The 130562-nt window shown below is 40.0% G+C and overlaps 1 protein-coding gene across 2 annotated transcripts; it reads right to left on the reverse strand.

The window, feature by feature from the left end:
• Positions 1 to 2363: 2363 nt before the first annotated feature.
• Positions 2364 to 68638, reverse strand: LOC120528042 (gastrula zinc finger protein XlCGF26.1-like). 2 transcript variants are annotated; one of them, XM_039752009.1, is made up of 3 exons: positions 68221 to 68638; positions 13191 to 13697; positions 2364 to 4811 (listed from the first exon to the last, which is right to left on the reverse strand). In XM_039752009.1, exons 1-3 carry the CDS (start codon positions 68459 to 68461, stop codon positions 3772 to 3774), a joined length of 1788 nt encoding a protein of 595 aa, XP_039607943.1. In that variant the 5' UTR covers positions 68462 to 68638; the 3' UTR covers positions 2364 to 3771. The 2 variants fall into 2 exon arrangements, with proteins under 2 accessions (XP_039607943.1, XP_039607944.1); XM_039752010.1 differs by lacking the exon at positions 68221 to 68638 and adding an exon at positions 22537 to 22653 and having other exon boundaries at positions 2365 to 4811.
• Between the last annotated feature and the right edge of the window lie 61924 nt (positions 68639 to 130562).

Here is a 130562-nt window from a genome sequence, read left to right on the forward strand (position 1 = left end):
GCCCTCCTCTCAAACATTTTCAAACAAGACCACCATTCACTAGCACCGAGAAATGAGAAAGTCAAACGAATTCTCCAAAAATGACGATCGGTTACACAGCAAATTGGTCAAATGCGCCCAAAAGTGACGATCGGTTACACGGCAAATTGGTTAAAATCGTATTAACAGACTATGCTGAAACAGTTGTTGTTTTCATCTTCCGCACTATCACCACCAACTTACAATAAATATCCTAAAGAATATCTACAACCATTAACAATGTCTGGTCTTCCACCAGCCAAATTACTGGAGGAAGAAGGATGGATCCAAGAAAGGTAATGTAGTACATCTTCTGCAGATAAAATTAGACAAAAAAGGAGATCTTGATATGCCATTTGTATTAAAACATTTACAGTTTCCCATTAGAATAGCTTTAGCAAAGACAATTAACAAATCTCAGAGCCAAACATTCGAAAAAGTCATTTTATTTAATAGAGAGAAAGAAACTAAATTAATTCACGGGCAATTATATGTTGCATTGAAGCATACATAACAATTCCCATGAAAATAAAAATCTGTTTAAATTGTAAATCTGCATCCCCGTACGCGAGCAGCAGAACTGCAAAGATGCTAGCGCGTAGCGCAGGCCCGGGGGTTGACGAGCGAAGCGATGGGGGGAAGCCCCCAGGTACTATTAACTTACTGTCTTCAATTGCTAAAAGTCTGTGTATGTCAAAATGATTTACGATAAAGACACTAATGGGGATAGGTGGTGTTGAGCGTTTAATTTATTTTCCTCTTCTGGGTTGTTACACTAGCATGTCGCCTATCCTCTACCATAACAGAGAGGTATATGGATGTCATATTTTTCTTAAAATTAAAACATTAAAAGCATATCAATTTACACAGAAACACTTAAACTTCTTTAGAATATGGGTGACATTTATTGACACTTCACCAAAAAATGTTATTTTTTTTTTTATCTGTTACTTGTCCGAATTTTTCACAAAAAACATCTTAGGATGTGAAGGTCAGTAAGCTTTATGCCCTAGGAATCAGGTTACCCAAACTGTGCTATAACATTTCAGTAATTATTTACTGCTCTGATGTTGATCTTTCTGATCTTAAAATAAGTGATTACGATAGCAATTGACGAGAAGAATTCATAATTGCACTAATTACACTATTTGAGGGTTCCTCTAGAGTAACTCTCTCTCTTTCACAATATGGCTCAAAAACTAATCAGCACATTGTCATCTCATAACAAGCTTAAGTTTCAAGTTTGGTATTTTTAGCTCTAGACCTTCCTCAAGAAACTGTGACACCCATTATGGAGAAATCAACATTTTCTGTCTCAAGGTACCCTAAAATGTCAAGATCTGTCGAAAACCAGAGATTGAAATGTTTGACAAATCTAAAGTTTTCACTCTTCTTTTTGCTCAAAGCAAAAAATAAATATTTTTAAACTACTGTTTACATGCAGAATAGAGAGAAAGTTGTAATAAAATACAAAACAACATTGATCAAGAGATGCATACAATATGAAACCTCCATGAAAAAAAATTTCACATTACTCACGTTGCGTGATTCACATCGGGTCATCCAGTTGTATGCTCTCAATGTCTCAAATGCGTATATTTTTACCAAAACATTGTTAAGTCAGTTACTGCTGGAAAATGATCTTGTGAACTAAAACATAACAGACTTGAGTGTGGACGAGCATTTGAATTGAAGACCCACCTGCCACTTTCCACCATATTCATTGGTCATGAGTCCATCCTAGTAACAGCTTATTCATTGGTTAATGCATTTCCCAAGACAGTAACAGGGTAAGGTTCACTGAGAGACGTGCAAAACTAAGAACTAAAAGTTAAAGAAACCAGATTGAAAACATTATTATGCAGAGAATCCATCTCGGACGTGTACAAATCAGGGAAGCTTCAACAAGTAGGTGGTCAATTCACCAGTACAGTTTCACAACCTGCTGCTAAATAATCACATTGCACTCCAACTGTGGACAGGAATATGTAAATGTAACAGGAGGTGTGCATTCTAATTTAGTTAATGAGAGCATTTTTCAGAAGTGACTCATTTAACTCATTTGGAACTTGAGAGCACACAACTGGATGACTTGATGTGGATTACACAACACAAGGGATATTTTTGATATTTTTTGCTGTTGTCTTAAATTTGTTTCCATTTTCCCAGCGACGTACCAAATTTTTAGTGCTCAATACTACTCCTCGCGCCTGCACCGTTTCCAATGAAAATATAAAAGGGCAGAAACTTTTGAACGTCCCTCGTATTGTGTCATTTTTTTTTTCTCTGTTACATATACAAACATGAGAAAATGTTTTTTCTCAGTCATCACTACAAACAACATGGGGTAAGTGACAAAAAAAAAAAAATACTTCAAAATTGTTGAGGCTCTGAATACCCAAACAATGCCTTATAAAATTAAATGGCTGGTTAATTCAAATCAAATTATCAGATTTTTTTTTTTTACTTCCTTTTTCTTTATGTGGGGGCCACTCACAGTTAAATGTATTGTATGTCTGATCAATAAGTAAAAACTATGACACTGTAGGAAACATCATAACTATTCAAATTTGGTTAAACAAGAACTCTGTTTATTAATAACTATGGTTTTTTTTTGTTTTTTTTTTTAATATCGTTGCAAATCATATCTGGGTGTGTTATCCATAAAATCTGCGTTAAATGACACCATTACGCTACCATACATGATGGGTTCCAATTTTTGAACAACCTGACACAGTTAACATTATTGCAAAATGACAGGAAAAAAAAATCAAATCACAAATCTCGGAGGGGTGGACAGAAGGCATCTTTTCTAAACATCTATGCATGGCAAATCTTTAAGTGATGAGATCATTCTTCTCTTCAGGTGTACTTAAAAGGGTTATTTATCATATTTTTGAAAACAAAACAGCAATAAACCACAAATAGACAGATAAATGTAAAAAAATAATGCATACTTACAAGTGTTTAAAAAAAAAAAACCAGAAAGACATTTACTCTCTATTGTGTGGAAATCATCTGTTCTGCCAAGAATTCATTTTGCTCTTGTAAATAGTCATGGCTTAAAAACTCAATAATAAAAAAAAAAATAATAATAATAATAACTGTCTTCAGTTCAGTTACTCTATAAAACAATGTATCATAAAAGCCAATAAAAATTCATACATTGATAAAAGCAAACTACATAGTAAACAAATCTCTGATTATCTGATACAGGCAAAGCAAACGCACTTCTTTTTTGGATCTGAAATGCATTTGGACTAAAATTACTATTTGCTACATGTGTACATTGTAAAGATTCCTTGTGCGGTGGTGCAGAGTGACGGCTGTCAATGGCGTGCAGTGATCGCCCATCCTTTCGGCAGCTTTCATCTGGTCTTGCCATGCTCCGAATATGTGCCACTTTTAAAAACATCGAGCTTGGTTTTCTATTCCCATATTACATACTGTATGGTATGGAACTTGGACCTTGTCAATACAGGCTCTCAATTGTGTTTGATTAGTTAGTGGTTTGTTTCTAGAAAGTAACCCATTTAAAGCGTTTGCTTATTGTATAGGTCTTGGGATTGTCACACATTAGGATGTTTCACTTTGCCAGTGGGTCAGTAGTGTTTGCTACTTCAGTTTTTTCTTTTACCATATAGCACCTCACAATAAGGCATCAAGACGTGGGCAACATTTGCATGGCCTTGGCACAAGACAACTTGAACCAAATGTGCCAAGTTTACCTGCCACATGCCACCCCTGGGGTTTTCATTTAACTTGTACATTTTCCTCTGTACTGCCATTCATTTCCTGAGGCGGGTTAGGTGGTTGAGACTCTTTCTGCTGTGCCTGACCTTCCTCTTCCACAAGGTGAACTTTCCGATGCTGTTGAATATGAATTCTCCATTTAAACCTTTCCCCGCATACAGTGCAGCAGTAGGGCTTTTCTCCAGTGTGAATCCTAAGGTGCTGTTGAAGATTACTTCTCCATGTGAATCTCTTTCCACATTCCGTGCAGCTAAATGGTTTTTCTCCAGAGTGAAATCGTTGATGTTTTTGATAATCACCTTTGCGGGTGAATCTTTTCCCACATTCCTCGCAGGAGAAAGGCTTTTCTCCAGTGTGAATTCTCTGGTGTTGATGAAGATTGTTTTTCTCAGAGAACCTCTTTCCGCACTCCTCACAACAGTACGGCTTCTCGCCCGTGTGGATCCTTTTATGCTGCTGAAGGTGCCCCCTTTGTGTGAACCTCTTTCCACATTCAGTGCAGGAATACGGCTTCTCCCCGGTATGAATCCTCTGGTGGCTCTGAAGAGTTTTCTTTACCGTGAAGCTTTTGCCGCATTCATCACAGCTATACGGTTTCTCACCAGTATGGATCCGTAGGTGGCTCTCAAGAGTCTTCTTCACTGTGAAGCACTTCCCACAAATGGTGCAAGAAAAAGGTTTCTCTCCAGTGTGAGTCCTCAGGTGGTGCTGGAGATGATTCTTTTCAGTGAACCTCTTTCCACATTCGGGGCAGCTGTGGGGCTTCTCTCCAGTGTGAATTCTCTGGTGGTGCTGAAGATGGTCTTTCCGTACAAACCTCTTCCCGCACTCACTACAGTCGTAAGGTCGGTTTTCAGCATACATTCGGAGATGGATGGGGAGCAAAGTTGATTCACCAGGCCTTCTGTCACTAGTTACCCTTCCCTGTGAAAGATTCCCAGACGTAATCAAGTGTGCACCTTGCGTAGAGCCATCACGAAGACCATCTGTACGTTGACTCTTCCGTATGCGTTTACCTCCATTTTTACAGGCTGCCTTCACTGCACAAGAAAGGAGATCAAAATCAGTAGAGTATCACTTTATAGTCTTTAAACCAGTGCAATCTAGCCTTTACAACATCTGTTAGTATCATTTCTTTCATTTTGAGATCAGAAACTCATTCAAATAAAAAAAAAAAAAATCAGCTGTTTTATAAAATTAAAAAATAGAAAATAAACTCATTGTCAAATGTGACAAATAACTAATAATTAAATGTGTCAGGAAATATTTTTCCTTGCCTTTTTTTGTACATATTTAATTATTTCTTCATTTATTTATTTCGTGACGCCGTATGCAAAATGAAATATTCCTTGAAATGAACACGGTCATTTTCTACGGTCAAACTTGAGAAAGTGGGCTCGATCAAGTAAATTTTTGTGATTGACGAACAGACAGTGTAGCACATGCACAATCCTGCGAGGAATGTGGGAAAAGATTCACCCGCAAAGGTGATTATCAAAAACATCAACGATTTCACTCTGGAGAAAAACCATTTACTTGTGTCACTGTGTGTCTTTTGTGGATATGAGTTACTCACTATTAATTTTACTGAATCAGACCACAATCTAAGAGTTATCTTTGACTCTAAGCATGTCATTTAAAGTGCACATTTTAAAGATGCTTAAAAGGGTACCCTTGAAGGCGTTCTCTAAATAAGCAGGATTCTGAGAAATTAATTCATGCATTTATTTCTAGTAGGATTGACTACTGCAATACGGTGTTCACTGGATGTTCAAACTGTTCTTTATACAGCCTCCAGTTAATCCAAAATACTGCTACAAAAAATATCACAAGAACAAGAAAATACAAACACATAACTCCAGCTCTGAAACCCTTACACTGGTTTATAGCAGATTTCAAAATCCTCCTTTTAACATATAAAGCCTGAAATGGCCGAGTTCCGGCCTACTTGTCTGAATTTATCATGACTTACAAACCAGAACATAAATTACGATCTCAGGATGCTGGTGTGCTTAGGATTCCAAGGATTAATAAAATAACAGTGGGAGGTCGAGCTTTTACTTACAGGACCTCCTAAACTGTGGGGTGGTCTGCCTGCTACTATAAGAGATGCCCCTTCAGTCTCCGCTTTCAAATCCCAGCTGAAGACTCACTACTTCAGTTTAGCACACCCTGACTAGAGCTGCTGATTAAATGTACAGACTGCATCTCTGTTGTCAGTCATTAGCTCTAAAATATAAGTAATATGATAGTTATAATTGGATACTAACCCTCACCTATTCTATTTCTCTTCTCGGTACTCAAATGTGGCACTTGGTGCCACTGCCCACCTGTCAAGTTGTTCTTCCTGCCTAAGGTAAAGTCATCTCTGATGGAGGATCGCAGGAATTGTCGGATTGGCTGGCCCAGTGCTGACTCAGCTGTGGAATTGCCAATTGGGGGAGGCAGCTTGATGGCCGAGGTCTCCAGATCTCCAAAGTCCAAAAAGTATTATGTGATATCACCTACTGTTGAATTCTGCTCTGTACTTGTAATGTTTCTATTCCACTTTTATATTGTATTTTGAATTAGTTGTGTTCTGTTCTGTGTATTGTGTAGACCCCCTTTTTTGACACCCACTACATGCCCAGCCTACCTGGAAAGGGGTCTCTCTTTGAACTGCCTTTCCCAAGGTTTCTTCCATTCTCTCCCTATAATGTTTTTTGGGAGATTTTTCTTAGTGAGTCAAGGCTGGGGGGCTGTCAAAAGGCAGGACCTGTTAAAGCTTATTACAGCATTCCTTATTTGATTTTGGGGTATACAAAAATAAATTGTATTGTACTTTATTGTATATGAGTGCAAGAAGAAGTTAACAGTGGGTAGTGTCTACTTTAATTCAAGGAGCTATGAAAGAATCATCAGGAGTTTGCGACTGAAATACCTGCTGAAAATGTGTCCTTCGAGAGACAAAGATTTATATCCACTTCAAGGACTGATATTAATGGCGTAAATATTCATCCCCTTAAATATGACACACCTAAATCATCATTGGTGCAACTAATTCATTTTAAATGTCAAAGAATTAATTCAATGGAGATCACCCATCTGGAGTTTCAACTGACTGTGGTCTAAATGCACCTGGTTGGTGCCAACTTGTGGTGAGCCAGTATGGTGGTCTAACATACATAATGAAGACAAAAGACGACAGCAAGCCAAATTAGTGACAAGGGGATTGAAAAAGCAAAAGTCATTGGATGGACACAGGAAAATATCTAAGTCATTGAATGACCAGTTACATCAACCATTAAGACATGGAAAGACTGTGGCACAGCTGTCAATCTCCCTAGAGCAAGCACAAAAATACACAATAACTGAGTGATTGTGCAAGAAAACTAGTAATGGAGTCCACCAAAAGTCTTTTGAGAATTTTGAAAGAGTTAAAAGCTACAGTGGATGAGATTGTTAAGACTGTGCAGGCAACAACTGTTCTTCACCAGTCACTGCTCTTAACCAGTTGGGCAAAGAGAAAGCCACTGCTAGAGTTTGCCAGAAGGCACATGACAGACCCAGAAGTCAGCGTGAAGAAAGGTTCTATGGTCTGGTGAAACTGACATCAAGCCTTTTGTCCATCAGGCTAAACACAATGATACAATACACATTATCAAAAACATGACATCCCGACCATGAAGCACAGTGGTTGCTGCATCAATCTACTGGGATGCTTCACTGTGGAACCCCCTGGAAGGTTTGTGAGGAGAAAAATGAATGCAGCAAAATAAACATTTGTAACTAATTTGCAGAGAACTTACAAGGGGGTGAATTTTATTTATTTATTTTATAGGCACATATTTCATATTGTTTTGAAGAGCTACTGCGAGGCGAATCTAATCTCATTTCAATTTCAATTCAAAAAAGCTGGTGCAATAAATGCATGGATGGGCAAATATTTTTATTGAGCATTCTTAGCCCTTTCATTATTTAAAAAAAAAATATTTGAGTATTAAATCTTTTGCTAACTGTCCTGTTCTGAGTTAAAGATTTAAGCTAAGATTTGCATTGGGTGTGACGAGGATGAACAGGATTAGAAATTAAGACATTAGAGGGTCAGCTCAATTTGGACAGTTGGGAGACAAAGTCAGAGAGGCAAAATTGTGTTGGCTTGGACATGTGCAGAGGAGAGATGCTGGGTATATTGGGAGAAGGATGCTAAGGATAGAGCTGCCAGGCAAGGCCTACGAGAAGGTTTATGGATGTGGTGAGAGAAGACGTGCTGGTGATGAGTGTAACAGAACAAGATGCAGAGGACAGAAAGATATGGAAGAAGATGATCCGCTGTGGTGACCCCTAACGGGAGCAGCCAAAAGAAGAAGAATCTTTTGCTAACTGTTCCCATATGAAAATATGTCCATGCATCCAAAATTCTAAGCAACCCATCCAGTTCAATGTTGCAGTGAGCTGTCATCGAAGCAGATATGGCCACAAACCAGGATTTTATTACAATTATTACTAACTATATATTTGGCTGGTACATTTAGTCAAAGCAACTTAAGAAAAAGAGCTTACATTTATATAGCACTTTTCAAGATGCTCAAAGAACTATACACAAAGAGGAGGCAGCCACTTCAACTACCACAAAAGGGCAGCACATTAGTATCCACTGCAGTGGCTTACATTTACTTATCTGTTTATTTTCTACAACTGGAACAAAGGATACATTGCGATCTCTAGCAAGGTGTCGGAGGCCAATGGTCCAGTACCTTTCAACTATGGATAGGTATGGATAGGTGCCATCCTTAAAAAACACGATATACAGACAAAATCTTGTGAACATTGGGAGCGGGACCCTGCAAGACCGATAAAACGCAAAATAAATGTTACTGGTGCTGAATCTTCTCACTCTCATGTAGGTGGAAAACTGGAGATTAGAGCTGAGACAACAGGACAAATAAGCAATGAGAAATTGCCTTTAATGTCCCCAAAACTATAGTAAAAACTCCTGCTGCTTTAAAAATGAACAAAAGCCAATTAGATTGTAAAAATTCTATATTATTTCCACATTAACAATCCAATTGTAATCCAATTACTTTAATTATATCATTTCCGAGCACTAGAGGCACAAAGCTTACTGATAAAATGGAACAGGCAGATATGCAAAAGACAATCAAAACCGGCCAGTATAATACCGTAAAACAGATACAAAGTCAAAAATGTGGCTTAAGATTCAAGTGGAAAGGACATGAAAGGAAAGGAACTGTGACAAATAAGAAAAGTTCTCAAATCAGGTACTTCCAATATTTCTATAACTTGTTTGTGTAAAACTCCCCAGCAAAACCAAACTATGTTTCAGAGAAAAGCAAGAATTGCTCCCTCTTGACATTAAGCAAGAACTAACAATAAAAGGTGGGGACTTTTGACTCCGTACTTTTTGTAGCTTCTAAAGATGTTGTGTGCTCAACACTTAGTTGACACAGCTGTGAAAATGGCATTTATATTAGCATTCAGAGGTATCTACAGGAATGTGTGGGCTGGCACAGTTTCTGTGTGAGCAAGTTGGTAGGGAATCAAAAAAAAAATTTGGATGCGAGCTCCAGTAGGCTGTTAATTGTCCGAATTTTTCACGAAAAACATCTAGGGATGTGAAGGTCAGTAAGCTTTATGCCCTAGGAACCAAGCTACCTGAACTATTCTATAACGTTTCAGTAATTACTAACCACTCCGATGTTGATCAAATCATAAAATAAGTCATTACGATAGCAATTAATTGTAGAATTACACTATTTGAGGGTTCCTCTAGAGTGCCTCTTTCTCTTGCATCACCTCATAATAGGCTAAAGTTTAGAATTTGGTATTTTTGCCCATACACACACCCATCATCAATATATCAATGTTTTCGGTATCAGGGGACCCTAAAACGTCAATGCACGTAGAAAACTGGAGATCAAAATTTTTTGATGAATTTAAAGCTTTCACTCTTCCCCCATAGACGACAGGTTACAGTCGAGGAGGGCGCAAAGCAAAAAAATAAAATAAAATAAAACCTCACGTACACAGCTTTACACTGTTAACATAACTGAGGAAGAGCCAAAAAAAAAAAAAAACTAAATTCTACCACACTTTCCCAATAGTTCAATAGCTGAACTAAGGGAATGTGTCAACAAGTAAAAACTCATGCAAGTGTTTAGGGAAACACAACTGGGTAATCTCCATGCCAAAACCAGTAAAACAGTATGCAAGTAGGTCTGCTTATGTGGGACTAAACCTGTGAATTGGCAGAACACATTTAACATGTATCGTGGCTGTTAAACATAACACCTGACAATACTAATGCAAATAACCAATAAAAGACTTCGGGAGTTTGAAATTCTATAACTAACTGAATAGTTTTTGCTGGTGGTTGCAAACCTTTTGAGCAACTTTGTGGAAATTATCATGCATGAATGCTAGCAATGTGGGTTACTGTGACAACAATCGGGAGTGGTCTCCCCTAGACTTTCTCGTATACTCAGATATAGGGATGGATATTTGAGTAGTAAACCACAAAACAATGATTATATTTTTAAATTATGTACATTAAAGAACCATCAACAACAAATCAAATTAATAATATATTGAACACTTACTATAAATGTTGAATAAATCGGACTGTGCAGCTGCATGAATAAAAGGTAAAGTAATACCTTCCAGTTAACGGAAATAGCCCAAAAGTTGAGAGAAATCTACGATTTGTACCTAATACTTGTATGCAATATTTGGCTTACTTAAGTGAAACCGTACTCAAGTAATCATGTTTACATACACACACAATTCCAAAAATGATATATTTTCGGACTCAGGGAGGTCTAAAACGTCAAGATTCATCAAAATCTCGAAACGGAATTTTTGGACGATTACAATAATTTCCCTATACTTCGTATATGAGAAAGTCAGGAAGGTCTAAAACCTTTGAGATTTGTCAAATTCTTGACATCGAATCTTTGGATGATTACAAAACTTTCCCTATACTTTGTATACGAGAAAGTAAAAATTAATGAGTAAATAACAGAACATTCCTGGAATTTTTTAAAACTGTGTCGCATGAGGATGAGTACAGTCTCTCCAGCATGTTAACCTGCAATTGTGTCCTGCTGAGTGGGTCCAATACCCAGGGACATCACAATAAAAATGTTTGTATATAATACCTTTTTAATGTTCAAAGTAATTATTGTTCATTTCTATATAATCACATTTGCTAATATTTAAATTCTATTGTCCACAAGCAGTTGTGCCATACATTAGAGAGAAATCTAGCACAAAGTTGATTGATAACTTTTATTACATGGCCAAAAAAGGCATGCCATCAGTTCAGCCCATTGACTTAACTTGTGATGTACTGCGCAAGTTTCTCTTCATTTTAAAATTGTATTTATATTTTTTTTATATTGCTTTGGAATTTATATATTTTTTTTCTTTAATGTCTTATAAGACCGTGTGAGCTACTCATTTGTACGAATATATTCTATATAAATAAATGATGGTGGTGTCATTCAATAATATGACATTCTCAGACTAGTTTAATCCAGTTCTGGGTTGTGAGGGGTCAGAGCCTATGCCAGCAGCATCAACAGCAAGGCAGACACTGGCCTTTCATTGGCTTCCTCTATTCTGTTTTAACAATGTATGCAAAAACCTTTCCTGTATAAAAATGTATTTTTATGCTGGCATGGTAGGCAGGCAGTGTGGTTTATTGGCTGGATTTGAAACTACAAGATTACCAGTTCTGTGCCAGCTTCGGACACAGTAAATAACACACCGAAGGTCACAATTTGGCCTATGCTTCTTGAGTATACCCTTCCTGTTCTGCCAGGACTCATTCACATAGAAGGGAGTAGTTCTGAGTAACTAATTAACCAAAAACCCATGGGGATACTGGTGAATTAGTAAAAAAAGATCTGAAGTTATTTGAACAACCGAATACAGGCTCTTATGAAATAGGCAGCTTTCAATAATATAGTACAGCATTATTGAAGGCAGAAAATGCAAAACAACAATCCTACAAGATGTACCCAGTGAATGCCCACCTTATTAAACTGAAAGGAACACTTTAAGGATAAATGGGACATAGAGGCAGACCAGACAGAGAAAAGAAGCTGTTTAATCAAATTTCAATATGAACATACTATCAACCACAGTGTGGTTGTTGCCTCTCAACATTTTAAATTCACTTCTCCCTTTTTTAAGGGCTGGTACTAAAGATGCAATGCAATGTAGATGTCATCTAGCCAGTCAATTGGATAGTTTAAGAGCATATAAAGAATGTTGTCATTCTCACCTCAATGCCTCAGTGAGTGCTATAACACCAATTAACAAAGCAAAAAAAACAGAATTGCAGAAACATCACAAGCCTTGAACTAAACAAGGGCAAAAGTGGCCTCAGGGTTTCTAAAATGTTCATTTAGGTCAACATTATGCAACTTTTTGTCTCTTTGGGAAGAATGAAAATTGAAATGTTATGAGTTGAACTTTTGGAATGGGAGGTAAGCTGAAGCAGACTGTTACACTTGCACTGCACCTAGAGCCCCTACGGCCAGTCACTATTCAAGAAGTGGATAGGGAGACAGTGCACTGCTAGAAGTACTTGGGGGTCTACATCAATAACGAGTTGGATCGGTTTCATAACACAGAAGAACTATAGTAGAAACGGCAGAGAAGACTTTTTTTTTTCTTCAAAGACTGCATTTCTTTAATATGAGTAGTGATATCCTCTGTATGTTCTGTAACACTGTAATAAGAAAGTCTTTTGGTTTGCTAGTCTGGTAGCATCACTTCCTGAGACGCCCACCAAATCATCAAGCTAATTTAAGAAGGCACGCTTAGTTACTGGATGCCCTCTGGACTAGTGGAGGAGAGAATGAAAGCTAACTTAATCCCCCACTCTGAACAATGCTCCATATCCTCTCTCTGATACACTAGTATTGAGGACTTTTACTCATCAGATTATAAGCAGAAGTGTGTCTTGAAACGATAATGGATTTCCTTCATGCCTACCATAATACATCTTTATAATATGATTACTCCCTGGTCATTAGCCAAGTTTGAAGTTTTTCTTCTTTTTTTGTAACTCCTGAGTGTGCTGGGGGTGGGCTGTTGTTGCTGTGTATTGTAATATTTCTGTATTTCTTGAGCTTCTGTAAAAAAAACTAAATCTCTCCCTTACATAATAGTACTTTATTTGTCTCACCTACTGTATATAGATGTGGTGCAAATCTGTTACACAAAAAGACAGCAGCGTCAACTAAATGTTCAAATGTGATTTCAACATAATGAAATATTGAATTATAATATACACATAATGCAGAAAAGGTAAACAAAAAGTTCTTCAGGAGGAGATTTATTTTAAACCAGACCAGTTTCTCATTTTAAAAAAATGTTTTCCAACTATGCATATTTACTAATGTACTTACATGTTCCTGGTTGAATGGATGCATTTTCTTCCGTGGTCATTTCCCATGGCATAGATACAGGTTTCCGAGGGGGTCTGCCCCGTCTACGCTTGGTTCCCAAATCAGGACGGGACTCTAGTTTCAATGGTTCCTCTTGTATTATTCTCACGGTTTCATATTCAAGGGACTTGTTCACGTCAGGGTCACAATCATATTCTTCCTCTTTAATGATGACAGAAGTAATCTCACAAGCTTCCTCACTGCCAAGGTCATAGCCAGGGTCGCACACCTCCTCCTTGATGATGACATTGAGGTGGTCTTTGACATTTTCGATGCTGACAAACCTCTGGTCATCAGCCTCCTCTTGCTCAGGTGGAAGCAGTCCAAGTGTTATGGTGTCTTTGTTCTCAGCACAGGTAATGCTCTCCTCATCTTCACTACTGCTCATTTCAGAAGGCCTCTGGGCTGTCTTACTATTCTCTGCTTTCATGCACACCCTTTTCTTGTGAGGAGCACCTTCCTCTCTACCTGTGTGGATAAAAAAAGGAAAACATTGCAATAACTCTAGTGCCAAAACTAATTTTTTTTTACAGCTTTTTGTTTCCAATTTCTTGGTCAATATCTTATTTACATTTCCATTCAAAGTTGTGCAACATGATGCAAGTAAAAACCAAGAACATTTGTGTTTATTATTAAACTAAATAAAAAAAAATGTTATTCTAATGTGTGGTCCAGTATTGCTTTTTCCGTGCCCCTTTGTGACCTTCAAATTGCAATGCTGGAAGAAACTTATGCTACTCCTTATTTACATGACTATCTTAGAAGTATATAAAAGTATACTTCTCCATGATGGGTTTCATATTTTTAAAGTATATCTGACAGAGATTGGCCTCTTCTGACCACAAACATCTTATCACAACATGCTGTTTACTTTGATGCAACTTTATAGCACAGCCAACATGACGACTTGACTACAGAATACAGTGTAGTAGGTATAATAGAGAATTCGCCACATTTGAATGGGCTTTAACTTTATTTATAACCACGTTTTACACATAACAGACTGGCAATATAACCAAATGGACCCAGTTTTACAAACCATCCTTTATCCTACAAGTTCTATTTCTATAGTATACACCAAGTATACAGCATGCAAAATGTATTTATAATAAAGAATTATACCACATTTAATGTACTGACCCCCTTCTTTATGACACCCACTGCACGCCCAACCTACCTGGAAAGGGGTCTCTTTTTGAACTGCCTTTCCCAATATTTCTTCCATTCCATACCCCTGCAAGGGTTTTTTTTGGGAGTTTTTCCTTGTCTTCTTAAAGAGTCAAGGCTGGGGGGCTGTCAAGAGGCAGGGCCTGTTAAAGCCTATTGCGGCACTTCTTGTGTGCTTTTGGACTATACAAAAATAAATTGTATTGTATTGTATTGTATTTAGGTCTGACACAAAAAAATACACTATCCCTATAACTTGAGAACCATGAGAAAGAGGGAACAAAGAAAGAGATGGTTACAGAACATTTTTGAACTTGTCCCAGTGAGACAAGGCTCCATTTGATTGCTTCATTCAGTACGAGTGGACGCATGTTCAAATATAGATGTTTTCTTACCCAAGTTCGGAAAATGTGCAAGAGTGAACAGCGAGTTAACATCAAGTTTCTTGTGAAACTGAAGAAGTTCACAATGGAAACTTTTCAGTTGTTGACAGGTTCACAGTGAAGAAGGCATGTTTCGTGCATGCGTTTTTGAATGGTGATCAAAGGAACCCATTTTTTGTCGGTGGAAAATGTGAGAGCAAAAACTACTGAGACACTCAACAGCCTTTCAGAAAATGATGTGTTGAATTGCTTTGAACATTGGCAGCATCATATGCAGCTGTGTGCCAACTCAGAAGGGAACTGTTTTGAGGGTGATTGTAGCTAATTTTCTTAATTTGTTAAATAAAAAGAATTACAGGCACAGACAACTTCTTTTTGTGTCGGGCCTCGAATATATTCAGATATTTTATAGTTGGATCGCGGTTAGTGAATGATTCAGTAATATGTCAGATGCAGAATTCACATCGACACACCTTCTGGTATAAAGTCTAGCACCTTAATCACAAGACCACCCAACCCATTCATGTTAAACCCCTAGGCTGGGGTAACATTTTTTTTTTTCTTCAGGGTCAGGAAAAAAGTCAGAACCGAATTCCCAAAAGAAAATCCAGCATACGAATAAAGGATGCACACTATCTCAGTTTTCAGCCCATAGGACTGCCCTAGACACAAGAAACATTATAATAACTTAATGTTGGTAAATGTTTGTCTACACTGCTTTCCATTAACATACAAGCTATTAACATTCATTCACCAAGCCATGTCAGAGGAGAAATCAGCTGAAACAGGGACACCGAACCCCTGCAAATTTTATTTTTTTCCTCCAGCCGTCTGGAGTTTTTTTTTGTTTTTTCTGTCCTCCCTGGCCATCGGACCTTAAGACAACTAATGTTGTCTTATTTTGTCTTTTTATTTTTCTTCATTATGTAAAGCACTTTGAGCTACTTTTTTGTATGAAAATGTGCTATATAAATAAATGTTGTTGTTGTTGTAATTCTGTGATTCACTGAGGCAGAAGCAAGCAGCAACGACAATACAGGGTAAAAACTCACATTCTTAAACTGAGTAATGACAACTGCAGAAATAAACAAAAAAATGTAAGTATTCAAAATAACTCATATATACACCTCAGGTTACTAGTGAACTGTGACATTATGTTAATAGCTCTCTCTGGGTCATATGATATGGTGTGAATGCAGTTCTCCATGTGTTCCTCATTCATTTTATCTGCAACAATTTACTACCAAAAATTTGCAAAAATTGTTTAAAATTATTTTATTCGAATTACTTATTCCCCTAAAATATATAGGGTCACTCTCAATCTCAAAGGAAGAAAATTATCAGTATTTTTATGTGTACATTTTAAATACTGCATTTGTAAACATCACTTGAACAAATATTTTTTCCATGATTTCTTTCAATCTGTATATGTCCATTATAGCTGTGTTTCCACCTTGTTTCTTATTATTTATGTATTTACAAGTTTAGAGAGGTACGAGGTTAAAAAAAGAAATGCCACAGCGCTCATTAGCCCAACAAGCCCTTGAAAGAGTGCTACCTTTTGATAGCAGATGGCAAAATGGAGACAGGCAGGTAGTGGGGAGACTAACAATGAACAAAGGAGCGAGACTTCTGATGCCATCCAGTCCTGGATATTCTGGGCAGGAAACTGTAAAGGCTGCGGTGGGCTGGCGCCCTGTCCGGGGTTTGTTTCCTGCTCTGTGCCCTGTGTTGGCTGGGATTGGCTCCAGCAGACCCCCGTGACCCTGTAGTTAGGATGTAGCAGGTTGGATAATGGATGGGTGGATGGATGGAACTATAAAGGAGCACAGCTCAAATGAGGATAAACAGAAAGAAGGCGAAGGGATGCAAGGAGTGAAACAGCACAATCCACAGCACCTGAAAATGGCTCATATGGAAACAAATGATATGGAAAATGAAAAAATAAACATAGAAGGTGCCACAAATGTCCACTATCACCCGACTGCAAAACAGTGGACTGCTCCAGTGTGTGCCAAGAGCCATGTTGCAATGATCAAAAAAATATAACTGTGGTCTTTGATTATTGTGCTAAGTAGCACAAAATGACAAGGTAATTTGTTACTGGTTTTGTAGGAAATAGGAAATATTGTTGCTGAAAAAGGGCGCAGTGGTAGTGCTGCTGCCTCGCAGTTAGGAGACCCGGGTTCGCTTCCCGGGTCCTCCCTCGTGGAGTTTGCATGTTCTCCCCGTGTCTGCGTGGGTTTCCTCCCACAATCCAAAGACATGCAGGTTAGGTGGATTGGTGATTCTACATTGTCTCTAGTGTGTGCTGTGGGTGTGTTTGTGTGTGTCCTGCGGTGGGTTGGCACCCTGCCCAGGATTGGTTCCTGCCTTGTGCCCTGTGTTGGCTGGGATTGGCTCCAGCAGACCCCCCGTGACCCTGTATTTGGATTCAGCAGGTTAGAAAATGGATGGATGGATGGATGGATGTTGCTGAAAATATGAACAAGTGTAGCAAATAAGTGGCCCAGATGTAGAAAGTTCTTGATGAGCAAAAAGGCGCTCTTTTTTATTTTTTTAATTGCAATAGCCATGTCCATCTTATCTGTCTACATGATACAACTCGGCCCCCCAAGGACCAATTTTACTGAAATGTGACACATTTATTATTCAAGGAAATTTGTTGACATAATTCAATTTTCGCTGTGATATTTTGAACACTCTACACAGTTTTAAAATTTCAAAATCTCCCAATGAAAAGCATTGGCGAATTTGTGAACTTGTTGAATCCTAAAATGGAGCCACATTCTGTGCGACTTCAACTGCAAATGAGTTTACCGTTTCAGTTTTACCTTGAGAGTGGTTACACTAGCTTGCATATTTTCTTCTTTTTTCTTTTACCTCCAATTGACACGACTGACTGCAAACAGGTCTTCAACAGAAGTTAATGAAAAACCAGAAATTTTTGTGCACAGAGTAGGAAGTTGCTTTTCCTACCGGCTGCTCACGCTCTGGACTTCAAACCTCTTAAAAGCATGTCCAGTGAGGCGCACACAGAATCCACTGCAATGCACCTTTCTCCTCCCAATGCTTTAATTAGTAACAGCTAAGAAAATGATCTTTCTAACTATTGAACTATAAAATGCAAGAAAGGAAAGCTAAAAGTTATGTACATATGAATGAAGTACCCTCTGGCATGTAAGTGGTGTGTAAGCCGTTGTGCAGAGAACAAAAACATTTACTCACTACTATTTACCTTGTACTAAACCAAGATCACGGCTCCACTATCTGCACATTAATATTCAGTATTTTACTGTCACTAGAATTTACTACGGCGGCCAGACGTCCAGGTGACAGGGACAGTCAATGTATTGCAATAAGTAAATAAAGAGTGTCAAAATGTCCCAGTCTTAACAAGCTGACCATTTAATAAAACACTGCATTGCCAAACCAAACATCCTCACAATATATTTAAAATAGCAAGGAGAACTAATGCCAATTCAGTATAAGTCGCGTATAACATCCATCCATCCATCTTCCAACCCGCTGAATCCAAACACAGGGTCATGGGGGGGTCTGCTGGAGCCAATCCCAGCCAACACAGTACACAAGACAGGAATCTAATCCCGGGCAGGGTGCCAACCCACTGCACAGACACACCCACACACCAAGCACACACTAGGGCCAATGTAGAATCACCAGTCCACCAAACCTGCATGTCTTTGGACTGTGGGAGGAAACCGGAGCACCCAGAGGAAACCCACGCAGACACGGGGAGATCATGCAAACTCCACGCAGGGAGGACCCGGGAAGCGAACCCGGGTCTCCTAACTGCGAGGCAGCAGCGCTACCACTGCGCCACCGTGCTGCCCTCACGTATAACAGCGTGGTCAAAACTCTGACCAGGAAAGCTAAATGAAGAACTTGTGTTAAGTTTGAACAGTATTGTCAAGACAACTAAGAAACAGACGGTTCTGTCATTTATTTGTTTCCAACTCACGCACTATGTGAAATCATATATATGCATTTGTGAAAGTTTGATTTTTTTTTTTTTTCCTGCCCTGAACTCTTGGATTTAATGATGAGATAAAAAAGGCATTAAACAAACACAACTTTATGCAAAGGGCATACATGCTAAACAAGTGTCCCAGTTTGGGAATCTGAAAATCTGGCCACCCTATAATTTATCATCACCCGATATCCAAAAATGGTCAGTCGCTGTAAAAAAAAGTTTTCCTTTTACTTCAGTTATTCCCTAACATTTATCATAACTGAATAGCTTTGCATATCCCATTTCATTAAATTTACTAAGACCAGACATGCTGAAGCACAAAAGAAATATTACAATTATTACTTGTTTGTATAGGTTATGTTAATTGCTAACTGCAAATTGTTACTGTGTGTGTGTATGAAAGTGGTCCTGGAGTCTTGTTCAGGCCTGTTTTCAGGCTTTTGCCCACCTGGTGAGACACAGTGAGAAGGTTGTACTGTAAAACCTACCTACTGAACTCAGTCCATTGAAGGCTACTGTGTCTACCTGAACGTTATACCATTTGTAAATTTTCTAATATGTTATAATTTGCACAGTTTTTTTTTTTTTTAATTCTGCAAAGGATAGCAAGTCAACATTTCCAAAATTTGCATCCAGACTGAACCAGTGCTCAGTTTTTGCACACAACAACGGGGACGTCATGAAACTTTCAAGAAATATACATTTAAAATTAACGGACATTAAAATAAAAAAAATATTTACAAACATCACAAGGTGAACAGATAGGAATTTAGAACTTTCATGGGTAAAAAAACAAAAGGAGAAACAAAATACATTTAATGAGTGAAGGCTAAACAAACTGAACGGCACAGTCCCTTTCTGAAAAGCATGGCGAGTCATTAATTGCATTTTAAACTGCAAGGTTACATGCAAGAACTTCGATCTACACACTGTAACATGAAATATAATAAAGAGCCAGCGTGGCACTGCAAGCGTGGGAGTGCTGGTTTAGTCTTCACCACGGACTCCCTGTCACTTATATTGCCAGTACTGCAACTGAAGTATTAAGGAAACAGTTGCTCTATGAGTGTGAGCTTTCAAATCATTTTGAATAAAACGCATTGACTAAGTGAACACAGGGGCCTGATTTAGATATGTTGGTATCACTTGCCATTTCATGTTTTGTTCTGGTCATCACTTTCGTTGCAATATGCTTCTTCGAACAGCACTTAAAATATTGTTCAGTGTTTGCAATGGAGCTTAATGTCTGTATTCTTACCACTATGATTTGTAAAAGCATTAAATAAACAAAGAATTAAATATTCCAGTCACATCCATTTTTTCAATTAGTTGTCTTATCTGCCACTTCACTTGCAACTTCCCTCTGTAACTAGCACTTACTGAATTATGGTCTAGTGATTGGACTGCTGCCTACTGTTTGCATTCACTAACTAAGATCTGAAGGTCATTGCAGAAAAAAAAGTGCCTGCAAAATAAATGTGAAGGTTAATATAATGAATATGCAGTTAAATGGATAAAACAGTCATGACTGAGTGCAAGACCCAATGTGGACCTTTGATATTTTGCAAAACAAACCTCTCAAGTACAAAGGATTAGGCATCACTCAAAAGGGATGTACATTATTGCCAGATTGTGGATAAAAAGCTGCAGAAGCATTTTACACATATTCACACTTCAAGATTAAACAGTGATCTGGTCATACCCCATTGTATCACTCCAAAGAGGGAAGACAGAAACCAACATGGAGTTATTCAGAAAAAGAGGTGTAGAAATTTGAAACCAACTATGAAATCATTTAGTTGAATGGGAGGGCCCAGATGGATTTCGAAACAGAACACACCTCAGAATAAGATATTGAGACCATTTTGCTAAAAACTTTACAAATCAAATCCTGTCTTAGGTCTTCTTCTGGACCTGATATTATCCTGCCTCTAAACTGATCACTCCTGCAAAATCTCCTGCTGCTACTTTTTATAAACAAGCACTGTAACTATTCATCTTTTAAAGTAATTATGTATAATCCTGGTTAAGATATGCATATTTAGAAGTTGGATGACCACCTGTCCATCTAAGCAAAACATCAGACTCTCACTTTTATCATTAGAACTATAAGAGACTTAAAATCACATACAGTTAACCGGAATTACAGTAAATTACACTTAATTCCATTAGGGGCTCTCTGTTTGTTTATTCTCTCTTTAACAGTGATGCTTTTCTTTTACTTGTTATGTGTTCAGATGTTTTTCAAGTAAGGAAGACAGAGGTTTTAATGTAAGGTAGTCATTCAAGGAACGGAAAACAAAAGGTTTGAATATAACATTGTTATACATACTAATCATGGTGACACATGTTGTTCAGCACATGCAAGTAAGAATTGCACATTGCTCACATGATAAACAGGACCCTATAAACCTACAACTTAAATGGAAACAGAAATTGCTTTAAATGATCAATTAACTAAAACTGGCCCTTTATTAAACAAAGCCACACTAAAGCCTATACTTCCACAGGCATCTTGGAAGAACAAAAGGTCTCCATCCATGTTCTTTAACCTCTACAGGTTCCCTGTGAAGTCCATTCTCACTGGCTGCATTATATCCTGGCATGGCATTTGTTCAGGTGTGAACTATACAGCACTAGAGGGAATGGTGAAGTCAGCAGAGTATACTGGTGCAAGGCCACCTTCAATTAGATTGACAGAAACTTTATTTGTCCCCAAAGGGAAAACTGTTTTATTACAGAAGGAAGGATGGAGAGAGATAGATAGATAGATAGATAGATAGATAGATAGATAGATAGATAGATAGATAGATAGATAGATAGATAGATAGATAGATAGATAGATAGATAGATAGATAGATAGATAGATAGATAGATAGATAGATAGATAGATAATGAATGTAAAGTAAAACCAGAAGTTGTATATACAACACTGGGGTATATTATACAGTCTTTTATACTTACTTTTATATTGTAAGAGATGTATCCTGTAGCTTCCCCAAGTGTGAGAATAAGTGTGTGTGTGTTTGTGTGTGTGTATATATATATATATATATATATATATATATATATATATATATATATATATATATATATATATATTATTGGATACAAGATTTACTTATAAAACTGTTAAAGAGGAGCTGCTAGTTGGATTAGTAACTAATAATTGGCTCAGTATGATGAATGGACTTGCGTCCCTGTCTGGTTCTTCCTTCTTATACTGATATTACTTCTGACCCAGAAATCAGATACCCTGTGACTAAAACCGCCGGGATAAGGTCCTCCACACAACGCTGGACTAAATTACGTGGATCGGAGGATAGATGGACTGATGAATTAATTAAAAATAGCTTGGAAGTCGTGTACACTGCGCAGCACTATAGAAAGAGGGAGTTAAGCAGAGGACTGGATGCTGAATTTATATAGATTTACCAATTTCTGTAACAAAGAAAACTAGAGGCGAGCAAAACAAATTGGAGGAACCGAGGTGTTTCCACAGATTATCAAGTTTGAGAATTTCAAAAGATTCATTAATTCGTTTCAATAACATTATTTGACGGTAATCGTCTGCACAACATAACGTTTATTTACTATTCCTCCGACTTTACAAACTATATTACATGCACACAAATAAATTGAATCTAAACCACTTGCAATGAGAGTTTCAATCTCTTAAGAAATAAACCCGCCGCTTAGAACTGAAACTCTCAGAGAACGAACCCGCATGCAGCACCTTCCCAAATTCGATTAAAAGCTTTACCTCCGATAGATAACGAATAACAGGAAAACAAAGAGCAAGACGGTGTGCAGGACGAGCAAGCAAATTCAGGGATTGTTTACACCTTGTTTAAAGAAGCTAGGCGGCATGACGGCGAACGCATGCGCACAGGCAGTCCACTGGGGCAATACATTTTTCCTGACACGGTGGGGGATTCATATTAAGTGGAGTGAGGGGAAATTTACAGTAAAATTCAATCAGTAACGGGGTCGTTCATACATGATCTTCGATTGGTTTCCTACTGTGCCGTAATAGATTCATCTTTCAATAAAATAATTCCACGACTTGCACAATTAAAGTAGTGGCGCTATTGGTACATTCCAGTCATAGCGGTACGAGACAGTGACGTAAATGCAACGGGCTCCCGACTTCGCTGCTCCAGAAAAGGCAGCAGAAAAAAAAATCTGGCTTTGCAGGCGTCATACTACTCTTGAAGGGTTCGTCCTTTCATTTTTTTTAAAGATGCGGTTTATCAATGGAGTGATCTCAGGAAATGCTACAGGGCAGCAGAGTGCGTCGGTTTTCACAGTAGTGAATCTCCTAATTACACTCCTGTGTCTGGTTTTCACTGTAGGTCTGGCATGGGTAGACTTTTGTTTGTTTTCTATCAATTCATAGTGATCATAACGAGTTTTTCTAACCCATTTATTTAGTTAAGATGATTTTGTACAAGTCCATTAAAATACACATTGGCATTCACACGTACTAGCCAGGTTTTGAGACGAAAGTTACCCTGTTCAATACGTCTTTAGGATCTTGGTGATAAATCTAAATTAATCATGACCAGAATCTAGTATGAGCATCTTGTGGCATTTCAAATGTATTCTAAAACCATCTCATTTATTGCAAATACAATACACTTTAGTACCCTATATCTTAATAGATATTTGCAAATGTTTTTAATTTTGAGATCCTTGGAACTTGTTATAATTAAAATGCAGTTTATTCAGAGGGAGAACTAGTCACCAAAATTAATTTTAACCTCTAATGTAAGCCTGATTCTAATTATTTTTCAATTTGTCAAAAGGTTTGCTATCATATTACAGTACAAACTCACCAGTCTTGACTGGTGCCAGTGTGCTTAATTAGTGGGAATGATGTGTAGAGCAGTTAGCATTAATAAAATATTGGTGCCTACTGACACACTTTTCTGTCAAAACTATTTTGAAGGCATTCCTATAATCCATCCTGGAGGATCTCACAGCTGCGGCTTTGCATATCTGCCGTCTAACTGTGTAAAATCTAGATAGACCTCTTGGGGTTTCACCCACGGAAAAAAAGGAATATCAGAGAACACATGGTACATAAATAATAAAATATTAACAAAGAATTATAAGCATATGAAAAATAATATTTTAGAATAAACATAAATGACAATACAAGAAAAATAAGCCAGGGAACAAACCTTTACTGTAAAATAACACCGTGTCTGCAGGTTTTTATTCTAACCAGTTTAGGAAGGATAGATGGAAGGATAGATAGATAGATAGATAGATAGATAGATAGATAGATAGATAGATAAAGACACTATACAATTAGATAGATAGATAGATAGATAGATAGATAGATAGATAGATAGATAGATAGATTGATTTGGGGTCAACTGGCCAACCTGGATAAACCCACTATACTTACATTAAATCAATACTCAAAAATTAATTATTTTTTATGTTACTTACCCCATGTAGTTTGCACCGATAGCCAAGAAAAATATTTATTCTCACATCTTCATACCGAATGAATAAAGCAAAGTTTGTCACTTTTTGAATTAAAGATCTGCCTCTCCTGCTCATTTGTTGCTCAAGAGGCTTTAGGTTTCCTGTTTATGGTATGCACTGATCATTTTGGAAGTATATATTTAACAATAAATTAGCAAAAAAAACATGCATTTTGCATGTTTTGTACATATGACTGAATAATTGAAATGTGGATTATGTGATACAAGTAACATGAGATTTGACTTTTCCTTTCAAAGTTTTTCACATTTAAAGTACAGTACATACTGCCGTAATACATTTTACAGAACAGACATTTTAATTACGATGCCTTTGCCTATTTTAGTTTACACACTTTGTAAGGTCATATGTTCCTAATACTCTTTTTAATCGTGCAGTCATGTAACAGAAGGATACAGAGTGGAAGATAGACAACAGTGCAAAATATTCATTTTAAAGTAATTGAATAAATATATTTGAATAAAAATAAAAGGAGGTAGAAGGGTACATTTTTATTAGAAAAACATGCATGTTTCTAAAAAAATGTAAATTTATAGTGGTAGGAATTTCTGACATGGCTAAGGTAAGAAATAAGCACTCGAATAAGCAAATAACTTCAGTTTAAGAGAATCAACTTGTTAGCTTTGAATCTCCTTGAGATGTTTCTAGAACTTAACTGCAATCCCCCTGTGGCAAACTGAATTGAGTGGATATCATTTTGAAAGGCACACACACCTCTGCAACTAAGGCCTAACACTTCACCATGCATGTCAGGGCAAAAACCAAGGCAGGAACTCCAAGGAACTCTGTGTGGTGAGGGTTAGATCAGGACAAGGGGATAAAGCCATCTCTAAAGCCTGAACACAGTGGCCTTAACAACTGTCAAATGAAAGAAGTTTAGACCTACCAAGGGCCTATTTGATAAAACGCTGTATGGATTCGAGCATGAAAATATGCGCATGTCAAAAAAAAAAAAAAATCCGATTTATAAAACCTGGTGTACACACATTTCTACATAGTTTATGGTTTATAAATCACAATCATCTTACATACATGGGCACGCTTTGAATGCCAACCTGAAACATCCATATATGGAGCATGCTCATCAACCTCATACATATGCAATTATGATGCTTATTTACCTGTTAGAGCAGCTCCCACCTGACACACTGCATTCGACAGTATCAGGCTGTGCTCCATAACAGAGAGTGCAAGATCATGTGCAGCATTATAGCCCCTTTCCGCTACATTCTGGGAGTCCAGGAACCATGTAAGGCACCATCATGTCTGAATGGGCAGCCATTATCACTGTTGCGTGTGTAATAATGTGATTGCTGTTACAATGAATAGTACAAGTCATATGAAGCACTGAGGATTCAGCCAGTTACCTTATCAACAAGCCAGCCATCACATACTCTACCATCACCTCTGTCAAAACTACTTTACCTCAAAATAAATGAATTACGGGTTGACCCAGGCTACTGAGACACAACATTTGCTAGTCACATCTTGGACGATTGCTGCTTTAATGGAATGTCACTGCTTACGGTTAACAAAAACAGCTTCACTTTCACTAGGTACCCTTATTGCAACACAAGTACAGCAAAGTGCACCGATTACATTACTAGAAATGGACCCTGCTGCAAATTGCTTTTTTAAGTTGACAAAAATGTGTTTTATGTATGTATATCCACACCACACAAACACTGTAGTGCTTTACCGGCTGGTTAATGGTTTCCAGCACAGTGGTGCTGATGGAGTGAAGGTTAGCTGTGATATTTCTGACCTGTTGGCCAGTCGAGAAGTGACGATAAGTCACTGATATAAACTGATGAAAAAACAAAAAAAAAACATACTTCAGTGCAAATATGTAGCATTGGCCCTCCGAAAAGGGAACTAAAACACAGTCTGTTTATCGTCATTGAAGTGTAATATATTTGTGACATCAATGCACATTTTAACAACAGCTCAGTGATATAAATTATTATGCATGTAAGTCATCATTTAGCTGGCTTGGCCGCATTCCCCTGCTTGATCAAAGGTGTCCTCATATCTCAGTTTCTCCAAAATGTTGCATACACAACAGTCAAAGTCACCATAAATATATGCATGTTCCCCTGTCATTTGTTTCTTTTTTCAATATTTGCATGCCGACTCTTCCAAGATTATTCTGTCTAGCCAAACTGAGTGACCAAGCAAAAGGAGCCTGGGTTAGGGGGCCGACCAAGAACCCAGTGGTCACTCTAACAGAGCTTCACAAGTCCTCCGCTAAGATTAAATAACCTGTCAGAAGGCCAACCATCTCAGCAACACTCCATTAATCAGGCGGTTTATGCTACAGTGACAAGATGGAAGCCAGAGGAAAAGGCATATGGACAGCCTGCTTGGAGTTTGCCAAACAGCATTTAAAGGACTATGGTCTTAAGAGACAAAAAATGAACTCTTTGAACAGAACTCCAAGCACCTTTACTTGAGAAGACCAGGCACTGATCATCACCTGCTTAATACCACCACGGTGTTGGCAACATCATGCTAGGCAGGGCAAGGGAAACTCGTCAGAAGTGAAGGGAGGATCAATGGTACCAAAGACATCAAGGTCCTTGAAGGAAACCTGCTAAAGGATGCACATGACCTCAGACTGGGTGACACAGGCAGAGTGGTGGTTCTGAGGCTAGGGACCTGCACTGGCAATCGGAAGGTTGCCGGTTCAAATCCCGTAAATGCCAAAAGGGACTCTGCTCTGTTGGGCCCTTGACCTGCAATTGCTGAGCGCTTTGAGTAGTGAGAAAAGCGCTATATAAATGCAAAGAATTATTATTATTATAGGTGACAGTTCACCTTTCAGCACAAAGCAAAGCATGCTTCTGTCACTTTGGGATAAGTCTCTGACTCTCCTGAAGTGGCCCAGACTGAAACCCCATAGACAATGTGTAGAGAGACCCGGAAAAGGCAGTTCACAGCCACCTCTCATCTAATCTAATAGAGCTTGAGAGGATCTTCCAGGAAGAATGGGATAAACTGCCCAAATCCAGGTGTGCAAAGTTTGTAGAGACTTACCCAAGAACACTTAAAGCTGTAGTTTCCACCAAAGGGGCTTCTACAAAGTACTAAATTAAGGGCCTGAATAATTATACGAATGAGAGTTTTCAGTTCTTGACTTTTAATAATTTTGTAAACCTTCAATGCCTTGAGCATGGGAAAGGCGCTATATAAATAAAATGTATTATTATTATTAAGACATTTTTTCACTTTGGTGTTATAGGTTATTAAGTATTGATTGACACATGTATCTATTTAAAATTAAATCCACAACACAATAAAAGGGGCAAAAAGTGAAGAGTTCTGAATACATTTTGAATCCACTTTAGGTCTGAACCAGATGGTAACTGTTGAACCGTTGTTTGTGACACTGTACTGAATATATAGATAGATAGATAGATACTTTATTAATCCAACAGATGCTTGAAGGTATTAGCAGAGTAAAGTACTACAGAGAAGTAAAAGTTGTTCCAAAAACAGAGAGAAAAGGTGAGCCTTTAGTCTAGGTATGAATGTTAGGACTGTGGTGGATTTTAAGGAGTGAGCATGAGGAGCAGAGGTGCATGAGCCTTGAGGAGAACTTCACGGTGAGGCTGTGCGAGAGCGAGCGTTTCTTATCTATAGTGTATTCTTTGACATTGCACTTAAGGTACTGTTTTGTATTCATCATCTGTTTAGGGTATTACACTTGTTTCTTAAAGTATGGGCTACAGGTTGCCGCCTTTTTGTCATGTAGAGTTGAGAGTCACCGTTATACTTGATGGGAATGGGTTACGTATTGTTTGCAAAGTGGGTCGCTGTGGGTTGTTTAAACAATCGTCATTGCTCTCCTCTGTCGATTGGCAGCAGCCATTCTCGAAGGGGACCCCTTCTCTTTTGCCAGCAATTAGCCAAACGGAAACTCTGAACAATCATCATGGAATGAGTCTCAAGAATACTAAGAACAACAAGATTGGGTAACAAGAGGAAAAAAAAAAGTTTAAGAAATCCTGCACTACAGTTCTTAGTCTGTGGAACACATCCATCCATTTTCCTAACCCACTTATCCACAGTAGGGTGATAGGGGTTCTGAAAGATGCTGAGAAATTAGTTCACGCTTTTGTTTTCAGTCGACTAGATTACTGTAACGCACTCCTCTCAGGACTACCCAAAAAAGACATCAATCGACTGCAACGAGTGCAGAATGCGGCTGCTAGAATCCTAACTAGGAAAAGAAAATCTGAGCACATTTCCCCAGTTTTGATGTCACTACACTGGTTACCTGTGTCATTTAGGATTGACTTTAAAATTCTGCTTATGGTTTATAAAGCCTTAAATAATCTCACTCCATCTTATATATCGGAATGTAAACTGCTAAAAACACATTACTTTAACATGGCCTTCTCATATCTTCATTTTAATTTAATCCTGATACTCTGTATATTCAATTTATTATCATAACTATTCATGGTGGCTCTAAAATATGTACTGACCCCTACTCGCTCTTCTGTTTCTTTTCCCAGTTTTCTGTGGTGGCGACCTGCGCCACCACCACCTAATCAAAGCACTGTGATGTTCCTACATTGATGGATTAAAAGCCAGAAGTCTGCATGACCATCATCATCATCATCATCATCAAGTCCTTCCAAGAGAACCCTAAATACTAAGAGGACCGTTTCATTTATGTTAGGTAGAATGCCCAGAGGGGACTGAGCAGTCCCGTGGCCTCAAAAGCCCTGCAGATTTTATTTTCTCTCCAGCCGTCTGGAGTTTTGTTTTGTTTTTTCTGTCCTCCCTGGCCATCGGACCTTACTCTTATTCTATGTTAATTAGTGTTGTCTTATTTTAATTCTTACCTTGTGTTCTGCCCCACATCTTGTTAGTTGAGACTGTTATTTGTTGAACTTTGCTCCCCCTTCATCTTGCCATTTATTAACACACCTGTCAGTCTCGTCCCATACTCACAGTGGTACTATAAAAGTCTTTGAAACTCACGTAAAGCACATCGGTCCCATAATAAACATTTGAATACAATACACCCTATGTGTCTCACGTAGGCACCCCTTTATCTCTTGCTTCAGTCACGTCCAAAACGTATCCTTCGGGTATATAAACCCCTGTGTCTGGTTAGTTGTGGTACACAGCAATTTGAACCTCTGTCTACGCGCTTCTCTTCGTCTTGATCCAACCGTGGAAATCACTCGCCTTGTAAGTATCTTTTAAAGCTTTACTGTCTGCTATGTATTGCTTTGTAAATCATTCTTTATTGTCTTTGATTGTACACCTGTAAATGCCTGTATGTTTCTTTTGTATATATTTCAGTTTACAACGAAGTACGTCCAGTAAAAGCCTTCAAATAGCTCGCACACCCCTTGTCGTTTTTTATGTGGATGTACCGAGTTGTCTAAGCTCTCTGCGGCCGCATTGCAGAAGGACAGTGCGGAGTGAGGCAGAAAACCTTGTCTTTCTTTTTTCTTCATCATGTAAAGCACTTTGAGCTGCATTATTTGTATGAAAGTGTGCTATATAAATAAATGTTGTTATTGTTGGAGGACATGTAAGCTAGATATTCATTGTGTTAGGGATACATGACAATAAACCTGAACCTACACTACAGTTATTAGTCTGTGGGAGACCTCAATCCAGTCAAGCATTTAGGCTGTGAACATATACTGAGTTTCCCACCACCACCAAATTTACAGTCAAATTGAAAGTTTTTTCAATAACTGAAAGTTAAACAGGCCTGCTAAAGTGTAATGTGCCTGTTACTTTGATCCAAGTCTGCACTGTCTGCTCTCAGATGACTTGTACGGCAGGTTAGATTAACATGGCCAGCAAATGTGGAGGCTCCCTCTACAGCACGGGTGTTGAACGCAGTGGCTGCAGGTTTTCCTTTTAACCATCTTCTTAATTAGTGACCAGTTTTTGCTGCTAATTAACTTCTTTTGCCTTAATTTTAATTAACTTGACTCAGGCCCCTTTGTTGTTTCTTTTTCCCTAACTAGCAGCCAAACAATAATGAGACACAAAACGAGCCTCCACATGACCAGCTCACCTTGTGCCCATCACACAATATCTGAAAATAAAGAAAGGTGACGGTGGTCTCAGTAACGTTGATCTCTCAGCTCACCAAAACATTTTGATGATGTTCTTAGAAAGAACAGAAAATCAACAGTTTTGGAAATGTCTGCTGTGGCAGAATGAGGGCAGCAACAGGCCATGGAATTAAATAACGGGTTTAATTACCAGCAAGTATCAGCTTCTCATTAAGAAAATGATTGGAGTGAAACTGCTTGGAGTTTGAAGCCCTAATTTAGCTGGTTATCTGTTGGCTCGTTTCATCTGTTGGCTCGTTTCACGTCTCTTTACTGTTTGGCTGTCATCTCATGAAGAAAAGAATCGATTCAGAGCACTGAATCCTTAAAAACAGGGCTATTAAAATGAAAGGAAAAAGAAGTTAATTAGCAGTGAAAGCTGGTCAGTGATTAGGAAAAGGGTTAGAATAAAAACCTGCAGCCATGGTGGTCCTCCAGGCCCAGAGTTCAACACCACTGCTCTACAGGGTTAGTCCCCGTCTTCCAATCGGTGATGCCAGAGTTGGCTCTGACTGCCTGCAACCCTAAATTAGATTAGCTGTCACAGAAGATGGATGAATTGACGCTTCACTGTTTCCACATGCGAATGGGTGCAACAGTATCCATCATCTGAGGGCTCTATATACTTTCACAAAGAAGTGTCCTAGAATTGTCCAAATCAGGGGCACCATATTCTGATTTGCAACCGCAGATGGCTTCCTTAGGTAGGACACTCAGCTGCTAAATGTCAATGGTAATCAAGTAGTCATGTCATCTTCCCCTGTGCCTGCACACATTTGTACCACTTCATACCGTTGTTTGATAATCATTGCAACTGTTCCCTCTCTTCTGTGGTGTATGACATTGACCCTGCTTTTCCAAAGTCATCCCTTGTTGCACTGAAATGGGACCATCATGCAGCTGTCATTGTATTCTTTTAAAATCAGGATGGCCACTTGGTTGGACTTGCATCCAGGGTCAGTGGGCCTCAAAGGTTTATTTCCTTAAGTATCGGTGTACACTAGAATGTATTTTCTTGTCCTTAATTTCCATCCACCCTCACTTCAACCACTGACTTCTGCCATCAATTGCCATTTCATTAGCACACAACAGTTTTCTGAAATAGTAAACCAGCCTTTCCAGCCAGCACTTGAAATGAGAGCTGCCACACTGGTTTTATTTATTTCTTCCCTTTCTCCATGCAAGTGTCTGTCCGGTCTTTATTTCTATTTCAAAAATAGTGTTGTACCCCCCCACTTCTCCATCTGTGCACATCTGCCATGTTGATGAAAACCGCAGAGAAACCTTATTAATTCGCACATCAGGGATGGCAGCTTCCTGACTGCAAGTCTGATTAAAGTGAAAATTTACCAATTTGCACGCAAAGCTCTTCTGTTGCAGTCAAAGGATGGGCAGCTGCTGACTTTAATGACTTGCTGGGTAATTAAAATGAATGACAGATGCTGGAAGAAAAGGCATTTGTCTGCAGAATTGTTTCATCTTCTCCTTATTACTCCCCCACCTCATTTTCAGACATACAGCCAATCGGTTAATGACGCTGATGAGGACATTTTCCTCAAAGCAGAGAAAAAAGCATTTCAAATGGTATTTGGTTTGTCGTGCTGAGCTGATAATGCAAGAAGGGAGTTCTAATTACCCAAACGGTTCATTGTGTGCATTCAGGCAGAAGGGCTCGAGTGAGACACCCCAAGCTGCACCTGCAGATTATCTGGATAAGCTCAGCCATGGCAGCAATGCCAGTCTGGCCCTGGAGGGTCACATGGCTACTGGCTTTTTTGTAACCACATTCTTAATTAGTAGAGATTCTTGTTACTGAGGCTGCTTATATCTGCTGCATCAGAATACAATTTACTTATCAAAAATAAATATATATTATGGATCATACCACTCAGTCTTTAAATCTTTCCTGAAAATAAAAGGATGAAATATTGGGACAACTTAGCTATTAGCTAACCAAAGCAGCTCAATGGACTGAGTGGTCTTCTCTCAACTGTGGAATACCTTAGGTTCTTACAGTTTCTTAACTGTATGATGAACTCAGAAGTCAAAATGGCATCAATTTGCCAATCCCACTGTTGGATGCCTTGCTGTTTATGTTGAGAATTCTGATCAAGGATCAGTGTGCTGCTTTATTAGCTGTTGTGCTCTTAGCTATGAAAAGTCTAGGCCTGAAACAACTTTAAAAGGACACCATTTATTTTGTTGGAGAGGCCTCTTGCCCGCCTGTCCCTCTTACTTGCCTTGTTTTTGAGTTTTTGCGAGTCGAGCTGTGAGACGAGGTCATCATGCTCTCGGAGGAAGCAAGTAGGCAGACTGTTTTAAGAAATGCAGGAGCAGAGCTTTTTTAAGACCAAACAAACTGCACGTGCGGCTTTTTGCCTGTGTAAGTAAAGGGCAAGCTCTTAAGCTAGCATATAAAACATATAAGCAATTAAATGGCAGCATCAGAGCTCATCAATACCTTAGGCAATAAAATTAAACACAATGTATTAAGATATTAATTATTTTGAATACTACAGGGGCTTAACAGTTGATTATTGAAAATTGGGGAACTTGAACATGTGCCGTGATGTAAGCAGTTAAGCTTGGCATCTGTCAGACCACTGGACAGCTGTGTGCCATGACTTAAGTGTGCTGCTGTCTGCGTTCATGGGCTTTTATATTAGCACGCACGTATATGTTTTACAGTAGCATTTAAGTTTATATGGCAATGTGTCTTTATGCAGCTTAGTGATAATAATAATAAGATATACTGGCACATGTGAATGAGCTGAAAGAATCGATTGTTAAAGGCTTGTCTTTTTCCTTCTTTTCTCTCAAGCATGAAGCAGTGTGTCGTGTCACGTTTGTTCACAGCCTGGCCCTTATCAGTAAAGCTGTGTGCTGCCACTCACTGGCACAGTTGCCTATTATGTTAACCTTAGCCTTTCAGGATCCTAGTGCAACAAGTAATCATTTATTGAATTAAAATTAGGCAGTCTAGTTTTCATACATGGGCCCTTCTGATCTCAACTTAATTGTTAAAAATTGATTAACAACTGAAAGGCCATCGATCTTAACAGCTCAGGATTGGGCCGTAAGAATGAAGGGAGGGGTAATCAGGTGATGCTTATCGTCAATATGGCAAATATGTCCTGCCAGCAAAAATACTGTTATGAGAAGGTTTATCAGGAAGAAGACTGTTATGGGGATGTCTTCAGGGGCAAGAATATTGTTATGAGAAGGTCTGGAACACCAGAAGATTGTTATAGGTAAAAGGTGCTGAGTGGGGAAAACTTCATGGGAACCTCCATACAGTAGATGTTGGGAAACTAGTCTGGAAGGGGGGCACTGTGTGATAAGAAGTGTAATATATTCAGGGTTCTCTGGATACTCAGGGCTCACTTCATGAATTGAGACAGGCGTTATGTGCTCTGCAATAAAGTCTTAAAATTCTGACTGTCTTTCAGATAGATAGATAGAACTGTAAGGCATTACTGTATATTATAGATAGATAGACAGATAGAACTGTAAGGCACTATATGATAGATAGATACTTTGAAATTCGCATACTCCAGCAGCAGCATACTGATAAAACCAATATTAATTAAAGAACAATAGAAGCGCAGTGCAAGTTAAAAAATGGAAGGTGGAGAGTGAGAGGCAGGTATAACAATCTATAATCTTGTGTAGTGTTAATGTTTACCCCCCGGGTGGAATTGAAGAGTCGCATAGTGTGGGGTCTCCTCAGTCTGTCAGTGGAGCAGGACGGTGACAGCAGTCTGTCGCTGATTCTGCTCCTCTGTCTGGAGATGATCCTGTTCAGTAGATGCAGTGGATTCTCCATGATTGACAGGAGTTTGCTCAGCGCCCGTCGCTCTGCCACGGATGATAAACTGTCCAACTTTACTCATACAATAGAGCCTGCCTTCTTAACAAGTTTGTCCAGGTGTGAGGCGTCCTTCATCTTTATGCTGCCTCCCCAGCACACCACCACGTAGAAGAGGGCGCTCGCCACAACTGTATGATAGAACATCTGTAGCATCTTATTGCAGATGTTGAAGGACGCCAGCCTTCTAAGGAAGTATAGTCAGCTCCGTCCTCTCTTGCACAGAGCATCTGTATTGGCAGTCCAGTCCAATTTATCATCCAGCTGCACTCCCAGGTATTTATAGGTCTGCACCCTCTGCACACAGTCACCTCTAATGATCATGGGGTCCATGAGGGGCCTGGGTCTCCTAAACTCCACCATCAGCTCCTTGGTTTTGCTGGTGTTCAGTTGTAGGTGGTTTGAGTCACACCATTTAACAAAGTCCTTGATTAGGTTCCTATACTCCTCCCTCCTCCCCACTCCTGATGCAGCCCACGATAGCAGTGTCGTCAGCGAACTTTTGCATGTAGCAGGACTCCGAGTTGTATTGGAAGTCTGATGTATATAGGCTGAACAGGACTGGAGAAAGTACAGTCCCCTACGGCGCTCCTGTGTTGCTGACCACAATGTCAGACCTGCAGCTCCCGAGATGCACATACTGAGGTCTGTCTGTAAGATAATCCACGATCCATGCCACCAGGTATGAATCTACTCCCATCTCTGTCAGTTTACCCCTAAGGAGCAGAGGTTGGATGGTGCTGAAGGCGCTAGAGAAGTCCAGAAACATAATTCTTACAGCACCACTGACTCTGTCCAAATGGGAGAGGGATCGGTGTAGCATATAGATGATGGCATCCTCCGCTCCCACCTTCTCCTGGTATGCGAACTGCAAAGGGTCGAGGGTGTGGCGGACCCGTGACCTCAGGTTGTGAAGCAGCAGCCGCTCCATGGCCTTCATCACATGTGACGTCAGGGCGACAGGCCGGAAGTCGTTCAGCTCACTAGGACATGATACCTTTGGGACTGGGGTGATGCAAGATGTTTTCCAACGCCTCGGGACTCTCTCCTGTTCCAGGCTCAGGTTGAAGATGCGCTGTAGAGGACTCCCCAGCACCAACGCACAGGCCTTCAGCAGTCGTGGCGATACTCCATCTGGACCTGCTGCTTTGAAGTCTCCTCAGTTCTCTGCTTACCTGGGCTGCTGTAATTGTGGGTTGGGGGAAACTCTCTCCTATGCTGGTATCAGCAGAAGGGTGGGTGGAGGGTGCAGTACTCTGACTCTGCTTGTTGTTTCTGAGATTTCTCCACAACATTTACACCTGGTTCTTAATTTCTAGCTAGTTAACAAAAACAGAAATAATGTTAATCTAGTAAAGTGAACATGAGCTAAAAAAGACAAAACATTGACGTGCACGCCAGTTTTCTAATTAAATCACTTTTTTTTTTTTTACATTGTGTATCAGTGTCTAATTAGGAAATTGGTTGGGAAAGAAAACCAACAAACAACCAGGACATTAAATGGGAAGGGGCTTAGGTACGACACTAAACTGTAAAATACCCTTCATCACTGACTTCACTACCTGGGCCAAAATCATTGTCATTTAATCAGAATCATGGTATGGACTTGCTCAATGTTGTTGTTGGTCCTGGATTGGTGATTTGCTCCTTCTTCAGGCTTAACACTTGTCTGACCATGTTAGAACTTCCTAATCTATTTATAAACACTCTGCTATGGTAAAACACTGTCTCCATCTTCTTCTTGAGAAAAGTCTCCATCGATCCCTGTCTTTCACATCACTTTCTGCCACACCGACTGCCTTCATGTCCTCTCTCACCACATCCACAAACCTCCTCTTTGGCCTTCCTCTTGTGCAGCGGTTCCATCCTCAAAATTCTTTTCCCAATGTACCCCTCATCTCCCCTTTGCACGTACCCAAACCATCTCAATCTCACCCCTCTCACTTTGTCACCAACCTGTCGTATCTGTGTTGTCCCTCTAATAAACTCATTCCAAATCCTGTCTATCCTCGTTACTCCAAGCAAAAAATTGTACTGTCTCCATACTGTGCAGAAAACCTTCCATGGATTTGCACCCCTGGTACACCTTCAGCCAATATTATTTGCATCACTGATCACTGCTATTCTTTGGTGCAAACAGAGACTGGAGCGGCCATGTTTAAAAGCAACAGAAAAAACGGACTGTGATCAAGGAGAAAAGTTTACCTCTGTGACCACAGACACACTATGTCTCCACATGTGTGCAGTGAAAGTTGTACAGCCAACTCCTAGAAAACTATCACAAACAGGCAAATAATTATTGACTTCTTCTAATATATATATATATATATATATATATATATATTTTAGCTGATCTACAAAACAGTGTAAATTATACTCCATCAAAACAAGCAAAATGCTAAAAAGCATTTCTCAATTAATTTATGTGGACAAGTGAGATGTCAAGCACAATGACACCTTTTATTGGCTAACTAAAAAAGACAACATTATGCAAGCTTTCGAAGCAACACGGGCAAGATGTAATACAGACACTGGAGTTCACTGTGTTTATATGGACACCAGGACAGAAACAGCATTGGAAAACCTTTAAGTGAGACATCTTAGATGTAAAAAATTAATAGACCTCTCCAGGCTAAGATTCATTTAGCAAGAGAGGAGAACAATGTATAGTCAAGATCTTTGGATAAGATAACTGTCCAACAAAGTCTTACATGTCTTGGACTAACCCAGGCAACTACAACTGCAGACACACATTCTATTGAAAAAACTCATCAGAAACTTCAAGAGACTTTGTTGGACAGTTATCTTATCCAAAGATCTTGACTATACATTGTTCTCCTCTCTTGCTAAATGAATCTTAGCCAAGAGAGGTCTATTCATTTTTTACATCTAAGGATTATACTTCCTTAGAAGGCTGGCGTCCTTCAACCTCTGCAATAAGATGCTGCAGATATTCTATCAGACGGTTGTAGCGAGCGCCCTCTTCTACGCAGTGGTGTGCTGGGGAGGCAGCATAAAGAAGAAGGACGCCTCACGCCTGGACAAACTGGTGAGGAAGGCAGGCTCTATTGTAGGCACAGAGCTGGACAGTTTGACATCTGTGGCAGAGCGACGGGCGCTGAGCAGACTCCTGTCAATCATGGAGAATCCACTGTATCCACTGAACAGTATCATCTCCAGACAGAGGAGCAGCTTCAGCGACAGACTGCTGTCACCGTCCTGCCCCACTGACAGACAGAGCAGATCGTTCCTCCCTCACACTATGCGACTCTTCAATTCCACCCGGGGGGTAAACGTTAACATTATACAAAAGTTATTGTCTGTTTTACCTGCATTTTTATCACTCTTTAATTTATTATTGTTTTGTATCAGTATACTGCTGCTGGAGTATGTGAATTTCCCCTTGGGATTAATAAAGTATCTATCTGTCTATTAAAAATGGGAGCTGGCCTCAGTACGACAGGCTGGTGTAAGAAATGTGGGTGAGATAAAGTCCAAACAACAGTAGGCAAGATCAGATGTCTGGCCACGGGAGGTGCCGCTATTAAGTCCACAGTGGTACAACTTTGTTTGTAAACTCCCCTTTCCAAATATCGAGGTAAGGATTAACTTTAAACGCAATCTGAACTCGGAAAGTACCTTAATTCCTGTTGCTGTGGTCTGTAAACAAATTAAATACATACACTAATTTACGTTATGTACAAGTACACATTTTAAATACTATGCACGTGTAAGTTTAACGAACATTTGAACCTCTTTATATCAAATTATCTATAATAGACTTACTTTTCCGCAAGGACGCACAGCATTAATGGCTCAAGTGATAGGAGAAAAGGACAAACTATTCTCACAACGTGCAGCAAGTAAACAAAGTGTGACTTGCAGTACCAGCAAGAAGTCAGGGGGGCGCAGTGTGCTAAAAGTTGGAACGTGACGTCAGAGTCTCTGTTTATTATCTACATGTCACAGAAAGCCGCTTTGCGGATCCTACGAAATCGGTGTGCGCGCTTCGATGTTTGATGAATGGTTCGGTGTGGTGAAGTAAAATGCCGACATACAAATGCATCGTGGTGCTTTTATATTCAAGCGTCGCATATTCCCAATCGTAATGACACGATACATTTTAAAAGTCTCACATACCATCTTTTGTGCCGGCTTTTTTTTTTTTTGCAATTTCACAACAGCAACATAACATACAATGCTGTATTTGAGCCACAGAGAAAAAAAATTAAGGACGCAGTGAAAAGGTGTATTTTGTGATTAAAGTGAATATTTCGGCTTTAATCTTGAAATGTCCACATTATCATTAAAGCAGACCGTCGTAAATGTCATCCCAGTTTTTAATCGCTACGAGCTTCTTGGACCAGACAGCAGCGCCAATCAGCAATAGATCACATTAAATGTATGATATTCCAACTCTCTGCACATTTAGAATCTTTAGATTTATACTTGATATCACTTTCATGATGAAATGCATTAAAGTGTGTATGTTACATTTTACATATAATTTCGTTTAAATATGAATACTGTTAATAATTACACACATGGGGGTGACACGGTGGCGGAGCGGTAGCGCTGCTGTCTCACACGGAGTCACGTCGCTGATATCCCCTGCTTGGAGTTTGCATGTTTTCTTGGTGCGTTTCCACAGTGTGCTCCAGTTTCCTTCAAAAGAAAAGGGGATTTGGTGCCACTAAAATGACTCCAGTGTATGTGTGTGCTTGTATTCACCTTGCGATGAGCTGATGCCCCATCCAGGGATTGTTTCTGCCTCTTGCCCAATGCTTGCTGGATGAACAAATCCCTGGATTGATGGATTTAATCATTAAACATCCTTTTCAGAGATATTGCAGTAAGGTGTCATCGGAATTTAATGGGTGTTTCAGGCAATTCACAACACAGCGGAGCCGTGATAATATCTCGCACTGCCACCTGCTGGATTCCTCCAGATTTACATAAAGTACGCACACAAGTATCAATATATATAATTCACTAAGGCAAGACAACCATGAAAAGCACGCCGGAAGGGGCGTGGATTCACTGGGCACACACAGGAAGGAGCCACGGCCACCAACTCCAAGACCATTGGATATGACGACAACTCGCAGGGCCACGCCAACACAGAAAAAATGGCGTAATTTATGTTCGTCTGTCGTAGAGGCCACATGCAGTGCAGGTCAGGTTAATGTCATGTACCTCCGAGCTACGTTGACTGTTAATAGAGGCATGTTTCTCGCGGAGGTGAATCGCCATATGCAGCGTGTAAAACAGTTTGCTAGGGGTATCCCATGGGATCCTTAAAACAATCCAACTGAGGTTAAAACACAATGAAGGAATCAGTCTTTAAAAACCAATAAGCCCTGTGCCTCTGTTTCATTACTGTCTCACCTGCTTCACCAATGCAGGCCCTGCAACAGTCAAGACGCTCTGTCAGCAGCTGACCTTCTCTGTGCCTGACCGGTTCACACAGAGGCAGCGCAAGAGAAAGCCGCGCCAGAGACAGACAGAGGCACACACACAGGCAGCTGGTGGGCGGCTCTCCGTGAGTTTCTCTTGCAAGCGGACACATGACCAGGCAGTGTGTATGCTTCGAGAACGAGGCTGGACGTGGCTTGTGACCGGGCACATGAGCAGGCAGTGTATATGCTTCGAGTGTGAGGGTGGACGCGACAGGACCATCTAGGAAAAATCATGTCGCAGATTTGATTCGCTGTATGAAGTGTGTAAACCAGTTTGTTTGTCGCAGATGTGAATTGCTGTATGCGGCGTTTAGAACAGTTTGCGAGGGGTGTCCCTGTGTCTTTCCAGAAGTGTTCAACCATCAATAAATAATTATGCGGTGTTTGTTATGCCGCGGGTTCACTATTGTGTTGTATTTTGCTCTCTCCAGAGTTCCATCTTTTCGTTCACTTACTGTTGTATTCTCACACTAACCTGTTTTAGACAACCAGAAGTGTTTACCATTCAATAAATAATTATGCACGAGATTGAGCGTGTGCCTAGGCGTGGGTAAGTCGGTGAACCCCATTCGGGCTGCAAACCGTGGAATTGCCATTAAGTGCGACTCATACGCTCCCACTTTTTTCGTCGTTTCTTTGGACACACCCCCCTCCCACACGTTGACTGTTAATAGAGGCATGTTTCTCGCGGAGGTGAATCACCATATGCAGCGTGTAAAACTGTTTGCGAGGGGTATCCCATGGGATCATTAAAACATTCCTTTACAACTGAGGTTAAAAACACAATGAAGTGAGCAGTCTTTAAAAAACGAGTTTTCGGTTACGACGCATGACTGCGTGCAGCATAGCAAAGTGTTTTACATGCTACATACAGCAATTCGCATCCGCGACAAACATGCGTCTTCTTAGATGCTCCTGCACTTTGTACACACCCCCCCTCCTACCTTGCTACACCGCACGGACGATTGTGTGTTGGTTCGTTCCGTGCATTGTTACAATGTTGCTATTCTTGCTGATTTATTACATTACTGATTTTGCAAATGTTAAATTTTCTCCCTGTGCTTAAAAATTATTAAAAAACCGGCCTGATTATGCGGCGTATGGTACGCCGCGGGTTGGCTAGTAAACACTAAAACGCTAGCGTAGCAGGAGCGTCCACTGCAGCATATGTCACGTGAAGTATAAACCCGACCTAAGATGTCTCACATAAAGGTTTTCCAATGCTGTAACTGTCCTGGTGTCTAAATAAACCACATGTGGGCAAAGTCAGTCCTGGAGGGCTGCAGTGCAGCGGCTGCAGGGTTTTGTTCCAACCCGGTTGCTAAATTAAAAAACAATCCTTGTCAATAATTTAATTTCATAGCTTGCTAGTGCTTTAACTCTGCCATGTCAGGTCATTCTTATATCCTAATTTTTTTTTTCCTTTCTACAGATAACATCCAAATGATTTGAAGTCTAAAATAGACGAGTAATTCTCAATGCTTCACTTTTTTCTCTTCATTTTCCTTCCAAGTATTTAATTAAACCCAATAGTGCATAATAAATACACAGGGGTGTTAATGGAAAGAAGCTGAATGGAGAAATGCTGGTTTCTTTTGTCATTGGATCTTATTGCTAATAAAGAGCAATTAAAAAACAACATTACAGCTGTTTAAAACAAAAATAAGCAATAAGGGTTCAAAACCTTAATGAGTGAACCAACTAAAGTGAAGCAGAAGTGTTACTTGAGCAATAAGTGCTTTTTATTAAGCAACTGGGTTGGAACAAAAACCTGCAGCCCTCCAGGAATGCTGGCTATAAACACAGGGAATTCCAGACTCTGTATCACAGTCTGCCTGAAGAAGGGCCCCGAGTTACCACCAAAGCTTGCATATTGTAATCTTTTTTTAGTTAGCCAATAAAAGGTGTTATTTTGCTTGACATCTCACTACATCCATAAAGGCTATTATAGTACAACACCCTAGTACTTTATGAGGGCAACAAATACTAAGCTCTGAGAGTATGGTAGGGACTTTACACAAAACAAACCAAAATGAAGACAAATGAGCATTCAAAACAAGTCATGGAGCTGGAAATGGGGAAAAGACCACCTAAGAGGCACTGAACACTTCAGAACTCAGTGCAGTGCTTTATACAGTGAGTCAGTCATTATCCAACCCGCTACATCCTAACACAGGGTCAAGGTGGTCTGCTGGAGCCAATCCCAGCCAGCATGGGGTGCAAGGCAGGAACAAACTCCAGGCAGGGTGCCAGCCCATCGCAGGGCACACACACACACACACCAAGCACACATTAGGGACAATTTAGGATCGCCAATCCACCTAACCTGCATGTCTTTGGACTGTGGGAGGAAACCCACGCAGAAACGGAGAGAACGTGCAAACTCCACGCAGGGAGGACCTGGGAAGCGAACCTGGGTCTCCTCACTGTGAGGCAGCAGTGCTACCCACTGCGCCACCGTGCATTATACAGAAATAAAAAAAAAATATTACAGCAACATTGCCAAGGACAGGTCACCCATCAAGAATGGCACTGGTGTAGTGGTAGTGTTGCTGCCTCATAGTAAGGAAATCCGGGGTTTGCATCACAGGTCCTCTCTGTGTGGTAGCACTTTGAGTACTGAGAAAAGTGCTATATAAATGTAAAGAATTATTATTTATTATTAATTATTACTCGCCACTGTGACGCCAATTGTCATTCTGACCGAGTTGCAGATGTTAGTGACAGATTAGGGGGAATGTTTACAGTTCAACAACCTCAAGGATTGATGTAAAGATGGATTCTACATCATCCAGGCAGATTGTGAAGGAAAACATCCCCACTGACAGAAACCTTAAAATGGGAGGAAGTGTGGACAAGACAAGCTGGCTGAACAAAGATAGAATGGCTTAAAATGAAGAAGGTTGATGTCTTTGAGTCTTGACCTCAACCTTATTAAACATCTGAGAGAGAGAAATAAATATTACAGTCCACCACCACCACTCAGCACAGCCTGAATAGTTTTTCAAGTAGAAATGAGCAAATCCTGCTCCACCACATTTTGACATATTTAGTACAGATTTATTAAAAAAAAAAAACCGAATAGCTGTGAGATGCGAGTCAACCAAGTACTAAACAGAGGACATGAATACTTTCAAACCGCTACCATTTCTGTGTTTGGAATTGAATTTTTAATGGTTTAGAAGTTCTTTTTTTAAGTGTTTGCTTGAGAAATATAAAATCCCGGACATCTTTAAACACACACACATACATAATATTTGTGTAAATACGCATAAAAGTGGTGGATAAGCAGAGTGTTGCATTATCATTACTGACTTGGTTAAGGGGTGGGGAGTGGAGGTTGCTAAAGCCACACAGTGTGCATGTTGTCCTTTGGAGCTTAATGAGCCACTTTTTATAGACTATTGTCTCTGTCTGCCGTAGAGAGGGGGAAGGGGACTGATGAGCGAGCGAGCGAGCGAGCGCCTGATTGCCGCAGCCTTCATTATTTTGTTCCTTATTATTTTTGCTAAGTGCTAGTGTTAGAGAGAGGTGTGTGTGTGTGTGTGTGTGTGTGTGTGAGGAACAGAAAAGATGCAGGAGTGTTGTTGAGGGAACATTAGGAGGCCTGAGACTGTGTAGGTGCTGTAGTGTCCATGCCCAGTGAAATCACTTTCTTACCATATTTAAAAGCATAGCATTGTCTGCTCCCAACTGGATGGTTATATAGGCTAAAGATAGAGTATAAAGATGTAGTGCATAATAGTGTCCTCTTTAAGGATAACACACGAGGGAGAGAAGAACGTCTTCATGCTTAACAGCAAACACGGACTGGGTAAGCCTGTGAATGGATGGTTATTTGAAACCTCCTTGAGATTTTCCCTCCTGGCTGCTCTTGTCCTCTGTACAGTACTTTCTAAATGACTTTGGCATTGATAAAACACAAACAACCTGGTATTTTCTATACAAAATATAGGCAAGCCATTAAAGAGGCTTTTGCATGAGCAAATTTTTTAAGAGATTTCAAAAGCTGTTTGTTTTTTTTTCACCAAACCTCAACAGATTAACTAAACTGTGATAGAATTTCTGCTATAAAGATCCATCCATCCATCCATCCATCCTCTTCCGCTTATCCGAGGTCGGGTCGCGGGGGCAGCAGCTTAAGCAGAGAGGCCCAGACTTCCCTCTCTCCGGCCACTTCTTCCAGCTCTTCCGGGAGAATCCCAAGGCGTTCCCAGGCCAGCCGGGAGACATAGTCCCTCCAGCATGTCCTGGGTCTTCCCCGGGGCCTCCTCTCGGTAGGACGTGCCGGAACACCTCACCAGGGAGGCGTCCAGGAGGCATCCTGATCAGATGCCCGAGCCACCTCATCTGACTCCTCTCGATGCGGAGGAGCAGCGGCTCTACTCTGAGCCCCTCCCGGATGACTGAGCTTCTCACCCTATCTTTAAGGGAAAGCCCAGACACCCTGCGGAGGAAACTCATTTCAGCCGCTTGTATTCGCGATCTCGTTCTTTCGGTCACTACCCATAGCTCATGACCATAAGTGAGGGTAGGAGCGTAGATCGACTGGTAAATTGAGAGCTTTGCCTTACGGCTCAGCTCCTTTTCACCACGACAGACCGATGCAGAGCCGCATCACTGCGGATGCCGCACCGATCCGCCTGTCGATCTCACGCTCCATTCTTCCCTCACTCGTGAACAAGACCCCGAGATACTTGAACTCCTCCACTTGGGGCAGGATCTCTCCTCCAACCCTGAGAGGGCACTCCACCCTTTTCCGGCTGAGGACCATGCTCTGGATTTGGAGGTGCTGATTCTCATCCCAGCCGCTTCACACTCAGCTGCGAACCGATCCAGAGAGAGCTGAAGATCACGGCCTGATGAAGCAAACAGGACAACATCATCTGCAAAAGCAGTGACCCAATCCTGAGTCCACCAAACCGGACCCCTTCAACACCCTGGCTGCGCCTAGAAATTCTGTCCATAAAAGTTATGAACAGAATCGGTGACAAAGGGCAGCCCTGGCGGAGTCCAACTCTCACTGGAAACGGGCTCGACTTACTGCGGCAATGCGGACCAAGCTCTGACACGGTTGTACAGAGACCGAACAGCTCTTATCAGGGGTCCGTACCCCATACTCCCGAGCACCCCCACAGGATTCCCGAGGGACACGGTCAATGCCTTTTCCAAGTCCACAAAACACATGTAGACCGGTCGGGCAAACTCCCATGCACCCTCCAGGACTCTGCTAAGGGTGAAGAGCTGGTCCACTGTTCGCGACCAGGACGAAAACCACACTGTTCCTCCTGAATCCGAGGTTCGACTATCCGACGGACCCTCCTCTCCAGAACCCCGAATAGACTTTTCCAGGGAGGCTGAGGAGTGTGATCCCTCTATAGTTGGAACACACCCTCCGGTCCCCTTTTAAAGAGGGGACCACCACCCCGGTCTGCCAATCCAGAGGCACTGTCCCGATGTCCATGCGATGTTGCAGAGGCGTGTCAACCAAGACAGTCCTACAACATCCAGAGCCTTAAGGAACTCGGCGTATCTCATCCACCCCGGGGCCCTGCCACCAAGGAGTTTTTGACCACCTCGGTGACTTCAGTCCCAGAGATGGGAGAGCCCACCTCAGAGTCCCCAGGCTCTGCTTCCTCATTGGAAGGCATGTTAGTGGGATTGAGGAGGTCTTGAAGTACTCCTCCCACCGACCCTAGCGCCCCGAAGTGAGGTCAGCAGCGCACCATCCCACCATATACGGTGTTGACACTGCACTGCTTCCCCTCCTGAGACGCGGACGGTGGACCAGAATCTCCTCGAAGCCGTCCAAAGTCGTTCTCCATGGCCTCTCCAAACTCCTCCCATGCCCGAGTTTTGCCTCAGCAACAACCGAAGCCGCGTTCGCTTGGCCTGCCGGTACCTATCAGCTGCCTCCAGAGACCCACAGGACAAAAAGTCCTATAGGACTCCTTCTTCAGCTTGACGGCATCCCTCACCGCGGTGTCCACCAACGGGTTCGGGATTGCCGCCACGACAGGCACCGACCACCTTGCGGCCACAGCTCCGGTCAGCCGCCTCAACAATAGAGGCACGGAACATGGCCCATTCGACTCAATGTCCCCACCTCCCTCGGGACGGGTTGAAGTTCTGCCGGAGGTGGGAGTTGAAGCTACTTCTGACAGGGGACTCTGCCAGCCGTTCCCAGCAGACCCTCATAACACGTTTGGGCCTACCAGGTCTGACCGGCATCTTCCCCACCAGCGAAGCCAACTCACCACCAGGTGGTGATCAGTTGACAGCTCCGCCCCTCTCTTCACCCGAGTGTCCAAGACATATGGCCTTAAGTCCGACGACACGACCACAAAGTCGATCATCGACCTGAGGCCTAGGGTGTCCTGGTGCCAAGTGCACATATGAACACCCTTATGCTTGAACATGGTGTTCGTTATGGACAATCCGTGGCGAGCACAGAAGTCCAATAACAAAACACCGCTCGGGTTCAGATTGGGGGGGCCATTCCTCCCAATCACGCCCTTCCAGGTCTCACTGTCATTGCCCACGTGAGCATTGAAGTCTCCCAGCAAAACGAGGGAATCCCCAGAAGGTATGCCCTCTAGCAACCCCTCCAGAGACTCCAAAAAGGGTGGATACTCCAAACTGCTGTTGGCGATACGCACAAACAACAGTCAGGACCCTTCCCCACCCGGCGGAGGGAGGCCACCCTCGCCCACCGGGTAAACCCCAATGCACAGGCTCCAGTGGGGGCAATAAGTATGCCCACACCTGCTCGGCCTCTCACCGGGGCAACTCCAGAGTGGTAGAGAGTCCAGCCCCTCTCAAGGAGATTGGTTCCAGAGTCCAAGCTGTGCGTCAAGGTGAGTCTGACTATATCTAGCCTTTATAGCTTTTGCTATAAAGATATGAATTCAAAAACGGATTTATAGTGGATTCAGGAAAAAAAAAAAAAAAATTTGTTGAACTGTGTCTAGAACTAGATTGGTTGGAGTCCATCTGTGGAAACTGAATTGATTGGACATTGTTTAGAAAGGCACATGCGTAGCTGTGTGTAAGGCAGGACGGTGCAGTCTGAACACAAAACCTCTGACTCTTCTACAGTATATGTAGTTTAAGGCAATATACACTACCGGTCAAAAGTTTGGGGTCACTCAGAAATTGTCATGTTTTTGATAGAAATTGATACCTACTTCAAGATGTCCTACCAGATGGTTGTGGCGAGCGCCCTCTTCTACGTGGTGGTGTGCTGGGGAGGCAGCATAAAGATGAAGGACGCCTCACACCTGGACAAACTTGTTAAGAAGGCAGGCTCTATTGTAGGAATGAAGCTGGACAGTTTAACATCCGTGGCAGAGCGACGGGCACTGAGCAGGATCCTGTCAATCATGGAGAATCCACTGCATCCACTGAACAGGATCATCTCCAGACAGAGGAGCAGCTTCAGCGACAGACTGCTGTCACCGTCCTGCTCCACTGACAGACTGAGGAGACCCCACACTATGCGACTCTTCAATTCCACCCAGGGGGGTAAATGTTAACACTACACAAGATTTTAGACTGTTATACCTGCCTCTCACTCTCCACCTTGCATTTTTAAACTTGCACTGCGCTTTTATTGTTCTTTAATTAATATTGTTTTTATCAGTATGCTGCTGCTGGAGTATGTGAATTTCAAAGTATCTATCTATCATATAGTGCCTTACAGTTCTATCTATCTATCTGTCATATAGTGCCTTTCATATCTATCTATCTATATATCTATAATAGGAGTAAATGCTAACATTATTTAAAGTTATTGTCTGTTTTTACCTGCATTTATATTACTCTTTAATTTAATACTGTTTTTTGTATCAGTATACTGCTGCTGGATTATGTGAATTTCCCCTTGGGATTAATAAAGTTTATATCTATCTATTTATCTAGATTGATTTAAAAATATAGCCAATGTGTTACATGTGTATAATGGCTGTTACTGCTTGATATGGCATATTTTTTATTTTATCATTCATATATGGTTGTAAAGGCAGGTTTTGAGTAGCACTTCCTTTAGTGTCCTAATGGTAAACTCCTTCAGCTTATCCTTAATTAATCACTAGGGGGCTTCACTCGCCAACACCAAATAATACCCACCCCAAGCACTACACGCCGTTATGAAGAGGGGGGCTGAACACACCCCAAGGAGACTCTGCCTCTCCTCCAAAACCCCTGTAATACAATGTGAAACAAATTCCTTTTTTTTTTTTACCTACTCTTTGCTAGATCAGCTGCTGGCTTGCTGGTTCTGCCGGGCCGTGTGATCTGCACTTCGCATACCTAAAGCCAGCGCTATGTGAAGTTGTGAAGATGGGGGCTAAACACACCCCATGGAGACGCGTTCGCTCCTCTGAAACCCCTCTTGAACGGTGATTCAATTGGAATCAAATAACAGTTGTTTTTTTTTTTTGTTTTTTTTTGTTCACCTGCTGGCTTGCCGCTGCATTTCTTGCGGCGCTTCAAGTGTTTTAAAGTCACTGCCTTGTCTCTCTTCTCCCCCACATATCCTCAAACACTATTCCATATCTTTTCGCTGTTCTGTTATTTCACCGATTAATACTTTCCATTTGTTTACACTAATGTGATCTTTACTCTACGGCTACGCACCGTTGTAAAGAGGGGGCTGAACGCGGCCACTCCTCTGAAACCCCTTTTAAACGGTGATACAATGGGAAACAAATAATAGTTGTTGTTTTTTAACCTTCTCTTTGCTCGATCAGCTGCTGGCTTGCTGCTTCTCCAGCAATATTCTCGAATACTTTAAAGTCACTGCCTTGTCTCTCTTCTCCCTCAGACATCCTCAAACACTATTTGATCTCTTTTCGCTGCTCTGTTATTTCACTGAGTAATATTTTCCATTTGTTTGCATGAATGTGAGCTTTACTCTCCTTTTTTTAAGACTTTCGAATTTTCCTACTTCCATTATCTCTAACCTGCTCTGCATGTGTATTATGGGACTTGCTTCCAAAAGTTGTAAGTATGACATGACTTGCCCGTCTTGTGGAAAGTGAAAGTGTCTCTCTGTCTCTCAAAGATCACATCTCATCTTAGTCTCGTCCCAAGTTTTTTTTTTTTTATAATAGAGAGATGTGTTAAAGCTAATTGGTTATTAGAGAAACCTTTCTAACTCAGTTTTAACACTGCTGAAACTACTTATTCTGTTCACTTGTGTTGCAAGGTACTGGCATTCCTAGCAGTTCCTAGAAACTCAGTTATAGTTTAAAAAATGGCCAAAATTAAGCAGCTTTCTTCATGAAATATGTCAGCCTACTATTTTTTTTTTATTTTGTGCAGTATGAAGGTAATTCCATGTGACAGACTGCCAAGAAACTAAAGATTTCCTACAAAAGGCTAACTGGGTCTGACCAGGATAGAAAAAGAAGAGGAAGGCCCAGATGAGCAACTGCATAAGACAAAACAAACACTTCTGAACATTAAACAAAAATCAGAAATTACAAGATTTAAAAAAAGGATATATTTTTATTAAAAGGCTAAAAGAAAAACATTTATTTGAATTAATATTTGTGAAATTGGTAATTTTAACACATAATATAATGTACATTTAGTTGGAGTTGCTACATTTTTACCGACTATGACTCTAACTCCAGTAACCCAATCATTGCCTCAGACTCTGACTCTGCAACCCTGATATAAAGTCCCACAATTCACACTGCACGTCAGGCCAAAAACCAAGCCATGAAGTCCAAGTAACTCTGTGTGTTGAGAAATAGATCAAAGCAAGGGGATAAAACCTTTTCTAAAAATTTGGAGTATTCCCAGGAGCATAGTGGCTTCATTTTTATGAAATGGAAAAGGTTTCAAACCACCAGGACTCTTCCTAGAGACTGAGTAACCTGCCCGGGGAGGTGACCAGGAACCCAATGGTCAATCTAACAGAGCTTCACAAGTCCTCTGCAGAGATAGCGAACCTGCTGGAATGGTAAGCATCTCAATAGCACTCCATCAGCCAGGTGATTATGGTAGACTGGCTTGACAGAAGTCACTCTTGAGTAAAAGGACTTTGAGCGAATGAGGTGAAAGATTTTCTGGTCTGATGAGACAATTTACTCTTTGGGCAGAACACCAAGCACTACGCTTGGCAAAGACCAGGCAAGGCTCATCACTGCTCAGTACCATCACTACAGTGAAGGGTGGCGCTGACAGCATCATGCTATGGGGTGAGGGGGACAAGGAGACTGGTTACAATTGAGGGAAGGATGAATGCAGGCAAATACAAAGAGGTCCTTGAAGAAAACCTTCACACACCCTCAGATTAGAAGGACTACATATCTTTTGGCGTGACACTGACCTGAAGCACAACACCAAGACAATGCTAGAGTAGATTAAGGGTAAATTTCTGAGAGTCCTTGAGTGGCCCAGACTTAAACCCCATAGGACATCTGTGGATATAACTGAAGATGGCAGCACAAAAATTCAATCTAATGAAGCTTAAGAGGATCTGCCAGGATGAATGGCCCAAATCCAGGTATCCAAAGCTCATACAGAATGACCCAAGAAGACTCCAAGCTGCCAAAGGGGCTTCTACTAAGTATTGAATTAAGAGTCTAGATACTTATATAAATGAGAACTTTCAGTTTTTGATTTGTAAAAAATGAGCAGACTTTTCTGAAAACATGTTTTCATTTTATGATTATGGGTTACTGAGTGTAGATTGATAGCCAAATATCTCAAATTAATCCATTTAAATCTAGGTACAGGCAACCATTGGTCTCAAGGGACCATGGCATACAGTATGCGCACGTGAATGAGGTGCTGACGGCACAGCACTTAATGTGGCTGTACTGCCCAATTTGTGAGTGGCAGTCCCTCTGGCAACGGCTACACAAAAAGTTGCCGTTTCCAGGATTCGTTCCCTGGATTACATTTTGCCTCGCTCTCTTCTCTGCTGCGGATTGATTTAGGGTGGTCTCTCGTTTACCGGCACCTCTTTAGATCTGCTGTCTCCAGCAAATGCAATTACTAGCACATTCTTTCCAGCCATTGACAATAACGCGCATGAACTTTAAGTTACGCTTGAAGACGTCCTTAAAGTGGAGGTGGTGGTGCCCTTATACCCTAGTGCCAGCAGCCAGCTCATTGTACACAAGATCCTTGGAGAACCTTCTGTCAGACATGCATTCGGCTGACAAGGCCAACCCTGCACCAACAGGGTGTAAACGCTAGAGATTTTGGCACGTGTAAGAAACTCCTCATTCATCACGTGATCCTGCCAGCCAGTATGTCAAGAATGCGCTTCTTATTAAAGGCATTTAATTGTCTTTCTTGTTTGCAGCAGAGGTGCCAGGATTTGCTGGCATAAATTCTACAACATAATAAAATGTGCAGAAAGTGAACAGGTCTGAATCCTTTCTGAATCCACTGTATATTATTTATGTTTTGTGGCGGGTTGTCATTGCTATCAGTTGGTTCCTATCCTTGGGTTTTTACAGACAACGGGTTCTAACTCTGGACATCCCCTTTATAGAAAAGATGATTAAAGACGATAAGTGAATGGATTTATGGATGGGCACACTTGTGTGATTTTGTAGTCCAGCAAATGGTTTGTGTTAAATGAATGTCAATGTCAATTTACTTATATAGTACATTTAAAACAACATAGGAATGGTGTGGCCAAAGTGCTTTACAATAAAAGAAGAAAAAACACACAATTAACATAAATAGAAATAAAATAAATGAACATAAAAAATAAATAATAAACAGCAGTAAGATTACATAATCACAAAGAGGAAACCATCAGTATTACTGAATGTCACAGAATGCAAGTGAATAGAAATGAGTCTTTAATCTCATTTTGAACAGTTCAATTGTAGACGACTCCTTTATGTGATGAGGTAAAGAGATCCACAGGCGAGGAGTAGCAGCTGCAAAAGCCCTGTACCCCTTAGTTTTACACTTGGTACGAGGGACAGCAAGAGACAACTGACCAGAAGATCTAAGCACTCTAGATGGCTGGTGTAAAACACACAGTTCAGATAAATAGGCAGGAGCGAGCCCATGTAACGATTTAAAAACTAGCAGCAAGATTTAAAATCAATTTGAAAACTGACAGGCAACCAGTGTAAATAAGCTAATACAGTAGAAGAGGGGAGAATGTTTTCTTAATTTTGAATATCTTTATCCATTGAGTTAGACAAAGTTTGGGTTATAAATAAATTGATAGTTTCTGCATTTTGAGGCTCCAGGCGTTTGGTTTATGGATCTACAACAGTTTTATCCTCCAGTTCTGATGGGTCGAAGAGGTGAGTGACATTTATATTCAGGGTGGCGCAGGGAGACGGAAAATTTTCAATTGACGTTCAATGCATGAATAAACACAGTATAAAATACATTTAATGATGAAATGTATTGTACAGGGTATGCAATCAATGATGGTAATCAATATTCATTCTACAACCCCAAATCAGAAAAAGTTGGGACAGTGTGGAAAATGTGAATAAAAAAAGAAAAAAGCAAGTTATAAATTCTCCTCAAATTTTATTTCATTGCAGTCAGTATGAACACAAAATAATTCATGTTTTTTTTGTCAACATCATTTGATTTGTAAATAAATATCCATTCTTGCCATTCAGGCTTGCAACACATTTCAAAAAAAGTTGGGACAGTGCAGCATTTATCACTTTGTACAGTTCCCCTGTCTTTTAACAACACTTAAAAGACGTTTAGGCATTGAAGAAATCAAGTGACTAAGTGTTGCAGGTGTTAGTTTGTCCCATTCTTCCTGCAAACAACGTTTTAAGTGCGCAACAGTACGGGGTCTTCGTTGACACATTTTTTGTTTCAAAATGCGCCAAAAATTCTCTATAGGAGATAAATAGGACAAATCTTCTTACGCAGCCATGCCTTTGTTATGCGCGCAGTATGTGTTTTGGCATTGTCTTGCTGAAATAAGCATGGGTATCCCTGGAAAACACATCGTCTTGAAGGCAGCATTTGTTCCTCCAAAACTGAGATATACTTCTCAGCATTGATGGTGCCATCGCAGAAGTGCAAGTTACCTTTGCCGAAGGCACTGACACAACCCCATACCATGACAGACCCTGGCTTTTGGACTTGTATCTGGTAACAGTCTGGATGGTCCTTTTCCTCTTTGGTCCGCAGCACACGGCGTCCATTTCTTCCAAAAAAGATACGAAAAACCGATTCGTCTGACCACAATACACGTTTCCACTGCACAATGGACCATCCCAGATGCCTCCGAGCCCAGAGAAGTCGACGGCACTTCTGGACACTATTTATGTAGGGCTTCCTTTTGGCACAGTACAGTTTTAGCTGGCATTTCCTAATGTAACTACGTACTGTAGTGCTTGAGAGTGACTTCCTGAAGTAGTCCTGAGCCCACGCAGTTATATCATTTATTGATGAATGACGGTTTTTAATGCAGTGCCGTCTGAGGGCTCAGAGATCACGGCCATTCAGTTTAGGCTTGCGCCCTTGGCCTTTGCACACGGTAATTTCTCCAGATTCCCTGATTCTTTTCACTATGTTATGCACTGTAGAGGGAGAAATGCCCAAATCTCTTCCTATCTGGCTTTGAGATACGTTTTTCTTCATCATTTCAAAGATTTTTGCCCGCACATGGTGGCAAACTGGCGATTCTCTGCCCATCTTTGCTCCTAAAGGAGTAGGTCTTTCCTCAATGCTGCTTTTGTACTGAATCATGATTGCAATCACCTGTTAACATCACCAGTTTCAAAGCACATCATTATTTAGTTATTACACCTCATTACTACCCCTGAATTGCCCCCATCCCAACTTTTTTTGGAATGTGTTGCAAGCCTGAATGGCAAGAATGGATGTTTATTTACCAATCAAATGATGTTGACCAAAAAAAAACCATGAATTATCTTGTGTTCATACTGTCTGCAATGAAATAAAAGTTAAGGGAAATTTGTAAATTACAGCTTTATTTTTTTATTCACATTTTCCACACTGTCCCAACTTTTTCTGATTTGGGGTTGTATGTTTTGAAGAAAACATCATGAAGGTGTTGTCCATTTCTCTGTACAGAATGGTCCGGATCGTCTGGATGACTTTGATTTATGCAGGGATGATTCCGGTTTGGCGTGAAGACGATTCTTCATGTCTTCAGTTCGCACACTTCTCGATGGTCCGGGATTTTTCGGGTGAAGTTATAGCGTAATGAAAACTGCATAATTAGATCTGGATCACCCTATACACATTCTGACAGCCTGTTGTGGAAATTTTGCATTGCTCGACATAACATATCAAGAGGAATGCCAACAATTTCCTCTTCAGTCCTACTTTCTAGTTCAGCACGTGTATGGTACACTTGGCTTTTAAGATGTCCCCACAGAAAAAAAAAATCACAAAGCTTGAGATCTGGGATCTCGGAGGCCACGGAATGTCACCATTGCGTGAAATGACACACCTTCCAAACAATCGTCGAATAGCTGCCATCAGTTGTCAGGCATTATGCGAAGTGAGGATTTTCTTATTTCAAGGCTGAACCCGTTTCTTCGAAATTACGCATCTCATGTTGTAATCGCATGAGCAGACGGGACACGATCATGACGTCCTAACTGATAATGACTCCAGAATTCCCTTTGTGCATCAGTCACATTAACAACATTGTTATAAAAGGCTTTCACAGCAAACACTCCACTGCTCCATCATCACTAATGGCAAGGAGTTCTAAACGGGGTTGCGACGCCCCAGGGTTACCAACACCTACTTCCAAAATTTTCAGTTTCCCTGTGCCAGCCTGTGTATGTACTGGGGCTGGGCGGTATGACCAAAATTCTACATCACGGTATTTTTCTAAATTATCCCGGTTTCATGGTATTCAACGGTATTTTATTCACCATGCATGAGTGGATTTTAACCAGATTTTTCACTGCAATTACTGCAGTAGACTGGCTAAGAATAACCTATTCCAATGTCATGAGAATTGTACATTCTACAAAAAAAACAATTTAATGTGCACACAAGTATTAATACAGGCTTGCATGGCCCCATAAACTGATAGTTTTCAAGGGGGTGGCACTAATGAAGAGAAGGAATCACATTGCATGACAGTTGCAGTAAAAATACAGAGCCTTTTTATTGAACAAATTTTGCAAACAACTTAAACTGTACTTTTGACAACATATTTTCAATCATCCAAAGAGGCATTTATACTTGGTAAGTAAAATATCCAGAGGTGCTTATCAAAACTTGTATTGCACTGAACATGTCTTAGAAATGGAATAAATAGTATGGAAAATAAAATTAGCATATTCATGTATTAGCATAAATAAATATAGAAAAATATACAGTCGCCCCTTGATATACGACTGGCCTGACATGCAAACAACTTGACTTATGACCAACATTTTTGTTTTGATTTACGACCAACATCTTGCGTTACGACCCAAATGCGGTCACGCGTATCCACTTGTGCGAATGTAAACAAACAGCCGAGAGCATTCGTAAGTGTTAGTCGGAGCCCAGATACGTACATGTGTTTGTGGATGTAATTTCAGTCAGGGCAGTGATTTATATACATATATAATTCACTAAGACCATGGCAAGCAAGACGCATAATTGCTAAGGAAGGAAAAGAAGGTAATGAAGGTAAAGAAAGTGATTGTTAAGGGATGTTAGCTAGCGGGCTGGCGCGACACATGATGATGTCATCAGGCTGAGTCAGCACCGGCTTGCTTTGGTGTGTATTATTACAGCAGTTCACAACATGACCAAGCTTTGAACTGAGTGCTCGACTACTGTCATTATTAACTTAAGAAACAGCGATCACAATCGAAACGAAGAAGGAAATTGTGCGGAAATATGAGAGTGGTGTTCGTGTGACCGATCTTGCAAATATGTACAGCATGTTGAAATCTACCATCTCGACAATTTTACAAAGAAAAGATTTGCATAAGGAGGCTCCTTCTAAACAATAACCACCTTCCTTTTCATTCTCTTCCTCCTCCCTTCCTGCAGCCCAAAGATGTCAAATTAAATGGTGAGCACAGTATGAAATTGTTGTTTCTGGTAGGCTAGGCACTTTTTATAACTTTTTGGTTAGTACATTAGAAAAATTATTGGTGTTTTGATAAATTATGCACATTACACAATCTTTTTTTATTATGAGTAGGTTAAGTAAGTGTTGCAGTGGGAGGTTCGGAACGCATTATGAGTATTTCCATTATTTCTTATGGGAAAAATAGTCTTGACTTACAACCAACTTGAGTTACAACCAGCCCTCGTGAATGAATTGAGTTCGTAAGTCAAGGGTCCACTGTATAAGCATTAACCTTTGTGCAAATATTAATGCAAGTCAGGCCTGCTAAATGAATGGTTAAATAAAGCCACATACCATATTTCTTTTTTAAAGCTTAGCTTTAGCCACCAATATATCTTGTTAGCTCAAGAAGCAAGGAAGAAGGAATGATAAGATAAGGCAGCCCAAGAATGGAAGAGGGGGAACATCTGCAAGCTCAAGGCCGACCAAAAAATGAGCGAAGCAGAAAAATAAAGATGAACAATAGACAGTAAAAATACCGGTGGCCAGCCGCAGAAGGGAGTCAGGAGATAATAATGGTTCCCATGCAAACTTGGGAAGCCAGCTGCAGAAGCAAGTTAGAAGGAACAGCGGATGAGCTGTTTTGAGCGAGGTCAGAATGATAAGAAATGATTATATAAACTGCGATTTTTGAACTGTTCGGGGCTCAGCTAGATTTGGCCTAATTAGATTGAGTTTGTGTTATTGTTTATTGCAATAAATCGAATTACTCCTTGCCTATCCTTCGACTCCTTTAGAATTTATTTAAAGTGAGAATCTTCAGCGTATTTTTCACTTCCACAATAGTCAATCTTCTTTGTAAACCAACTACACTTTCTGTTAATGTTAACACTCTCTGTCCACTGACACGTCAGCTATATGGATTGTAATGGCGTTGGTTATCTCGATCCACCGCTTGCTTTTTTTTTTAATATCTAGTACCTCAAGAAATGCGTCTACAAGTGACGTCTGACTCGAGTGTCCTCTGGCTTTTTCAGTTTTACCTGAGGACGTGGAGGGTGCCAATCTTAGTTCCATAAATGCATGGTATTCCAAAGCATGTTTGTGGCTAAGGTGGTGTAGCAAATTGCTTGTGTTGCCTCCTCTGGGGACAACTTTAGCTTGACAGCATTTGCAGTAAATAGTTGTTTGGTCCACATCCGACCTTTTAAAACCAAAGTATCTCCAGACAACAGACATGGCTCCTTTCTTCGGAAAAAGTTCTTCAGTGTCATCATGTTTAACTTTATCGTCTGCTACAGCTTCAGTTTTGGAATGTTCTCTGCCTATTTTCACCACGCAATACCTCCACTAACGCATGTACTCCTTTGCATGCATGTTCATCAGTGGAGCAGTGAAAAAGGTCCCCCCCTTAAACAGTTTCCCGCTGCGCCACATTGCGAACGGTGTTTAGGCTATTTAAACTGATGTTCCTGTATAAGAAAAATCGATATCATAACAAAAATAAAAAACGGTTTTCGGTATGAACCGGTATACCGCCCAGCACTAATATGCACTCTGTAAATGTATCTTACAATACATTTTGATTAATCTTTCTGGTAAGTTCCCCGGCATCACTGCTTCTGTAGAGTGAGTTTGAATCTGCCCATCACTGTCTGTGTAGAATCTGCATCTTTTCTCTTGTGTCTGTTTGGGTGTTTAATAAGTAGTGAAAAGTTAAGCAAAATGACACCTTTTATTGGCTAACTAAAAAGATTACAATATGCCAGCTTTCGAGGCAACTCAGGCTTCTTCTTCAGGTAGGATGTAATGTGTTTAATAAGGAAAACTTTCTTCATCCCACATCCCAAAGATTGTGAACTGTAAATTTGCGAGAATGAGTGAGAGTGTGGGTGTGCGTTAGTGTGCTCTTTCAAATGGAGGGCCCATACAAAGCTGAAATGGAGTAAGTGGATTTGAAAATAGATGAAGGAATGTTTATGCTTTGAGCAAGATGATGATTAGCACTCACTGCTCCAAGGAATAGGGTTTAATTTATAAGTACAGTAGTTCATCATCTGTGTGGAGTTGGGAAAACCCTGCCAAATGTTTGTGTGGGTGTTATCAAGATGTCCTGATTACCTTCTACATCCCAAGAGTACACATATAGGTCATCTGTCCCAGTGTGAGTTGATGCTCCCTACAAAAGACAGGCATCACATCCATAGCTAAATGTTTATGTAACAGGTAAGGTGGCAATCAGCACCACTGCTTCACAGCTCGGTGGACTTCGGTTCACCTCAAGGCTGAGCTACTGTCTTTGCAGCGTCCACATTCTTTTCCTTTGTGTGAGGAGCTGAATGAAGCCCCATGCCCCTCATCTGCATACTGTGTAGCACTGGTCTCAACTATCCATGTCTGTTACACAACTGTCTGGGGCTGGAGATATAAAAAGAACAGCACTGACAACAGTACCACTGGGGCAACCATTTTCAACAGCTGTGGTTTAGAGTGTTTTTGTTTTGTTTTTTTTTCCCTTATATATTTATATTATATATAATTTGATACTATCCGTATGTATGGTGTTCGCGTCAATACCCCATATGTATGGTGTTCGCGTCAATTTGATATTATCTGTATGTATGGTGTTCGCGTCAATAACCTGTATGTATGGTGTTCGCGTCAATACCCCATATGTATGGTGTTCGCGTCAATACCCCATATGTATGGTGTTCGCGTCAATACCCCGTATGTATGGTGTTCGCTTCAATTTGATATTATCTGTATGTATGGTGTTCACGTCAATACCCTGTATGTATGGTGTTCGTGTCAATACCCCGTATGTATGGTGTTCGCGTCAATACCCCGTATGTATGGTGTTCGCGTCAATACCCCGTATGTATGGTGTTCGCTTCAATACCCCGTATGTATGGTGTTCGCGTCAATAACCCGTATGTATGGTGTTCGCGTCAATACCCCGTATGTATGAACTCATGAACTCATCCTACCTCTCAATGTCATGCAGGTTAGCCCAGGTTTGGTCCCTGCCTTGAGAATGAAACTGCCAAAAGATGCTCCAGCCATTTAGAAAATGAGGCAAATTGCAAAACTGAACTAAGCAAATGGTGTTCACGTCAATACCCCATATGTATGATGTTCGCGTCAATTTGATATTATCTGTATGTATGGTGTTCACGTCAATACCACATATGTATGGTGTTCGCGTCAATTTGATATTATCTGTATGTATGGTGTTCACGTCAATACCCCATATGTATGTTTTCGCGTCAATACCCCATATGTATTTTGTTTCGCGTCAATACCCCGTATGTATGGTGTTCGCGTCAATAACCCGTATGTATGGTGTTTGCGTCAATTTGATATTATCTGTATGTATGGTGTTTGCGTCAATACCCTGTATGTATGGTGGACTAACATCGTCGACTGACTTAAACCCTTCGACAGCTCCGGAACCGTAAGTAATTTAGAACGTTTTGCCATTTGCTTGGTACATCGGAATCTATCTTTGGGCAGTTCAGTTTTGGCATCTGTCCTTCTGACATCTATTGGCAACCTGAGTAATGACGGCTGGGTATTAACAACAGTCATTATTTAAATTTTAGCCGATCTCAGATCTAAAATGACCTCGCCAACATAATTATAAATCCGACTCTGATTAGAGTCGTAAAATACGGTTTGTTTTGAAAATTTGTTTGCTGGAAAAATTCAAATGAGGTGCACCGAAGAGCTGAGTTCACATCTTGCAGCCCCGTTTAAACAGGAAGCTCTTCATTACATCGGCCGAATAGGTCTATTTTAAGCACAAATCAGTGCCATGATAACAAAATCATTTTAAGGACTTAAAAAAACAAATAATTATTTGCAGAGAAAAGTATGGATTTCACAAATGTAGAATTTGTAACCCGATTCAATCGGGCTCCCATTTGCTAGTATATTTATATTTGAGGCAAATTGAAAAACTGAACTAAGCAAATGGATGTTCACACTTTATGCAGCCATCCTTTCATTTTCAAACTACTAATTCAGGGTGACAGGGGCTGGAGCGTCACTTTATACACAGCATGTCAGGCGATGCCTACATGTAAAATGTTATGAGACAGAGCTGAAATTATTGTCGGCAATTATACCCTAAATCAAGATTTTCAGGCAGTGTTTCAGTTGTACTCCATTTCTTTTACGTCAACATCCTACTGCGGAAGAACAGGTATAGGCAGTCGCAGTCGTGACAGTCATAGATTTTTGTTCCTACAAGTTTGTTAATTTCACATCAATCCTGTGGTTCACTGATCCCTTCGTTTTAATTAGACGCCTCACTCCCGCGCTCAGCCTGCCATCCCCAAAATTAACAATAAGGCGACTTTTATTTCTCTTTGAAATTCAGAAAGGCATTTCTTGTTGCCATGGCTTTTAACTTTAATTTCTTGCCAGGAATTTCTATTTCATCATTAATTCATTTGAACCAGAAAGCAATTAATCACAAGCTGCAAACAACAAGAGAGACACCAACTGAGTTAATAGCGTTTTTACCTGTGTCATCACGCTTATTTTTTTTTTTATACTTATCTTTAGCATTAATAGTTATATTCAGATTTATTTATTTTTTAATATGGACAGTCATTTGGCAACAATAAAAGGTTAAATTTCAATCAGTCATTAGCCAACCTGCTATATCCTAACACAGGGTCTTGGGGGGTCTGCTGGAGCCAATCCCAGCCAACACAAGGCAGGAACAAACCCTGGGCAGGGCGCACACACACATACACACACACATACCAACCACACACACTAGGGACAATTTAGGATGGCCAATGCACCTAACCTGCATGTCTTTGGACTGTGGGTGGAAACCCACACAGACACGGGGAGAACATGCAAACTCCACGCAGGGAGGACCCGGGAAGTGAACTCGGGTCCCCTAACTGCGAGGCAGCAACGCTACCCACTGCGCCACCGTGTTGCCCAAGGCTAAAGGTGCAGTAATTAAACATTTAGTATGGCTAAGTATGCGTATTGATTAGTGCAATGCATGTGTCGTCACAAGCGGACGCTTTAAACAGTCACGACCCTGAAAGTACCCGAGATTATGGATAGATTAAAAAAGAATTCATTTCATTGTTGTGTGAATTCTTAAAAGATTATTTTTGGAGCGACTCCAGGCTAGGGTTATTTGACTTTGATTTCTGAGTGACTGTGGGACTGACGACACTTTGCTTTCATTATGTCTCTTTCCCCGTCACTGAATATGTATTACTTGTCTGCCTTCTCACTGTGGCACAATAGAAGTAGCTTCACAGTGGCACAGTGCTTAGTGGTGTAGCCTGACAGCTCCATAGATTTACATTCAACTCAAGTCCCAGGCAGCCACAGTCCATCTATGCAGAATCTACACATATCCTGCCAATATCTGCCTAGTTTTCCCTTCTACATCTCAAATGTACTGTAGTTTGAATGTAAATTTGTATGTGTATGATCTGTAATAAACTGGATTCCCTGCACAAGGCCCATTCCCCCATTATGCCCAATCCTGCTAGTGGCTGGATGAAGAGACTTGAAAATGGATGCAACGGTGGAAACATTGGGGCCTCCAAGGAAGAAAGCGCCAGCTAAAATGCTTCTGTCTTCCGAGTCTCTCTACGCGAGGACGTGAATTGGAAAGGGACCAGGACAGGCCCAGGGTGCTTTTTCATGGGCGACATAGTAGGAATACTAGCGGATTATCGTACACTGTAAAAAATGTCAGTAAATTCAATGGTAAAAATGATGTAAATGGTAAAAGTAAAATACCTGTTCTGAAAAAAAAGGAAAGTTACCTTATGTTCTACTGAAAATTACCTATATATCTGAAATAATACATTTCATTATTTTTTACAGCCTAGTCCTGTTAAATCGATATTTTTCTACCTTCAAAATATGCTACATACTATTTACTGATACATTACAGTTACAGGGCAGCACGGTGGCGCAGTGGGTAGCCTCGCAGTTAGGAGACCTGGGTTCACTTCCCGGGTCATCCCTGCGTGGAGTTTGCATGTTCTCCCCGTGTCTGTGTGGGTTTCCTCCCACAGTCCAAAGACATGCAGGTTAGGTGTCCCTGGTATGTGTGTGTGTGTGCGCGTGCCCTGCAGTGGGCTGGTGCCCTTCCCGGGGTTTGTTTTCTGCCTTGCACCCTGTGTTGGCTGGGATTGGCTCCAGCAGACCCCCATGACCCTGTAGTTAGGATATATGGGGGAGGAGAATCGCTGTTAATTTTACAGTGTAAAACTGTTAAATAGTGAAGGTAAACAAGTTGTAAAAGGTAAAGCGCCCTGTCAGTAACCCCGAAGTTACGTTATTTGCATAAGGACACGCCCCCTTTACCATGTTGTTCCTGGGTAACCGCATATCTTTGCACAGTAGGGAGAAAAACTAAAACAAAGTTAGCTGACTTATTTTTTTCTGCGTGCTGAAGGTTCTTTGAGTCTATGGAAGCTGATTTATGGTGGGTGGTATTCGATGAGCCGGCACACCTGTAGGACACCATACACCACAAAAGCAAACTTTACTTCTCCACCAGACAATGTGCCACAACTTCCCTAAACATTGAATTCTTTCCAATGTGCATAAATAAGCGGTACGTGTTTGCTATTGGTTGTTGTTACTTTACTGATGCAAACTGTGTACGGTGATCCTGACAATATTCTCTAATGGTTTATTGATTGGCAAGTTTATTACAGTGCATGGATTTCAGGTTATGATTAACTGTTCACTTCTACTGGAATGTGTTGTAAAGAAAAAACAGTTCTTTACTACAAAATTATACCGTAGACCTGGTAAAATTCTGGCATTCACAGCAGCCAGTACTTTACCATAAATTTTACATTTTTTTCACAGTGTATTGTTGTCCAGGAAATATGCTACTGCATCCTTGACATTGTAGAATATATGTACAGTACAATCCGTTTTAACCGGCCACCTTGGGACTGGAGCCATGGCCGTTTTTGCTGGTTAATCCGACATAGAAATATTTTTCTACATGAAAATAGGTATAAGGTATGTACTGTACCTCTTTGACGTTCCTGAAGAAACCATATCCACAAAGCTTCATCCACAATTTCGCACACAGGTTTTTTTTCTCATACAATGACTGGACAGAGTGGTGTAGCGGGTCCACAGCTCAAGTCAAAAAGGCCACTTTTTAATTCGCAGCTTAGCGAGGGGGCGAGGTATGTGTGGCCAATCGGTTCCCAGGGAATTTGTGATGCGGGCGATCCTAGCTTAAGTGCACAAGTGAGGAGTCGTCCTCATCCGTAATTGTTCTCGGGAACTGCTAATTGCCATATCTGATCCACGTCCCCGTGATAAATAGAAGCGCGAGGCGGCTATGGGGAGAACAGGAAAGAATGGGAGGTTAATGGAGAAGGAAGCAGGTAGAGGAAAGCCAGTGCAGGAGTACAAGAGAGCAGATTCAATGGAGCAAAGGCAGGCAGCTGGGAGGTGAACCCCTGCAGATGAGTGTTTGGCCGACACTCGGTGGGGCTGAAGAAAGCAGTCACACCAGCTCCGTGATCACTCATTGAAGACGACTGGCCGTCGAAAGGTAGCGGCAGTCGTGGAGGCTTTGGGCTGGTTTAGCCCCAGCGTGAGCGCCCTGGCCACTGGGGAAAGAACCCGAGTCTCGTTCCGGATGGTACCGGACCAGTGTAGAAGGCAGCTGTACCTGCAGGTAGGGCGACTCCCCTGTTGCGAAGCCCGATGGGAGAAGCACGGGAGCCGCCAGGTAGAAAGAAGGCGGCACTGTGGAAAATTCATAAAGGAATATGTAAACGGAAATCATTCTGAGCATAGGAGCCCCCTCATCTTCCAGGAAAGAAGGAAATGCATACATATAATATAAGGAAGAACTCAGGATTAAAAAAAATATATATTTTATTTTATTTTAGCAGGCCGGTTAATGCGAGGCCAGTTAAGAGGGATTGTACTGTATTTTTAAAAAGCTATATGCAACAGAAAACAATGCTATAGTAATGTACAATATAGCAATGCAGATTGATGTGCCATTGGATAATGGGCAATAACATACAAATTCTTCCTTAACATTCCACATAAAGCTAACTGTGGGAAAAGCAAGTAGTCTCCAGGTTTATACTAGCAACCTTAAGCTTGTTTGATGTACACTGCAAAGGCAAGATGCACTAGAAATTGCAGACATTTTGGATTCAAAGGGCATTACTGTAAGGATGATGGGCAAGCAGTCTGTAGGACTGCAGCCTTAATAACAAGAAGTAATGGAGTTTTCACTCAGTTCTGATTAACAATGTACAGGCCTGTATACTAAATGCCCTCTCTGTGGTGGTTGTCCCACATTTGGCTTCATATGAAAAGAAAGAAAAAGTTTAATACAAAACATGAACTTTTGCAAGCACTGTCATATGAAATTCAAGTGCTCCAGCAAACCACAAATTAGGACTTTCTCTTCAGTTCCTGCTACTAGGTGTGCTTGAAGCCCAATAACATACTGAAATTTGAATTCACAAACTGAACAGTTCAAAGCAGGGCTGTGGCTGTGGAGTTGGAGACAATTTTGGGTGTCTGGAGTCAGGGTCGGAGTCGGCAAAAATGTACTGACTCCGACTCCTAGTAAATTTAAATTGTAATGAAAAAAAATACAGCAAGTTCAAATGTCCCATTTCACAAACAATAGTCATAATTAAGTACTTCTCTGATGTAAGAATAAAGCCCAGTGCCTAGCTGTGTTACTCCTAGTGTGAAGTTCATCTGAGCTATTATACAACCTGACATTCACATATTGTAATCTGGATTAGGGTACATTACAAAAAGTGTTTTCATTTTGTTTCAGACTAGGGGGCTCCCCCCCGCTGGCTTCACTCGCCCACCCCTGGGTTTGATTTACCAGATAAACAATTTAAAGAGATTGTTATGTTCATGGGAATTGTTACATATGCATTATTTTCACTTTTATATTAAAACTTTTGTAAAAACAATATTTATCCTTTATTTCCTGCCCTGGGCATGGTTAAACTTTTTTCTCACACAACGTATAACACTGCTCGCATTGTGAAGGGTGGAGGGGAGCTGACCACACGCTAAGAAAATGCAGTCGGATCAGCTGTTTTGAAAAAAAAAAAAAAAAGTTTTGAACTTTTGCTGCTGCTGAGGTGCGTGTTCTGCTTGTCGCGCTGCGCGTCGATCATTTAAAAGCCTGTACAGCAGCTCTCCTTTTGCCACTTTGCGTCTCTGCTGCTCATGTTGTAAAAGGGTGGGGGGGTTAGGGGGCCTGAACACACGCTAAGGATATGTGCATGGACCATCTGCTGGCTTGCTGCAGCTGCTGCTGGCGAGCTGCTTGTTCTGCTTGTCGTTGTTTTAAGAGCTGGGAGCACATGAAGTGTGTTTGCCAAAAGCATTCCAACAACTGCTAGGTTTAATGTCTGTGAACTTGTTTTAAATTGTTTGTAAGTAGGGCGTGACGTGCAAAAGTCACTGTCTCACGGGTTTTGCTTCCTAAGGTTGTAATGTCTAGTGTCGTCAAAGTGTCTCTCCGAGATTATCAGGTCTCGTTCACTTTGCTCCACCACCCCGAAGGCATGCTACACTCCTGCCACTTCGCGTCTCTCCTTCTCGGATTGTGAAGGGGGGGTTGGAGGGTTATTGCTGAATGCACGCACGCTAAGGAGATGCGGTCAGATCAGCTGCTGGCTTTGTTCTCCTTGTCACGCTGTGCGTCGAACATTTAAAAGCCTGTATAGCAGCTGTCCTTCTGTCTCACTGCCTTGTCTCACGGAATGTCAAAGATCACATCTTGTCTCTGCCAAGATTTTTTTTTATAATAGAGAGATATAATGTGCTTAACAAGTTAATTTGAGTGTAAACAAGAGTAATGATGTAGGTGTAGATGTGTGCTTTGGCCTGATGTGTGTTCAGGGGTTCTTATCTTTTGTTTAAACTGGCCAAAACGGTAAAGAGTCAGCTTCCTAGCCAGTAGTTCTGTGGTTAAATGACGTGTTTGTTGCCTTCCTGCAATCAACATGGAAAATACGAGTAGCATATTAAATACAGAGGAGTCGGAAATCAGCAGTACCGGAAACTAAGGAGTCGGAGTCAAAGGATTTATCTACCAACTCCACAGCCGTGGTTCAATGATATAAGAAAAACTACGAATCCTCAGTTGAAATGGCTCATCACATACAGGCTGTAGCTAAGGATTTGCTGCTGTCATTCTGATTGGCTGAAGCTCATCTCCTCTTGAACCGCAACAAGGCTCTGTGAGCAAAATAAATGGTTCTTTAAAAATAAGTGAATGCAAAATATCACCTGAGGATCGTAACATTTGCCTTGTGGTAACACACAAGTACAGTATGTACCCCCAAGAATTTTAAACACATTTAAATAATACAGACAGTGCTCTGGTTAGAATAATAAAAATACATTTATATAGCACCTTTCTCATGCTCAAACCACTTTACTGAAATCCAAAAAGTTCAAATATACTCAAACATTAGGTAAAAAAAGTATTATCAGCATAAAACATGAAATACAAAATAAATACTGGAAACATGAAGCTTTGAATTAGAACATGTGACAATAAACTAGAAAAACAAAAATACTATCAAAAAAAAAAAATAAATAACCTGAACATCATTTGTGATACACAACCATATTATCTTGAGGACCTGGACAGACAGAAAAGGTCAGAATGTCAAGGTAAGTTGTTGATTTGAGTCGTCTGATCTCATTAATTTCGGGAGGTCATTCCAAAGTCAGGGCGCTATAAAGCTAAAGGCCCTGTAACGTATAGAGCATAGGTTAGTTTGGGGCACAACGAGATTGCAGGAATCAGAGAACCTTAGTGCGCAGACAGAAGCACAGTGATGGAGGAGGTTACCGATATGGACCAGGGCAAGGCCCTCGAAAGCATAGGTCAGTAATCGTATTTTAGATTTAATTGTGGGAAACACAGGGAGCAAGAGATGGTGGAGAAGGAAGGGTCTTATGGGCTGGCTGCTGTGGATCTGTGTAAGGACTCTGGCAGAATTTTGAACAAACTGGAGCGGTGATAACAGATGAGAAGGGGCACCTGCCAGTAGGGAGTAACAGTAGTCGATGTGCGATGTACAGTAATGCGATGTGAATTTTCCCTTGGGATTAATAAAGTATCTATCTATCTAATAAAAGCACGGCGTTTGTTAGCCTTCAGAAAGGAAGAAGAATGAGCGAGCACAGGATGTGTTGCAGAGGTAGAAATGAAGTTTCTTAATGTGATTTCTGTGTGGTATGGTAATTCCACAGATGCAAAACAAGAATATAGATCCTGCAATTTTATTTTTTGTTTAATAAATTACAATCTAGTGACATTTTACTTATAAAAGAAGCAAACCAGGTGAAAACACAGCAACTATCACGGACACACAGACAATAAGGAGGTTGAAATTACTTTTTCCCCAGGGGGAAATTTGGCTTTTTATAGATGCAATTTAGATAGATAGATAGATAGATAGATAGATAGATAGATAGATAGATAGATAGATAGATAGATAGATAGATAGATAGATAGATAGATAGATAGATAGATACACTCATGCACTATGGTCTTAACACACCCTAGAATGATTAAAAAGAAAGAATATTAAATTGTGTGCCATTCGTATTCCTGTTATACAATAAATCAGTTCCTTTCCAAGTTATTTAGTTATTTATTTATAACATTTTAACAAATAACTGTGTTTTCATTAATATTAACAGCTAGATTTGGAACTTATTTCAGTTCATTTTCTCCTTTCATAGGGTAATATTGACACTAATTTATGCTAGTATAGCCATTTTGTATTATTTGATATTACTCTATTGGGTTACACCTTCAAAGATATTACGTTTAAGAAAACTGAACTCTAATTAGTCACAGAACCTCCTCCACTAACTCACATCATTCGATTCCATTACTTGAATTGGACTCTTTCGTGCATGAAAGCTATACTGAGCCTCTACTTGCCAATTTGTCCTCCGTTTGTAATTCCATTGTAAAGTGCTGTTAAAAAGGATGTATTTAATGTTGTCTATTAACACCTGGAATCGCATTCCGTTACCCGTATTACTTCTGAATATGACTCATTGTCATAAAACTATGTAATAAGCAAAACAGTAATGACTGACTTTTGAATGAAGAATGACCCAATCTTCATAGTGCGTGACCACTGCACTCTTGCGTCGCCCAATCGTACAATACATTGTATGAGTGCTATGAAAGCTAAGTGGATTTTTTGCGGTAATTAATTAATGATGCCCATTAATGATACAATCTTAAAATGTGTCATTATAAGAAGATTATTCATTGAGTATTACGAGGCTGTACTTTCAGAGAATTTTTAGGAAAATACCCACGCATAGTATTTTAGGGTCAGCTCACGGTTATATCGGAATAACTTTCTGGTGTGCCTGAGAATTTTAAAATCAAAGTGCACAGACTGCATGTAGAAAGAAATCGATAATTTCTGCATCTTACTCGTTAGAGGGATATTGTGTCTCCGCGTCCCCTCAATTTGCCGAGGATTGAATTCCAGGCTTGTTCTCAGATCCAGGATGTCCTTGCGCAGCATATCCAATACCGACAGCTTCTGGTTTATGGAAGCCAGGACATCTATATCCCCATCAATAGTACACAGATCACTTGTATCAGTGGAGGAGTTCTTAACGCCGTTTTTCTCGCCTTCGTGTGGACAGTCATCAGTAGTCACTTTAGACATAATGAACTACTTGAAACCGTTAAGAACAAGAATTAGCTTCAGCGTGAAAGATGATCATTGAACTGCTGGAACGTGTGACGACGAAACGTGCCTTAGGCATTTAAAAGCTCCAACAGCTCACCGCAGACACGACAAATCTCCTCACGCCACTTTTAGCTACCAGCCGACAGGTTTCCGTTTCCGCTGAGATTGGAAGAGTTTATCGTCTTGCGCATGTGCTTCTTACACTCTGCGGAGGGTGCAGTTGTACGCATGCGCGTCACCTGATGGCTTTAGGAGACTTCATCAGAAATCTCTAAAACGTGCTGTCACTTTGCTCACACTTAAACAAAAAACCCGACCGTAGCACATTTTTTTATATCACTGTTGTTTTTATTGCTTAATGTGTTTTGCTGCAGAAAGTGAGATGTATGTCGTGGATTAAAAAAAGGATTCGCGTGGAAGGCTCCATTTACTTTATTGATGCCTTTAAATTTCACAGTATCCTCAAACTACTTTCTTCTTTTGCTTTTTATTTTACATGACTGCAACATAGACAGCTCTGGAACTTAAAAAAAGAGTAAAGAAATAAAGGAATATCTTCATAAAAGAAACAAGTACCAGAGATGAGGTATTGCTTTACTAAAAATTCTGAATATGCTTAACAAAAGTAATTGTGCTCTACAAAGAGACATACAATTCAGATGGATTGCTTTTTTTTTATAATTCCTGTTATATTTCTATTACTGCTCATTTAGATGTTTATATGTATTATATATGTAAGTGTTTCATGCTTATATTCTTTTGCTAAATTACATATGATATCTAGTCTGTGTAATTGTACTAAGTACTAAGTATGTGTTCAGAGTTGAAGAGTTTTAAACAAAAACATTCTATTGTAAGATATAATGACAATATATTGCATTGAATCAGAAAAACTTAATTGATTAAAAATTTAATTTGTACTGCCACCATTATATCCATCCATTATCCAACCCGCTATATCCTAACTACAGGGCCACGGGGGTCTGCTGGAGCCAATCCCATCCAAAACAGGGCGCAAGGCAGGAAACAAACCCCGGGCAGGTTGCCAGGATAAAGGAAAAGATGACTGCAGCAATGCACAGAGACATCCTGGATGAAAACCTGCTCAAGAGCGCTCTTGACCTCAGACTGGGGCGATGGTTCATCTTTCAGCAACAACAACAACAACAACATTTATTTATATAGCACATTTTCATACAAAAAATGTAGCTCAAAGTGCTTTACAAAATGAAGAATAGAAAAATAAAAGACACAGTAAGAAAACAAAATAAGTCAACATTAATTAACATAGAATAAGTAAGGTCCGATGGCCAGGGTGGACAGAAAAAACAAAAAAACTCCAGATAGCTGGAGAAAAAAATTAAAATCTGCAGGGATTCCAGACCATGAGACCGCCCAGTCCCCTCTGGACAGGACAATGACCCTAAGCACACAGCCAAGATATCAAAGGAGTGGCTTCAGGACAACTCTGCGAATTTCCTTGAGTGGCCCAGCCAGAGCCCAGACTTGAATCCGATTGAACATCTCTGGAGAGATCTTAAAATGGCTGTGCACCGACGCTTCCCATCCAACCTATGCAAAGAGGAATGGGCAAAACTGGCCAAGGATAGGTGTTGCCAAGCTTGTGGCATCATATTCAAAAAGACTTGAGGCTGTAATTGCTGCCAAAGGTGCATCGACAAAGTATTGAGCAAAGGCTGTGAATATTTATGTACATGTGATTTCTCAATTTTTATTTTTAATAAATTTGCAAAACCTCAAGTAAACTTTTTTCACGTTGTCATTATGGGGTGTTGTGTGTAGAATTCTGAGGAAAAAAATGAATTTAAACCATTTTGGAATAAGGCTGTAACATAACAAAATGTGGAAAAAGTGATGCGCTGTGAATACTTTCTGGATGCACTGTAAATATTGGAGAATGAATGCCTCATTGAGGGATCAATCAGTAAACTCTCTACATCCCACTTTTTTGGGCAGGAACTGCGTACGCCACCCCTACCTCTGGCATTTATCTTACCAATTTATGGTACTTTGCTCTTTTGCTTTCAAAGGTCTCCTGTACCCTTTCTTCAAAGGGTACCGTGAGCTCTAATAAAACCATCTGCCTTGCTGCTTCTGTATCTGTACTGAGCATGGTATTGCTGAGTGTAAGTTACCTGCCAAGGTCAGATTTTACATTCCATACTGGTGCTCTCGTAAGGAGGTGCTCCTCTGCAGTTGTTTCTGACTGTTTAACTAGCTTCTCTCCATCCCTGATGAAACTTATATAAGGTCACACAAGGTGGTAGTGCCTGTTGTAGGAGATGAAATAGCATTGAACATGGTACTGGCCATTTCCTTCAGCATCTGGTTGTGGTACCAGCATTAGTTTCCTTCCTCTAGTGCAGTAGGGCAGCAGCTGAGGACAATCTCCAGGGTCACTGAAAACGTAAGTGAGTCTAGGCTGCCCACTTTTCCACAGGTCCACCTAAATAAAAATGTTCGCTATACCCTTATTTCTGCCCTCTACTATCACTCACAATACTCCAGCAAGATGTCCATTAACTTCTTCAGCCACCATTTGGTGCTGCCTTCTTTCACATTGTGAGCTTGTTGAGGCTTTGAAAGATCAAACTGATTAAACTGTCTTATTTCAAAGCAGCAAAACTCCCACTCCCAGCAGTCTGATTTCTCCACAGTGGTTTGTTTTGTGCTTTTTTATGGCAACATTGAATTTCTGTGATTTTTTATGATGTTTTGTGATATTGATTTTTCATTTCCTTTGAGTTTGTTATGAGTACCTTCCCGTAGCTCTTAAGTAGTGATGGTGGTAATTGGCAGGCCATTTAAGTAGGCTGGGACATTTCTTCTGATAAGTCCTGTCAATCCAAAGCCAACTGGGACAGTTATTGTTGCTTTGTTCCACTTCTGACTATTCTTTGCATCTCCTGATCTACGGTATGAGTGGTTTGGTGCTGACAAAGAATACTAATTAAACTAAATGGCAATTCTCTAATGTGTAAGTCTGGGTGCTTCTAATTATCACCTTTATGTGCAAACCTCTTGACACACTTTTTACAAAAAAAGCCTCCTCCCAGGGAAATATTTTTTACATTTTGTTATGACAGAAGTGATTTTACTGAATTACTTTTCATTCTCTTGAATTAGCCAGCATTAGATATCTGCAGTAGATGGGGCTAGATGTTTTTTAAGATCAGATTTACTCTTGTGTATATAGCAAAGTGAAATTCTTAATTTGCGTATTCTCTCATAGATTAGTAACATTAATGGAAGTAAATACAATCAAGACAATGATGTCGGAAGTTCAGCCTAGGCAGGCATCTCTAGTTCCTGTACCACTGATTAAATAGGACATACAAGAAACACTCATTCACTCGATTGTCAGGATATGTGGCTGTGGGTAGCAAACGTTCCCTGAATCTAATGGTATAAGTGCTCACAGTCTTTAAGGGGGAAGTGAGAAAAGTGACCGCGTGGGATGGCTAAGGTCTTTAATCATATTGTGAGCCTTTCCAAGGCAGATGTAGCTGCCAAGACAATGGGAACAATTTCAATTATTTTATTCCTTGTCTGTCTGATCTCAGATTACATCTCTTGGTATTTTCTTCTTCTTCTTCTGGCTGCTCCCATTAGGGGTTGCCACAGTGGATCGTCTTTTTCCATATCTTCCTGTCCTCGTCATCTTGTTCTGTCACACCCATCACCTTCATGTCCACTCTCACCACATCCATATACCTTCTCTTAGGCCTTCGTCTTTTCCACTTGCCTGGCAGCTCTATCCTTAGCATCCTTCTCCCAATATGCCCAGCATCTCTCCTCTGCACATGTCCAAACCAACGCAATCTCGTCTCTCTGACTTTGTCTCCCAACCTGAGCTGACCCTCTAATGTCCTCATTTCTAATCCTGTCCATCCTCATCACACCCAGTGCAAATCTTAGCATCTTTAACTCTGCCACCTCCAGCTCCGTCTCCTGTTTTTTGGTCAGTGCCACTGTCTCCAACCCATTTTGTTTTTTCTGTGTCTGTTAATTCTTATAACAGCACAGTATTCCTCCAGTATTGATTATTTTAAGATGCTGGATATGCCCCTTCTACGTTAAACATTTACACCATGCTGCTTCCCTCCAGCTTCCCTTCAGTTTTTATCCTCTAGTATATATCCTTCAGTATATATCCTCTAAAATTATGTTCTTAAGTGTAAAGCATTTTCAACACTTAGTATAGCAGTGTGGCCTGTGATCACTTTATGCCTTCTGGTGTTGAAGCTTTTCTGAATTTAAAGCTGATGACATTTTTCACAAAACATGGATTTGCACCCTGATGCATTCTCACATAGTCTAATGAATGAGTCTCTTTCCATTTTCAAGCCAGATGTTTGACATCACTCCAAGAAAAAAAAAATGATGTTGTTGTTGAACTGGGTCTTTAACACCAACTCTTTTCTATTGTGAGTTGAGTCATGTACTGTGTGCATTGAAAAACTGGATATAAGAAAAACTCTGAAACTGCCTTCCTGCTTACAGTGTTTAAAGCGCTGGCATGTTAAATAATGCTGAATGAGGCAAGGCACATTTTGTCTGCCCATATATATATATATATATATATATATATATATATATATATATATATATATATATATATATATATATATATATATAAAATGTCCAGAGAAGAGCGACTAGGATGATTCCAGGGCTATAGGGGTCGAATTATGAGGAAAGATTAAAAGAGCTGAGCCTTTACAGTTTAAGCAAAAGAAGATTAAGAGAAGACATGACTGAAGTGTTTAAAATTATGAAGGGAATTAGTCCAGTGGATCGAGTTATTTTAAAATGAGTTCATCAAGAACACGGGGACACAGTTGGAAACTTGTTAAGGGTAAATTTTGTACGGACATTAGGAAGGTTCTCTTTACACAAAGAATGATAGACACTTGGAATGAGCTAACAAGTAGTGTAGTAAACAGTAAGACGTTAGGGACTTTCAAAACTCAACTTGATGTTTTCTTGGAAGAAAAAAGTGTATAGGACTGGCGCGCTTTGTTGGGCTGAATGGCCTGTTCTCGTCTAGAGTGTTCTAATGTTAATGTGTGTGTGGAATCATCTGCCAGGATTCCAATGGTGCGTTTTATTCTTTCGTTTTTCTGTTGAACGACAGAGAGAGACATTCTTGCCCTGTATAAAAACCCACTTTCTTTGTATTATCCCGCATTGTTGAGCCCGTTAGCTGCTCCCCAAGCACCCATGTGTGACTATATATATATATATATATATATACATACATACATACATACATACATACATATATATATACAGTAGAACCCCACAAAGTCGCGGTTCAGGGTTCGCAGACTCAGACGTTTGCGGATTTTTTCTTAGATCCTAACTATTAATTGTTAGTGGAAAGCGCAAATATCCTCTGCAATTTTTTATGCCTTTTTTCGTGGCAATACTGTGCTGTAGAGAGAACAGGAAGCAACCTCTGAGGGAAACGCAGGTTGGAATGGTGAAAGTACAGTAGCCAATCCAAGAGCGTTATTCATTTCTCCTTGTTGATGATTGACTGCTGCGTTGTGATGCGTCTCCAACTGAGTGTCCTTGTGTTTTCCATTATCTTATTGTTTTGTTATTTTTAAATGCTCATGCTTTGGGAACTAAAAAGTTATGCTGCAGTAGCACGCCACTAGCACCGTATGCTACATAAAGAAGAACGAAGCAGCAATCTGGAGTACTGTATCTGTAAGTTTCTGTGATAGTGCCAAAAAGGTAACTACCATAAGGAATAAAAATACCATCAGGAGGGAATCTGCCTTGGCACTCTGGATCACCGACTGCAGGAAGAACATTCCTTTGGACGGTAACATCATCTGTGAGAAAGCACAGAAATTGTACCAGCAGTTCGCTACGGGAGACAATGTAGCAACTTCCTATTACAATGTTCCTGAAACCCATAAAGAAAAGCCAGCACGAAACCCCACCAGAAGAAGACCCATACAAAGATAGGACTCCTCCTGAAGAAACACCCGAGGAGTTTTAAATCCTGTGCATTGTACTGAACAGCTACTTCATCATCATCATCAATATCATTCATCATTGGTGAGTACCCATACATTTTACTGTATTTTAATTAAATTAAATTATTATGTATTTACTCTGCTTATAACAAAGAAAATGACAGCGCATACCAAAAAAAACGTGCTTGCAAGAATTACAATACGTATAGCGGTAACAGTACAGTACTGTACAGTATACGGGTTTACCTTTACTTTCTGTTCTTAGGTAATGTATTAAGGTAATTTTTTAGGTAATGTATTAAGCTGAGTTTCCAACAAAGTTAAAGTGCTTTGGGGGCATACTGTATTTAGGGCTGAAACTATAAAAACAGGAATTTAAAATGCATTTTTTAACCACATCCAAAAGTCACAGTTTTTCACAATTCGCAGGTGCTCTAGGAATGTCCACAAATTTTGGGGGTGTACTGTACACACACATATATATATATATATATATATATATATACATACATACATGTATATGTTATATAGTTTTACTGTCAAATAATGCAGAGTACGCGACATGTGTTCCGCCCTTATTTGGGCTCATCATGCGTACACACTCCACTGCATCCTCTTGTGGGGATCGAACCTCTGACATCAGAGGTGAGGCCATGCGTTACCTGGTAGGTAACCACCCATGCAATCAGATCGTGTTTCAGACTACAAATGCTATGAATGTAATTACTCCGATCTCCAGGCTGTCAAATAAACGAACCACACGTTGTGGCGCAGCGTAAAGGGGCTTCAGTATATGTACTGTATACACTACTATATGTATTATATATGCATACTACTATATACACACACACTAATATTTCTGTATGAGTGACAACAATATAAAGAGAAAAATAAATTCCAGCTTATACAGTCTCCTTCAGCATTTGGCCAACTCATTACTCAACGTCTATGTAGGCATTCCAGAAATTCATTATCGTGTAGGCAAATGTCAACTAGGCTGACAAAATTTGTCTCAACTGAGGATGGAAGTAATTACTTATCCTGCTCAAATTGGCATAATCCATTGAAAGGTCATGAGTGTCTGAAGTCTACATTGATCGCATCAGGCACATTGCAGCTCCCAACCATGGAAAGAGTGTCAGATCATTACACGGCCTACTCATGTGCCCACCCACCGTATTATTGTAGGGTTAGTGGGACTCACCATATTCATTATTAGTCAGCCTACTGCCCAAGCCCAACACACACACACACACACACAATGCACTTAAAACACTTACTGTTAGTGATGCCTGCACAGCCTATCACTCCACGGTATGTGAATAACACATGGGTGTCCCCAGATATAACCTAGACCTAAGCCTACCTTGCTCCCCAAGAATAATCTAGATGCATAAAGGCTGTCATGCCATCACAGTGGCCCCAGATATAATCTACACCTAAAACGTGACCCACCTTGGTGTCAGAGAAAAATCTAGACATGTGTTATCATTCAGCCACAGTTTGTTCCCTAACATTAGTTTTAACAGTAATCCCTCCTCGATCGTGGGGGTTATGTTCCAGAACCCCCCGCGATAGATGAAAATCCGCGAAGTAGAAACCATATGTTTGTATAGTTATTTTTATATATTTTAAGCCCTTATAAACTCTCCCACACTGTTAACATTATTAGAGCCCTCTAGACATGAAATAACACCCTTAAACTGTGCTCCATGACAAGACAGAGATGACAGTTCTTTCTCACAATTAAAAGAATGCAAACATATCTTCCTCTTCAAAGAATGCGTGTCAGGAGCAGAGAATGTCAGAAAGAGAGAGAGAGATAAGAAAAGCAAACAATCGAAAAATCAATACGTGCTTTTGGGCTTTTAAGAGGAGCATCCGTATCCTCTAAGCAAACAGCCTCTGTGCAAACAGCCCCTCTACTCACACCCCTCCGTCAGGCGCAGAGAATGTTAGAGAGAGACAGAAAAGCAAACAATCAAGCACCGCGGGAAGCATATCGTATATCATTGAGGAGTTTTATTTAATATGTAATACATGCTCTGATTGGGTAGCTTCTAAGACATCCGCCAATAGTGTCCCTTGTATGAAATCAACTGGGCAAACAAACTGAGGAAGCATGTAGCATAAATTAAAAGACCCAATGTCCGCAGAAAGCGGCGAACCAGCGAAAAATCCGTGATATATACTGTATTTAGATATGCTTGCATTTAAAATCCGCAATGGAGTGAAGCTGCGATATAGCGAGGGATCACTGTAGTTTCCATTTATGGTTATTTCTGTAGTTTTTGAAATTTTATTTTTCATGTGTTTTTACTCTTATGTAATTTTATGTAAGGCAGAATGGCGGTGCAGTGGTAGCGCTGCTGCCTCACAGTAAGGAGACCCAGGTTTGCATCCTGGGTCCTCCCTGCGTGGAGTTTGCATATTCTCCCCGTGTCTGCGTGGGTTTCCTCCTGGTGCTCCAGTTTCCTCCCACAGTCCAGAGACATGCAGGTTAGGTGAATTGGCAATTGTAAATTGTCCCTAGTGTGTGCTTGGGGTGTGTGCCCTGCGGTGGGCTGGCACCCTGCCTGGGGTTTGTTCCAGCCTTGTGCCCTGCGCTGGCTGGGATTGGCTCCAGAAGACCCTGTGTTAATAATAATAATAATAATACATTTTATTTATATAGCACCTTTGGTTAGGATATAGCGGGTTGGAAAATGACTGACTGACTTACTGTAATTTTATGTAATGTTGCTATATTGACTGTACATTATTTATTATTTATATATTGTGTATTTTGTCCCATGTTCCTTGCAGGTTCCACCCATTGAACACAAGAGGCATAGCAACCATTAAATTATCGCAGCAGGACAAACCTTATATACCTTATTGTCCTTTATATTGCTGGCTGAGGAGCAGGTCTCTCAGAAATGCATTGTGATTGTTGCGGTGTGTGTTTTGTCTTCTGAGTATTGTTTTCTTTGGTGATTGTGAATTTCCCCTTGGGATTAATAAAGTATCTATCTATCTATTGTGAATAAGGCGCTTTATAGCGGCAGAGGCACGTGTTCACACTCATGGTTTTTTTATTATTATTATTTCTTCAGCCGTGGGCACATGTCTTCCCCGTGTCCCACCGGCCCAACACAGTCCCAAACACAAAGCTCACACCAAACCAAACTTTCCTGCTCCATCACTCCTCCCAGGCAACCTCGTCCTCTTCCACCCGATTCTGGCCCTGATTGCTGGGAGGCGGGCCCTTTTATACCCCACCCGGAAGTGTTCCAGGTGCCTGACTAGCTGGTCTTAATTGCACCTCCGGGTGGGGCTGATAAACCGTCCAGTGTGGTGGCTGGTTCTCTGCAGCACCCCCTAACGGCCACCCCATCTCCCAACCAGGCTGCTGTGGTGGACTCCATGTCCCATGGAGCCACGGGGGAGATTGAGGAGGGATCCACGGCCAGAGAGACTGCCCCCAAACGCCCCGGGAGAGGTACTGCCATGTCCATGATGGCTCCCCCGGGACATATGCAGCACAGGCGTCCCGGCCGGGCATGGGACCCGGCTGTCCGTCACACTATCTATCTATCTATCTATCTATCTATCTATCTATCTATCTATCTATCTATCTATCTATCTATCTATCTATCATATAGTGCCTTACACTTCTGTCTATCTATCTGTCTATCTATCATATAGTGCCTTACACTTCTATCTATCTATCTGTCTATCTATCTATCTATCTATCTATCTATCTATCTATCTATCTATCTATCTATCTATCTACCTACTGTTTTTTCATCTATTTCGCTTCTTCATTCTGGATTTTGTTTTGAGATAGCCATTGGGATTTGTTTGCCCTTTTTAGGCTTTCTTATTTTGCCATTTTTTCTTTCTTTTTGTTTTACTTTAATTTTGGATTATTTAATACATTCTTTGAATTTAAAGAATATTGTTTTCTTTGTTATTTTAAGCCAGAGGATTACAGTTTTCATCTCCCTTGTAGTGCACTGTTATGTATTGTCAGCATTTAAAGTGCTTTTTGTTGCTATTTTTGTTTTTACTTTTAAACCCAGTGCCCCAATTTTGGCCAGAGTAGGCTTTAAAGCTTGTCTTTTGTGTTTTGGTGCCTGGCTGCCGTGAGTGAGGCCTTTATTTGAGTCAGAGCAGTGATGTATTGGTCTACATTTTTTGTGGATTTTGTGGCCTGCATTCCCCGTTTCACCATCTTGTGAGCAGCTAATTCATAACAGCACTGAATCTGATACACCCTGGGCAGGCAATGACACTTACGAACCAATAATACATTACTTTCACCGTGCTGTCATCTACTGGGGACATCCACACTCAGCCTGCCAACCCTGACAAAAAGAAAGTGACAATCTCCCCACCAGCTTCCCTGTATCTATTTTATTATATTATTCACTCTAGATGCACAAAGTATAGAAATATGCATGCCAAGCAGTTTTATTAAAATGAATAATTGCAAATTAACTAAATATGAAAGTATTAAAGTCTGGTTATAAAGCCTTAATAAAATAGACACTTGCTGCAAAGTATGAAAAGCTTAAACAATACTTTCAGTGAAGATGGGAAAACTGGAAATTAGCAGCAGAGTCACAACTTTCCTCCATTTATTTATTTATTTATTTATTTATTGTCTGTTATTTAATTTATTAAAAGCATGTAACATTCCACATAATCAAGTCAAACTTAACAAAACTAAATTCAATTTAACCCCAACCCAGGCTTTCCTCCATTTAAATCAGTTGAATGACTGACTGCACGATTGGAGACGTGTGTGATAAGAATTCAAGCAAAATAGCTAGTTTGAAAAATCACTCCAATCCAGTTATTTATAATATTTTCTAAGGATACCAACAAACGTGTCCAAGCCATTTTAGGACATCTTTGTAGAATAAGAAGCACTTGATCCCTTTTCACACTTGCATTGCTTTACTTGATGACATATCAAAGGCATGCAGGTAGACAGGGGACAATTGCTTTTCATTTCAGCACTTTTCAGGACACATACAGTGCTTTTTTCTATGAGCTGTGGGGGGACCAAAAAATGTGTCCACGCCTGTGTGTAGGAGAAAACCAAACAGCAGCCAGGGAAAGGACACACATACAACAGACAGATAACAACCAGGTGCAGGATTTAAACCCAGGATGCTGGAGTTGTGAGGTTGCCAGACTTACCCTTATGCCATTATGTCACCAAGAAAATCAATCCTGTGTAAGGAAGCAGTTTTATCTAAAGCAGGAACTGGTCTAAGATTTAAACGCTCATCTAATAAGAATACAGCAGCCTCTGAAGGCTTATCTTTATCTCCACTGCTCTTATATATAGTCATCAATCAGCAAAGAATGGTTTTCCTGTCGGAATAAGCTAATAAACACAAATGATCAATTCTATTAATAGAGATTAATGCTTTGCATTCTACATCAACATGTCAAGAGAACATGATTTGTTTAATAAAAAACACTGTGAGATGAATATTGGATTCAGAGCTACACATCAAATCCAGAAAGCTACTGCAGCACAACTGGAGGTTGTCTTTTTTCACTGCCGGCAATTAGATTTAATTACATAGCAAGTCCTGGGATTCAAGCATGCAGCTGCCTGTCAGTCCCCCTGAGACAGAAAAATGAAGCTTCCTGGAGAGTTTCTTCCTGAAGGCTGCAGTCCCTTTAATTAAATTTAATGAGGCTTCTCTATAAATACAACACTTAGCTAAATTAGAGATGCGGACAGAAAGAAAAGACAAGGCACACTTTTGAGATGCTGAGAAAAACAAAAGTATATGTACTAGCTGTGCTACCCGTATAAGACAGATTGAAATCTAAGTAACTAATGTAGGCCTCAATGTTAACGTTTGCAGCGCACCATTCAATGCATATGTCTCTGTTACATGCCACTTGGTATGGGATTCATTAAAGCAGTGTTAGTGTTTGTGATGTGCCATCTGTTGGAATGAAAGAGATATAACAACTGGCCGGACACATAGACAGACGCACAGACACTTATTATTTTATTAACGTTGAGATTGTAATTGTGAGCACACAAGACCCATAAGCATCCATCCATCCATTTTCTAATCTGCTGCTTCCAAACACAGGGTCACGGGGGTCTGCTGGAGCCAGCCAACAAAGGGCACAGGGCAGGAACCAATCAAGGGCAGGGCACCAACCCACCACAGGACACACACACACGCACCAAGCACACACTTGGGCCAATTTAGAATTGCCAGTCCACCTAACCTGCATGTGTTTGGACTGTGGAAGGAAACCGCATGTCTGTCTTAATAAAATGTGCTTTCAAAAATGGCCAAAACCACTTAAGTTTACCATCATGTCACCTACTGTGCATTTCACATATCTCAAGTAAAATATGTGTACTATAAGTGGAGGAGCAATTAAAGCAGTCGAGTATTGTCAATATTCTTCATGTCATTGACACACTGAAGGAAAATGCCATCAACAGGACTCTAGAAGAAATGCATTATATGAATTCTGGCATAATAAAATGCATTTCTAATATGGATTAATAATATTCACTAATATTAGCACTGCTGTTGAGATTTGAATACAGATGGCACTATGTCAACAACAACGTTTATTTATATAGCACATTTTCATACAAAAAGTAGCTCAAAGTGCTTTACATAATAAAGAAAAGAAAAATAAAAGACAAAATAAGAAATTAAAATAAGATAACATTACTTAACACAGAAAAGGAGTAAGGTCCGATGGCCAGGGTGGACAGAAAAAACAAAAAAAAAACTCCAGACGGCTGGAGAAAAAAATAAAATCTGCAGGGGTTCCAGGCCACGGGACCACCCAGTCCCCTCTGGGTATTCTACCTAACATAAATGAAATAGTCCTCTTTGTAGTTAGGGTTCTCACGGAGTCACTTGATGTTGATGGTCAAATAGACTTCTGGCTTTTAATCCATCCATCATTGTTGGAACATCACGGTGCTTTGAGTAGATATGGTGGTGGCTTCAAAAGGACACTGGAAAAGGAAACCGAAGAGAGAGTAGAGGTTAGTACAGATTTTAGAGCCACCATGAATAGTTATTATAATGAGTTGGATCTACAGAGCATCAGGATTTTAATTACAGTGAAGTTATGAGAAGGCCATGTTAAAGTAATGTGTTTTAGCAGTTTTTTTAAAGTCCTCTACTGTATTAGCCTGGCAAATTCCTATTGGCAGGCTATTCCATATTTTAGGTGCATAACAGCAGAAGGCCGCCTCACCACTTCTTTTAAGTTTAGCTTTTGGAATTCTAAGCAGACACTCATTTGAGGATCTGAGGTTACGATTTGGAATATAAGGTGTCAGACATTCCGATATATAAGATGGGGCGAGATTATTTAAGGCTTTATAAACCATAAGCAGAATTTTAAAGTCAATCCTGAATGACACAGGTAACCAGTGTAGTGACATTAAAACTGGAGAAATGTGTTCAGATTTTCTTTTCCTAGTTAGGATTCTAGCAGCTGCATTCTGCACTCGTTGCAAGTGATTTATGTCTTTTTTGGGTAGTCCTGAGAGGAGTGCGTTACAGTAATCTAGTCGACTGAAAACAAAAGCGTGAACTAATTTCTCAGCATCTTTCAAAGATATACAGTGGTGTGAAAAACTATTTGCCCCCTTCCTGATTTCTTATTCTTTTGCATGTTTGTCACACAAAATGTTTCTGATCATCAAACACATTTAACCATTAGTCAAATATAACACAAGTAAACACAAAATGCAGTTTTTAAATGATGGTTTTTATTATTTAGGGAGAAAAAAAATCCAAACCTACATGGTCCTGTGTGAAAAAGTAATTGCCCCCTGAACCTAATAACTGGTTGGGCCACCCTTAGCAGCAATAACTGCCATCAAGTGTTTGTGATAACTTGCAATGAGTCTTTTACAGCGCTCTGGAGGAATTTTGGCCCACTCATCTTTGCAGAATTGTTGTAATTCAGCTTTATTTGAGGGTTTTCTAGCATGAGCCGCCTTTTTAAGGTCATGCCACAGCATCTCAATTGGATTCAGGTCAGGACTTTGACTAGGACACTCCAAAGTCTTCATTTTGTTTTTCTTCAGCCATTCAGAGGTGGATTTGCTGGTGTGTTTTGGGTCATTGTCCTGTTGCAGCACCCAAGATCGCTTCAGCTTGAGTTGACGAACAGATGGCTGGACATTCTCCTTCAGGATTTTTTGGTAGACAGTAGAATTCATGGCTCCATCTATCACAGCAAGCCTTCCAGGTCCTGAAGCAGCAAAACAACCCCAGACCATCACACTACCACCACCATATTTTACTGTTGGTATGATGTTCTTTTTCTGAAATGCTGTGTTCCTTTTGCGCCAGATGTAACGGGACATTTGTCTTCCAAAAAGTTCAACTTTTGTCTCATCAGTCCACAAGGTATTTTCCCAAAAGTCTTGGCAATCATTGAGATGTTTCTTAGCAAAATTGAGACGAGCCCTAATGCTCTTTTGCTTAACAGTGGTTTGCGTCTTGGAAATCTGCCATGCAGGCCGTTTTTGCCCAGTCTCTTTCTTATGGTGGAGTCGTGAACACTGACCTTAATTGAGGCAAGTGAGGCCTGCAGTTCTTTAGACGTTGTCCTGGGGTCTTTGTGACCTCTCAGATGAGTCGTCTCTGCGCTCTTGGGGTAATTTTGGTCGGCCGGCCACTCCTGGGAAGGTTCACCACTGTTCCATGTTTTTGCCATTTGTGGATAATGGCTCTCACTGTGGTTCGCTGGAGTCCCAAAGCTTTAGAAATGGTTTTATAACCTTTACCAGACTGATAGATCTCAATTACTTCTGTTCTCATTTGTTCCTGAATTTCTTTGGATCTTGGCATGATGTCTAGCTTTTGAGGTGCTTTTGGTCTACTTCTCTGTGTCAGGCAGCTCCTATTTAAGTGATTTCTTGATTGAAACAGGTGTGGCAGTAATCAGGCCTGGGGTGGCTACGGAAATTGAACTCAGGTGTGATACACCACAGTTAGGTGATTTTTTAACAAGGGGGCAATAACTTTTTCACATAGGGCCATGTAGGTTTGGATTTTTTCTCCTAAATAATAAAACCATCATTTAAAACTGCATTTTGTGTTTACTTGTGTTATATTTGACTAATGGTTAAATGTGTTTGATGATCAGAAACATTTTGTGTGACAAACATGCAAAAGAATAAGAAATCATGAAGGGGGCAAATAGTTTTTCACACCACTGTAAGAGGTCTAACTTTAGCTATGTTTCTTAAGTGAAAAAATGCTGTCCTAGTGATCTGATGAATATGCGATTTAAAATTTACATTACAGTCAACAATCACCCCTAAGTTTTTTACCTCCATCTTGACTTTTAATCCTAATGTATCCAGTTTATTTCTAATAGCCTCATTGTATCCATTATTGCTAATCACTAAGATTTCAGTTTTCTCTTTATTTAACTTGAGAAAGTTACTATTCATCCATTCTGAGATACCAGTCAGACATTCTGTTAGTGAATCAATAGAATCAGGGTCATCAGGTGCTATTGATAAGTACAGCTGTGTGTCATCAGCATAGCTGTGGTAGCTCACGTTGTGCTCTGAGATAATCTGACCTAACGGAAGCATGTAGATTGAGAAAAGCAGCGGACCCAGGATAGAGCCTTGTGGAACACCATATTGGATATCATGTGTCTTCGAGTTGTAATTCCCACAACTAACAAAATATTTTCTCCCTGTCAGGTAGGATTCAAACCAATTTAAGACCGTGCCAGAGAGGCCCACCCATTGACTAAGGCGATTTCTAAGAATATTGTGATCAATGGTGTCAAATGCAGCACTCAGATCTAAGAGGATGAGAACAGATAAATGGCCTCTGTCTGCATTTACCCGCAGAAATTGTCAAATTTTTAGGTTTATTTTGGTGTTCACTGCATTAGAGGGAGGGAAGAGCTTCGTAAGGAACATGAAATTTGCAAGCATGACACATAAAAAATCAGGGACCCCAGTTTGTCTTGATTTGGGGTTTTTCCAATATGCAGAATTCAGTTCTGTACCAGATATCAAACATGGCCGTTAAGCAAAACTATCAAAAACAGGTGTTTCTGTTTAAAACGTTAAACTCGTTAAAGGAAGGTTTGCTAGAATTTCAGACAGCAGACAACAACACATCAAAGTCACACACGCTCATTGATTGCATTTCTTAATCCATTTAGATATGTGTAGACATGTGGTGGCATATAAATAGGAATATAAACCATCACCTGCAATTTCTGGGAAAACTCTCTTGGCAATCTGTTGCTGCATCCAGGCAACAGATCCTCAAAAAGATGAGAAGGGTCTAACTGCAGACCTCCAAAGCTCTGTGATTCATTGAAGAGCCAATCAGATTACATGCCTACGTGACATGATTTACAAGTCTAAGAATGGTCTGGCTATGGCCTGCAACACTACAGGACATGACTGCTAATGACACACTTACTCAATAGTTGTCATGAGTTCGAAATATGTTTTAAGAGGACACATGAGGAACACCTTGCAATGGGATGTGCTGAGAAAGACACAAATGACTGGGAATGTTACAAAACGTGACTGATATGTAATGTAAAGGCAGCTAACTGCTATCATATGCATGCAATCTAGATAGATAGATAGATAGATAGATAGATAGATAGATAGATAGATAGATAGATAGATAGATAGATAGATAGATAGATAGATAGATAGATAGATAGATAGATAGATAGATCAGTAAGACTCTGTGTAATAGATAGATAGATAGATAGATACATACTTTATTAATCCCAAGGGGAAATTCACATAATCCAGCAGCAGTATACTGATAAAAAAAAAAAATTAAATTAAATAGTAATAAAAATGAAAAATAAAAAAAATCACAATCTGATTAACTCTTTAACAAAGCCGAGCTGTGGAGGTCTGCAGCTTGACCATATACTGATCTTTTGATGGCCATTGCCATATTCTTGTTAGCAATGGCAAGGTTTTGCTTATATTTCATAACCGGACATTCCATTGCATGACATCACTGTCTGTATGCTCTTTAATATGGCAGTGTGGCACCTTAATAAAGGTTAATAAACCTTAATAAATTTTAATAAAAATAAAGATACACATAACTATATCAAAATGATATTAGACTTTAAAATTACATACATAAATGTAATGCCAAGCTGGGTCAAGCCAGAAAGAATTAAAGCACAACGGGCCAGGAAATGAACCATGAAACTCACCTCGGACTGCGCTGTGCCGCACACACGGGGATGGCGCGTGCCTGTTGCCGTCTCTCTGTGTGTCACCAATATAAGGTTTGTAGACACGTTTGTTATACACCCTGACTTTCCACAGTCTGGCTAATAGCTTTAATGAATGTGTGTGACATATTTAGTCTTGCTGATCAGACGTAACCATAGTGAAAAGGCACAAAGTGAGGCAGACAGTACTTTGCCGCACCGAAGCCCAACAGGGGAGCCCAACAGGTGCTCGTTGCTGCTGTTCTTTTATGCAAAGGCTTTGGGCACCAAGAAGTTAGCGACATCAGAAAGTCAAGCTTGCTGCAGCGGTCCATTTATTTTTATTTTCTGTTCCAACTAACTGCCAAAATGGAAAATTAAGATTTTTAAAACTAAAGAAAAATAAAGAGGACTTTTACAAGAAATTGACAGAGATTTTCGTGGAAAAGGATAGGCACATGGACCTCATTTACAAATAAAGGTAAGACCATAAACGGTTTTCAATCTCATAAAAAATGGGATCCGATTAAGAAAAAATCAATCCAATATTTAAAAATTCAATTTTTACCTTAAATAAAATAGTCTTTTGTTTTTTCTTATTATCCTTTTGTTAAACAGTCTGTATTAAAATTAATTAAATCATCAGAATTAAAAGCTAAGGTCTAAATTGAAATCTGTTTTTTTGTACACCACTCTATACTTTCATTTGTACTGAAGGAGTATGAATTGTGGAATTGCAATGGCAAATTTAGAACACATGGAGGATGCAGAGAAAACGTGCTCTCACCATTATAAATGTAACGTTCTTTCTTATAGTAGTATGCACCTTACCTGTGTGTGTGTAAAGAATGCTCATGAGGTATGAAACATGACCAGTAGTCAATGTGCATGCTGCCAACTGAATAGTGAATAAGCTACTCTTTTGGGTTCACTTATTTGTAAATCTGACTCTGAAGGAGTCAGTGCCTCACCAGCCATGAACCTCACCACACGTCACTGGCATCAAATGCTGCTGCATAACAAAGAAGTCAAGCTAATGACACAAAAGAAGAGACACAACATGTAAGTGAAACACTTCAGCAACGGAGGATTCTTAGTTATGAGGAGAAAATCCTTCTCCTTAAGTCAATCATGTTTTATTTTTTCTGAAGCTCAATATGCAAAAGGGTGAAAAGGGAAAATGTAATGAAAATCGGAAAGAAAGGAGGGAAGGATTTCTCTGACTTATAATGCATCTTGAAGCTGAGATATACAAATGAATATATTCAAATGATCCAGGGAAAGGAGTGGAAAGGTAGCAGACATGGTAAGATATATGATGGGAGGAACTCTAAGGAAGTACAAATTATACAAAACGACCAATAGAAGACTGTATGCCTTTAATATAGATTAGATTAGATTATTTTATTTATAAAAGCACATTTAAAACAACAGAGGTTGTGCCAAAGTGCTGTACAAAAAAGCATACCCAAAATATATAAACCCATGAGAAATTGTATACAACAAAACAACTTCGGAGAAGAAGGATGGAAAGCGTGGATCAACTGGTAACTAATCATTTAAACAGTAAAAGAAAAGAAATCTGCCATATGGATTATTATCCGCAAAAATATGGGCAATGAAATCCAGTAAATATCTGCCCAACAATTTGAAAGGCCTAGCATGGCAGGCCGTACACGACATCCTCGACACAAATAATAACTTGTTCAAAAGAAACTCCATCCAAAATCCAAAATGCCCATATACACAATGTAAGGAAATCGAAACTGCGAAACATGCACTGTTTGAATATAAGAATGCACAAGTAGTGTGGAGAATGGCAAAGGTGAAACAAATAGTCGAAGGTGCAGTAGATAAAGAAATAGTCATGTTTGGCAGGTCAAAGCAAGAGAATGTGGGGAAAAAATAATGGGTAAGAATAAATTACATTAAAGAAGCAATTTGGGCAAGGAGGCAGTTATATACAAAGAAAGAGAATCTTCTCCCCATATTGAGTGTTTTATAGAAGGCCATGGAAAACAAACAACTTCTTGAATCAAGAACCTGAAAGGAAAAAGAAGGACCACCCTTTGGGCAAAGTATGTTTTTGCATTCTTTTTAATTGTTTATTTGTTTATGGTTTTTTAGATAGATAGATAGATAGATAGATAGATAGATAGATAGATAGATAGATAGATAGATAGATAGATAGATAGATAGATAGATAGATAGATAGATAGATAGATAGATAGATAGTACTTTATTAATCCCAAGGGGAAATTCACATAATCCAGCAGCAGTATACTGATACAAAGAAACAATATTAAATTAAATAGTAATAAAAATGAAAAAATAAAATAAATAAAAAAGCAGACAATAACTTTGAGTAATGTTAGCATTTACTCCCCCGGGTGGAATGGATAATTTTTACGGTTTGAAAATGCTTTTATAGTTGAATCACCAATGGAAGCCATGCTAAAGTCACAGAATCCATGGGAAAACTGGAATAGAAAAAGCTAATCTGTTTTAATTGAATAAAGTGATTAGCCCAAAAAAAAACCCTCAGCAAAGGGTGACCAGGCTTGAAGTTTTCACTAAAAACATTGTCTATCTGGAGGTTTTTTCTCGAGACAAATTTAATAGAACTCATATCCCAGTGATACAGCTAAGATACGGTATCACCAGTGTCTTCTTACGAAAGCCAGTGGGGCAACAAGCACAAGTGGGTCCATGTTCTCTGCACTGGGCAATTCTTAAGTGTTAGCTGACGCCTCTCAAAGTTCACAAATACAGTAAAACTGCTAGGTCTTCGGGTTGTTTTTTGTCCCAAAGACCACACACAGCTAGTAAACAAATGTCAGGGATGCCAGGGGCGACGACCCGGCCGGGACATCATGAAGAACCGAAAGAGGGCGTGCGCTCACCTTGGACCATGTGGGGGCCACCACCCTGGTGGTTTTGGTGGCCACGGGTAGAGGGCTTGGAAGCCCAACCCTGTAGGGGCCCATGGTCACCACCAGGGGGCGCCCTGAGGCCTTGGAGACCCTGGACCTCAGCACTTCTGCCACACCAGGAAGTACTGGGGGGAAGAGAAGCAGGGACACCCGGGGGCGTATCGGCGGGTGATTGCTGGGGAGCACCTGGAGCACATCCGGGTGAAGATAAAAGGGGCCGCCTCCCTTCATTCGAGGCTGGAGTCGGGAGAGGAAGAAGGACTGAGCTTGCTGGAGGAGGCAAGGAGGCGGCCTGAAGAGTGTAAGGCGATGTGTGGCCAGGACTTTGAGGGTTTTGTGTGCACTTTGAATTGTAAATAAACGTGTGGTGGTGGAAAAACAACATGTCTGCCTGTCTGTGCCTGGGTTCTGTTCACACAAAATAAACAGACATAACATAAAAATAAGAAAAATAATTCAAAATTAACAACAAAAAATGTTCATAAATGAATTCACACATGAATTAAGGTTGTAATACATAAGGAGTGCAATAGGTGTTCTCGGACCCCTAGTGCTAATACATAACAAAATGCAATTGTAATATTGTGTGTTACATACTTAAAAAAAAAAAATTGAAACATTATTTTATTGTGATTGAAATAGCTCAATTTCAGCCCTGAGGTACGTCTGTGACTTCAGGTTTTTATTCCACCCAGTTTCATAAATCAGTAAATCACTCTTCTAATTGTTAAATTAATTAGCCTTTTTCTTTCCCTATTTTGAATTCAGAAAGGTGTGGTAATATTTACATTTTTAAGAAGTTCAGATATATGCATTTCCATCGTAACTTTAAATTCTCAACTTGCTTTTTCCATTTTCTTTTTAATTGACCTTTATGCTGTGGAGTTTGCCCTTTTAATTGTATCCAAGTATTGACGATTAGTGACAAGCCATGCAGAAGCAGCTGCAAATGACACAATGCTGAAGCAGAGCAGCTCCTTGAGTGTCATCTTCACTTGTGTGCTAATTAGAAAGGAAAACCTGAAATAACCACAGCATTAAAAAAACAGCAAAATCTTAAAAAGCCTTGAGCTCATCCTGATATTTTGTCTTTATTGAGTAAAATGTTGATCACAAAAAAAAAATCTTTTTTTACATCACAGTGTAACATGCAAAATTGTTAAATTCTAGTTGAACTAGAATTGTGTTCGTCATTTCCAGACTGACAAAGAAAAGGTTCAAACTGGGAAATAAAAGCTTGTTCAATGAACGTAGGAGGACATTTTAAAGCAGGTGGCATTTGGGGTAAACACCTGCAGTTATGGAGGTCTACAGAACTGAACTAAAGGACCACCAAGTTAAGCCTTTTCTTACTAATTAGCACTCAAATAAATACGAAAGTGAAGGAGCTGCTCTACTTTAGCATTTGTTGAGAATTTTGATCAAGGATCAGTGTGCTGCTTTATTAGTTGTTGTGCTCTTAGCTATGAAAAGTCTAAGCCTGAAACAACTTTAAAAGGACACCATTTATTTTGTTGGAGAGGCCTCTTGCCCGCCTGTCCCTCTTACTTGCCTTGTTTTAGAGTTTTTGCAAGTCGAGATGTGAGACGAGGTCATCATGCTCTCGGAGGAAGCAAGTAGGCAGACTGTTTTAAGAAATGCAGGAGCAGAGCTTTTTTAAGACCAAACAAACTGCACGTGCGGCTTTTGCCTGTGTGAGTAAAGGGCAAGCTCTTAAGCTAGCGTATAAAACATATAAGCAATTAAATGGCATTTAGCAGCATTAGATCTCATTAATACCTTAGGCAATTAAATTAAACACAATGTTGCATGATATTAGTTAGCTTTGAACACTATAGGGGCTTAAGAGTTGATTATTGGAAATCGGGGGACTTTTTCCTGAACATGTGCCGCGACATAAGCAGTAGCTTGGCTTCAGACCACTGGGCAGCTGTGTGCCATGACTTAAGAGCGCTGCTGTCTGCGTTCATGGGCTTTTATATTACAATACAATACAATACAGTTTATTTTTGTATAGCCCAAAATCACACAGGAAGTGCCGCATTGGGCTTTAACAGGCCCTGCCTCTTGACAGCCCCCCAGCCTTGACTCTCTGAGAAGACAACTAAAAACTCCCAAAAAAACCTTGTAGGGAAAAATGGAAGAAACCTTGGGAAAGGCAGTTCAAAGAGAGACCCCTTTCCAGGTAGGCAGGTAGGTAGTCAAAAGAAGGGGGTCAATACAATACAATACACAGAACAGAACAAATCCTTAATACAGCATAATAATAAAAATGTTAGAAGTACGGAGCAGAATTTATCAGTAGATGATATCACATAATAAGATTTTGATATTTTTAGAGTCCTGGAGACCTCATCCATCAAGCTGCCTCCCCCATTTGGCCATTCCACGGCTGAAACAGTGCTGGGCCAGCAAATCTGATGAAAGGACCCCTCTTTCCCATGATTCCTGCGGTCCTCCATCAGGGATGATATTAGCACACACGTATATGTTTTACAGTAGCATTTAAGTTTATATGGCAATGTGTCTTTATACAGCTTAGTGATAATAATAATAAGATATAGTGGCACATATGAGTGAGCTTAAAGAATCGATTGTTAAAGGCTTTTCTCTCAAGCATGAAGCAGTGTGTCGTGTCACATTTGTTCACAGCTTGGCCCTTATCAGTAAAGCTGTGTGCTGCCACTCACTGGCACAGTTGCCTATTATGTTAACCTTAGCCTTTCAGGATCCTAGTGCAACAAGTAATCATTTATTGAATTAAAATTAGGCAGTCCAGTTTTCATACATGGGCCCTTCTGATCTCAACTTAATTGTTAAATATTGATTAACAACTGAAAGGCCATCGATCTTAACAGCTCAGGATTGGGCCGTAAGAATGAAGGGAGGGGTAATCAGGTGATGCTTATCGCCAATATGGCAAATACAGGGGGGTCCAGATCTAATTATGCCGATCCAGATCATCTGGATGACTTTGATTTATGCGGGGACGATTCCAGTTTGGCGTGAAGACGATTCTTCATGGCGTCAGTTCGCACACTTCTCGATGGTCTGGGATTTTTTGGGTGATTTTCTATGTAATAAACTTAATAAGTTATAGCGTAATGAAAATTGCATAATTAGATCTGGGCAACCTTATCAACAACAACAACATTTATTTATATAGCACATTTTCATACAAACAGTAGCTCAAAGTGCTTTACATATTAAAGAATAGAAAAATGAAAGACATAATTATAAAAAATAAATCAACATTAACATTGAATAAGAGTAAGGTTCAATGGCCAGGGGGGACAGAAAAACAAAAACTCCAGACGGCTGGAGAAAAAATAAAATCTGTAGGGATTCCAGACCATGAGACCGCCCAGTCCCCTCTGGGCATTCTACCTAACATAAATGAAACAGTCCTCTTTGGATTTAGGGTTCTCACGGAAGGGCTTGAATGATGATGATGGTCACGTAGACTTCTTCCTTTTAATCCGTCCATCATTGTTGGAGCATCATGAAGCTTTGAGTAGGTGGAGGTGGCGCAGGCCACCACCACAAAGAAACCGGAAAAGAAACAGAAAAGAGAGTAGGGGTCAGTACCGATTTTAGAGCCACCATGAATAGTTGTTATGATGAATTGAACATACAGAGTATCAGGATTAAGTTAAATTACGATTAAAATGAAGTTATAAAAGGCCATGTTAAAGTAATGTGTTTTCAGCAGTGTTTTAAAGTGCTCTACTGTATCAGCCTGGCGAATTCCTATTGGCAGGCTATTCCAGATTTTAGGTGCATAACAGCAGAAGGCCGCCTCACCACTTCTTTTAAGTTTTGTTCTTGGAATTCTAAGGAGACCCTCATTTGAGGATCTGAGGTTACGATTTGGAATATAAGGTGTCAGACATTCCGATATATAAGATGGGGCGAGATTATTTAAGGCTTTATAAACCATAAGCAGAATTTTAAAGTCAATTCTGAATGACACAGGCAACCAGTGTAGTGACATCAAAACTGGAGTAATGTGTTCTGATTTTCTTTTCCTAGTTAGGATTCTAGCAGCTGCATTCTGCACTAGTTGCAAACGATTTATATCTTTTTTGGGTAGTCCTGAGAGGAGTGCGTTACAGTAATCTAGTCGACTGAAAACAAACGCGTGAACTAATTTCTCAGCATCTTTCAGTGATAAAAGAGGTCTAACTTTACTTATGTTTCTTAAGTGAAAAAATGCTGTCCTAATGATCTGATTAATATGTGATTTAAAATTCAGATTACAGTCAACAATCACCCCTAAGCTTTTTACCTCCGTCTTGACTTTTAATCCTAATGTATCCAGTTTCTTTCTAATAGCCTCATTGTATCCATTATTGCTGATCACTAAAATTTCAGTTTTCTCTTTATTTAACTTGAGAAAATTACTATTCATCCATTCTGAGATACTAGTCAGACATTGTGTTAGTGAATCGAGAGAGTCGGTGTCATCAGGTGCTATTGATAAGTACAGCTGTGTGTCATCAGCATAGCTGTGGTAGCTCACGTTGTAACCTGAGATAATCTGACCTAACGGAAGCATGTAGATTGAGAATAACAGCGGACCCAGGATAGAGCCTTGTGGAACACCATATTGGATATCATGTGTCTTCGAGTTGTAATTCCCACAACTAACAAAATATTTTCTCCCTGTCAGGTAGGATTCAACCAATTTAAGACACTGCCAGAGAGGCCCACCCATTGACTAAGGCGATTTCTAAGAATGTTGTGATCAATGGTGTCAAATGCAGCACTCAGATCTAAGAGGATGAGAACAGATAAATGGCCTCTGTCTGCATTTACCCGCAAGTCATCAATGTCCTGGCAGCAAAAATTTTGTTATGAGAAGGTTTATCGGGAAGAAGACTGTTACGAGGATGTCTTCTCTGGCAAGAATATTGTTATGAGAAGGTCTGGAACACGAGGTGATTGTTATAGGTAAAAGGTGCTGAGTGGGGAAAACATCATGGGAACCTCCATACAGTAGATGTTGGGAAACTAGTCTGGAAGAGGGGCACTGTGTGATAAGAATCTATATATATAATTCACTAAGGCAAGACAACCATGGAAAGCGGATTCACTGAGCCGCCAACAAGTAAGACACCTATGGCGCACGCAGGAAGGAGCCACGCCCACCAACTCCTGGCACCTTCCGAGCCATGTTGACTGTTCATAGAGGCATGTTTCTCGCAGAGGTGAATCGCCATATGCAGCGTGTAAAACGGTTTGTGAGGGATATCTCATGGGATACTTAAAACAATCCTTTACAACTGAGGTTAAAACACAATGAAGTAAGCAGTCTTGAAAAACCGAGTTTTCGGTTACGACGCTGTGTGTTGGTTCGTTCCGTGCATTGTTACAATGTTGCTTTTCTTGTTGATTTATTACATTATCGATTTTTCAAATGTTAATTTTCTCCCTGTGCTTAAAAATCATTTAAAAACCGGCCTGATTATGCAGCATATTGTACGCCGCGGGTTGGCTAGTTGTAATATATTCAGGGCTCTCTGGACACTTGGGGCTCACTTCATGAACTGAGACAGGCGTTATGTGCTCTGCAATTGTTTTCTGTGCTGTGCAATAAATTCTTAAATTCTGACTGCCTTTCTGAAGACTCTGCTTGTTTTTTCTGAGATTTCTCCGCAACACATTCAATGTCATTTGCATCTGCATCTGCACAGCTTTCATGTGTTGTCAGGCTTTGGATACAATTAAGGGTCCAGTCTCCACAGAAAAAGGTTAATTAAAAAGGAAATTGAAGTATTTTAAGCTAAGGCAGAAAATAAACACCACTACATTTCATCCAGATGTAAAATCTCACACTACTGGACTCTTCTAAATGGAAAATAAGAGAAGAAAGGCCAGTTAATTAAACAACTGGATGAATAAGAAGTAAGAGTAACTCACTGCTACATCAACGATTACTACAATTTTAACTGGAATGGCCAGTGAGGTGTCCACCACTGACTATTAGTATGAGCTGTTCATAACTGATGGCCAAGTGAGGAGACAACTCAAGAGGCTATACACAGGATACTCCACAGAACCAGACTCAGTTGTCAAGTTCTTAAGGCATGTGCTGACCATCTTTGTGATGTGTCTCCCATCAATGAGGCTCCAAAATGTGCTGCTGTTGTGGTAAACATCCTGGAATTGTTTGCTTTCCAAAGTAGGCAAGCATCTCTTCACCTAATGATTACAGATCTGTGGCCCTTAGCTCTCACATCATGAAGGCCACTGAGAGGCTTGTCCTGGATTGTTTGAGTCCTTTTGTGTTAGACCACCTGGACCCTCTGCAGTTTGACAATCAGAGAAAGATTAGACTGGAGGATGCAATCGTATCTGTCTGCTCCACAAGGCTTATTCTCACCTGGACAAAAATGGCAGCATTGTGAGGACAATGGTTCTTGATTTCTCCAGTGTCTTCACTACCATCCAGTCATCCCTACTAAGGGTTAAACTCAGAGATATGCAGGTGGATGAGCCGATAGTGACCTGCACGATGGACTGTCTGTCTGGTAGACTGGTTTGTGAGGCTGAATGATTGTGTGAGTAACAGTGGAGCACCACAAGGAACAGTCCTGTCTGCTTTCATCCTCAGACTATAAATATAACACCAGCTCATGTCACTTGCAGAGATTTTCTGATGATTCTGCACTTATAGGGTGTAATGATAAATGGGATGAGAAAGAGGATAGGAGTTTAGTGGAGAACTTTGGGAATTGTCTGCTTCTTTACATCAGCAAAACCATGAAAATGGTTATTGACTCTCACCATACCAAAGAGACTCTATGCCGGTCACTAGGAGTGGATGTGGAGATGGTGCACTGGTACAAGTGATTGGGGGTTCACGTCAATGACAGGTTTGACTGGTCTTGTAACACAAAGGAGATGGCATTCCTTTAATGTAGGTAGTGACATCCTTCACATCTTCTATAACTCTGTGACGACCAGTGTGATTTTCTATGCTGTGGTGTGCTGGGCCTGTAACATCGCTTCAAAAGAGCCCGCTAAATAAAACATGAATTAAAAGGGCAGGTTCAGTTATGGACACACTCTGAAACCCCTGGACTTCGTAGCAAAGGAGAAAATTAAAATAAATCTGAGTGCCATTAAGGACAATGCTGCACACCCTCATTCCAACAAACTAACACTGAGGACTTTCAGCCAATGAATCATTCAGCAGAAGTGCAAACACCACGAGCGCTCCTTTATGCCAACAGCAATAAGACAGCATGAAGCGTCACTGGGACTGTCAAGGCCAAGTCATAAGTTCTCTTTATTTATTTATTTTTTCCTTTTATTCCAGGTTATATTTGAGATGGGTGTGTCGTTTGCCATAATATAACAATATTATTAATTAACCTATTATTATTATACAAACCTGTAGACACTGTGTTATGTTACAGTAAAGGTGTATTCCCTGTTCCCTGGCACATTTATGTACATATTGTGATAATTCTTTGTTAATATTTTTCTGTTTCTTTATAATTTATTATTTATATACTGTGTCTTGTCTGATGTTCCTTGTTTTCCGTGGGTGGAACTCCAAGAGGTGGGGTCAGCAGTTCATTGATCGTCGAAGAGTTCATTAGCAGCGAATATTGAATTATCTGGTTTCTAGAATTTTTGCATCTGGTTTTTAATTATTGGCTTACAATTTAGTACTTGCTTGCTGTGGGTCATGTTTGCCATTTTTGTTCTTCTTTAATTATAAATAAATGTCCTACTTTATTAAGATTTTTTGTAAGACTTGTCTCTCAAGCCAGATGTTTGATAGTTTCCTTTCTCATGAAGGTAATTTTCTATCTATCTATCTATCTATCTATCTATCTATCTATCTATCTATCTATCTATCTATCTATCTATCTATCTATCTATCTATCTATCTATCTATCTGTCTGTCTGTGTGTGTGTGAGAGAGACAGGGTGTCTGTGTACTGAGTATATAGTATAGTATAGTATAGTATAAATTTAGTATTTTTGAACTTTAAAAGCCCGCTCCTCATTTTTGGGGCTTTACAGGGCAAAGCCTGTCTGTGTGGTTTTGGGTCAGCCTACCTAGGGTTAGGTATAACAACACTAGACACTGTTATAGTTTAAATATTTTTCTTTTTGTCTCCTTTGTTCAGTTTTTATTACTGTTAATTGTTTTTGATTGTTTCCAATTTCCAATTGCTTTGTTCATTTCTTATTTGTCTAATAATATATTTTCACACTTTAATAACAATAATTAGACGTCAAATAATACAAATAGATAATACAACAATTAACAAATAAATAAACTCTGTTTTACATACCTGCCCTGTATATATCCAGTTTATATATACCTCACCATATATATATATAGGGAAGAAAGAGACATATGCCAAACACACACACACACACACACACACAAATAAATAAATAAATTATATATATATATATATATATATAATTTATTTATTTATATATATATAATTAATTTATTTATTTAAGTGTGTGTGTGTTTGGCATATGTCTCTTTCTTCCCTATATGATGCCACAATACTTCCTTAATGAAAATCTAAAAATGCTCTGTAATTAAGAACATTTAAATCTGCTTTGGATTATTATTGTAATAACTGTCTACCAATGTCTTATTTGAAGCAGCCAGAAATAATCACATTTAAAGTTACTGCCTAGTTACTGGTTAAGCTACAATGGCCCTGCAGGGCAAAACACAAAAGTTAAAAAACAAACAAAAAATAAATAAAGGAGATTTTTAAAAAAAAAAAAAGTGAGACTGGGAAATTAACAAAAAGTGAGAGCTTGAAATTAACAATAATAATAAGGCAAGTGCTGCTTTAAAGTTTTCAATAGAATTCTTGAAACTGAAATGACATGATGCTATGTAAATGTAAAGAAATGTTATTATTGTTATTAATATTGCATATCTAAAACTGGTAAGCTGAATGCTTGCCCAGTAATCGTATGTTTAGAAATTCATAAACTCATTGATACTACTGAATGGCACAGGAAAGTGGCAGTATGTTGGATACTCTTCAGACATACATGTGAAAGTTTTGCTGTACTCTGTGTATGTGTCAAAATGAATACTTCTTTTGCTACTTTACTACTCTGGAAGGAAATTTGTACGCCAGAGGAACATACAAACACTTATTCTACTAGACTCTACACTCATTTCACACAGATGTGCTATGTTATAATAATATTTATTTAGTGCGCTGTTTCTATCAACCATGTATTTAAAATATACCGTGTCTTTATGTGTTACATGGTCTTCATGCGCCATCTAGTGGTCATAAGGTTTTTCATTTTGGATTGTTCCGGTCATGCGTTTATGTTAGTGACACTGTATGTGCATCATATCATTAGCCACAAAGCAGGTTCACTGCTTGTAGATACAGAGAATGGACAAAATAACAAAACCCGTTCATTAAAAATTTATTTAACTTTAAATTAATTAAATGCTAATTTTAAATGTTACAAAAAATATGACTTAATTTGGTTGTCAAAATAATGTTGTTTTGTTTGAATGCACAAGTGCAGTTCTTTTGGGTCTATAGTATGAATTAGCCTTGGGATGCATTTTCTCAGCACATCCTCAGTGTTCAGCTTGGTGGTTATCAGCAGCCCCCTTGAAATCCACTACTGGTTTGTGAGTCTAAGTGATATTCAGGGCAATGTTTTTGTTCCTACACCATTTTATCCAGCCTAGTTCTTCATTCTTATTGAAAGTCTCATAGCTACAGGTGCTTGAAAGTTTGTGAACCCTTTAGAATTTTCAATATTTCTGCATAAATATGACCTAAAACATCATCAGATTTTCACTCAAGTCCGAAAAGTAGATAAAGAGACACCAGTTAAACAAATGAGACAATAATATTAAACTTGGTCATTTATTTATTAAGGAAAATGATCGAATATTACATATTTGTGAGTGGCAAAAGTATGTGAACCTTTGCTTTCAGTATCTGGTGTGACCCCCCTTTTCAGCAATAACTGCAACTAAACATTTCCGGTAACTTTTGATCATTCCTGCACACTGGCTTGGATGAATTTTAGCCCATTCCTCCATACAGAACAGTTTCAACTCTGGGATGTTGGTGGGTTTCCTCACATGAACTGCTCGCTTCAGGTCCTTCCACAACATTTCGATTGGATTAAGGTCAGGACTTTGACTTGGCCATTCCAAAATATTAACTTTATTCTTTTTTAACCATTCTTTGGTAGAATGACTTGTGTGCTTAGGGTTGTTGTCTTGCTGCATGACCCACCTTCTCTTGAGATTCACTTCATGGACAGATGTCTGGACATTTTCCTTTAGAATTCTCTGATATAATTCAGAATTCATTGTTCCATCAATGAAGGCAAGCCATCCTGGCCCAGATGCAGCTACACAAGCCCAACCCATGATACTACCACCACCATGTTTCACAGATGGATAAGGTTGTTATACTGGAATGCAGTGTTTTCCTTTCTCCAAACATAACGCTTTTCATTTAAACCAAAAAGTTCTATTTTGGTCTCATCTGTCCACAAAACATTCTTCCAATAGCCTTCTGGTTTGTCCACGTGATCTTTAGCAAACTGCAGATGAGCAGCAATGTTTTTTTGGAGAGCTGTGGCTTTCTCCTTGCAACCCTGCCATGCACACCATTGATGTTCAGTGTTCTCCTGATGGTGGACTCATGAACATGAACATTAGCCAATGTGAGAGAGGCCTTCAGTTGCTTACAAGTTACCCTGGGGTCCTTTGTGACCTCGCCAACTATTACACGCCTTGCTCTTGGAGTGATCTTTGTTGGTCAACCATTCCTGAAAGGGTAACAATGGTCTTGAATTTCCTCCATTTGTACACAATCTTTGAGCTAGAACAAATATTTGAGCTAGGTTGCTCGCTCCCAGTGTTGTTTGCTGTGATTTATCGGCCTCCTAAATATAATAAGGACTTTCTCAATGATTTCTCAGATTTGCTGGCTGAAATTGTGCCTAAATATGATCGAGTCCTTATTCTTGGAGATTTTAATATACATGTATGCTGTCCTGATAAACCGATGGTGAAGGACTTTTTAAGTCTAATTGACTCTTTTAGTTTTATGCAGTGGGTATCTGGACCGACGGATGAACTTGGGCACACGGTGGATCTTGTCCTATCGCTTGGCTTTTCTGTGGCGAATTTGACAATTTTGGACACAGTATTTTCAGATCATAAGCCTGTAATATTTGACATCACCTTGCCTTGTAAAGCTGGTAAACCCGCGCTTCTGCGCGGCGCTGTCGGGTCATTAATCCATCCACTGCTGTACATTTTTCTGCTTTGTTTAGTCAATGTGATCTTCCTGAATCTGCGTCCTCCGATACGGAGGAGCTCTGCTCCTGGTTTCATTCCACCTGCCGAACTGTTTTAGATGCTGTGGCTCCATTAAAAACCAGACAGCCTAAAATGAAATCTGAGCCCTGGTTGAATGACACAACTCGTGCTGTCAGACGCGAGTGCCGAAGAGCTGAGCGCAAATGGAAAAAGGACAATTTGCATGTTTCGTTTCAAATATTAAAAGACTGCTGGCGTCGTTATCAGTTTATTGTGAAAGACGCCAAAAGAGCGTACATGTCAAATATTATTCTGTCAAACTGTCATAAGCCTCGTGTGTTATTTGACACTATAGATAGGGTTTTAAATGCTCCACAGAATACCTGCATGGAACCCTCTTTTGAGACATGTGAGAAATTTTTGCACTTTTTTGTGGATAAGGTGAATAATGTTAGGGCTCATATACCTCTCACTGTTTATGACCCCTTAGCCGTTCTCCCCTGCTCTTCTGTTTTTTATCAGTTTGAGCCGGTGACTCTATCCTGTCTATATGAGATTGTTGGTCAATTGAAGCCCTCAGGTTCTCCTTTTGATGTTGTCCCACCTTCTCTTTTTAAAGAGATTATTTCTGTTTTAGGACCATCTGTTCTTGCTATTATCAATAGTAGCCTTTCCTCAGGCATAGTTCCCAATTTGTTTAAACATGCCATAGTGCAACCATTGATCAAAAAACCAAGCCTAGATCCCACTGTACTATCCAATTTTAGACCGATTTCCAAGCTTCCATTTCTCTCCAAAATTTTGGAGAGAAGTGTGTATATTCAATTGAAAGCCTTTTTAGATGAAAGTAATGTACTCGAAGTGTTTCAATCTGGTTTTAAGCCATTTCACAGTACTGAAACCGCATTACTGAAGGTTTTTAATGACATCTTGTTGGCAACAGACTCAGGGGATTACGTGATTTTAGTTCTGCTCGATTTAGCAGCTGCCTTTGATACTATAGATCATAGTATTTTATTATCTCGTCTGGAGCACTGTGTGGGCATTCGTGGTACTGCCTTGGTGTGGTTAAAATCGTACCTGACTCAGAGATCTTTTTCAGTGAGGCTGAATGAGTTTAGATCTTCCTCTGCCTCACTATCGTGTGGGGTTCCGCAAGGCTCCATACTTGGTCCTTTGCTATTTTCGTTGTATCTCCTACCTCTTGGCTCGATTCTTAGAAAGCATAAAATTGCTTTCCATTGTTATGCAGACGATACTCAAGTATATGTACCCCTCAAACGCAAGGATGCTTACTCCATACAAATGTTGGTTATGTGCCTAGAAGAGGTGAAAGCTTGGATGGCAGTGAATTTTTTAAGTTTTAATGAAAATAAGACAGAGGTTATAGTTTTTGGTCCTGGAGGCACCAGTGGGTCTTTTTCTACTTCTGCTCCTGTGGATTTGGGTCCCCTTGCACAATATGGTACGCCTGTCATTACAAATTTGGGTTTTAGGATAGATGAGAATCTTAGACTGGACGGTGCGGTGGTGAAATCTGTTTTTTTTCAGCTAAGACGTTTGGCGAAGATAAAAAATATTCTTTCCAAAGATCAATTTATAACAGTAATCCACGCCTTCATTACAACCCGATTGGATTATTGTAATTCGTTGTATGTTGGTGTTAGCCAGTCCACCCTGTCTCGGCTGCAGCTGGTGCAAAATGCTGCTGCACGCCTTTTAACTGGCACGCGAAAGAATGAGCAAGTCACACCTATATTATCCTCACTGCACTGGCTGCCTGTTCAGTTTAGAGTTCATTTTAAGATTCTTTTATTTGTTTTTAAGTCCTTAAATGGGCTTGCTCTGCCCTACCTCGCTGAGCTGCTGCATATGCACTCTCCTTCCCGCTCACTCAGATCAGCTGGTCAGCTGCTTCTGGATGTTCCTAGGACTCAGCGAAAGCTCAGGGGGGATAGGGCTTTTTCCATTGTGGCTCCAAGGCTCTGGAATTCACTGCCGATCCACATTAGACAGGCCTCCTCACTGCCCATTTTTAAGTCTGCTCTTAAGACTTACCTTTTTGGTTTGGCATTTGATCCTGTGTGAGCAGTTGAATTTACTCTGTGTTAACTCTGTTTGTTGTTTTTACTATGTTTTAATTTGTTTTATTTGATTGTATTTTATCTACTTATTTATTAGTTTGTTTTGTTTAAATTTATTTTAGCCTATGTTCAGCACTTTGGTCAGCAGCTGTTGTAAGTAAAGTGCTTTATAAATAAAGTTGACTTGACTTGACAATCTGTGTGACTGTGGATTGGTGGAGTCCAAACTCTTTAGAGATGGTTTTGTAACCTTTTCCAGCCTGATGAGCATCAACAACTCTTTTTGTGAGGTCCTCAGAAATCTCCTTTGTTTGTGCCATGATACACTTCCACAAACATGTGTTGTGAAGAGCAGACTTTGATAGATTCCTGTTCTTTAAATAACACAGGGTGTCCACTCACACCTGATTGTCATCTCATTGATTGAAAACACTGGACTCTAATTTCACCTTCAAACTAACTGCTAATCCTAGAGGTTCACATACTTTTGCCACTCACAAATATGTAATATTTGATCATTTTTCTTTATAAATAAATGATCAAGTATAATATTTTTGTCTCATTTGTTTAACTGGTTTGTCTTTATCTACTTTTAGGACTTGAGTGAAAATCTGATGATGTTTTAGGTCATATTTATGCAGAAATATAGAAAATTCTAAAGGGCTCACAAACTTTCAAGCACAACTGTATTTCTGATTAGGCCAGCCCCTGTGGTGATGTCAGGAAAACTGTTGATTTGGCTGTTGTATTATTTGTCTAATAGTTGTGCTACCCATCTAAAACGGGCTGAAATCTAAGTAATCAAGTAGATCTCAGAGGTAACGTTTGCAGTGCTCCATTTATTGGAATGTATTTTATAATTCATGTAGCAGTAAAATGCATTGCATGTGTCATTCCAAAAGGTGGCACATCGCAAACATCTTTTGAAGTGACAAATGCAATGCACTTTATTATTAAGAATGTTTGTGATGCGCAATATGTTGAAATGACAGAGATATAGTAAACTGGCTGGACACACAGACAGACACACAATCTCGTAATCTCGCTAATTACGAGATTTGCTTTCCACACCTGGGCCTATTGCTATACCTGTCATATAAAGGGCAGAGCTTTGGAGATTTTCCTCCATTTCATTCTTGGCTCTTCCATTTTCTCTACTAGAAGAGCTAGCAGTTGTCCCTGCTGTTTATTAGTCCAGTTCAGGGACCTTGTACCGTAGTGTGGTGCAGTGCAGTGTAGTGTAGTGTATAGGTTATGTTCAACCAAAGTGCACCCAATATTTTCCCCAACTTCAAAAGCACACATTCACAGTATATTCTTCAGGGGACACACACTCGGTATGAATTGTAGTCATATGAAAACTCATAAGATTTAGATAGTAGCAGATCGATGTAAGGCAGGAGAAAGAGTACATTAAACTTGGTTATAACGTAGCATTCATTCTTGCATACAAACAGCTGAAGGACAGTAACATTGCCTCATGATGCCCCAATGGAGTCTCTAATAATTGTATGTCCTTCAGGGAATCATTAAAATGCTTCCCTGGGCACAGGACGTAGCACAGTGTCTTCTGACCATACATAGGTTTCACCATCAAGTCAGAAATACAAACTAGTTTAAGGGGTAATCCATAAAAAAAACCCTCAGACTTGTAAAGGTCACTAATGTAATTTATCAAAGCCAGATCACTAAAACAAAATATCAAAGTCAAATAAGAAAGCAAGTTCACAATCTTTAGATTCAATTTTTTTAGTGTATACATACAGTGCCCTTCCTGATTTCTTATTCTTTTGCATGTTTGTCACACAAAATGTTTCTGATCATCAAACACATTTAACCATTAGTCAAATATAACACAAGTAAACACAAAATGCAGTTTTTAAATGATGGTTTTTATTATTTAGGGAGAAAAAAAATTCAAACCTACATGGCCCTGTGTGAAAAAGTAATTGCCCCCTGAACCTAATAACTGGTTGGGCCACCCTTAGCAGCAATAACTGCAATCAAGCCTTTGCGATAACTTGCAATGAGTCTTTACAGCGCTCTGGAGGAATTTTGACCCACTCATCTTTGCAGAATTGTTGTAATTCAGCTTTATTTGAGGATTTTCTAGCATGAACCGCCTTTTAAGGTCATGCCATAGCATCTCAATTGGATTCAGGTCAGGACTTTGACTAGGCCACTCCAAAGTCTTCATTTTGTTTTTCTTCAGCCATTCAGAGGTGGATTTGCTGGTGTGTTTTGGGTCATTGTCCTGTTGCAGCACCCAAGATCGCTTCAGCTTGAGTTGACGAACAGATGGCTGGACATTCTCCTTCAGGATTTTTTGGTAGACAGTAGAATTCATGGTTCCATCTATCACAGCAAGCCTTCCAGGTCCTGAAGCAGCAAAACAACCCCAGACCATCACACTACCACCAACATATTTTACTGTTGGTATGATGTTCTTTTCTGAAATGCTGTGTTCCTTTTACGCCAGATGTAACGGGACATTTGACTTCCAAAAGTTCAACTTTTGTCTCATCAGTCCACAAGGTATTTTCCCAAAAGTCTTGGCAATCATTGAGATGTTTCTTCTCAAAATTGAGACGAGCCCTAATGTTCTTTTGCTTAACAGTGGTTTATGCCTTGGAAATCTGCCATGCAGGCCGTTTTTGCCCAGTCTCTTTCTTATGGTGGAGTCGTGAACACTGACCTTAATTGAGGCAAGTGAGGCCTGCAGTTTTTTTAGACGTTGTCCTGGGGCCTTTTGTGACCTCTCGGATGAGTCGTCTCTGCGCTCTTGGGGTAATTTTGGTCGGCCGGCCACTCCTGGGAAGGTTCACCACAGTTCCATGTTTTTGCCATTTGTGGATAATGGCTCTCACTGTGGTTCGCTGGAGTCCCAAAGCTTTAGAAATGGCTTTATAACCTTTACCAGACTGATAGATCTCAATTACTTCTGTTCTCATTTGTTCCTGAATTTCTTTGGATATTGGCATGATGTCTAGCTTTTGAGGTGTTTTGGTCTACTTCTCTGTGTCAGGCAGCTCCTATTTAAGTGATTTCTTGATTGAAACAGGTGTGGCAGTAATCAGGCCTGGGGTGGCTACGGAAATTGAACTCAGGTGTGATACACCACAGTTAGGTTATTTTTAACAAGAGGGCAATTACTTTTTCACGCAGGGGCCATGTAGGTTTGAATTTTTTTCTCCCTAAATAATAAAAACCATCATTTAAAAACTGCATTTTGTGTTTACTTGTGTTATATTTGACTAATGGTTAAATGTGTTTGATGATCAGAAATATATATATATATATATATATATATATATATATATATATAAATTTCATATAGTATATAACCTTTTTAATGAGATTCTTTCCATTATTGGAAACATTTCAGGTGGTATCTTAAATAGAGATAATGTGAGAACATCACACATCATGATATGTTCCAGTTACATCTTGGGGAAAATAGAAATGCAAAGAAATAGCTAGCAAAGCTAAGGCTATGCAATACTTGTAGGTGGATTCACAGTATTAGAATCTCTGTATTAAAAAGAATATAAGCATATAAGTTCTAGAAGCGGAATCAAATATTTGTTTGTCCAGACACAGACAAATTTTTAGATACCCTTACAGTTCATTAAAAAATGCTGTATGCCTCCTTCAAAGTGAATATAAAGCAGTTGTCCTACCTGCATGCCATTGATATGTCATCAAGTAAAGCTCAGCAAGTACGAAAAGAGATCATGTGTTGGCTATTCTACAAAGATATCCTAACACATTTGTTGGTACCCCTAGAAAAGATCCTAAATAACTGGTTGAGATTGATTTTTCAAACTATCTGCTTTCTTTAATTTGTATCATACATTTCTCCAATCGTTCTATCGGACATTCAGCAGGCAAGTCGTCACTCTGCTGTTTGGTGTCATTGTGTCCCATACTGAACATGGACCAGAGAATGCAAAGCAAGGAGTTGTCGGAGGAGATCAGAATGAAAATTATACACAAGCACATGGAAGGCAAAGACTAGAAGACCATTTCCATGTAGCTCGATGTTCAGTTGCAAATATTACTAAGGTCCATGGGACTGTAGCCATCTTCCCTGGTTGTGGCCACTTAAAGGAAATTGACCCTAGAATGTGCAGAAGGATTGTGAGAATAGTAGACAAAAAGCCAAGGATAACTTCCAAAGAGATACAAGCTGAACTGCAAGATCGGGTTCACCAGTGTCTGATAATACCATCTGTCACTATTTGAGTGACAGTGGGCTCAATTATCAAAAACTCAGGAAGACTCCACTGTTGAAACAAAAACATAAAAATGTCAAACTGGAATTTGCTAAAATGCATATTCACAAGTCACAATGCTCCTAGGACAATGTCTTTTGGATAGATGGCACAAAACTGGGGCTTTGTGACAAGTTACATTAGCTCTATGTCCACAGACGTTAAAAAAAAGCTCTTAAAAAAAACAACAGCATACCTACAGTGAAACATGGAGGAGGATCTGTTATAGTTTGGGTCTGTCTGGCATGGGGTGCCTTGAGCCTGTACAGTGAGCAATGAAACTTGAAGTCTATAAAGACATTCTGGAGAGAAACATACTGCCCTGTATCAGCAAGTTATGGATCCTCCAACAGCATAATGAACCAAAACATACAGCAAAAAACACCTAAGAATGGCATTAGACTATCGTGAAGTGGCCTTCTATAAGCTCTGATCTGAATCCCATCAAAGATCTATAAAGAACTGGAGAAGAGCCCCTTCAAACCTGACCCAGCTGTTGCAGTTTGTTCAGGACGAGTCTGCCAAACAACCTGTGAATGGGTGTAGAACTCTCATTGAGAGCTCCAGAAATTGCTTGTCTGCGGTGATTACAAACTCTAAGAGGCGGGCAAGCAGATATTAGGTTAAGGGTCCCATCATTTTTGTCTATGCCATTTTGATTTGTGTTATTATTTAAAATATTCTGTTAAATCAAAACTCTAAAGCAAAGTCAGATCTTTGTTAAATATGGAATCCACTATTATGGTCGCCAATTACATCTGTCGGTTTCAAGTTATTTCAGAGACAATTGTGGGTTCTTCTTTTTTTGTGGAGGAGTACCAGCAAATTTGGCAACATAAATTTTATGTATATCTGTGTGTATAATTAAACAGTACCAAATGTATTTGGAAAAAAGATGACTGCTGTCTAATTTTAAAAAGAAAAATATACTGCATGCTTTTCAAGGTTGACATATCTTTTTCACCCTTCTATTGGCTGCTGCTCAAGGAAGGGGTCTGTTATTCTCAGAAGTTTTCTGTGTACCTGCCTTCATACTGACGACTAGGGGAAACCCTAAATTAGAACGGTGCGATTCAACTTCATTCTTATTGGAAGTCTCATAGTAATGAAATTCAACTGCAAGATCTACTGACCCTCACAAGGTATAGATGTCATAATAGATGGACAGACATCCCTATTGGAATGGAGAGTGGTGTCTTAACCTGCTGGGAGGCCATAATGGAAGGACAAACTGAATGCAGCCCAGCAAATAGATAATTTCTATTTCTAATTGACGTTGGTGAGAAACATTAATGGATGGACTGGGGAAATATGTACCTGGCAGAGTTTATGCCCCAGTACAATAGGTAGCAGTGTTTCTTTGGCATTGTCCCAGTTTGAGCACCACCTGGGTTGAATGGGATTCATAGGTCTGAAGAGCAGCAGTCTTAGGATCGTTGGGTGCTGCTAGAGAGTGCTGCCTGGAAAAGACCCCTTCTTTTGTGGAGCTTCCACATGACCCGGACGTGCTTCTGCCATTCATGCTAGGGCACGAACAGAAAGAAGGCCACCTCATCTCAATCTGGAAGTCAGAATTGGGGGAAGGCGGACAACACTCACTGGAGAGGAGTAGAAGAAAAGGAATACATAATTCCTTACGTGCTTGTATTTGTATTGTGAAAGAAGGAATATGTGAAGGCTCTGTTTTTATAAATAAAAAATTAACTCTAATTTGAACTCAGGACTGTCTTGGTGCTACTGTGTCTCTGGTCACAAAGGGTAGTAAGATTCAAGTGACAAGTCTATGCTACTATACTGTACTGTATTTTCATGAAAGAAATCAAAAAAGAGGGAGAGGTGGGCAGAGAAAGAGAGGAGAAAGAGAGAGAGAGCAGTTCCAGTCACAGTACAGCATTATGAAAGTATATTGATGTTGATATAAAGAACCCAGCCTCCGTGGATGCACAAAACCAGTGTGTTTCTTCATGCTGGTCCCAAGCCCGGATAAATGGGGAGGGTTACATCAGGAAGGGCATCTGATGTAAAATTTTGCCAGATCAACATGCGGACAACTAAACAGTTTCCATACTGAATCGGTTGAGCCCCAGGTTAACAACGACCACCACCAGTACCGTTAGCCAACAGGGTGCTGGTAGAAATTGGGCTACTGTTGGCCAAAGAAGAAGGAGAAGAAGGGGGGACGTGTCCAGAAGAAAAAGGAAAGAAGGAAGGTAAAGAGTGTGGAACTGAGGGTAGGAACTTTGAATGCTGGCAATATGACTGGTAAGGGGAGAGAGTCAGCCGATATGATGGAGAGAAGGAAGGTTGATATATTGTGCATGCAAGAGACTAAATGGAAGGGAAGTAAGGCCAGGTGGATTGGAGGTGGATTCAAATTGTTCTACCATGGTGTGGATGGGAGGAGAAATGGGGTAGGAGTTATTCTGAAGGAACAGTATGTCAAGAGTGTTTTAGAGGTGAAAAGAGTGTCAGACAGAGTAATGGTTATGAAGCTGGAAATTGGAGGTGTAATGATGAATGTTGTTAGTGCATATGCCCCGCAAGTTGGGTGTGCGATGGATGAGAAAGATGATTTCTGGAATGAGTTAGATGAAGTGATAAACAGTGTACCCAAGGGACAGAAGGTAGTGATTGGAGCGGATTTCAATGGACATGTTGGTGAAGGGGACAGAGGAGACGAGGAGGTGATGGGTAGGTATGGTGCCAAGGAGAGGAATGAAAAAGGTCCGATGATAGTGGATTTTGTGAAAAGGATGGGCATGGCTGTGGTGAATATGTATTTTGAGAAGAGGGAGGAACATAGGATGACATATAAGAGTGGAGGAAGATACACACAGGTAGATTATATCATATGGAGAAGAGTCAATCTGAAGGAGATTAAAGACTACAAAGTGTAGTTAGTCAGCATAAGATGGTGGTCTGTAGAATGGAGATCAAGAAGAGGAGGAGAGTGAGGGCAGAGTCAAGGATCAAATGGTGGAAGTTGAAAAAGGAAGACTGCAAGGTTGAGTTTAGGGAGGAGGTAAGACAGGCACTGGGAGCAGTGAAGAGATACCAGACAGCTGGGCAACTACAGCAGATGTAGTAAGGGTGACAGCAAGAAGGGTGCTTGGCATGACATCTGGACAGATGAAAGAGGAAAAGGAAACCTGGTGGTGGAATGGGGAAGTACAGGAGAGTATACAGAAGAAGAGGATGGCAAAGAAGTGGTATAGTCAGGGAGATGCAGAAAGTAGACAAGGGTACAAGGAGATAAGGCACAAAGTGAAGAGAGAGGTGGCAAAGGCTAAAAAAAGGCATATGATGAGTTGTATGAGAAGTTAAAGACTAAGTAGGAAGAAAAGGACCTGTACCGATTGGCTAGACAGAGGGGCCGAGCTGGGAAAGATGTGCAGCAGGTTAAGGTGATAAAGGATAAAGATCGAAACGTACTCACAACTGAGGAGGGTGTGTTGACTAAATGGAAAGAGTACTTTCAGAGGCTGATGAATGAAGAGAATGAAAGAGACTGAGAAGGTTGGATGATGTGGAGATAATGAATCAGGAAGAGCAAAGGATTAGAAAGGAGGAAGTAAGGATAGCTATGAAGAGAATGAAAAATGGAAGGGCTGTTGGTCCAGATGATATACCTGTAGAAGCATGGAAGTGTTCAGGAGGGATGGCAGTGGAGTTTTTAAACAGATTGTTTAATGGAATCTTGGAAATTGAGAGGATGCCTGAGGAGTGGAAAAGATGTGTACTGGTGCAGATTTGTAAGAATAAAGTGGATGTGCAGAGCTGTAGTATCTATAGGGGCATAAAATTGATGAGCCATAGCATGAAGTTATGGGAAAGAGTTGTGGAAGCTAGATTAAGAAGGGGGGTGATGATTAGTGAGCAGCAGTATGGGTTCATGCCAAGAAAGAGAACCACAGATGCAATGTTTGCTCTGAGGGTGTTGATGGAGAAGTATAGAGAAGGCCAGAAGGAGTTGCATTGTGTCTTTGTGGACCCGGAGAAAGCATATGACAGGGTGCCTCGAGAGGAATTGTGGTATTGTATGAGGAAGTTGGGAGTGGCAGAGAAGTATGGAACAGTTGTACGGGATATGCACCAGGGAAGTGCGACAGTGGTGAGATCTGCGGTAGGAGTAACGGATGCATTCAAGATGGAGGTGGGATTACATCAGGTATTGGCTCTGAGTCCTTTCTTATTTGCAATGGTGATGGACAGGTTGACAGATAAGATGAGACAAGAGTCCCCATACCTATGATATTTGCTGATGACATTGTGATCTGTAGCAATAGTAGGGAGCAGGTTGAGGAGACCCTGAAAGAGGTGGAGATATGCTCTAGAGAGGAGAGGAATGAAGGTCAGTAGGAACAAGACAGAATACATGTGTGTGAGTGAGAGGGAGGTCAGAGGAATGGTGAGAATGCAGGGAGTAGAGTTGATGAAGGTGGATGAGTTAAATACTTGGGATAAACAGTAAAGAGTAATGGGGATTGTGGAAGAGAGGTGAAAAAGAGAGTGCAGGCAGGGTGGAATGGGTAGAGAAGAGTGTCAGGAGTGATTGTGACAGATGGTTATCAGCAAGAGTGAAAGGGAAGATCTACAGGACAGTAGTGAGACCTGCTTTGTTATATGGGTTGGAGACGGTGGCACTGACCAGAAATCAGGAGACAGAGCTGGAGGTGGCAGAGTTAAAGATGCTAAGATTTGCATTGGGTGTGACGAGGATGGACAGGATTAGGAATGAGTACATTAGAGGGTCGGCTCAGGTTGGACAGTTGGGAGACAAAGTCAGAGAGACGAGATTTGGTTGGTTTGGACAGAGGAGAGATGCTGGGTATATTGAGAAAAGAATGTTAAAGATAGAGCTGCCAGGAAAGAGGAAAAGAGGAAGGCCTAAAAGAAGGTTTATGGATGTGGTGAAAGAGGACATGCAGGTGGTGAGTGTGACAGAGCAAGATGTAGAGGACAGGAAGATATGGAACAAGATGATCCACTGTGGTGACCCCTAACAGGAGCAGCCAAAAGAAGAAGAAGATTGCTGTTGGTATAAAAGAGCCCCAGTGGAATTTCTGCATGCACTTCTGCTGAATGATTCATTGTATAAAAGTGTTAGTGTTTTAGAGAGAGGATGTGCAGAATTATTTGCGATGGAATTCAATTTTGTTTTTATTCTCTCCTTCGCTATACCACCAGGGGGTTCAGAGTACATCTAATAACTGAGCCTACCTTTATAATTAGCTTGATGATTCGGTGGGCCTCTCTTTAAGTGATGTTACCAGCCCAGCATATCACAGCATAGAAAATTTCACTGGCCAGCACAGAGTTGTTAAAGATGTGAGGGATGTCCTTACCTGGATTAAAGGAATGCAGTCTCCAAAGCAAAAGAATCTGCTCTGTTCTTTCTTCTCTTGTTCCTCTGTGTTATGAGACCAGTGCAACCTGACTTTAATGTGAACCCCAAGTACTTGCAGCAATGCAACACCTCCACATCCGCTCCCTAAACAATGGTCAGGTGTAGAGGCTCTTTGTCAGTAACAGGTTCTTGGGTTTTGCTAATGTTAAGCTGCAGACTATCTTTTTGCACTAAGAAACAATGTTCTCTACCTGACTCCTCTACTCTGTCTTGACAATTGTAACAGATGGCCAGCAGCTTAACCCGGCTGGGACACCCCTGAGATGGAAGGATGGGGGAAGGCAGCTTTTCTAGGACACTGTCTCCCCAAAAATGCTAGATGGCAGCTTCCCTGGACTGCAGCGGTGTCCCGGATTCCCACAGGGCACTATGGACCATGGAGTTCGGTAACACAGCCCTGCTGGGTACCATGGGTGCCGCCAGGGGACAATGTGGGATGATGGTGGGAGAATAAGTTCTCACCTAGCCTGGAGGTACTAGTGGATCATGGGGATGGAAACCCCGAAGTACTTCTGGGCTGATGAAAAACTCTGGTTCTCCATCTGACCCGGAAGTGCTGGCAAGTCACGTGGAGCAAGAACAGAAGCACTTCCGGGTCAAGGACTACATAAAGGACTTCTGAAGACCCAGCAGGCGAGCCAGAGTCAGGTGGAGGTAGATGAAGCTTGCTGGGAGGTGTGGAGGAGAAAGAGCATTGTTATTTTGTGCTATTTTGATTATTTGCCTGTTATTGGTGGCAGTGGTGCTTTGGGACATGTGTTTATAGAAGAAGAAAGGCATTAAAAATATTCTTGGTGCTTTTAACCTGTGTCCTGCATGTCTGTCTGTTGGGTTTGAGGGGCAACAGTGCCACCTAGCGTCCACACAATACACCTCATGAGTGCAGTATCATCTGAGAATTTCTATAAGTGACATGGCCTGCTGTTTTAGAGTATTTATAGCCTGACGTTTACAGAGTGAACAGAAAACAAAACAGGACGGTTCCTTGTGGTTCTCCACTGTTTCTCACACACTCCTTTAGCCTCACAAACTGTGGCCTGCCTCTCAGAGAGTACATTATCCAGGACACAATAGGCACATCCACCTGCATAACCTTGACCTAAACCCTTAACAAGGATGGCTGGCTCATATTGAAGGCATTAGAGAAATCAAAAAGTATAATCCTTTCAGTACTTTGTCCAGTCCTGTGGAGCAGACAGATAATTGCATCTTACACTTCAATGTGTGTCAGATAGGCAAACTGCAGAGGGTCTAAGTGGTCTTTCACAACAGGGCTCATATTGTCTAGGACCAGACTCTTAAAGGTCTTCATGATGTGTGACGTAAGTGATACTGGTCGGTGCTCATTAGGTGAAGAAGCGCCTGCCTTTTTGGAACTGGGACATTGCAGAATGTTTTCCGTACAAGTGGCACTTCCGGGAGCTTTAGTGACAGACTGAACAGGTGACAAAGGATACCAAAAAGTTGTTCAGCACAGGTCTTAAGAACTGAAGGACTGACTCCCATTTGTTCTCAGGTTTTCCTGTGAGTAGGCTTCTCAGATGTCTCTTCACATGGTCAACAGTTAAAAACAGCCTACATTGATGATCAGAGGTGGACTCACCACTGGCCATACCAGTTGAAGTGTTACAATACAATACAATACAATACAGTTTATTTTTTTTTTGTATAGCCCAAAATCACACAGGAAGTGCCGCAATCGGCTTTAACAGGCCCTGCCTCTTGACAGCCCCCCAGCCTTGACTCTCTGAGAAGACAAGGAAAAACTCCCAATAAAAACCTTGTAGGGAAAAATGGAAGAAACCTCGGGAAAGGCAGTTCAAAGAGAGACGTTGCTCCGATGAAAGGACCCCTCTTTCCCATGATTCCTGTGATCCTCCATCAGGGATGACTTTACCATAGGCAGGCAAACAACTTGGCAGGTGGGCCGTGGTACCAATTGCCACATTTGGGTACCGAGAAAAGAAACAGAATAGGTGAGGGTTAGGGTTAGGTGTTAGGAGTTGTTGATTTAGAAGAGATACTATAAGGGAATTAGTTATTGGAGTTGTTTGGAAAAAATTAATCATAGAAACCAAGACACAATGGCATTGTGAAATAATGACAAAAAAATGTATAACTTTCTCAGAAAGCCTTAAAGAAGAAAAATAAATATCATATTTATAATCTTTAATTTCTGTGATGCATAATTATTAAAAATGTATCCAGGGAAATCTACAATAAATGAATTAAAACCACTGATCATAACAGCTACTCGATATGTGCAAAATAATGTGACTTTTTGACTTCTTTTGAGACAAAGAAATTACACAATGAGCAATATGTCTTGTTGGTCATTCTCTCCCTGATAATATCGGCTTTAATTGATCTTCTCCAGTCTCCATTGTTTTTGCCCAGCTTTGGGAGAGTCATTCAACACTGTGAATCATTCAGAGCAATAGCCATGCTAGCATGACACACACACATTCTTTTTTGGGTATTCTTTGTCATAAACATGGTGACATCCATGTAAAACAACACACAAAATCGCAGAACCGATAGTGAAAGAAATGGGGCTGGTGTCATGAAAAATAAAGTGAAGCTAAATTCTCAGCTATAGAAAAACAATCCAATCAAGTTCCTGACACTCAGGCCAATGCCTGTTGCTTTATAGTCTAAAAACACTCCTCATGTTCCAAAAGTAACCAAATAAAAGAGAAAACACTAACTATATTGCACATGTCAGCAAGCAATTCAACAAATTCAATTAACCCTTATTAATCTCCATTGGCCTTAAGACGTCTATTAGCCTTGAGCATCTCCATTAACCTCCTTCATTCTTTGGCTGCTGTTGATTCCAGTTGTTGGGCATCCTAAGACTTTTCTGTAGTTAGCTTCACTCAACATAATTTTATTCCATTACTGAGCTTTGAATGGCCTAGACCATACTTGTTATCTAAATTTATTATTGGGTACAAAGAAGGGTGCACATTACAATCTCAAGGTACAGGTCTATAAAGCATTTTAAGGATTAGTAAGAGAAGAGTTGGAGATTGAGCCTTTATCTATAGGGCCCCAAAGCTGTGTAATAACCTGCTTGCTTATATAAGAGATGCCCCTACAATGTCATCTTTCAAATCTAGCCTGAAAACTCAGAAATTTAATCTAGCATATGCTGACTAGAGCTGCTGATTAGGCATCCGTATTACATTTCTGTTTGTTATCCTTTTGACCAAAATATAAACATGACAGTTATTATGAACATGGTATCAATCAAGGAGAGAGAAAGATAGAGACAGAAAAACAAGGAGGCAAAGAGAGCAGTGGCAAGAGCCAAGGCACAGGCTTTGGAGGAGATGTATGAAACGAAAGGGTTTAGAGAATAGTGAAGGCTGGGTAGGATTTTAGTTAGATACAGTGGGATGCAAAAGTTTGGGCAACCTTGTTAATCGTCATTATTTTCCTGTATAAATCGTTGGTTGTTACGATAAAAAATGTCAGTTAAATATATCATATAGGAGACACACACAGTGATATTTGAGAAGTGAAATGAAGTTTATTGGATTTACAGAAAGTGTGCAATAATTGTTCAAACTAAATCAGGCAGGTGCATAAATTTGGGCACCGTTGTCATTTTATTGATTCCCAAACTTTTAGAACTAATTATTGGAACTCAAATTGGCTTGGTAAGCTCAGTGACCCCTGACCTACATACACAGGTGAATCCCATAATGAGAAAGAGTATTTAAGGGGGTCAATTGTAAGTTTCCCTCCTCCTTTAATTTTCTCTGAAGAGTAGCAACATGGGGGTCACAAAACAACTCTCAAATGACCTGAAGACAAAGATTGTTCACCATCATGGTTTAGGGAAGGATACAGAAAGCTGTCCCAGAGATGTAAGCTGTCTGTTTCCACAGTTAGGAACATATTGAGGAAATGGAAGACCACAGGCTCAGTTCAAGTTAAGGCTCGAAGTGGCAGACCAAGAAAGATTTCGGATAGACAGAAGCGACGAATGGTGAGAACAGTCAGAGTCAACCCACAGACCAGCACCAAAGACCTACAACATCATCTTGCAGCAGATGGAGTCACTGTGCATCGTTCAACCATTCGGCGCACTTTACACAAGGAGATGCTGTATGCGAGAGTGATGCAGAGGAAGCCTTTTCTCCGCCCACAGCACAAACGGAGCCGCTTGAGGTCTGCTCAAGCACATTTGGACAAGCCAGCTTCATTTTGGAATAAGGTGCTGTGGACTGATGAAACTAAAATTGAGTTATTTGGGCATAACAAGGGCGTTATGCATGGAGGAAAAAGAACACAGCACTCCAAAAAAAACACCTGCTACCTCCAGTAAAATATGGTGGTGGTTCCATCATGCTGTGGGGCTGTGTGGCCAGTGCAGGGACTGGGAATCTTGTCAAAGTTGAGGGACGCATGGATTCCACTCAGTATCAGCAGATTCTGGAGACCAATGTCCAGGAATCGGTGACAAAGCTGAAGCTGCGCCGGGACTGGATCTTTCAACAAGACAACGACCCGAAACACTGCTCAAAATCCACTAAGGCATTCATGCAGAGGAACAAGTACAACGTTCTGGAATGGCCATCTCAGTCCCCAAACCTGAATATAATTGAAAATCTGTGGTGTGAGTTAAAGAGAGCTGTCCATGCTCGGAAGCCATCAAACCTGAATGAACTGGAGATGTTTTGTAAAGAGGAATGGTCCAAAATACCTTCAACCACAATCCAGACTCTCATTGGAACCTACAGGAAGCGTTTAGAGGCTGTAATTTCTGCAAAAGGCGGATCTACTAAATATTGATTTCATTTCTTTTTTGTGGTGCCCAAATTTATGCACCTGCCTGATTTTGTTTGAACAATTATTGCACACTTTCTGTAAATCCAATAAACTTCATTTCACTTCTCAAATATCACTGTGTGTGTCTCCTATATAATATATTTAACAGACATTTTTTATCATAACAACCAACGATTTATACAGGAAAATAATGACTATTAACAAGGTTGCCCAAACTTTTGCATCCCACTGTAAAGACAGATGAAAAATGAGCAAGGTGTGGTCTTGAGTGAGCATGATAGGATTAAGAATAAATTGAATGAGCACTTTGAAAAACTGTTGAATGAAGGAAATCTAAGGGTAGTGTTAGGGGTTAGAGTTGCAAATGAAGAGCTAGCACCAACAAAAAGGAGGAAGAAAGTAAAGGAGGAAGTGAAAAGAATGAAGAATGGAAAGGCAACAGGACCAGATGAAATACCAGCAGAAATGTGGGACAGTTTAGGGAAGGAGGGAGTAGATGTGCTGTGGGATCAAAGGGACAAGGTCTATGAACAAGAGACAATGCCAGAGGAGATTGTGCCCATTTATAAGGAGAATGGTGATGTTAAGGATTGTGGAAAGTTTAAAGGAATACAGCTGATGTCATAACACAATGAATATTTTGGAAGAGATTCTAGGGAAAAGGCTTAGGGAAGACAACACCATAGGGGAGGAGCAGTTTGGGTTTATGCAGGGGAGAGGAAGAATTGATTCAGACTTTGCATTAAGATAGCTCATACAGAACAATTAAAAAAAAAAACCAGAAAGGTTTGCAAATGGTGATTATTGATTTGGAGTAGGCTTATGATAAAGTGCCAGGTCAAGAGGTCTGGAGATGCATGAGAGAGAAAGGAGCATCAGAGAAGTATGTGATGAATATCCAGGAAATGTATGAGGGAGTGAGGACCCAGTTTAGAAGCAATGTTGGGGTATCAGACAAGGTCCCACTCTGCACCTACTCTACCTCTTTGATCTGGTTATGAATGTGCTGAGTCATAGGATAAAAGATCAATCCCTTGGTACATGATTTTTGCTGATGACATTGTGTTGTGTCTCACTGGAAAAGAGGAAGTGGAGAGGAAGTTGAAAGAAAAGAGAAGTGTTTTGGAAGATAGATGATTGATAATAAAGAGGAAGAAGATAGATTATTTGATGTTCAATGATGACCTTTATTCAGAGGTTAGCGTCCAGGGAGAGCTATTAAAAAGAGTGGATACATTTAAATATCTAGTGGTAGCCCAAGATGGAGAATTAGATGCACAGATAGCCTACAGAGTACAGTGTAGGTGGAATTATTGAAGAACCAATCAGGAGGACTGTTTGATCAAAGAATTGTGGCAAAGGTTAAAGGTAAGGTTTTCAGTAGTAAGACCAGCACTTATGTACAGAGCTGTGACTTGGGCAGTAAAGGGAGTGCAGAAGAAGTAGTTAGATGTATCAGAAATGAGAATGTTGAGATGGATGTGTGGCATTACAAAATGGACAGAATAAAGAATGAGGCAATCAGAGGCACAAGAAAATGGGAGAAATGTCAAAAAAGTACAGAAGAGTAGGTTGAAGTGGTAAGGACATGTGATGAGGTGAGGCAATGAAAATGTCGGCAAAAGAGCAATGGGAATGGAAGTTCAGGGGTTGGGAAAGAGAGAGAGGATGGATAAAGTAAAAGAAGATTTGAAGGAAAAGCATCGACTGAGCAGGAGGAGGACCAAGCTGTATTGAGAAGGTTGATCAGACACATTGACACCACATAAAAGTAGGAAAAGGTGAAAAGGAAGAAAAGGAACAAAAAGACTCAACTAAGACTTCTCTTCTTAGGAATTTGCTGTGGAACCGGGAAGAACTGCCGCACTGCCCATTTGAAGTGACACCAGAAATATTTCATCATATTACACTACCAAGGGCAAACTTATAAAATAGTGTAGAATGCTCAGGAGAAGGGCCTAGGTCACCAGAACTCTAATTCTGTCTGTCTTAGTCAGTGATTTTTGACTCTTTTTACTTACAGTAGCCCCACTACCCACTCACCCATAGTAGTGAGTATAGGATCTGGTTAGTACCTTCTTGTTTAAAAAGCACATCTTAAAAGTAAACAGAGGCTGACCAAAGTGCTATACAGAATAAAAACCAAATAAAAGAGGTAATAAAAACAATTACAATAAAACATACATAAAAACATCACAGTACATCATCAACTTGTCTTACAAAAAGCCAAATCAAAGGAGACCCCCACGTCACTCCTCCTATAGATATCATAAACAAATGCTTTACAATGCATCCCCGAAAGCCAAATTAAAAAGTGTCATTTTAAGCATGATTACAGTGGAAGCAGTTCAGACATCAAACAGCAGGGCGTTCCAAGGCTTTAGGGCAGCCACTGAAGAAGCTGGATTACCACTGTGGAAGAAATGTAATCAATAGAAATAATCACCCTGAAGAACCAGGCAGGAGGAAGCCTGCCATTTACCTTTATTTCTTTTTGTGAATCTGCAGTTAACAGATTAACAGTAGGGGTTAGGACCGAACTAAAGGCACAGCCCTTATTTATACACTCATCTTACATAACAGATTTGCACATCTCAGTTATAATATAAAGGAATATATCTTATTTGCTAGAAAAATAATGTGCCTTGATAATACTTTATTGATTTTTTAAACCACAAAACATGTGTTATACACCTTATCTTTTTTACTCTAATTGCATTCTCCAAACTCGGCCCTCAAACCTTGGTAGTTTCCTGCATACATTCAGTTTAATACGTTTTAGCTGGTTAGGCAGAAATCACTTCACACTGGCATGTGCATTTGTTTGCATTCAGCTGTCAGCTTGACATTTGTGTGCATGAAATCTATCGACTGCTTGTTTCTCCAGAGCTTCCCAAAGCTGTGTGTTTGCATGTCTGACCTTGTATCATCTTTTCAGGTTTTTAACCATTTAACTCTTTAGCTCTCATGCCACTCCATATATAGTGAGCATGTGGTACCACCAGAAGAGATTGAGAACAGGCTCTGAGTGACCTGGCAATGGAATACTTGGAAATAAGGTTTAAAATAAATGGAGGAACCAAGTTATTTAGGGCTTTAAACGCAAACAAAAGAACCTTAAACTCAATCCAATACTTAACAGAGAGCCAGCAAAGAGAGGTCAGGACAAGAGTGATGTGTTCCCTCTTGTGGGTGCCCGTTAGTAACCTTTCTACTGCATTTTGCACCAGCTGCAGATGAGTCAACTGATACCAAAATATAGACAGGATAAAATATAGTCGATGGGAAACTGCCCAGACTAATAACTAGTACAGCAAATGTTGAAACAAAATAACTTGAAAACAATCACAAGAGAATAAATAACAAACCAAAACATATGAGATTAGTCATTAATACCAATAACCAAAAAGCATTAAACTAATCAAAGGCTAAACAGAACTATTAATAATTCACATAATTAATAAAATAAACTAGCCTCTAGCAAACTAAACAATAAAGATTTCCTTAACAAATATGTTAATATAAAGGAAAACCACACACTATATGTATAAGTAAGCCACAAGAAGTTACTTCAATAACAGAATGGGATTAAATAAGTCCCAAAGATTCACTATATAAAAATGATAATAGATCCACGATGCTTAGAAAGGAAATGGGAAGCTAACAAAAGCAGGAATCCTGAATGGAGTGCGTGAATTCTATTTGAGAGGATACAGTTTGCTTTCTGTTTGACAAATAGTTCTGAAAAGTCTAGCTGGCACCTACCTGCCTTGTGCTCCATGCTGCTGGGACAGGCTCTGGGCCCCTTGCAGCCCTGAATTGCATTAAGTTGGCTTCGGAGTAGTATGTTGTTTTTTAACCACTTTGTTGATTCTGCTAACAAGTACATTCATCCTTTTTTTGCCAGTATTAAAATTTCCAAGACACCATCTTAGTATTCTACACATGATAAAACGAACACAATACAATTTTTATTTTAAAAAAGTGAAGTCATATGAGAATTTGTTTTAAATGAGTCCAAGGCAGATGAGGCTCTGCTGACCCCTTATGCTGGCTTCTCATGTATCGTGTTTAAAGGGCTGTTGTGAGTGCCGAACTGTCTCGAGATACCTCAAATTCCCAGCACCTTTTACAACATTACCCATTCTAGTGGGAGATGACATTTTTTCTGCAATGTACAATTATTTTATTCAGGAGTTTAAAATGGTAGCTTTAGAGCTACTTATAACACAACTTCACCAACAAACAACAAAAATAACACAAGTTAAATGATATATTGTACATTACGAACAGTTTCAAAGTAAAATTCTAAAGGAAAAGTTTTTATTTGCTTTTTTAGTTAACAAAATCATCAACTATTGGACTGTAACATCTTTAATCTCATTCAATAGGTTCACAGTCACAGGATCATCTGAAATTTTTAAAATATATTTATTTTCGTATATTACAGAATTCACAGAAAGGGGTAAAAAGACTCTCCCTTGATGAGATCCCTCTGATGAGTACAAAATGCCAGACAGGCAATCCATTCCTGTTAAAACGTCAATCACCCCACCATATAAAATCTATACTAATAAAAGGCAAAGCCCTCACTCACTCACTCACTCACTCACTCACTCACTCATCACTAAATCTCTGACTTCCCGTGTAGGTAGAAGGCTGAAATTTGGCAGGCTCATTCCTTACAGCTTACTTACAAAAGTTGGGCAGGTTTCATTTTGAAATTCTACGCGTAATGGTCATAACTGGAACCTATTTTTCTCCATATACTGTAATGGACTTTAGCTCGATGGTCGTGGGGGGGCGGAGCTGCGTGTCACATCATCACGCCTCCCACATAACCACGTGAACTGACTGTGACCGCAGTACGTAGAAAAGAATGAAGAATTTCAAAAAGCGCTGAAGAAAAACGCATACAAGCTTATTCATAAGTGCAGCTACTGCAGAAACAAAGCACGGTGTAAACCGTAAATTTAAATTAAGTTTATGGACACGCTCCCGCTGCTGTTTGTCATGCCTTCGTCAAATACTTTATTCGTGAAATACAAGTTTAATGAGAAGACACGAGGTATAAACGAGACTTTGGATCACTTTGTAACGGAGTTAAAATTGCTGTAGCGAGAAACTTTTAAGTGCCGGGTCTTAGCTAACATTAAATAAAGCCGTGGACATCGCAACATCACACAAGAGAGCAGCTCACGTGAACTTACTGAACGCAGTACGGGTGATCACTTCCATGCATCAAACCTGTTTAAAAAACGCATTACACAATTGACAAGGTGGGAAAAGAATATGCTCCGAGCTGAGCTCCACAGCTAACGCGGTCTTGCGGAAGCAACTTCGTCACGCTGCCACCAAATACTCACAGAAAAATCCACAAGTTAATACACACGCTGTCTCTAGAGTTTCTCCACACTCAATGTATTCCTCGCATCCCTGTTATACCCTCTGATCTCCCATTTCAATTCAGATGCCTCCAATTTCCAGTAAGGCTCTGCTGCACGATGACAAGTAATAAGTCTCAGGGACAGACCCAACAAAAGGTTGCCATTGATTTCAGGCAAGATTGCTTTTCTCCTGGACAACTATACGTTGCATTCTCAAGAGTGAGCTTCGTCATATTACAACCAGAGTGCTGAACTGACAACGTGATATATAAAGAGAACTAGAATAATCACAATAAACGAACAATAAAACAGCGGAGAACCCGTTAATTAAATAAAAAGACAGCCTCCTTGGCAAAGCAAGGAAAAAGGATGGCTTTATATGTCATCATCCTCTTTAATAAAACCCTTGTGTGCGTCCAGTGTCCGTGTGTGTGTCTTCTGGTGAAGAGCACATGCGCGGGGCCACACAGCACATGTTCAGTCTCTTCCTGTGCATTCCCTGTGCAGAGAGAGAGAGACAGACAGACAGACAGACAGACGGAGGCGCTCGCGACACACACGCACGAATCACACACACACAGAGACAGGCACGCACGCACGCATCACACACACACAGGCGTGCGCGTCACACACACACACACACACACACAGGCGCGCGCGTCGCACACACGAGTCACACACACACAGGCACGCGTGACAGACAGACAGACACACACACAGGCGACAGACAGACAGACACACACACACACAGGCGAGAGACAGACAGACACACACAGAGGCGCGCGCTTAAGACACACACACACAAGCCTGCGAGAGAGACACACACACACAGGGGCACGTGTGCATTTTTGTAATGTTACTTTTCTTGGTTGTTTAATAAATTACAGATTTTTCAAATGTTCATTTTTTCTCCTGTGCTTAAAACTCATTAAAAGAAGAGTTTTTAGCGAGCAGGTCATAAGGCTATAGTGCAAATTCTTGCAGTGTTAGTTTTCTCTGTTGTTCAAGGTTTTCTTAGTGTTATTCAGTGTTTTTACATTTAGTTTACTATTACGCTGTGCTTTCTATGGTATAGTTAACTATATTTGTGCTTAAAAACTTAAAAATATATATATTTACATACAGTCTGGAACGGATTATGGTCGTGAACCGAGGATCCACTGTATTACTGTCAGACAAAATTACAGGCATTTCACGGAAATACAAACCAGTATTACTGAGAGAGAAAATTAAAGGCACACAATACAGTGACGCATATTACAGCCACATACAAGGTCCATTGCCATTTAATATAGACTGTTCATACAAATGTTTATGCACTACTGGTCTAGCGCCCATTATTTAAACGGGCTTAATGTCTTGTTCGTTTATAAAACAGCAGAGAAGCTGTGTAAAGGCTGCTTCACAAAAAACCAGCGGAGCGTCTTATATGAGCAGGCGGTCAGCTAAAGAAGGGAATCAATAAATATCTCTAATCGTAATAAACGAACAAAAAATAATGTACAAGCCACGGATTAAATAAAGGAAATGGGTACCTGAAAAGTAAAGTAAGTCTCAAATAGCTACACAATAACTATAAGAATCGTACTAAATGAACAATAAAACAATACAGAACCGCGAAGCAAGGAGAAACGATGGCCTTATATGGCGTTCGTTTATAAAGCAGCGGAGAAGCTGTGTGAAGGCAGCTACACAAAAAAACAGCAAAGCGCCACACTCTGAATGTATTCCTGGCATTACCGTTATACCCCCTGATCTCCCATTTCAATTGAAATGCCTCAAATTTCCAGTAAGGCTCTGCTTCGCGATGACAATTAATAAGTCTCAGGGACACACACTACAAAAGGTTGCCATTGATTTGAGGCAACATTGCTTTCCTCCTGGACGAAACTGTACGTTGCATTCTCAAGAGTAATCTCAGTGCACAGCTTGGTCATATTACAACTGGAGGGCCGAACTGACAACGTGGTATACAAAGAGATCCTTAACAGATAGTTATTGGTATATTTTCCCTCAGTTTATTAAGGTTTTCTTCTCTTCTTAATAAAAATTTAAAAGCAGTACTTCGTCGCTGCAAAGCACATTGATTTCGCTATATACAGTATATATATATGTAGATATGTATATATATATATGTATGTATGTATGTATGTGTATATATATGTAGATATGTATATATATGTGTATATGTATATATATATGTGTGTATATATGTAGATATGTATATATATATGTAGATCTATACTAATAAAAGGCAAAGCCCTCACTCACTCACTCACTCACTCACTCATCACTAATTCTCCAACTTCCCGTGTGGGTGGAAGGCTGAAATTTGGCAGGTTCATTCCTTACAGCTTCCTTACAAAAGTTGGGCAGGTTTTATATCGAAATTCTATGCGTAATGGTCATAACTGGAAGCAGTTTTTCCCCACTTACTGTAATGGAGATGAGCTTCAACGCCGTGGGGGCGGAATTTCGTGTGACATCATCACGCCTCCCACGTAATCACGCAGTACATAGAAAACCAGGAAGACCTCAAAAAGCGCTGAAGAAAACATGCATTATATAATTGAGAATGCAGCGAAACAATAAGAAGCGAGCGAGTGACATATACAACCATATTGATGAGTTCCGCTACTTCGGAAACAAAGCACGATGTAAACCTACACTTTAAATTAAGTTCATAGACAGGCTGCGCTGGCGTTTGTAATTTAGTGCCTGCCCATATAAGGCCGTCCGTCAGCGGCAATCCAATAGCAAACTGCCACTAAATATTCACGGGTGAAGGACTGTGCTTATGGAGAGGAAGATGAGATGGTCAGGGTGGTGTTTGACACAAACTCAGCGAAACTGCGAGAGAAAGTTTTAAGTGCCAGGACTAAGGTAACATTAAATACAGCCACGGACATAGCACCAGATGGCACCAGCACAGCTGGGAACCTTCGATGCATGTACACCGAGCGGCTCACGTGAACTGGCGCAGTGCACAGATAAAAGGCAACAGTTCCAAAGAGCTGAACAAAACCGAATTACACAATTGAAAAGGCAGCAAAAAATATGAAGCGTCTCATACATACAAGCATATTCATAAATCCAACTACTGCGGAAACAAAGCACACGTTGGAAAAAGTCAATGTCCCGCTAAAGGAAGACAGTGTAAAAAAAACCCGTGCATGCAGTGTGTCAGGTCTCAGATAAAGAAGAAGACGAGCTGTTTATTGATGCAGTAAGAAACGAATCGATGAAAGAAACCTGTCATCTTTACAACGATTGACAAACACGGAATGTAACTTGAACACAACACATCCTACAAATACGAACCTGATTGAAAGAAATAATGATAATCAAATCCTTGATGACAGCAACACTCAGTAACACTCACAAAACAAATACTGTATATTGACAGTCATGTTACGTTATTTTTAAAATGTTCCCTTTTCTTTTCTAGCTTTTTAACACACTACTTCTCGCTGCGATACGCTGGTATATATATATATCCGATCTACATACTCGAATAATGGATACTTTATTCGCCATCAATGATTGTTTTGGTAAAGCCATACTCAGTGTATTCATTAGATGAACGGTAAAAAGGGCAAGGGAGGATGACTTATTGAGGCATGCAGGCTGTAGTGCGCGTCAACTCTATCTGAATTGCGCGATCACATTTGAAAAAATATATCTTTTCAAGTTCTATTTAGTCCATATGTGTCAAACTCAAGGGCGCGGGCCACATCCGCCCGGCGTGTAATTATATCCGGCCCGCGAGATCATTTTATATACTGTATTATTGTTATTAAAGCCCGGGTATATGAAGCGCTGGTAACACAATAAACTACAGATCCCATAATGCAGCGCTTCAGCTGCCTTGCCGAACAGTTACCGCGTTAATCAAGTCTACCTTAAGATGCTGCAAGTTATTGCGAAGCTAGCTCACACGATGCTGAAGAGAAAAGTTGATTCTGAAAATAGAGCCTTTAAAACCGATGGGAGGCTGAGTATATGTTTACTGAACCCGTGTGTCTCATTTGTGGAGCTAATGTGGCTGTAATTACAGAATTTAATCTAAGACGGCACTATAAAACAAAACATCAGGGTAACCTGAAAGACCTGAATGCAATGCAGAAGATACAGAAAGCAGAAGAATTAAATAAGAATCTGACACTTCAGCGGACGTTTTACCCGTGCACAATCACAAAGTGATTTCAATTGAGCTGCTTTTATGGGAGACACAACCACTTGCCCCACTTTCCCTGTTGCCAAGTAATGTTAAACCAAGTCGTCACTACGGTGTTCCCAAATACGCACTTTGCTGATAAACTGAGCGCACTGCGCACTGAGTTTGCACGGCGCTTTGGTGACTTTGAAGAACAAAAAAAGTCCGTCTACATGCGGCTCGAACCTTGTGCATGTTTGGTAGCACATATCTGTGTGAGAAGCTCTTCTCAGTGATAAAGACTAACAAAACAGCACACAGGAGTCGCCTCACTGATGAGCACCTGCAATCCATCCTGAGAATCTCCACAACACAGAACCTCACACCAAACAGAAACGAACTTGTGGCCAAAAAAAGATGCCAGGCGTCCAGCTCTAAAATGACATATGAGCAAAGACAACTGAATGATTTGATTTGTTATTGCTGAAAGGAACACATTTTATTTATATTTCCAGGTTTTGTTATGCAGCATGTTCATATTTGAATTTGTATAATTTTGACAGGATATATTTTTATGGAGAGCAAAATCTTTTGGGATATTTAAAATCTAAGTTTATTTTTTATAAAATATAAAATTACATAAGAGTAAAGAAATTTGAATGTTTGGTCTTTTAATGTTTACTTTATTTCTAACTTGTATAATTTAGACAGGATATATTTTTATGGAGAGCAAAATATTATAAGTTGTTTAAGGTTTGAGTTGATTTATTCAGAATAATATTCCTGTCTGTTTTACCATTCCTACCAAAGATATTTCTGTCGACTAAATAAAAATTCCTTCTATTTAAAATTTAAATAGAACTTGAACAAATACGATAGTTCATAATATCCACGCAGACTTGCACGTAAGAGCGGAGTTATCCGTTTTAACAAGCAGCGTATTGCACTGATCTGAAATAGCTGTGTGTGTATATATGTAGATATGTATGTATATGTATATTATATATGTGTGTGTGTATGTATGTATGTGTGTGTATATGTATGTGTATATATGTAGATATATATATGTATGTATATATATGTATATGTATAGATATGTATATATATATGTTTGTGTGTGTGTGTAAATATATATATATATTTATATTTATATTTATATATATATATATATATATATATATATATATATATATATATGACAACAACACTCATCACTCACAACAGTGACAAAACAATAACATTGACAATCATGTTACGTTATTTTCAAAATGTTTCCTTTTCTTTTTCATTGCTTCTTTAACACACTACTTCTCCAGCTGCGAAGCGCGGGTATTTTGCTAGTCTGTATATAAATGTATATATATGTGTCTGTGTATATATATATGTGTGTGTATGTATGTATGTGTATATATATATGTATGTGTATGTGTGTATATATATATGTATATTGATCTGTATGTATGTATGTGTATATGTATACTGTATGTGTGTGTATGTATGTGTGTATATGTATGTGTATATATATATGTTGATATGTGTATATATATGTATATATATTGTGGAGCGACCCGGACACAGACAGGTGGACATGTTGTTAAATACCACCACACGTTTTGTTTACAACTATTTACAAATATAATAATGGTCACTTAGACCCAGTCCCGTGCACAAACCCAAATAATCTCAGTCCTGGCCACAAATGCCTTTTTTTCGGGCCGCCTCCACTCCTCTTCTGCCTCGTCCTACTTCCACCCGACTCTAGCCTGGAATGAAGGGAGACGGCCCCTTTTATACATGACCCGGATGAGCTCCAGGTGCTTCCTGGTGTAGCGGAAGTGCTGAGGTAAGAGGTCCCCAAGGCATTGGGGTGCCTCCTAGCGGTGACCATGGGCCCTTACAGGGTGGGGCTTCCATGCCCTCAACCCGTGGCCCGCAGAGCAACCAGGAAGGTGGCCCCCACGTGATCCAGGGTGGGCCTTGACCCTCTTCCGGTCCCTCACGGCGTCCCGGCCGGGTCGTTGCCCCTGGCATCGCTGACAATATGTAGATGTGTATATGTATATACATAGATATATGTATATGTATATATGTGTATATGTATATATGTATATATGTTTATATGTGTGTGTGTGTATATATATATATACAGTATATATATATATATATATAGATATGACAGCAACTCTCATAACAGTGACAAAACAATTACACTGACAATCATGTTACGTTATTTTTAAAATGTTTCCTTTCCTTTTTCATAACTTCTTTAACACACTACTTCTCCGCTGCGAAGCGCGGGTATTTTGCTAGTCGATTAATAAAGCAAATAAGCCGCTCTGGAGAAAATAGGTAGGTTCTGTGTGTCCTGAGCCACTATATCATTCATAACTTCCTGGAATAAAAGTACATTTGTCTTCGTTATTTTGAAGATGCAGCAACAAAGCCTAAAGAGAAATGGTTCGGGCAGAATGAAATATTGCTGATCTTTAAATGGTCAGTTTATATAAGAAGTAAACTGTAATCCCTGTAACGAATACGCATGCAATGTCCTACGTTCTAGTTAGAGGGCAACTAGTAGAACTGCAATGTAATCCTTTTAAATATGGTGACTGTCCAAATTGCAAACTTCAAAACCGGCGTTCAATAACAAAGTTAAAAATACGAATATCAATTTTCTATTGGTTGATATCTAAATTCAAAATGTTGATATCAAATATTGAAAAAATCGATGTCAGACTTTGAAAAGGTGATATAGGCTAAATTGAGAAAATGATGATACCAAATTTAAAAGAAACGATATCTACCTTTTGAAATTTCTCATCCAATAAAGGTTGAATAAATGTCAAAACGGCTTGCCATAGGCTACAGCCTGAGGAATGGGGCGTGGCTATACATGCGGAGAGACCGAGTTTAACTCCGCCCATAATTTTACAGGCGTCACAAATTTGTCCTGCCCAAATATTACTTTCTCTTCTACTCTTGTCTCATTTCGCATGCTGACTCGCTACTCTGCTAAGCTTCACGGTAAGTATTTTACGTTGGTGCTTTTATTATTGGGCAAGTCTCCAAAAGAAGACAGGTGTCGATAAGCGTTAACAACAACAATAATAATAATTATTATTATTATTTATATTGAGTACGTAAGCGAAATGCAGTGATATTGAGATGTCGTGTGAAGTTCCAAGAAGTTAAATAACTACGGGGTTACTTTAATGGTTTACGGAGGGAGGCGTATATCCGCTTCCGAAAGTTAAATAGGTGGAAGATATTTTAACGCAGAAAAATAAAAATAAACTTTATATGTTGGCATCGTGTATAGTTTGTTTGGCAACGAGACGGGTTCGTGCAGGCTGTGGGGTCTTTGCTTACATCCATGTGGCGTCGGAATGTTCGGACATCCAGGCTGGGACGTTTAATTATTCTCTATCGCGGATCTTTAGCGATAATGCGATGTGCCAGGCGTATTAGTGTTATTCTACCCCTAAGATTCTACTTGGACTGGGAGGACTGGTAAGGTTAATATTACCAGTATTAGTGGTAATAGTATTACCAGAGTCGTAATAAGGTGTTCAAACCCTGGCGAACTTTAAGAGCATCCTGTATGTCTTGCATTGTCTTTGTACTATATTTTAATGTGCTTTATGTTGATATTTCCGTATATTACCACAGAACTAATGTAAATATTTTAGGTACTTAAGTAATAATAATAAATTGTATTTTTATAGCGCTTTTCCCAGATATTTTCCACATTGAACACTACAACAGATAAATACAAGGTATACAAAGCAATAAATAGAATAAAGAGAATGAAAAAATAAATAAACCAGTGTAAATTATTAAATTCAATACTAAAAGAATGCCTGAACAAATAACATAATTTATGATATAACGCACACACAAGTTATCTGGAACATCTGTACAGAGAGGTAATCTGAAAGAGGAGGCAGAATATTAGGTTAAGTTAAAAGCCTTCCTGAACAGGCGAGTTTTCAGTTGTTTTTTTTTTAAAGAATGAATGGAGTCAGCTGATCTAATTCATTTTGTGCGGTCATTCCAAAGTCTTGGTGCTATACAGCTGAATGCGCTGTGAGCCATGGTGTGCAGGTTAGCGTGGGGCACAACAAGATTGCCAGAATCAGAGGACCTTAGTGGGTGAACAGGAGCCTAGTGATAGAGAAGGTCACTGATGTAGTCTGGTGTAAGGCCATTGAAAGCTTTGTAAGTTACAGTATTAATAGAACATTATATTCAATCCTGTAAAACACAGGGAGCCAGTGAAAGCGAATCAGGATGAGTGTTATGTGCTCGCTGTTGCTGGTTCATGTAAGGATTCTTGCAGCAGAGTTTTGAATTAATTGGAGCTGTGATAAAAGATTTGAAGGAGCATCTGCCAGTAGAGAGCAATGTGCATATTGTACACAATGATTTAGTTAACTGAATGATAATTTTGTTTTACCAACACTCATCCTATGA

The sequence above is a fragment of the Polypterus senegalus genome, chromosome 4, assembly GCF_016835505.1.
Source record: "Polypterus senegalus isolate Bchr_013 chromosome 4, ASM1683550v1, whole genome shotgun sequence".
Classification (NCBI taxonomy): domain Eukaryota; kingdom Metazoa; phylum Chordata; class Cladistia; order Polypteriformes; family Polypteridae; genus Polypterus; species Polypterus senegalus.

Bases quoted from the DNA above. Each gene is read 5' to 3' on its own strand.
- LOC120528042 (XM_039752009.1), bottom strand. From the start codon at position 68,461: ATGTCTAAAGTGACTACTGATGACTGTCCACACGAAGGCGAGAAAAAC. The intron at 13,698-68,220 runs GTAAGATGCAGA...TTATCCACACAG, and splicing joins ACACAATATCCCTCTAACGA to GTAGAGAGGAAGGTGCTCCT. The intron at 4,812-13,190 runs GTAAGTACATTA...TTTCTTGTGCAG, and splicing joins ATCCATTCAACCAGGAACAT to TGAAGGCAGCCTGTAAAAAT.